At 49.9% G+C, this 108,145-nt stretch overlaps 3 protein-coding genes and 5 non-coding genes across 29 annotated transcripts; 6 read left to right on the top strand and 2 right to left on the bottom strand.

Annotated features, from left to right (window-relative positions):
* The first annotated feature begins 4,606 nt into the window (after positions 1 to 4,606).
* ZNF282 (zinc finger protein 282) lies at positions 4,607 to 31,421 on the top strand. Of its 2 annotated transcripts, none has more exons than XM_086395089.1 (8): positions 4,607 to 5,104; positions 7,974 to 8,393; positions 16,807 to 16,933; positions 17,445 to 17,564; positions 21,489 to 21,608; positions 23,228 to 23,341; positions 24,614 to 24,727; positions 28,000 to 31,421. In XM_086395089.1, the coding sequence occupies exons 1-8, from the start codon at positions 4,940 to 4,942 to the stop codon at positions 28,857 to 28,859; spliced, it is 2,040 nt and encodes a 679-aa protein (XP_086251215.1). In that variant the 5' UTR covers positions 4,607 to 4,939; the 3' UTR covers positions 28,860 to 31,421. The 2 variants fall into 2 exon arrangements, with proteins under 2 accessions (XP_086251215.1, XP_086251214.1); XM_086395088.1 differs by having other exon boundaries at positions 23,225 to 23,341.
* Positions 31,422 to 39,380: 7,959 nt separating this feature from the next.
* ZNF212 (zinc finger protein 212) lies at positions 39,381 to 56,235 on the top strand. Of its 14 annotated transcripts, none has more exons than XR_015161947.1 (6): positions 39,381 to 39,643; positions 51,870 to 52,254; positions 52,356 to 52,482; positions 53,447 to 53,536; positions 53,712 to 53,947; positions 54,313 to 56,235. XR_015161947.1 is itself a non-coding variant. In XM_086395041.1 (6 exons), the coding sequence occupies exons 3-6, from the start codon at positions 51,991 to 51,993 to the stop codon at positions 55,122 to 55,124; spliced, it is 1,293 nt and encodes a 430-aa protein (XP_086251167.1). In that variant the 5' UTR covers positions 39,506 to 39,643; positions 48,066 to 48,219; positions 51,870 to 51,990; the 3' UTR covers positions 55,125 to 56,235. The 14 variants fall into 14 exon arrangements, 10 of the variants coding, with proteins under 10 accessions (XP_086251164.1, XP_086251170.1, XP_086251174.1 ...); XR_015161946.1 differs by having other exon boundaries at positions 53,328 to 53,536; XM_086395041.1 differs by lacking the exon at positions 53,712 to 53,947 and adding an exon at positions 48,066 to 48,219 and having other exon boundaries at positions 39,506 to 39,643.
* Positions 56,236 to 60,317: 4,082 nt separating this feature from the next.
* ZNF783 (zinc finger protein 783) lies at positions 60,318 to 81,500 on the top strand. 8 transcript variants are annotated; one of them, XM_086395015.1, is made up of 9 exons: positions 60,318 to 60,589; positions 61,912 to 61,981; positions 66,287 to 66,541; positions 66,642 to 67,043; positions 67,129 to 67,255; positions 67,418 to 67,546; positions 72,102 to 72,230; positions 73,242 to 73,394; positions 75,124 to 81,500. In XM_086395015.1, the coding sequence occupies exons 3-9, from the start codon at positions 66,482 to 66,484 to the stop codon at positions 75,945 to 75,947; spliced, it is 1,824 nt and encodes a 607-aa protein (XP_086251141.1). In that variant the 5' UTR covers positions 60,318 to 60,589; positions 61,912 to 61,981; positions 66,287 to 66,481; the 3' UTR covers positions 75,948 to 81,500. The 8 variants fall into 8 exon arrangements, with proteins under 8 accessions (XP_086251141.1, XP_086251147.1, XP_086251144.1 ...); XM_086395021.1 differs by lacking the exon at positions 66,287 to 66,541 and having other exon boundaries at positions 60,321 to 60,589; XM_086395018.1 differs by lacking the exons at positions 60,318 to 60,589; positions 61,912 to 61,981 and adding an exon at positions 62,819 to 63,231 and having other exon boundaries at positions 73,317 to 73,394.
* A 5,687-nt stretch (positions 81,501 to 87,187) lies between these two features.
* On the top strand, positions 87,188 to 87,259 carry TRNAC-GCA (transfer RNA cysteine (anticodon GCA)). The gene has a single exon. It is a non-coding gene; the product is annotated as a tRNA-Cys (tRNA).
* Positions 87,260 to 98,588: 11,329 nt separating this feature from the next.
* TRNAC-GCA (transfer RNA cysteine (anticodon GCA)) lies at positions 98,589 to 98,660 on the top strand. The gene has a single exon. It is a non-coding gene; the product is annotated as a tRNA-Cys (tRNA).
* Positions 98,661 to 99,889: 1,229 nt separating this feature from the next.
* Positions 99,890 to 99,961, top strand: TRNAC-GCA (transfer RNA cysteine (anticodon GCA)). The gene has a single exon. It is a non-coding gene; the product is annotated as a tRNA-Cys (tRNA).
* Positions 99,962 to 104,871: 4,910 nt separating this feature from the next.
* Positions 104,872 to 104,943, bottom strand: TRNAC-GCA (transfer RNA cysteine (anticodon GCA)). Its single transcript has one exon. It is a non-coding gene; the product is annotated as a tRNA-Cys (tRNA).
* Positions 104,944 to 106,546: 1,603 nt separating this feature from the next.
* On the bottom strand, positions 106,547 to 106,618 carry TRNAC-GCA (transfer RNA cysteine (anticodon GCA)). The gene has a single exon. It is a non-coding gene; the product is annotated as a tRNA-Cys (tRNA).
* Between the last annotated feature and the right edge of the window lie 1,527 nt (positions 106,619 to 108,145).

The following is a 108,145-nucleotide window of genomic DNA, read 5'->3' as shown; positions in this document are numbered from 1 at the left end:
GGGATTGTGGTAGGGGGGCCTGGATGCTTTGTTTTTAAAGTTCTCCCAAGTGATTCTACATCTTTCCAGATGGCTCAGTGGCAAAGAATCTGTCAATGCAGGAGACTCAGGAGGTGCGGATTTGATCGCTAGGACAGAAAGATCCCCTGGCGGAAGAAATGGCAATCCACTTCAGTATTGTTGCCTGGGAAATCCCATGCACGGAGGAGCCTGGTGCATGGACTACAGTCCATAGGATCGCAGTCAGACATGACTGAGCGACTGAGCATGCCCACAGGTTACGTAATTCTACTGTGCCTGCAAGTTTAGAAGATCATAGAAAGGAAAAGTGAATTACGGGACTGGAAATGACCAGTTAACCTGCTTTCCTAAAACGGAGCTGTGGACTGAAGATGAATAAAGAATCTTTGAATCCACAATAGAAAGTCATGATTTGATTCTATAGGCAGGACTCAGAAGGAAACAAGGCTATAGGAAAGGTTGTTAGAAAAGTGCTGACGGATCTCAATAGTCAAGTGAGGCCCTCCAGAGGCAGCATTCACTTCAGCTGTGCCCACTGCAGGCTCTGTCCAGAGACCCGGTATCAAAAACACAGACAGGAGGCTGGATGGGCACAGATGGGGACGGTGCCAGCATCTGCATCATGGTTCTCTCTCACCTTCATCAAGGTGAGGCCAGCACCTCTGTGTGAGAAAACTTTGCTAAAGAACCAAAAGGGACTGGGGGTGATGTTATTACCAGCTCAGGCTTAACACACGTTTTAATACCTTACTTGTTGCATTTAGAAAGTATTAGTCGCTCAGCCATGTCCAACTCTTTGTGAGCCCATGGACTGTAGCCCGCCAGGCTCCTCTGTCTATGGGATTCTCCAGGCAAGAATACTGGAGTGGATTGCCATTCCCTTCTCCAGGGGATCTTCCCAACCCAAGGATCAAAGCTGGGTCTCCCACATTACAGGCAGATTCTTTACCATCTGAGCCACCAGGGAAGCCCATTTAGAAAAATTGGTATTATTCTGGATGAACACTAGACTTCATTTTAAATAAATTCTGGACATTTTAAATAATCAATCCACACTTATGTGTTGAAGGGCTGCCCGCTGGGAAGATTCAAGAAAACATAGCGCAGTCATCGCCAGCCTGCAGCACATCTTCTGCATAAAGGGTTTCTATGCCCTGGTGCCTGTGTGTTAGGACTGTTGAGTAGTTGGCTTAGTCACCAAGCAGTCACGTATTGAGGAGAGTACCACAGAGTCAGTATGAACTGAAGAGAAGCCAGGGAACTCCTGTGAACTCATCTCCTGTGTCAAGGCTCACAAAAAAAGTGATGGAATGCCTATTTCCAGTAGGCTGAAAATGAACTCAAGAGGGAAAAAGTCGTATTTTCTCCAAACTTGGCATAGGTATAAAACAGAACGTTACTGAGAAAGAGAGGGAGAGAGAGAAAAACGTGTGTGTGTGTGTGGACATCTAAAGTTTGAATTAAAATGTTGGCGAAAGGTGGATCTGAAAAAGGCAAGGGCACTGAAAACTCATTAGCAAGAGCAAATGGACCTTAAAACTGTAAAATGCAAAATATTTGACTGGGATCCACATTAACATTTTCTGCCTCTTCTAAGTTGTCTAGAGATTCATCATCTTACCCCCAGCAACCCTCCCCTTCATAAAGTCTTGCCTCTGATTTTTAGTTATACTTAGGATGTCAATGGCTTTGAAATCTAAGGTGTTATCCTTCCTTGGAGGTCGGCCTGGAGTGTCTAAAAGTGCAGATAAGAAGTTGTAACCATGGAAGCATCAGTGGGAGAGGCGAACTTGAGGATTACGCTTAGTCCTTAAGCCTGCTTGTTAAATTAAGCAAGGAGCGACACGGAGATAAAAGGGCAAATCTGGTTACCCTCTTCACTTAGCTAAGAGGGAAGATAGAGGTTTTCTTCCTCAAAGCTTGTGGTTGTTGCAAGGACACGGAGTATACAGGAAGCACCAAGAGTTGGAATGGTAGACACATGTATTAGGGTTCTCTAGAGAGACGAACCCACAGGATACAGAGAGATATTTAAGGGGAGATTTATCATAGAAATTAACTTATGCAATTATGGAGGCTAAGAAGTCCCATCACCTGCCATCTGCAAACTGGAAAACCAGGAAACCAGTGGTGTCCATTCATTCTGAGTTCAAAGTCCTAAGAACCAGGAGCACCAATTTTCAGGGGCAGAAGAAGGTGGCTGTCCTAGCGCAAAGAAAGAGCCAATTTGCTCTCCTTATGCCCTTTTGTTCTCTTCAGGCCCTCAACGGATTGGATGGTGTCCACTCACATTGGTGAGGACAACTTCTTTGATCAGTCTCGGATTCAACGCTAATTTCTTCCAGAAATTAGACCCACAGACCCACCCAGAAACAATGTTTTACCAGCTACGTGGTCATCCCTTGGTTCAGTCAAGCTGACACATAAAATCGGCCATCACGACACACAGATATTCTGGCATTTTTGAATTCCCTCTCCTTTGTCCTCTCTGATATCCTTTAGCTCAGCACGTTATCACTTCCAATACCCGGTCCAGAGCATATGCTATCTAATTCCTGGGTGAGGAGATGAAAAGCAGCCCGTTGAGAGACTGAAGTCCCAGCCCCGGGTCCTCCCCCTTCAAATGTTTATTAACAGTGACGCTTGACATGTATAATCCACTCCATCCAGTTGCTCGTTCTGCTCCTCGGTAAGTTAGATAACTGCCTCGTAGTTACTCAGTGAGTCACAGAGACAAGTCTGAGGACTGGCCACCTCTCCCAGCGAGGCTCTCTCCCACGCACGCTGGGTGGGATCTCTCACCCCCTTCAGCCTTTTGGTCACTGGAGTCCACGATTCCATGAACCTGTGTTGCTGTCGCAGCCCTCTCCTCCTGCCCTTCTGGTTTTCCCTCCATTCCCCCCACCCCACCATTCACCACCCATATGCTGTATCCGCTACTGGCTTTTGTGATCCGTGGTTGCTAGGGTTGGGAGCTATAAAAAGCCCGTGCATTTAAATTCTGTTTGAGTTGAGTAGCTTTGCTCATATCTCATGACAGTGAACTGAACTCGGGCTGCCAGGGGTGAAAGGGTGATGGCTGGCTGCAATGTGCAAAATTCATCCTCCGTGAAGGAGAAATGTAAAGTGGAAGTACTATACGGTACCTTATTGTGTAAAAAGAGAAGCAGTTATTATAATTAGTTTAATGCTTAAGAAGGGAAGTAATTTTACCTACTTAATACTGGAAAGACAGCTTAAACCCTTGGGACTAACCTAGCCTCTCTTCCACCTCTAGGAACGAGGGAAGATGCTGATGATGTATATAGATCAGAATATATGCTCTGAAATGTGTCTCATGGGCGGAAATGAATTCACCTGGAGCTCTTTAGACTCTACTTGTCTGGTTCCCCTAAAAATAGTGACATGATATTTCCAATCAGGGGCAGCCCATGGCCAGGGAACAGAGGGAAGGAAATCACTGACTTCTGGGAACATAGCCTTTGCTAACCTGTAAGCTCCTTGAGATAATAGTAAGTCCGTGAGATGCTCAGTCTGTATCCTGGACGCATGCACAACAGAGAAAGTACTTGATAACTGTCCTTAATATGGTGCTCTAAGCACATGCCTCCCTTGGGCCAATAATGCCCTTTACTAAGTGCAGTGGAAGAAAAGAGTACTAGTTCGTGGTGGTTCTCTGGCCAGGTCTGCCTCTACACAGGGCAACAGTAAGCTTTGGAGATCTCTGTCTTAACAAGACAGGGACCAGTCATTTAGGAAAACAGTGTAGACACTATTTTGAGGATAATTACAAGGACTTACCTTTTAGAAGTAAATACCTTTGTTGAGTGCCTATAAGCACTGTTGTCATCTCATTTGATTTTATAACTGTGGAATGTCTCATTAGTTTCTTCATTTATATATGAGGAGACCAAGTGAAGCTCAGAGAGGTGAAATTGCTCAGTTACAGCTAGTGAGTGGTGATTTTGGAATTTAAACTCAGGTACGTGTGCATGCTAGTTGCTTCAGTCATATTTGACTCTTTGTGACCTCATGGACAACAACACTGGAGTGGGTAACTGTTCTCTTCTCCAAGGGATCTTCCCGACCCAAGGATCAAACCCAGGTCTCCTGTGTTGCAGGTGGATTCTTTACCATCTGAGCCACCAGGAAAGCCCTGACACTAGTAGGTGCTCAGTAAATAGTTGTGGAATGAGTGAATGAGTTTCCCCTTTCCACTTTTTCTCCATCAGCCTATCTTGTCTTCTTCCCCCATCCTCCTCTGACTTGGCCTGGTGTTCCAAACTGCCGTTGACCTGCATTTAAAGGTGCCGGATGAGGCTGCTGTTAAAACCCAGGGCTCCTTTCCTGGCTGGAAGGGTCTGGCCCTTTTCTAACCCAACCCAGGTCACTTCTCTGGCATCCAGGCAAAGGCCCAGAGTTGATCCAGGTAAATCTGGATCGAGAAGAGGGACAGTGGGGGAGGTGAAGCCTGCAAAGGAGTGAGGCAACAGGCAAGGCCAGAACAAAGGTGGCTGAAGACAACTGCAACATTTTCCAGAAGGGTCAGGTCCTTTGGGATGCCCAGTAGATATTAGCCCAACGGACAGAAATCCCGCCCCGGGCTCAGGACCCTGCGCGGTTGGGGACTTTGGGGCAGGCCACCCGCACCGAGGGGCCCACGGGGCTGGAGGGCCACCTCGGGGCGGCGGTGGCTCCGGGCCTCGGAGCGGCCCCCGTCGGTCCCCGCAGGCGGGCAGGAGCTCGGAGGCCATTGGCTGGCGGCGCGGGCGGCGGAGGGGCGGGGAGCGCCGCCGAAGGGGACTGTTTGCTCCTACGGGCTGTAGATGGAGCTGTCCGGCCCCGGCGAGGGGGAAGGCGCCTGGAAAACGTTCTTCTTCTCCCTGGCCGGCCCGAGCGGGGGAACAGCGCTCCCAGGATGCAGTTTGTGTCAACACGGCCGCAGCCTCAGCAGCTGGGCATCCAGGGCCTGGGGCTGGACAGCGGGAGCTGGAGCTGGGCGCAGGCCCTGCCCCCGGAGGAGGTCTGCCACCAGGAGCCGGCGCTGCGCGGGGAAATGGCCGAGGGAATGCCGCCCATGCAGGTGGGTGCACCCCCGCCGGCGCCATGGCCGCCCGCCTGCCGTGGGGGCGGGGCGCGGGGCCGGGGCGGCGGGGGGCCCCGGGTCGCGGGCGGGGGTGGGGTCGGGGGGACGGGGGCTCGCGCGGCAGGCAGGGCCCGGCGCCCTCGCAGGCCCCCGCCCGCATCCCGGAGCGGCGGGCCCCCGAGGCCGCGTGCCGGCCGGGCCCAGAGCTGGCGCCCCGGGGAGGCCCCCGCGGGGCCGGGGATTTGCGGGGGGAGGGCCCGGAACGCGCGGTCCCTGCCGTGACCGCGTCCCCTACCCCGGCCCGGGCTCGCCTAGGGGCTGGCCGGCCGCCTCGCGCCGGGCCGGGGACGTGGGCGCGCGGGGTTCCTGGTCAGATTTTACCGCTGCGGCCAACTCAGACAGAAAGGTGTGTTTAAATGTTGTACGGCCATCATCTCTCCCCAAGTGTAACAGCGATTCACCGTTTCCCCCTGGCACCGGCTGTGATCGAGGAAGGGGCGGGTGAGAGGTGCTTTTGCCCTCTTGCCAGCGGTGGGCAAACTTGGCCGCACTGTTAGAAGCACCTGAGCACCTTTCAAGACTCCTGACGCCCAAGCCTTCTCCAGACCGGTGAAATCGGAGTCTCTGGGGTTGAGAGTGGGCACCAGTCCGTAAGGAGCTCAGGGTGCAGACGAATTGGGGAGCCAGAGCTCCAGGGCTGTGTGTGAGGCGGAGACAGGCCTCGATGGCCTTGCCAGGGGCAGAGAGTGGGAGCTGACCTCGGCTGGACTCCGCCAAGCCCCCCTCTGTCCCTGGCCTGGTTCTCAGCCAGCCAGGTTCTGACACGTCGGCCAGGAGTTGCTGTGTCCTGTCTGACCATGTTTCAGCCTTACGTCTCCAAACCTGTTTAGGGGAGCAGAATCTGCTGCCCCAAAATCTGCCTCCTTGGCACCAGGATTATTTTAAGATGGTTATTTTAGAGGAGCTGCAGGCACAGGAGACGCTCTGAAAACCAAGTAGGAGTTCCCTTTGTAGAAGAGAAACCTCCATCGCTGTACCAGGAAGAGGGCATGACTCAATCGCTAAAAACTCTTTATCAGAGGAGAAGGCAGCGACTTGTATCTGCATTAACCTGTGCCCTTGCATCCTGTCCTTTCCCTGGTCACCCCCATAACTAACTCCCCAGCCCCGCAACATCATCCTTTGTCCTTAGCTGTAGATGGTACTTCATACAGTGGTTTGGGTCATTTTGGCAGATCACTCAGTTTTCTGGGTCTTGCCCATGTTTACAGGAGGTATGTTTGTTTGTTTAGTCGCTCAGTCGTGTCCGACCCTTTGCGACCCCTGTGGACTGTAGCCTGCCAGGCTCCTCTATGGGATTTCCCAGGCAAGAATACTGGAGTGGGTTGCCATTTCCTTCTCCAATGCAGGAGGTATACGTCTTACTAAATTTGTTTTTCTCATGTTGATCTGTCTTATGGCAATTTGACTGTGAGACCAGGGAAGAACCTAGAAGGGTAGAAGGAAAATTTTTCTCCCCCAACACCTGTGAAAAGTAAACTGGGCCCAGTGACGTTCTGAACTTCCACCCATTAGCCCTTGACCCGTTCGGTGGGCCAGGCTGGAATGACACCTCTGTGTGCCTAGGGCACGGCTTTGCTGGAGATGCTAGGACGTCTCACCCACGCCCTGCTGCCTTTTCTCCCATGTCAGGAGTCGCTCCCTGGAACCTGTGTGATCTTCCTCTGTGGCTGCCACAGCCACTCTCAGTCTGAGAGGGCCGTGAGCGTGTCTGTCCTGACCTGCCCAGCTCACCTCTGAGTAACAGGTCTCCACTTCACCCATCCTGAGGGCCCCTTCAGCAGCAACAGAGAGAACAGAAAGTGACCCTTCCCCTGTCACATGGCAAGGAGGGACCATTTCAGCCCTGCTGACCAGCAAGCCCCGGGCGCTGGTGGGGTATGGGGCCAGTCCCCGGGTCAACAGTACACGGTGACCACCCCTCTCTTGGTCATAGGGATCAACTCTTAACTTGCATCCTGGGGACTTTGCCTTTCTGGGTGAGGACCCAGAGCTGGGGGTACTGGAGGATCAGGGCCATTGGGTACCCCTCCCCCAGGGAAGCAGGAGGGGTGGGGGGATCTTCTCTTCCTCTTAGAGATGCTCCCCCCTCCCCCCTCCTCCGGGAATGACATTTTCAGGCACACCCACTTTGGGAAATATGAATACACAGTTGTGTGAGGAGACAAGGCTGCTCGCCTGTTCTCTGGCTCGGGCTCCCAGTGTCTCCCGTGCCCCCAGCCCCATTATCTGAACTGTGTTTTTGTCAAACTGCAGCACCTAGAACCGCTGCAGTAGGCGGTGCAGAGCCGTGCTCTGGAAAGGCACTTCTCTGGGCTTCTATTTCATCATCTTTAAAGCAGAGCTCTAGGATAATCGTTCTTGCCCTAACCTGCTTAGAGATTGCTGGGACGATTAGGGGCGCGTGACTGATGTGAACATTTTTGCTTTGAAGCAGCAAACGCTGGGCAAGCTCTGCGGAGTTCACCATTAAGTCTAGCCCATGAAGACAGCAGCTGGTCTCGTCAAAGAGAGGTGGCCTGTGACAGTTTAGGACAGGGTCCACCACCTTGACCTGCCATGGGTCAAGGTGGGTGGTAGACTAGCGACCAGCCTGACTCCCGCAGGCCGGAAGTGGGAAGGTCAGGTGGGTGGGTGCCCACTAACTGCTGCGGACGTTAGTGAACACGCTGTAGCCAGAGAGGCAGGGGCTTGGCAGGAGAACGGGGATCTGCAGCATTTGACGCGTTGTCCCCTGCTCTCAGGCCACCCTCGCTCCTCACACGGGGTCTCATGCCGGCTGTCACTTCCCCTCCTCTGCCCGCAGGCTCAGGAATGGGACATGGATGCCCGGCGACCGATGCCTTTCCAGTTCCCACCCTTCCCAGATCGGGCCCCCGTCTTCCCCGACCGCATGATGCGAGAGCCCCAGCTGCCCACAGCGGAGATCTCGCTCTGGACCGTGGTGGCCGCCATCCAGGCCGTGGAGAGGAAGGTGGACGCCCAGGCCAGCCAGCTGCTCAACCTGGAGGGCCGGACGGGGACGGCCGAGAAGAAGCTGGCCGACTGCGAGAAGACGGCCGTGGAGTTCGGGAACCACATGGAGGGCAAGTGGGCCGTGCTGGGGACCCTGCTGCAGGAGTACGGGCTCCTGCAGAGGCGGCTGGAGAACATGGAGAACCTGCTGAGGAACAGGAATTTCTGGGTCCTGCGGCTGCCCCCAGGCAGCAAGGGCGAGGTCCCCAAGGTAAGCGGTAGTCCCCAAGGAGCAGGGAGGACAGTGAGGACCATCACCTTGATTTCATTTTGTCAGGCCTTCTCACAAACGTCTCTGACGCCCTGTTGCCCAATGTCGGTGTCCTCTCAAAGCCGGCCTCCACTTAAACAACCTCGTCTGGAATGTTCTTCTGCAGGGAGGCTGGCCTCCACCCGTTCCCCATAGAGCCCGCGGGTTCTGTCTGTGAGCCTTTTGCCCTCTCTGCTCCCAGTCCCTCCCGAGGGGCCTGGGTGTCTGCAAATTCCTAAAGCTTTTCCCGCCTGGGTTTTCGCCTTGACACCTTCAAAGACCGTTTGTCATTGGCTGTTGTCTGTGCCGGCTCCTCTGCACGCAGCTGGAGAAGACCCGAAACCACTCTGAGCAGAGTCGCTAGAGTCATGACCATCACCAGCGGGCCCATCTCACGATCAGAATTCACGCTCCGTTTCCTGTTCTATTTTCCCTCCCACCTTCTCCTGGCCCATCAACCCTGCACTCTTGGTCAACGGGCTGCTCTCCAGTCCACTGAGAAGACGGGGTCCCCCTACAGAGACTTCCACGTCCAGCCATGTGTATTCTGCCTTTCTGTGGGCTCCACCCCTTCACCTGCGCCAGGAGTCATGCAGCCTCTCTCCCCTTCGCCCCCTGCACCGTCACCTCCTCCCCCTCCACTGGCTCGTCCCCACCAGCCTGTAGACATTCTGCACTGCCGCCCATCTCTGGAGTAAAACAGCTCCCTAGACCAGCGTCTCCCGCCACTGCAACTTCATCTCTCTGCTCTGCTTTAGAGCAGTCTGCATTTGCTGTCACCAGTTCTTTCCCTCCATTTTCTCTCCTTCCCTTTTTATTATAGAGAATTCAAACCTATATAAAAGTAGATAGAATTGCAAAATGAACCCTCATGAACGCATCGTCCAGCTTCAGTGGTTACCAGCTCTTGGACAGTCTTCTTTCATCTCATTCCCTACCCATGTCTCCCTCCCATTTTATCTTGAAAAACATCTCAGACAGCAGTTGTGGTTTTGTTGGCCATATTGTGACACGTGAAAGTGTCCGACGTCAAAGTGTCAGTCTCTTTGTGACCCCATGGACTATACAGTCCATGGAATTCTCCAGGCCAGAATACTGGAGCTGGTAGCTGTACCCTTCTCCAGGGGATCTTCCTGACCCAGGGATTGAACCCAGGTCTCCTTCATTGCAGGCAGATTCTTTACCAGCGGAGCCACAAGAGAAGCCCAAGAATACTGGAGAGGGTAGCCTATCCGTTCTCCAGGGGATCTTCCCAACCAGGGATCAAACCCAGGTCTCCCGCATTGCAGGCAGTTTCTTTACCAAGGGAAGCCCATCGTGAGGCATGTGGGATCTTATTTCCCCAACCAGGGATCGAACCCAAGCTCCCTGCATTGGAAGGCTGAGTCCTAACCCTGGACTGCCAAGGAAGTCCCCAGCAGTTGCTTTAATTTTAAATATTTCAAAGTGTAGCTCTAAAAGGTAAGGACTCTCTTTTTAAAGTAAAAATCTCAATACTGTGGCTACCACAACAAAGACCTCAGCCTACTCAAATATCCAATCAGTGTTCCGATTTTCTTCCAAAAATATTTTGTTCTATAGTCTAGTCTAAGTAGTTAAGGCGTGCCTGACTCTTGCGACCCCCATGGACTATAGCCCGCCAGACTCCTCTGTCCATGGGATTTCCCAGGCAAGAATACTGGAGTGGGTTGCCATTTCCTTCTCCAGGGGATCTTCCTTATCCGGGGATGGAACCTGGGTGTCCAGCATTGCAGGCCAGTTTTTTACCAACTGAGCTGCCCAAATGTGAACTTAAATAAGTCTACACGCTGTGATTGCTATGTCTCTAAGTTTTTTCCCCCTGTAAGTGCCTCCTTTGTCTTTCCCATATTCCCTTGTAGTACTAGGCCATCTGACCTGTGGACTTCCTCACTATCTGGACTCTGCTGCTGCATCCTCCCTGCTCTCATTTATTGTGTTCCTCTCTTCTCAGCCTTCCAGTAAACTGGGGATTGGGTGATTCTCCCTGAACTCATGTAGCTGAGGTTCTTGCCACCACCTCGTCATCCTTTTGGCCTTGCCAGAGCTCTAATGGTGTCCATGATCATAGAGCCAAGGATCATTAGAACCACAGTATTAAAGTCCCAGTCTTCGTCTTCCTGCCCGCTCAGCAGCGTTTCATGCAGGAGACCACCCTTCCTAGAAACACCCTTTGGCTCCCGGACACCCCTCCCCACCTTGGTTCTTTCCCTACAGCACCAGCTGCCACTTCTCAGTCTTCTTTGCAGTTTCCTCTCCTTTTCTTACGTTTGGAGTGGGCCCTGGCTCCTCCTGACCTGCCTGCAGTCTCTCCTCCCTCCCTCGTGATTTCACCCAGGCTCAGCGCTATAGATACAGTCTGTGTGCTGTCAACTCCCGAGTGCAGTCTTTCCCTCCCACTCTTGCTCTCTGTATCCTGCCTAGACTTCCTTCTCGAATGCCAGATTCACATTCCTGCCTGCTAATTCAGTATCTCTATCAGGCTGTCAGTAAATATCTTAGATTTAACTCAAACCAAACTGGGGCTTCCCTGATAGCTCAGTTGGTAAAGAATCCACCTGCAATGCAGGAGACCCCGGTTCGATTCCTGGGTTGAGAAGATTCCCCTGGAGGAGGGAAAGGCATACCCACTCCAGTATTCTTGGGCTTCCCTTGTGGTTCAGCTGGTAAAGAATCTGCCTGCAATGCAGGAGATCTGGGTTCGATCCCTGGGTTGGGAAGATCCCCTAGAGAAGGGAAAGGCTACCCACTCCAGTATTCTGGCCTAGAGAATTCCCAGTTCATGGGGTCACAAAGAGTCGGACACAACTGAGTGACTTTCACTTACTTACTTAAACTGAACTGATTTCTGCCTGAACCCTGTTCTCCTCAAAGTCATCCTCATCCTTCCAGCTGCTCAGGCCGCAAGCCTTGGGATCATCCTCGCCTCCTCTCGTTCTCACACCTGATTTCCATTATATTAGTAAATACTATCTGATTTTTCTTCAAAATATACACACAGCCCCCCTCCCACCCCCCGCTGCCTCCACTGTTCCCACCTTCATCTAATTGTAACCACCACCGCCTCCTGCCTGATTCCTGCTGTGGCCTCCTCGCTGGTCCCCTTGTCTCCATCCTTGGCCCCCACCCCAGACCATCTATTTTCAACAGAGCAACCAGACTGATCCTTTTGAAAAATAGTCATATCACCTCTGTTTAAAGCCCTCAAATGGCTCCCCAGGTTATTCAGTTAAAAAACCCCCATTTTGTCAGTGGTCCCCTCCCTCAAACCCACCCTTCTGACCTTATCTCCCTTCACCCCCTCTTGCCCACTCCTTGATGCCAGCTCACCACAGGGTCCCCCTGGCAGGGACTTTCCTTCCCTGAAGCCACCCTCCACCCCAGGTCTCTCCCATCAGGGGTCTGCTAGCTGTCACTGGATCAGTGTCCCCTTCATGGCCACCCAGCCCAGCACACTCTTTCCTTGGTCCCTGCTCTCATTTCCTCCAAGCAATTAAGCATTCAGGTATCTGAAATACTTTCTCTGTGTCTCTTGGTTGGCTTTCCTCCACGTGGTTCATTGCAGCATCCCAGTGCCTGTGACAGGACCTGCTTGTAGCAAAACATGTGTGCCGAGTGACTCTTCAGCTGGAGGCTCACGCTTCCACGTAAGGGCCTGGGCCTTTTTTATCTTTGGTTCTGGCAGTTAAGCCAGTGGCTTGGCCAGAGGAGGTGCTGGACAGTGATCCATCAAGGCCTCGCAGAGCTGAGTCCTAACAGCGGTTCCTCCCTAAACCGCCTTCTGCCGCTGCAGCCCACGGGGCTGTTCTGTGTAGAGTTTGGCGTATATACTGTGTTGCTGTGTCCATCTCCCCACACACCACCCTTTGCTCTTGTCTGTGCTCTGCACTCTGACTCAGTGCCGAGTCCTGGCCCCACTGTGCATTCTGTGCGGTGAACCACGTGTCGGGGTCTTGATTTGTACCTCACGGAACATGGCTTACTTGTGGGGTCCGGAAGCAGAAAGCTTGGGTTTGAATCTTGGCTTTACCATGTATCAGTTTTCCTACCACAGGTCAAGTATGTTTTTTGTTGTCTCTGGGCCTCCTCAATTCCTCTTAGGAAAGAAGTGACCTTTAAATAAGTCATTCAGCAAGTGAATTCTCAGTGGGTCCCTCTGAGCTTCAGTGTTCTCGTCTGTAACAGGAAGATGATAATACGCTTGATTTGTGGAGCTGCAAGGACTGCTGTGACAACACTGGGTAGCTCATTGTATTAGTTATCCACTGCTGTGTAACAAATACCCCAACACTTAGCAGCCTAAAAAAAATTATTTTTTATCATCTTACAGTTTCCATGGGTTAGGAATTCAGGAGCAGCTTGGTTGAGTGGTTCTGGCTCAGAGTCTCATGAAGTTATAGTCAAGCTGTTGACCAGGGCTACAGTCATCAGAAGGCTCAACTGAGGCTGGAGGATTGGCTTCCAGTTGCTCCTTCCTTCCTGGCAGGAAGCCTCAGCTAGTTCCTCACTGCTTGAACCTGTCCCGTAAGGCTGCTTAAGCATCCTTATAACATGGCAGCTGTCTTCCCCCAGAGTGAAGGATCCAGAAAGAGAGACCAGGATGGAAGCTGTAGCAACTTTTATGACCCAACCTCAGAAGTTGTTTTACAAATTTGTTGACATACTGAGTGCAGCACACTAACAGCACCATCTTTTAGGATATTAAATAGCTCAACTGGAATTCCATCACCTCCACTAAGACGCTTGCTACTTGGAAGGAAAGCTATGACAAACCTCGATAGTGCGTTAAAAAGCAGAGACATCACTTTGCTAACAAAGGTTCATAGAGTCAAAGCTATGGCTTTTCCAGTAGTCATGTACAGAAGTGAGAAGTGGACCATAAAGAAGGCTGAACACTGAACAATTGATGCTTTCAAATTGTGATGTTGGATAAGACTCTTGAGAGTCCCCTGGACTGCAAGAAAATCAAACCAATCAATCCTAAAGGAAATCAATTCTGAATGTTCATTGGAAGAACTGATGCTGAAGCTCTAATACTTTGGCCACCTGATCTGAAGAGCTGACTCATTGGAAAGATGCTGAAGCTGGGAAAGCTTGAGGGCAGGAGGAGAAAAGGGCGGAAAAGGATGAGATGGTTAGATATCATCACCAACTCAATGGACATGAATATAAGCAAACTCCAGGAGATAGTGAAGGACAGAGGAGCCTGGTGTGCTGCAGTCCATGGGGCTGCAAAGAGTTGAACATGACTTAGGGACTGAACAACCAAACAGCAGAAGTTGTACACCATCACTTCTTTTTTTATTAGAAGCAAGTCACTCAATCTTGCTCACACTCAGTGGGAGGAGAATTAAGCTCTATTTCTTGAAGGGACAAAGAATTTGTGGATGTATTTTAAAATATCCACAACCATAAGGCACCATGAGACTTAATATTGTGGGCCATATTAAGTCTTGTAGACTCTTGGCCTTGTTAGATACATTCTCTTTGTCAGATCCAAGGAAGGCCGTTGTCTCTCAGCTCCTCTGTGCCTTGTGGGTTCTATTAATTGTGTAATTATTCATGATGATTCATGGATAGTCTTTTCTGTCTGGCTGAACTGTATGCTGCCCGTAGTCTTGGACCATGTTTCAGACTTCTGCCACATCCTAGCACAGTGAAGTTTTTACAAAGTGATATCTTTTTCCACCTGGGAGACTATGGTCCTAGAATTCTGACTGGTGAAGGGAGGCAAGGGGGTTGGTGTGTTGGAAAAGGTAACAGATTTTTTTTTTGGCTGCACTGGGTCTTTGCTGCTGCACACGAGCTTTCCCTAGTTGTGGTGAGCAGGGGCTACTCATCATTGTGGTGCGCAGGGTTCTCTCTGTGGTGGCTCCTCTTGCTGTGGAGCCTGGAATGTAGGCACGCGGGCCCAGTAGATGTGGCACACGAGCTTAGTTCCTCCGCGGCACGTGGACTCTTCCCGGACCTGGGATCGAACCCACGTCTCCCGCATTGGTAGGTGGACGCTGATCCACTGTATCTCCAGAGAATTCCACCGACTTGGTTTTGAATACATTTAGTGTGAGGTCCTTAAAAGATGAATAAATGAAGCCAGTCAGAAGGCCATTGAAATGTGAACTCTGAAGGGAATGTTGAAGAGTGTCATCTACAAAGAGGTACCCACAGAACTTGTAAAAGACAAAAGCAAAAAAAAAAAAAAAAAGAAATTGCCAAGGGGAAAGGAAACAGGGAAGAGTGAGGGCCAGACCTTGATCTCGGAGGGAAGAAGGAGGAGCTGTAAGGAAGATGAGAGCCAGGCTCCGTGGCTGTGGGAACCAAGCAGGAGATTTCAGGAAGGTGCTCTGGCCTCTGTGAGGACTGAGGGGTCGAGGGTTATCGGCAGGAAACTGACAACCTCCCAGAAGGTGGTTTCAGACAGAATGGGGCTCAGGGGCAGATTTCAGGGAGTGAGGAATGTGTGGATTGTGAAGAAAACACAGAGCGTGCATCTTGGGAATGTTTCTTTTTTTTTTTTTGAGCCATGCCAAGTGGCATGTGGGATCTTATTCATAGGTACCTGACCAGGGATGGAATCCATTCTCCCTGCAGTAGAAGCATGGAGTCTTCACCCCTGGACAGGGAGGTCTCTGGAATGTTTCAGGAGAAGAAGGCTCGTAGCCTCACTCAAGGTGACAGAGTGGAGGCCTGGAGGCCCTGAAGTGAGAGCAGGGTGGGGAGAGATGGAAGATGCCCGAGGGAGAAGCTGGTGTGGACTGCGTGTCACCAGCAGGAGCAGGAGGAGAAATGAAGGGCATGTGTGGGGAGTCGGCTCGCCGGGGAGACGGGCCGAGCCAGGAGCTTGCGACCAGCAAGCTGCCGTCAAAGGGAGACTGGGGGTGGCTGGGGAGAGTGAAGAGTTCGAAAGAAGCCTCCCGGGGAACACAGTGAGATGGAAACAAGCCGGCCAAGAGGCTTGCGAAGCAGCCTGGAGCCTCAGCCAAGAGGTCAGAGTGTATCTCGATTGTCACCTGCAGAATTTCGTGACCTTTATCTTGGGCAGGGAATTTAAATGAAGACGGCGGTCTGCCTCAGTTTTCCTAGGTTGGGGGTTCGCCCAAGTCTGTGGAAGGTCCAGGGGACTTGAAGTTCTAGTTCTGTTTCTACAGATGGGAGTGCGCCGCCAGGCAGTAGGCGGCATCCAGGTGCTACATGGCACCTGACCCTGGCACCTCTCCTCTGTGTACGGGCACTGCCCACTCACCAGACAGCGCGCCCGTGGGCCTGACCCCAAGAGGGCAGCTTTTTCTAATTCACACCAAGGTGCCATGTGTCAGGTACCAAGAAGGATGGTACCAAGAGTCAGGGCTTGGGGAGAACCGAGGGCTTGGGTTTCAGGGTGAGGGGGAAAGGCTGGTCCAGCAGGAACAGAAAGTGGTAGGAAGTGAGGCTGGTGGTCAGCACAGGGCAGCTCAGATCCTAAAGTCACGGAACTGAAACCATCCTGAACGATGCTGTGCAGATGAGGCCACAACGGTTAGTGACCGCAGTGGGCACAGGAGGCCTCGCCCACCTGAGATGACAGCTTTATGGGGCAGACGAGATGCCCCTGAACCTTGTGACTGACATTAGACAACTGATGACTCAGGCTCCAGCAGGACCTTCCTAGTGTGGGCAAAGACCATTCAACACATCCAGCAAGTGCTTACTGACTCCGAACTACGAGCTTCTAGATGCTTGGGACATAGTGGTCCCCAAAGCAGATCAAGAGCCTTAGCACCAGCAAGTTTTAGTGACAAAAATGTAGCTGTGTACCTAGAGGTGACAGAAGTACAGCTTCTCAACAGGATTTTATTGTACTTGATTCCCTGAGACTCTAAGAACCTACCCTATGTCTGTCACCCTGAACACCAAAAGCTTGACTTTTGGGTACCCAGTTGACCTTAAAGTGAATTTACAAAGGATGTGGTTAAATGCCTCATTTTTAGTTTTTTATTCTATTTTTTTCAAACTTTTAAACTTTTCATTTTGTCTTGGCATATAGCCGCTTGACAATGCTGTAATAGTCTCAGGTGAACAGGAAGGGACTCAGCCATACATATGCATGTATCCATTCTCTCCCAAACTCCCCTCCCATCCAGGCTGTCACATAACTTTGAAATGCCTCATTTTTAAAAGGCAGTGGTGACCATCCTGTTATTGGAAGCTCAGGAGAATCAGAGTAGACTGACTCCACTGAGACAGGCCAAGCAGGATGGGCAGGTTGGGGCCATGGGGACTGGGGCCAGAGTCTGGGGTGGAGCAGTCAGTGCCCCTCCCGGGAGCTGGGGAGGAGCAGCGGGCAGAAAGCACCAGACTAACGCTGTTGTTGGCCCAGGTTCCAGTGACCTTTGTGGACATCGCTGTTTACTTCTCCGAGGACGAGTGGAAGAACCTGGACGAATGGCAGAAGGAGCTTTACAACAACCTGGTTAAGGAGAACTACAAAACCCTGATGTCCCTGGGTAAGTGTGCCTTTCGTCCCCCAGGCAAGCATCTCTGGAGTGAGGGGTGACATGCTTCTCAACCCAGGATGCACCCCTAGGCAAGGTGTTTCGTGTTTATACTTCATGGAAATTCAAGAGACAATGTGCTTCTCTGTTAGGAAGTTAGAGCAATTGATAAGAGTATGGAAAGTAAAGACCCAGGAACAGGGCCTGTTACTACAGAACTGAACACTCTGCTGCTGCTATGCTGGAAATACAGCCCAACAGCATCCCTAGGCGCTACCTCCCAGCAGCCCTGGAGAAGCCACTGGTCTCTCTGCTGCTATTTCTGGGTTCCAGAACCCAGCTAGTTCTCCACCAGGAACTGGAGCATCCATTGACTTAGACTCTCCTGAGAGATGACCTGACATAACGGGCCACCCGCTGAGAGGGGCTCCAGGGTACGGGAGGGGAGGGCTCCCCATCGCTGTTGATGGAGACCCTTTGGTGAACGTCCCTCAGCCCTTCCTTGCCTTCCACTTCACTCCAGACTCGGAGGGACCCGTGTCCAAGCCGGAAGCCCCATCTCAGGCTGAGCCCCGGGAAGAGCCCTGCGTGTGGGAGCAGCGTGACCCAGAAGAGAGAGAGATCCTCATGGATCCAGACACAGGTGATGGCAGCTGCAGACAGCCCCAGGTCGGGGTGGGGCGGGAGAGAAGCCCCCATCCCAGCATGAGTTCTGGGGGGCGGTGGGGCGCAGCTTCTCTTAGTTGTTCGTGGGGCCGGTTCTGCCGCCTTGCAGATTTGGCGGTCACGTACAGGAAGTTTCAGGGCCAGAAAGGCCACCATGGAGGTCCGTCTTTTGGGTTAGAGGCATGTCACTTGAGATGCCCAGGTGAACTGGAGACGATGGGGAGGGGCGGCCTCCCAGGCCTGACTGGGGCTCTAGACGTGGGAGCAGCCCTGCCCAGGCAAGTGGGCAGAGAAGGCTCTGTGTGGGTGTGTGGTGTGCGTGGGTGCATAGTGTGCGTGGCTGTGTACTGTGCATGGCTATGTTGGGTGTGTGGTGTGCGTAGCTGCGTAGTGTGTGTGGCTGCGTGGTGTGCGTAATGTGCGTGGGTGCGTAGTGTGCATGGGTGCGTAGGGTGTGTGGTGTGCGTGATATGCATACGGTGCGTAGTATGCGTGCTGTGCGTAGGGTGCATGCTGTGTGTGGTGTGAGTGGTGCGTGTTGGTGCACGTGGCCGGTTGCTTTGTGCCCGGCTGTCATCCCCAGCATTCTCAGCCTGTTCTCACAGGCAGATTTACCCTCCAAGGCTGTCCCCTCACCCGAGGGGAATCTTAAATTCTAAGAAACCAGTTCCCTGAGAACATCACACCAAGTGACAGGAAGTATGCGGGTTCTCGGGGACTTGGCTCTCCTGACGGTGTCGGACCAGGTGAAATCTGGTCCTCCGACCGTATTCTCTGCCTCGTCACAGCAGCCTTCCTGTCGGGGCCCTCTGCTCCTCCTGTCTTACACGTGGAGGACGTATTTACCAAAACCTCCCCAGAAGCTTGCTCGAAGGCAGCCCCCTCCCTCCCAGTGTGCTCTCCTTCAGTTCAGTTCAGTTGAGTCGCTCAGTCGTGTCCGACTCTGCAACCCCATGAATTGCAGCACGCCAGGCCTCCCTGTCCATCATCAACTCCCGGAGTTCACTCGAACTCACGTCCATCGAGTCGGTGATGTCATCCAGCCATCTCATTCTCTGTCGTCCCCTTCTCCTCCTGCTCCCAATCCCTCCCAGCATCAGGGTCTTTTCCAATGAGTCAACTCTTCATGAGGTGGCCAAAGTACTGGAGTTTCAGCTTTAGCATCATTCCTTTCAATGAACACCCAGGACTGATCTCCTTTAGAATAGACTGGTTGAATCTCCTTGCAGTCCAAGGGACTCGCAAGAGTCTTCTCCAGCACCACAGTTCAAAAGCATCAATTCTTCGGCACTCAGCTTTCTTCACAGTCCAACTCTCACATCCATACATGACTACTGGAAAAACCATAGCCTTGACTAGACAGACCTTTGTTGGCAAAGTAATGTCTCTGCTTTTTAATAAGCTATCTAGGTTGGTCATAACTTTCCTTCCAAGGAGTAAGTGTCTTTTAATTTCATGGCTGTAATCACCATCTGCAGTGATTTTGGAGCCCAGAAAAATAAAGTCTGACACTGTTTCCACTGTTTCTCCATCTATTTCCCATGAAGTGATGGGACCAGATGCTATTATCTTCGTTTTCTGAATGTTCAGCTTTAAGCCAACTTTTTCACTCTCCTCTTTCACTTTCATCAGGAGGCTCTTTAGTTCCTCTTCACTTTCTGCCATAAGGGTGGTGTCATCTGCATATCTGAGGTTATTGATATTTCTCCCAGCAATCTTGATTCTAGCTTGTGCTTCCTCCAGCCCAGTGTTTCTCATGATGTACTCTGCATAGAAATTAAATAAGCAGGCTGACAATATACAGCCTTGACGTACTCTTTTTCCTATTTGGAACCAGTCTGTTGTTGCATGTCCAGTTCTAACTGTTGCTTCCTTACCTGCATATAGGTTTCTCAAGAGGCAGGTCAGGTGGTCTGGTCTTCCCATCTCTTGAAGAATTTTCCACTGTTTATTATGATCCACACAGTCAAAGGCTTTGGCATAGTCCATAAAGCAGAAAGATGTTTTTTTGGAACTCTCTTGGTTTTTCGATGATCCTTATTGACATGTAATTCACATTGCCATAAATTCACGTTTGGAGTGTAGGATTTAGTGGTTCACAGGCTGGTGCAACCATCAGCACTATCTAAATCCAGAATATTTCCTCATAGGGAACCCCACACCCGGGAGTAGTCACTCCCGTTCTCCATACCCCCCAGTCACTGGTCACTGTGGATCTGCCTATTCTGGGCATTTTGTCTAAATGCCTCCTTCCCTGGCTTAAGCACCCCACACGTTTGAGGTCAGCTGTGATGACCTTTCCCATGAAAGCAGTGTAACCTCTATCCGTGTGTCACATAGAACAGAGACCACGGTGTCCATTTAAGGGGGGACAGAGCAGACTGAGAGCCAGAGAGGCCAAGTGACTCATCCGCTGGGCGGAACGCAGACCTGAGACCCAGATCCATCTCTTTCCTCCTGCCTGAGCTGTCTCCTGCCAGGGCTGGTGGTGTAAGCCACACCAGAGAGCCTCGTAAGAGGAAGATGCCCTGTGGTGGCGCCTTGGGGTCTACATGGAAGGTGCGTTATTGTCCCTTGTGCATAGGGTGCTGTGCGTTAGCCATCCAGGAATGGGGCTGGGCTGCTCCCCTTCGCCCAGTCTAACTTCCTGCTAATTGTGTGTGTGTGTATGTGTATGTGTCTGTGAGTATGTCTGTGTATGTCTGTGAATGTGTCTGTGAGTGTCTGTATGTGTCTGTGTGAGGGTGTCTGTGCGTGTCTCTGTGTGTGTGTCTGTTTGTGTTGTTGTGGGTGTGTGCCTGTGTGTGTGTGTCTGAGTGTGTGTGTATGTATGTGTCTGTGTGTGTGTCTGTTGGTGTGAGTGTGTGTGTGTATGTGTGTGTCTATGTGTATGTCTGTGTGTCTGTGTCTATTTGTGTCTGTTGGTGTGTCTGTGTGTGTGTGTATTTGTCTGTGAGTGTGTCAGTGTGTGTCTGTGTGTGTGTGTCTGAGTGTGTCTGTGTGTGTGTATGTGTCCGTGAGTATGTCTCTGTGTGTCTGTGTGTGTATGTTTTTGTGAGTATGTCTGTGTGTGTCTTTGTGTGTGTGTCTGTGAGTGTCTATGTGTGTGTATGTATGTGTGTATGTATATATGTCTGTGTGTCTGTGTGTCTGTTTGTCTGTTGATGTGTCTGTGTGTTTATCTGTGTATCTGTGTGTCTTTGTATCTGTGTTTGTGTGTCTGTTGGTGTGTCTTATCTGTGTGTCTGTGTATCTGTGTGTCTGTCGTGTCTGTTGGTGTGTGTGTGTGTCTGTGTGTGTATGTGTCTGTGAGTGTGTCTATGTGTGTGTATGTGTGTATGTCTGTGTGTCTGTTGGTGTGTCTGTGTGTGTATGTGTCTGTGAGTGTGTCTATGTGTGTGTATGTGTGTATGTCTGTGTGTTTATCTGTGTATCTGTGTCGTGTGTCTATCTGTTGGTGTGTCTATCTGTGTGTGTCTATGTATCTGTGTGTCTGTGTCTGTTGGTGTGGGTGTGTGTATCTGTCTGTGTCTGCTGGTGTAGGTGTGTGTATGTGTGTGTCTGGCCCGATCTTTCTGACTGGGGTGCAGAATGAAGCTGGATGTCTCCCATGCGGAGGGAGCCCTGTGGCCTATCCTGATAGTACCCACCCAGCATGGGCTGTCTCCATGCTCTCTGCCTTCCTTCTCTTACCTTACTCTGCAGCATGGCCCACCCCCTTGTCCTGGAGGTTGATCACCCCCTGCTCGCATGCCCTTCTGCTCCTCAGGGTTCCTAGGTGCCCATAGGAACTCAAGGTCCCTGTGCTCTCTTCCCTGGTGAGTGCTGTCAGCTGTGCCCCTGACCCCTAGTGACGATCATTCCTGAAAACGGTACCGACCGTGTGACCCTCTGTCCTCAGGAGCAGAGCCCCTGGGGCCAGCACCGGATGCGTCCTCTCAGGTGAAGCGGGAGGAGGCCCTGTGTGCCCGGGCTCAGCGGGGCCTGGAGGAGAGAGCCATCCCCACGGAGTCCATAACCGGTGAGTGAGCCGCCTGGCCGCCTGGGCTGAGTGGCAGAGGGAAGAGTCTGCATGGTCTACAGGCGCCCATCATTCTCTGACGGGTGTGCCCGGCCAGAGGCCTGAGCTGAAGATGGAGTGTGGGTCCACGATTGATGGATAGGAAAGACAGGGTTTCCCACGAGGCACAGACATGGTGCGTGATGGGGATGAGGGGCCAGCACCTCTAGCCTTAGCTGTTCTGTTTTCTCTTCTTTGTAACATCAGGTTTTAACTATTCCTTTCTCCCCTCGAAAAACAGTGTCTGCCGAAGTACTGAGAGTGAGGCATTTTAGAGGTTCGGTGGGTGGGGAATCTGTGGGTCCCTAAGACCTGCTCCCAAGTGGGAAGAACTGATTTATTTTAAACAAACACAGCTGTTGCCTCTGTGCCAGCCACCCCCCTGCCCTAGGCGCCGTCCTGACGGGCAGTCTGGGTACTTCCTCTTTGACAGCATCCATCCAACATGTGTACGTGAGCGCTCTGTTCGAGAAGATGTGGCTTAGTCAGAGTTCTCCAAAGAAGAGCAGGGTGTGTGCGTGCACACACATGTGTAGAGAGAGAGTGATTGAATTGAAGGAGTTGGCTTTTGCCAGCTGGAGACCGGGGGCAGCCTGCCGGTAGGATTCACCTTTCCTCGGGGAGTCAGTCTTTTCCTGTTTGGCTGTCAGCTGGTGGGAGAGGCCCACCCACATAACGGAAGGTAATCCACCTTATTCCAAGTCTACGGGTTAAGTGTTAAACTCCTCAAAACAAAACAAAACAACATAACAGCATCTAGAGTAATGTTTGGCCCACTATCTGGGTACTGTTGCCTAGACAAGCAGACACATAAAATTACCCATCAAAAGATACAGTAATGTCCTGTGACTATAAGTTAAGATGATAGTATAAGTTAAGATAAGCTCTTAACTTACCCGTGGGTTAGACCTCCACAAGCCTCATCCCCTTAGTCAAAGCCTCATACTCATAGGCAAGTGGTAACAGCCCCCCAGCAGAGGAAAACAGCTTTCCAGTTCATCCAGCTCGTTCCTCGAAAGCCTATATAGCCACATTACTATCTCCAGTGGGGTCTTTGAGATAAGATGGCAATAAAAGGTAAGTGAGGTTTAATGGAGTCTGCAGAGGAAAGAACAGGTAGGTTACATCTTAGAAAATTCCCGCTAAGATGGTGAAGATAAAAGGCTTTCTTGTTGTTCAGTCGCTCAGTTGTGTCCGACTCTTTGCGACCCCATGGACTGCAGCACGCCAGGCCTCCCTGTCCTTCACCGTCTCCCAAAGGCTTCCTGGAAGTGTCATTTCCCTGGCTGGTCCTTGCAGGAGGAAGACCTCCGTCACCGTGGAAGGGGTTACATTCCTGAAGGACAGACAAGCTCTCTCAGCGGCATCCCTGTGATGTCATCACTCATAAGTAGTTTCCACTTATTCTCAGCAAAAGCACGAGCAGTGGAGGCCAAGCCGACCTGAGGCTTTAATGGCCTCGAATGATTACCGCTGACGTTTAGGGAAAAGAACCTATCGAGAGACGAGAGACGTAAAGCAGCACCTGGCGGGAGGGCCCGTGTCCCCTAACCCCTTTGCTGCTCTGTCCCCTCAAGCAGACTCGCCGGCCTCCGCGCAGGATCTCCTGTCCCGGATCAAACAGGAGGAGCCCCCGTGCGTGTGGGACCAGCAGGACTTGGCGGAGAGGGACATCCCAACGGACCCCAACTCAGGTGAGCGGTCCGCCAGCGCACGTGGAGGGTGATGTGCCTATCTGCCGGGAAATCAACCCGACTGAGTCACTTTGGTCAAAGGCCAGTGAGAGACTCAGGGAATGAACCACTGCGTGTTCCCCAGAGGATGACTTTGTACACATTTTGGTGTGTAACTACTAGAAAAGCGAGGATTTCTCTAAAGGAATCCTTACGTCAATAATTTGTCCTGTCAGTGAACTGATACTGAAATGACATAGCTGATTTGTGAAGTATAATCGACAAGCCTTTTTATTTATTTATTTTGTACTTTTTTTTGGCCATGCCACGCAGCATGTGAAGTCTTAGTTCCCTGTCCCAGGATCGAACCTGCACCCCAGTGGAAGCATGGAGTCTTAACCACTGGACAGCCAGGGAAGTCCCTAAAAAGCCTTTTAAAGGTGCATATTTCTGACAGAAAGTAATTTACATTTTCTGGAATTTTCCTTGAGCGAATACTAGCTAGGTGACTCCCAGAAAATTTCTGAGGGTAGTCCAGGCATAAAAGGAAGCATAAAAGAGCAGTAGGGAAGCTCTGCCCACCCAGGCTGCATGTGCGTGTATGTGTGTGTGTGTGTGTGTGTGTGTGTGCACGCACGTGCATGTGTGTATATGTGCTTATGTGTGCACACGTGTGTGTGCACGCATATGTGCATGTGTTCACGTATACTTGCAGAGTGGAGGAGGCCAGCGTCATCTCATCTGGTGGTTGTAACCCCTGGGGACACCAGGCAGAAAGGCCGATGTAGAGTCTGGGGTTCCGTGTAGTGTGTCAGCTCTACAGCTTCACACGGTTTGGGGTGGGGAGCTGAAGGGCTCCAGGACAGAGGAGAAAGCCTGATAAGAGAGGCGAACGTTCTGCTGCAGTTCTCATTAATGACCCTTGTCCACCGCCTCTGCTGTCGCTGATCATGAAGGCCTCGCCCTCCTCCCTCTGTCCTGTGGGCCGTCAGAGGCTGGGCTCCCCTCTGGCCTGGTGCCACAGATGGCCCTGGGGCTCCCAGGATGCCAATCCTGGCTCTGTCGCCACACGGGCCTCCTGAGAGACGGGCCTCCTGCCTGGCTGAGGCCAGGTGCAGCAGCACCAGTGAGGTCCATTCAGGGAGGCCTCACGGAGGGTGGGGGCACAGGATACCCAGACTGCACACACCCTCTGGGCGGAGCAGCGGCCTCTGCGTGTGGTGGTGTTTGAGCCTTCGGTAGGATGCTCAGCGAAATGAACAGGCTCTAAGTCTGCCTTCTTTCCCCAAACAGAGTCTCTGATCTCCGCCCACGACATCTTGTCATGGATAAAGCAGGAGGAGCAGCCGTACCCGTGGGGCCCACGCGACTCCATGGATGGGGAGCTCGGGTTAGACTCTGGCCCCGGTGAGTGGGGCACCCGGCCGGGCCCCTGGGTATTTGGTCCAGAGGGGTGGCTGCTCACCCAGCCTGCCCCTTACAGGGTGATGCTCTGTCGTGGCGGCCTTTCAAAGGCCTGTATCAAAGCACTGACCCCTTTCCTTTCGAGGATTCAGGGGTGTTAGTTTCCTAGGATTGTCTTAACAAAATACCAAAGTGTGGCTTGAAGCAGCAGACATTTATTCTCATAGTTCTGGAGGCCTGAAGTCTGAAGTCAGAGGTGTGGCACGGCCCTGCTCCCTCTGAAAGCTGTGGGGGACCCCACCTTGCCTCTTCCTAGCTTCTGTGTTTGTTGGTGATCTTTGCTGTCTTTTGATCTGTGGATGTATCACCCTAATCTTCTGTCTTCACACCGTCTGTGTGTCTGTGTTTTGTAAGGTCAAGGAGTCACGTTAGATCAGGGGCTTGCCCTCCTCCAGTATGACCTCATCCTAACTAATTACCCCTGGAAAGAGCCTGTTTCCAAAGAAGGTCACACTCTGAACCACTGGGGAGATGCAGATTTTGACATATCTTCTTGGAGATATGTCTGTCTTGGAGATAACATCTTCTGTGTTGCTGTTGTTCAGTTGCTAAGTCATGTCTGGCTCTTTGCTACCTCATGGACTGCAGCACACCAGTCTTCCCCATCCTTCACTATCTCCCAGAGTTTGCTCAAACTCATGTCCATTGAGAGGATGATGCCATCCAACCATCTCATCCTCTGTTGTCCCCTTCTCCTCCCGCCTTCAATCTTTCCCAGCATCAGGGTCTTTTCCAGTGAGTCGGCCCTTTGCATCAGGTGGCCAAAGTACTGGAGCTTCAGCTTCAGCATCAGTCCTTCCAATGAATATTCAGGGTTGATTTCCATTAGGATGGACTGATTTGATCTCCTTGCTGTTCAAGGAGCTCTCAAGAGTCTTCTTAATAGCCAGGGAAAGGAGAGTGGACTGGGAGCGAGCGGACCTGAATGTTGACAAAAGTTTCGGTGGCATGCTGGGACATGCTGCCTGATTGTGAAAGTCTGAAAGAGAATGGAGGTAAAGAAGTAGTGAAAGCAAGTATAGCTAACTTAAAAAAAAAAAGGAACAGAGAAATGAGATAAGCTGGTAGCTGGATAGGGGGAGCACATGAAGTCAAGGGAGGGTTAAGTTGGGTGAAGCTGTGCCATTGTGTCTGGAAGGATACTCACTGCTTTAGAATCCTCATTCAAACTGCCTTAAAGAATAAAGACAAAAAAATAAAACTAAAAAAGAGAATTGCAGTAGCTGAGGACAGAAACCCACCCACCCACACTCAAAGAATAAAGACATTTATTCTCTTACGTAATGAAGAGGTGGTCTGGTTTCAGTCTCAGTTAGTTCAAGGATTCAGCTGTATTATCAAGGCCCCAGTTTCTTTCCAGTCCTTGCTCGTCCACCCGTGGTGTGGATGGAGCAACATGGCCACAGCTGTTCCAAGCATCACCTCCAGCCCCAGAGGGGAAGGAAAGACCATCTTTTTTTCCTTACACTGTCTCCAGGGAGAGAGGAAGCCTTCCCAGCAAACACATCTCATCGGCCAGAACAAGGTCATGTGCTTGTATCTGAATCAGTTACTGGCCAGGGATTTCCTCACGTTAGACGCTGGAGGAGAAGGTGTGACATCGTTTCCATGGAAAATGGAAAAATGGGACACACTGAGCTGCAGGGTAGGAGGCCAGGGTCTGAGACATGTGGTCTTCTCCAGCAGTCTTCAGCTCCTTGAGTCCCCTGGGCAACCCCGACAGAGGAAGGGTCAGAGGGACCCAGGAGCTAAGCTGGGTCAGGAAGGTAGAGCACCGAAAAACGTGCCACGCCGAGCGTGATGAAGGATCAGAGGAGGATTGGGACCATTTGGGGTTGGGTTTCCCGGGAAACAGTCCCCGAGATGGAGGTTTCCTTGGGGGTCCTCTTGGGAATAACACCTATGAAGGAATGAGAGGAGCAGATTGCAGAGAGGGAGAAGCAAGGCCCACAGTGCAGCGGTGACAGAGGCCACAGCCAGACCTACCGTCAGTGTGGGCTGAGATGGGGGGTGGGGGCGGGCTCAGCCCAGCCTGTTTAGGAGCAGCTGGTAAGGAACACGGGTCACAGTTTGGGGCTCCTGTAGGAAGAAGGGACTGTGAACAACGGATCCAGGAGGTGATGATGGAGGGTGTAGGAAGGAGAAGGTTCCTGAACGCAGTCATCAAACCCAGTGGTTCCTCGGGGGTCGGAGTCCTGGGCCTGAGGTCGCTGCTCTGATTGACGCTCTGGGCTTTGTGTCCCTCTGACCCCACGGTAGTGCGGGAGCATGGACTATGGAGAGGCAGGGATGCAAGCAAAGAGTATCATTGCAGGAGCAAGACTGGTGCTTCCTGGAGAGGCTGGCCAAGCAGCCACTTCCACAGCAGGAGGTGCAGAGTGCCATGATGTCTGCTCCCCACAGACGGGGTCTGAGGCCAGATGGGACTCGCACCAACCCAGTTGACCCCACTGCTGTAGGAGGCCAAAGGCTGCGTGCTAGGTGGAGATGCAACCGCACATGGGAGGTGGGAGGCATGCCCCCAGCTCCCTGCATTCCACTCCCCTAGGCCTTTAGACAGGCTTTTCACCTGGGATGGTGGTGGCGGTTCAGTGGCTCAGTCGAGTCCGACTCTTTGCCACCACCCCATGGACTGTGGCCCGCCAGGCTCCTCTGTCCATGGGATTCTCCAGGCAAGAAGACTGGAGTGGGTTGCCATGCCCTCCTCCAGGGGATCTTCCCAATCAAGGGATCGAACCCCGGGTCTCCTGCATTGCAGGCAAGTTCTTTACTGCCTGAGCCACCTGTGTGGTGGGTTCACCTGGGATAGGTTCTGGCAAATTCTTTCCCTCTTGTCAAGAAATTCTCTTTAGATAAATTAGCATGGAACATACAGTTAAGTCTATTTCCGGGCAATTCTGCCTTTCAAGGGAGCTTTCTCAGAGCACCGCTCTTCCCAGCATCTGGGGGTGTTTCCTGACCTAGCTGCGTGACCCCCACCTACCCACTTCGGGTGCCTCCGGTTCACGGCTCTGTGCGGGTCCAAGGGTCAGGCAGCCGTGTTTAATCCCCTCATCCTCGAGGGAAGCTGGGGGCCCGCCAGCCCATGATTCGCAGGAGGCCTCAGAAGACCTAATCAAGGACCTGGGGGCCCCCCCTCGCAGGGACGGTTGTGGGTCCCCCGCGCCCCGGACGAGCCGTATCAGCATGTCGCTTCTTCGTGTCTCTCCCCCCAGGTGACAGCCTGCTGATGGTGAAGAACCCGGCCCCGGCCCCGCCGCCGCCACCGCCGCCGCAGCCCGCCCCGCCGAGCCTGCCCCCGCTGCCGGCGCCCCCGGAGGACGCGGGCGGCCCCCCGAGCCGCGGCGGGGGCGCGCTGCTGGACGACGGCTTCCCTGCGCTGCCGGGGGAGCGCGGCGCGGGCGGCGAGGGCGGCGGGGCCTCGGGTGGCTGTGGCGGCGGCGGCGGCGGCGGCGGGGGCGCGGGGACGGCGGGCGGGGGTCCGGGCGGGGGCTGTGGCAGCTGCTGCTCCCCGGGCGGCCTCCGGCGTAGCCTCCTACTGCACGGCGGCGGCGGCGGCGGCGGCGGCGGTGGGGCGCGCAGCAAGCCCTACTCGTGCCCGGAGTGCGGCAAGAGCTTCGGCGTGCGCAAGAGCCTGATCATCCACCACCGCAGCCACACCAAGGAGCGGCCGTACGAGTGCGCCGAGTGCGAGAAGAGCTTCAACTGCCACTCGGGCCTCATCCGCCACCAGATGACCCACCGCGGCGAGCGGCCCTACAAGTGTTCTGAGTGCGAGAAGACCTACAGCCGCAAGGAGCACCTGCAGAACCACCAGCGGCTGCACACGGGCGAGCGGCCCTTCCAGTGCGCGCTGTGCGGCAAGAGCTTCATCCGCAAGCAGAACCTGCTGAAGCACCAGCGCATCCACACAGGCGAGCGGCCCTACACGTGCGGCGAGTGCGGCAAAAGCTTCCGCTACAAGGAGTCGCTCAAGGACCACCTGCGCGTGCACAGCGCCGGCGGCGGCGGCCCGGGCGGAGGCCCGGGTCTGGGCGCCCCGCGGCCCTTGCAGCCGCCGCCGGAGCGAGACTAGGGCCTGGCGACGGCGGCGACAAGAACAGGGCCGGGGCCGGGGGTCGGGGATGGCGGGGCGAGCCTGGGGGGCGCGTCCTGAGGCTCTCCCCGTCCCCCCGCCACCACGATCCCGCCCTCGGTTCTCCGGGCGCCTTCCCTCCCTCGAGCCGCCACCTGCTGGAAATCGGGAACAGGAATTGCACTCCAGACGGGGTATCCCCCTGAAGGTGGGAGGGGCGGGCTGGGGTCCCCCTGAGGGTGGCGAGGGCGGGGCAGGGGTCCCCTAGACCTGTCCGGCTGAAGGGGCAGCCCAGCTCTTCTCACGGGGTGGACCGAGGGGCTTCCTCCCACAGGGACGGTCCTGGAAGGGCAGCGAGGAGGCCAACACACACCCCCCACCACCCTTCGGGCACCTAGCCTGCCCATTCGGCCTCTGGGGCTCTGGGGTCTCAGATTGTGGTCAGGGAAAGCCACCCGGGAGTCTCGGCCCCCTGCTGAGATGAAGAAATAGGGTCCTAAGGGTTAAAGCGACCCTAAAAAAGGAAGCCGAGGTGTCCAGGTGAAAGAGGAGGGACGTGCTAAGGGGTGGATCTCCGTGATGACAACACTGCCTCGCGTTTGAATAGCGCTTTATACTTTTTTTAAAAAACACGTTTTTCTATCCGTTATCAACTTTCACCCTTAGCCTGTCCCTCTGAGGTAGGTGGGGTCGGAGTTTCCCGACTGGATAGCTGAGGAAGGGGAGACATAGCTGAGATGGTTTAGAGAGGCGGGCGGGGGACCAGGGCCAGGCCTCCAGCGGAGTGTCCACCCCACCACACACACGCTGCCTACCTCTGGAACTGGAGAGACCTCTGTGGTCTGGTCTCTCTGCCCCTGACCCACCACACATAAATCAGAAGCAACAGGGGGCCCACTCATGGGGTCATGGGGTGGGGAATGGGCAACGGGTCGACTACAAAATGCCCCAGGAATGTGCTTCTGGAAGGTTCTCGGTGTTGGGGCACCACTGGGCAGGAGGCAGGTTCCCCCCGCCTCGGACCTCCAGCTTGTCCCTCCCACCTCCAGCCCCTCAGTGTGGTGCCCCTGGCCCTCCAGAGGCAGCTGGTGCCCCAGCTCAGACCTCGTCCTGACAATTTCCTCCTTTTCTGGGGCTATGGGGTGAGGGCAAGGCTCCTGCTGCCAGAGCAGCCAGGCAGGACGTGAGTCTCATCCCAGGAGGGCCCAGGCCAGTAGGTGCTAGCCTCTGAGAGCCTCTGTCTCTCTCCTGCCCTGAGCCTCCCAACTGGTGCTATCTGTTAACCGGCCATGCCCCATGGACTCGGACACAGACCCTCCTGGGCTCCAGACCCTGCAGGCGCCTGTGGGGGGTCGGGGGGTCGGGGGGTGGCCCCCAGGGGACTCCCCACCAGTCGGTGCATCTCTTCAGTGGTCCTGATGGGCCACAGTCTCCATTTCTGCGTCTTGCATGGCCAGGCACTGGGGTGGGGTGGCGTGCCCCAGGCCCCTTGTTTGCATCAAGAATGACTTCTCCTCCCCTGGATCCCACTTCTCTCCCAGCCGGGGGGGAGGGGGCCACAGTTCGTGAGTGCTCTGCCTCTGCCCTTCCCCTCATCTGTGCCGCTCTGCTTTCCTCAGACCCCTTTTTGCCATGCAAAGGGAGTTCCTGAAATTAAATAAAAGGTGTCCAGATCGCAGACTGCATGTTCACAAGGCTGGAGGGTTCTCCAGCGTGGCTTCCTATAGTAAACCCTCAATGAACTGGAATCCAGTTAACTGGGATTTTTTTTCTTCTTCTTCTTCTATTCTGCTTTCGGAAGGAGGCACATCTTAAGAAAATGAGAAATATAGACAAGCTCAGTGGAGTTTTGTTGGAGCAGGAGGGGAACCCTCTAGTCTGGTTCTGGTTGGGAGGCAGCAGTATTCTGCTTTTCAAAAGCATGTGGAGAAAATCACCATTTTCATAACCTAAATCATGGGAAGTGAGACCAACAGGGTCGTATTTTGCTTTTTGGCTGCTGAGTGTGTGAAGGAAGGGGGAGAAACCCCTATTGAGACATGAGTTTTGTCTGTGGCCATACCACCCTGAATGCACCTGATCTCGTCTGATCTAGGAAGCTAAGCAGGGTCGGGCCTGGTTAGTACTTGGATGGGAGACATGAGTTTGAAACATCTGCGCCCACAGCTCGAGTCTGTCCCTTTATTTCACCTTCAAGGAGCTGATTTCCAAAGAGGTTTAGTGACGGATGATAAGCGAGAGAGCCAAGTCTGGGTTTGCTTTCTTGCGTCCTCGTCCGGTGGACCCCACTGCACCGAGTGCCCCATCGGTTACGCCACAAGTCAGCCCAACCCCCAGCACCGGCCCCGGGGGAGCCCTCGTGCAAGCTGACCAAAGCGGGTGACAGTGTGGACCGCCCCCAGACAGCGAGGATCCTCGGTGTGGACCCGGCAGGCCACCTACGGGAGCAGGGTGGTCCTGCTCTGGGGTGGGTTTTTATTTTCCTTCTGCTGATGTGTTAATTAAAAAGTATTTTAATTAAAAAAAATGAATGCATGCAGTAAAAATTGGTTTTAAAAAAAATTATGAAGAGTAAAACTCTTTCCTACCAGATTCCCATTGAGAAGCATCCGCTGCTAAGAGCTTATATGTCCTCTTGGACCTGGAGGAGTCGGGGTGTAAAGGAATGACCTGAGTGGAGCAGGGGAGGAGGGGGTGGTGATGTGGGATGTGGATGGGACACGCCAGGGAGGCAGGAACAGGAGCTGAAAGGCAGGAGGCTGGCCTGGCCAGAGCCGGGCTGTGTGAAGTTGTAGGTGATGAAGATGCAAGGTGAGTCATGACCAGGCCACAGCCAGCCTTCAATGCCAAGACCTTTCCATAGCAGGCTGCCAATCAGCCTGAGACCCGTGGTGCCACAGACCCACTTGTAGCCCCTTCAGATCAGATCAGATCAGTCACTCAGTCATGTCCGACCTTTTGTGACCCCATGAATTGCAGCACGCCAGGCCTCCTTGTCCACCACCAACTCCCTACGTTCACTCAGACTCACGTCCATCGAGTCAGGGATGCCATCCAGCCATCTCATCCTCCGTTGTCCCCTTCTCCTCCTGCCCCCAATCCCTCCCAGCATCAGAGTCTTTTCCAGTGAGTCAACTCTTCGCATGAGGCGGCCAAAGTACTGGAGTTTCAGCTTTAGCATCATTCCTTCCAAAGAAATCCCAGGGCTGATCTCCTTCAGAATGGACTGGTTGGATCTCGTTGCAGTCCAAGGGACTCAAGAGTCTTCTCCAACACCACAGTTCAAAAGCACCAATTCTTCAGTGCTCAGCCTTCTTCACAGTCCAACTCTCACATCCATACATGACCACAGGAAAAACCATAGCCTTGACTAGACAGACTTTTGTTGGCAAAGTAATGTCTCTGCTTTTGAATATGCTATCTAGGTTGGTCATAACTTTCCTTCCAAGGAGTAAGCATCTTTTAATTTCATGGCTGCAGTCACCATCTGCAGTGATTTTGGAGCCCAGAAAAATAAAGTCTGACAATATTTCCACTGTTTCCCCATCTATTTCCCATGAAGTGGTGGGTCCGGATGCCATGATCTTCGTTTTCTGAATGTTGAGCTTTAAGCCAACTTTTTCGCTCTCCACTTTCACTTTCATCAAGAGGCTTTTGAGTTCCTCTTCCCTTTCTGCCATAAGGGTGGTGTCATCTGCATATCTGAGGTTATTGATATTTCTCCTGGCAATCTTGATTCCAGCTTGTGTTTCTTCCAGTCCCTTAGCACGGCTCAAAAGCAGCGAGTGGCTTTCTGAGAGAGGAAATCTGGAGATGACAAGGTTAAGTTAGATGATACTGAAAATGAAGAGCCACAGATGAACAAGGTTATCCTATGGTCCGGGATCTGGGCACCATTCCTGGTTGAGATCTAGTCTGGGAATATTGGGTGATGGCAGAGGGTGAGGGGGAGATGAATCAACTTCCCACCAGGCACAAGATGAACCAGCCTGTGTCTGGGTTTTCCAGTATTGGTCTGTCTGATTGTTATTGTTAGAAAAACACGTAGGGAATTCTCTGGCAGTCCAGTAATTAGAACTCTGTTCTCACTGCCAAGGGCCTGGGTTCAGTCCCTGGTCTGGGAACTAAGATCCCACAAGCTGCGCAGTGTGGACCCCCCAAAAAAAGGAGTGGGGGGGAGGAAATTTGAAAATGTAGCAGCCTTTTATCATCCTGGGACCCTAACAGTTTGGGCAAGGCCATGGCTGTTACTCCAACACTGACTCCTTAGGGAACCGCCGTGGAAGGACATCTCTAGAATGGTAATTCTCAAGGAGTCCTGGGTATGAGACAGAATCTCATGTCCCTCCACGCCATCCACTGAGATTCCCATAGGTCTCCTGTAAGTCTCCTAGTGAGATGCTGGCATCATTTGCCGAAGGCTGAGAACCTCTGCTCATACCCGTTTAGACTTATTTTAAACCCATATCATCCCTCAGCATTATAATTGCTATTAGCTGACTGTCTCCTATTACAAGAGTAGACACCCATTTAAAAGTCAAGAAAGATCTATATCCAGTCTTATAAGATCTATATTCAGTTTTAGAAGTGTAAGCTAGCGTTGGTTACCTGGGTGCATCCCAATGGGATCAATATCCTCTAATGGTAACATAGAGTGTCAAAATCAGCAGTCCTGCCCCACCTCTCAACGATTTGGGGGTGAGGAAAGGTTTATTTTCCTTAGTTAATGCATGCTTTCTGGATTCTCAAATTTACATATCTCTGCCTTAGCTCCCTTCCCCCTTCTGCGGTTCGTCACTCCTAGGATACCCAGAGAAACCCCCAAATCCTAATTTACTCTGGAGGGCAGTTTAGTTTTATCTTTGCTCACGTTCTGCCTTCCAAGCCCTGCCCGGGAGCCCATTTTTTCACAGTTAAAATGCCCAGTAAAACTCTTTTGGTGAACAAAATACTGTTTTCCCTCTAAAAGGAGTTCTGCACCAGTTTTTAATCAATCAATGAAGTTTTGAATAGATTTTACATTGATCCATTCAAAATTCAAAAGGGATAAAAGGATATGCAATAATAAAAAAAATCTTGTCACTCAGATACCCAGTTCCCCTATCTGAGCCTGACCAGTCAACCAAGGAGCAAGGGGAAGTTTCTGGGAGGAATCCAGAATTGTTCACAGATGCAGAGGAGCCACTGAAGCATCAGTCCCCCACGGGGACACAAATGACTCATCTCTGCTCCTTTCTCTGTGTTGGGAGCGTTCTTTCAAGCTAACTTACTCCAAAAAATGGGGGACAAGACTCTTCCTGACTCACATTTATAACTTCACCAGGAAGGAAATTAACCTGCTTCCTCAGCTCAGATTAAAAGGATTCCAGGGATGATCTTAAGTCACAGGCCCACCCCTGGCTCAGTTACTGTGGCCGGGAGGTGAGGGTGCTGTGACTGGGCTGCTTTGAGTCAGATGCCTGCCGTTCACACAGTCACTGTGGGGCTTCCTTGGGGGCTCACTAGTAAAGAATCCACCTGCCAGTGCAGGAGGCATGAGTTCGATCCCTGGTCTGAGAAGGTCCCGCAGGCTGTGGAGCCACTAAGCCTGTGCACCGCAACTGTTGAGCCTGTGCTCTTAGAGTCAGAGCCGCAACCACTGAGCCCACGTGCCTCAGCTAGTGAAGCCCTTGCGCCCTAGAGCTGGTGCTCCCCAGCAAGAGAAGCCACTGAGATGAGAAGCCAGGCGCCGAAACTAGAGAGTAGCCCACCAATGGCTGCGGCTAGAGAGAAACCTGTGCTGTGAGGAAGACCCATCACGGCCAAACATAAATAAAAATAAATAAATAAAACTTTATATTATATACATATTTAAAATTTTATTTTTAAAATACATTTTTATAAAAATAAAATTTTATATTTAAAATTTATGTATATTTATTTTTATGTTTAAATTTTAATATTTTGATTATATCTCTCTCTCTCTCTCTCAAACAGTCACTGTGACCTGGCTGGAATTGTCACTGAACAAGATGGTGGCAGCCCTTTGAATTACATGACTAGAGCCTAGATGAAGCCGTCCCCAAAGGGGAGGGGGTGCCTATATGCTCAGAGGAAGGGAGACGTGCTAGACCAAAGAGGTTAACAGACGTGCTAGGCCGACGAGATTGACAGACATCCACTACACAAATACAGACACTTGAGGTTGGGGTGGGGCAGCTTGAGCCCAAGAGTGTTCATTCTGGGATTCTCACTGACCCAGAAGCTGCGTGGAGCATGCTCCCTAAAGGGTGATTGGTGGGAAAGGAGCAAAAAAGCCATGGTCCCTGCCAGCTAGAGATCTGCAAGGTGGTAAGGGGAACAGACTACAGAGGCAGGTCTCAAAGCTGTGGTCTATAAACGTTCTTGAGTTGAAAAAGACGTTTGGGTGTATGCATATATACATATATATGTTGATATGTATGCTATAAATCATATGATAGACAATTTAAGGGACAAGATAAGTATTTTAAAGCATTATTTTATTTTTATAATTTTATAGATTTATTTTTGGTTGTGTTGGCGCTTCATTGCTGCACGGGCTTTTCTCTAGTTGCGTCCTGCAGGGGCTGCGCTTCGTTGCTGTGCGAGGGCTGCTCATTGCAGTGGTTTCTCTTGCGGGGAGAAGGCGATGGCACCCCGCTCCAGTACTCTTGCCTGGAAAATCCCATGGATGGAGGAGCCTGGTAGGCTGCAGTCCGTGGGGTCGCGAAGAGTCAGACACGACTGAGCGACTTCACTTTCACTTTTCACTTTCATGCATTGGAGAAGGAAATGGCAACCCACTCCAGTGTTCTTGCCTGGAGAATCCCAGGGACGGGGGAGCCTGGTGGGCTGCCATCTATAGGGTCGCACAGAGTCGGACACGACTGAAGCGACTTAGCAGCAGCTCTTGTTGCGGAGCACGGGCTCTAGGGTGCGCAGGCTTCAGTAGTTCCGGCTCCTGGGCTCCAGGACACAGGCTCAGTAGCTGTGGTGCACGGGCTTAGTTCCTCCTAAGCCTTTGGGATCTTCCCAGACCAGGGCTCAAACCCGTATCTCCTGCATTTGTAGGTGAATTCTTTACCACTGAGTCACCAAGGAAGCCCTAAAGCATTATTTTAAACTTTGTATAATTTGTGATTTGAAGAATATTTTTCCATCACTAAAAATGATGGTTTGAGTAAGATAACATAAGGTTACATTCAGCTCTGCAGGTTACATTCATATTCTACAGACATAGAGATGACAGGATCCAAGTACTAAGAGTAAATTTCCTTGATTCCTCTAACACCACTGCCACCAATGGGAATAATTGTGAATGGCACCAAGGTTCATTTAAAGGCTTGTGTCAAGAGCTGAGTGTCATTGGGGAAGGAAGATGGGTGGCTTCTAAGAGATGCAACAAGATGACATTTATCTTGGTGAATTCATTGCAGGTAAGGCATAGAGAGCTTGCCAAAGTGAAAACAAGCCAAAATGAGAAATTACTCGTCACTGAGTGCTTGCTCTATGGCAGGCATTCCGTCACACAAGCACCTTTACTTGTATCTGCTATTTCACAAAGAGTAGTGGGATGAAGCATGCTTCTTGAGCTCTTAACCTGGGACAGGCACTGTTCTAAGCACTTGATTTCAACTAACTCATTTAATCTGCAAACTCACTTAATAACTATGAAATATGTGCTACTATTATTCCTCACTAATAGTGAGGTCATGGAGGTGATGAGAAGTTCAAGACTTGCCCAAGGTCCGCATCTAGTAAGTGGCAGCGCTGGGTTATAGACCCAGGCGCTCTCAGTCCTTGGCCCACTTTCTTTTCTTTTTCTTTGTTTTTACGATTTATTTATTTCATTGTTTCTGGCTGCGGTGGGCCTTCGTTGCTGCACACAGGCTTTCTTTAATTGTGGCCAGCAAGGGCTATTCTTAGTTGCAGAACACAGGCTCTAGGGTGTGTAGGCTCAGTATTTGTGGTTCATGGGCTCTAGGGTGCACGGGCTTCAGGAGTTGCAGCACATGGGTTCATTAGTTGTGGCTCTCAGATTCTAGAGCACAAGCTCAGTGGTTGTGGTATGTGGGCTTAGTTGCTAGGTGGCCTGGGGGATCTTCCCAGACCAGGGATTGAACTGGTGTCCCTTGCATTGCAAGGAGTCTTCTTAACCGCTGGACCACCAGGTGAGTCCCTCAGCCCACTTTCTAAACTGCCGCACCATCTCTGCAAGCCGATCAGACTGCAAACCTCTGCTCGGTGCTGCCTCCCTTGACACTGGAAATTTGATGTGAATATTTTTCTAGAGTTTCAGGCTTGGATGCTGAATCCAGCTGACTCAGAAACTGATGGATAAGCCAGAGTGTCAGTTTAATAATGTCCATGGGTGGTCTGGATATTTGCATCAGCCTGACCGACATGTTTCCCAGAAGCTACACGGGAACCTACATTAGAAGTTTCATTAGAAGTCTCACTGGTGCGCACGTGAATTCAGTAACTGAACCATTTAATGATCTTGGTATCCTATGTCCTGATATGTCTGCCTTCACAATCTTGATACTTTTTTTTTCTATCTGACAGTAAATTTTTGTTGGTTTGAGACATATCTCAGCCAATTTTCTCAGCCCATCCCATTTTTTCTTTAGGTATATTAATGATTCAATTGCTTGTGGATCTGGTTGCTCTGGGCATCATGCCTGCTCTTGGAGTTGACTTTTCCTAGCCCTATTTTTTGATTCACCATTCAATCATCCAAAACTATTTATGAACATTTCTGTGTGCAAGAAATGGAGGATAACAGTGGAGGGCTTATCCACTGTTATGGATTATCCACTATCCATAATTACATTATGCATAGTAATTAGTTTGCATAATTACTATGCAAACTAATGGGAAAATGAGGTTATTTCAGATAGTGACAAATACCCTGAAAAATTATTAGGTAACAACACTGAGTGTTGGGATGGAGGAGGGTGTTGGGCTGTAGACAGTGTGGTCAGGGGATATCTCTCAGAGGAGGTAAAGTCTGAACTAAGCCCTCATGCTAAGGAGTCAGTCACATGAACATACTTTTCTGTTGATCTTAAGATTTTAGTTCTCAGGGAAAGTGCTTCATGCCTATCATTCAAAGTGGAAATTCATCGCCTGTCTCTATGGAGACAATGCGGCATGAATCACACAATCATCATTGCATTAGTGCTGTGTATCGTGTGCTCAAACGGTAAAGCAGCCATGCTTTTCAACCCAAAACTCAGAATGCGTAGTTTAATATGAAGCATGTAGGCTGGATGTGCTCTCTTGGATTTTCCAAAGCATGATTACTATCACTGATAGGCTTCAGTGGGATGGTCTGGGCACCTAACCCCCTGTTGATATGAGAAATGTGTTTCTGGTTTCTAAAAAGCAAAGTAACAGGTGTATTTTTGAATAAAACTGCTTGCCGTTTGGGAGCATGTCTCTTTTCCCCAACCAGATTACAAGTTCTTCCCTCAGAGAAATGTCTGAGTTTTACATTTTTAAAAAACTTTTTATTTTATATTGGAGTATCGCCAACAATATATATACTACAATATGGACTTCCCTGGTGACTCAGATGGTAAAGCATCTGCCTGCAATGCGGGAGACCCGGGTTCAATCTCTGGGTCAGAAGATCTCCTGGAGAAGGAAATGGCAACCCACTCCAGTATTCTTGCCTGGAAAATCCCTTGGACAGAGGAATCTGGTATGCTACAGCCTATGAGGTCGCAAAGAGCCGGACACGACTGAGACTTCACTTTCACTTTCATAGCCAATAATACTGTGATAGTTTCAGGTGGACAGTAAAGGGACTCAGCCATGGGTATACATTTATCTATTCTTCTGCCATGGGTTTCCCTTGTGGCTCAGCTGGTAAGAATCCACCTGCCATGTGGGAGACCTGGGTTTGATCCCTGGGTTGGGAAGATACCCTGGAAAAGGGAAACGCTACCTACTCCGGTATTCCGGCCTGGAGAATTCCATGGACTGTATAGTCCGTGGGGTCGCAAAGAGTCGGACACGACCGAGCGCCTTTCACTTTCACTTCTTTCATTCTCCCCCATGAGTTTTATACGTTTTTTAATCCGTCAAAGCACCTGCCAGAGTGCTGGAAAAGCAGAGGTCTATGTGTTGTGTTAGTGTTAGTCACTCAGTCGTGTCCGACTCTTTGCGATCCCATGGACTGTAGCCCAACAGGCTCCTCTGTCCTTGGGATTCTCCAGGCAGAAATACTGGAGTGGGTTGCCGTTCCCTTCTCCAGGGGATCTTCCCTACTCAGGGATCAAACTTGGGTCTCCTGCATTGCAGGCAGATTCTTGACCGTCTGAGCCACCAGGGAAGCTCTCCAAACCACTGAGAGATGAATTTAAATGGAATTAAATGTTTGATAAGGAGTGGTAAACGTATCACAATAAAAACTTAGACAATTGCTTGTTTGGGGTTCATTAATGAAGCTGTGCTTATAGGAGGTTCGTCTTAAATTTGCAACCTGCCCTTGTCTTGGAAAGTCCTCGTCCTCCGTCCCTCTCGGGCTGAATGCCGAGGTGTTGTTCACCCTCCTGCCGCACGGAGGCGCCAGGGGAAACCCCGCGCGGCGAGGATCGGCGGGTGGCGCCCGTCTTGGCCCGGGAGGGCCGGACTCCCACAATGCACCTTGCATCAACACGGCGCTGGGGGCGGTTGCCAGGAGGTGCCGGCGGGCCCACCAGGAAACCCCGCACGCAGCCCGAGGCGTATCAGACGGGCCCCGGGTGGCAGCCATGGCGGAGCTGGCACCTGCTCGGGTAAGAGTCCTCCTCGTGCGGGCCCGGGTGCGTGTTGAGGGTGGCGGAGCCCCCGGCAGGGGGCTGGACTTCGAGGTGCGGCCCCGGCGGAGCTGGGCGTCGGTAGTCAGCGGCTGGCGCGGATCCACGCTGACCTTCCCCCGACGACCCCAGAGCCCTGCCCTTTCCCGGAAGGTTCCCTCCGCGTCGGCCGTAGCCCCGGCGTCTTCCCGAGAAACTTCTCCGAGGCTTGTTTCATGTTCTTGGATTTGCTACCTTCCCGACCTGTTTCCGTCGCGCCCTGAGAGCCCGTTTTCTGGCTGATGAGACGCGGATGGGAAACCCTGGGTCCCCGTCATTGCCAGCGAACTTGCCCCGTGTTCCGGGACCCCAGGACTCTGCTTCTCTGTGACCAGCTCGTCCTCGGCCTGATGGGGTTGCTCTCGTTCCTTCTGCCGTGCTCTCCTGCTGCAGACTCTGCCCTGGGTTGCAGCCGCGCTGGTTGAAGTTAAGGCTGGGCTTTCTCTCCCCGGGGGGCAGGTGTTACCCTCACGGTGTAAGTTGCTGGCTTTTTGTGTGGGAAGCTGTCGATCTCTTTCCATCTCCTCTCCCACATGTCCCCATTCAGGGAATGGCAAGACGTGGAGCTTGGGCACGGAGTCGGGAAACTGGGTTTTAGCCCGTAACTCAGCTCTCAGCTATCCAGTCTAGTGATTTTAGGTAACTGAGTTCACTTTAAGCTTCTGTTTCCTTAGCTGTAAATTGAATGTTTGGCTAGTTACTAGATGATCTGGTGGCTCAGACAGTAAAGAATCCGCCTGCAATGCAGGAGACCCAGGTTTGATCTCTGGGTCGGGAAGATCCTCTGGAGGAGGCCTTGGCAACCCAGTAAAGTGTTCCTGCCTGGAGAATCCCATGGACAGAGGATACTGGCGGGCTGTAGTCTATAGGGTCTCAAAGACTAGGACATGACTGAAGCGACTGAGTTTGCATCACACAAGGTTCTTGGCAGCTCTGACATTCTCTTATTACGAAGTGTTGGTTACTTTGATGATATAAGAAGATTTGCTGTAGAAAGGGCAGATGGAGTTCAGTTGGTCTTTAGGGCAGCATTTCTTTATCTAGAGACACTTTCAGAATCATGTGAGAGGGCTAAGGAGATCCTGTTGTGAAAATTTGACCATGAGCTGGGTGTCTTGTATTTGATTCTTGTGGGAAGTTGTTAAGAACTAAGAGGGGAAGGATTGGGAGACTTGATACAGTGTGTGTTTTCAATGAATTATGACAAGACACAAATGTTCACAATATCACTATATTTACCTCATTTGATTCCTTTAAGCTAAGGTGATCTAGTCAAAGACCTGCCTTTTCCTCAAGACCACGTTGTAATTCTAAAGTTGGGCTGGAGGATACATTACTAACTTCCAAAATACTTCTTCCTAACTGTTCAGTGCAGTTTCCTACATGTCTTCAACAGATCTTGTTAAAAGGAAGTCTTGTCCTCCAAAATCCCCAAGTATGCCTTAATTAATTTATGGATCTATCAATGCAGAACATATTTAAATTGTCCTCAAGTGTATTTCGTTTCTCGTCTTCAGATAAAGGATTCTGTAACTCTTATTTGACAGTATGGCCAAAGGGTGCCCTGATGAAAACAACCCAAAATTCTGAGGTGGGGGAGGGAACAAATATATTTGAAATGTAGTTAGTAGAGCATATGAAAGAGCAAGCTCTTAAGAGATAAGAAGGATTTCTGAAGCCAACTCTGAGGACATTTACTGAACATTCATTGGTAGTGTTTATAACCTCAAGGGGCATTGGAAAATAGACAAAACTCACAGCCTAAGATGGGAAGTCTCAGACGCCTTCAACTCCAGTCTTGTAACGTTGAAACTTCAAAGGGCAACCTTAAGGGTGAACTGGAAGTAAGCTCTTACCTCTAGGGAGTAATTGCAGAGAAAATCATGACAAACCTTGGTGCTGAGAGATGGGTACAAGGTGCCCCTTGAGAATTCATGTTGACTCTCCAGTGGGCTTATTGCCTGAATTCATATGACCTCAAATCTTCTCTGAAGTATTCAGCACTTAACTCAGACTTCAAATAATTCTCATAGATAAAATCTAAGAAAAAATGAATTCCCAATAAAAGTTATGCAAAAAGTAATGAAAAACTGAGAAAAAGCCAGTAAAATGACAAAAAATTAGTCATTCAGAGATTTCAGAGGTTGCAATTTCAGAAGAAAAACATTGGAATTCCAATAGGAAACACACACAATCTGCACTGGAGGCCATGTTTGATGAGTGGTTAATGGGCGAGGGTATCATAGGACTGATGCAAATACAAACACTTAGAAGCCCAGTAGATCCCAATCAGGATAAACATAAAGAAATCTCTACCTAGACACATAATGGTGAAGGTACAGAATACAATGCAGAGATAATTCTTTAAAAAGATTGGCTTCAAATGAACCATTCTTAAGACTGATGAGGTTCATCTCAACAACTCTGGAAGCCAACCAGCAGTAGATTGGCATTGTGGAAAGGCTAAAAGAAAATAACTATGTAGTCCCATATTTATACTTCTCAAAAGTATCTTTTAAAAAAATGGTAAAATATTTTCAGACAACTGACAATTTGTTATTAGTATACTCATTAAAGAAATTCTAAAGAATGTACTTAAGGTACAAGGAAAATTATCCTAAGTGGAAAGTGATAATGTAATAAAATATCCATTAAAATGGGTAAATCTAAACAACTATTGTCTGAATAAAAGAGTAATACTCTCTTGTGGGTTAAAAACAAAGATAGAATTAAAATACATGGCAGCGTTGATATAAATGTTAGGAAGCCACTGCTGCTGCGTCGTTTCAGTCGTGTCCGACTCTGTGTGACCCCATAGACGGCAGCCCACCAGGCTCCTCCATCCCTGGGATTCTCCAGGCAAGAACACTGGAGTGGGTTGCCATTTCCTTCTCCAGTGCAGGAAAGTGAAAAGTGAAAGTGAAGTCGCTCAGTCATGTCTGACTCTTTGCGACCCCATGGACTGCAGCCTTCCAGGCTCCTCCGTCCATGGAATTTTCCAGGCAAGAGTACTAGAGTGGGTTGCCATTGCCTTCTCCAACGTTAGGAAGAGATGATCAAATTTCAGATGTTTGAAGTCTTTGTAAGCAGTTTCTAGGATGGTTGCTAAAAGCCTAGACATTGGCTATATAACCTAAATTCAAAAGGGAGAATAATAGAATAAGAAAAAAATCAATCTAAAAGAAGGCAAGAAACAGGATGAGATAAATAGCACAAATAAGGTAAAAATAAAAATAGACCAACAATTACAATAAATGTAAATGGACTAAATGTTTTAGTTAAGAGGCAGAGATTGATCTGCCCATCTGGGTTAAAGTTTGGCAAATGATTTATAAGAGATAATGACTAAAAGATAAAGCTATAGAAACGTTTCACTATAAGAGGATATGAAAACATGTACCAGGCTAATACTAACCATGGGAAAATCCCTGGTGGTTCAGTGGTTAAAAATCCACCTGCCGCTGCAGGGGACACGGGTTCAGTCCCAGTCCAGGAAGGTTCCACATGCCGTGGAGCAGCTAAACTCATGTGCCACAGCTATTGAGTCCTTGTGCTGCAACTCCTGGAGCCAGTGCTCCACAACAAGAGAAGCCCCCACAGGGAGAAGCAATGAGGAATCGCCCCCACTTGCGGCTGGAGAAATCCCATGCACAGCAACAAAGACCCAGCGCAGCCAAAAATAAAATAAAAAAATAAACAGTATTTGTTTAAAAAGGAAAATTGACTTAACTGTATTAATATTGCTAGAGATAAAGGGCTACTACTGCTTTTATTATGGTAAAAGACTTAATTACCATCCTGATAGAATGTTTCTAATCTTATGTGCATCTAATTATATAGCCTCAAAATATAGTAAACAAAAATTGATAGAACTACAATGAAAATTCACTGTCATAGTAGAAATTTTAACACAACCTTAGTATTTTATGAATAAAAGACTAGTAAGGGTGTAGTGCATTCGATAGAGCTTTCTGAGATGATGGAAATATTCTCTGCCCTGTTCAGTGTAGTAGGAACAAAGTACATGTGGCTGTCAAGCACTTGCAATGTAGCTCACTAGCTGAGGAACTGAAGAACTCCATTTTTAATTAATTCTAATTAAATTTTAGCATCCGCATGTTTCTGGTGGCTGTTACTGTAGGGTAAGGGAGTTAGAGAAAGCAAGGTTCGGAAAAAGAACAAGACCGGCGCTTTACAGGAACAGATCACCTTTAATGAGGCGAGAAGGGGCACCAGTCAGATCAGTGAGCTGCTGCACTAACCCAAGAAAAGAGTAAGTATGTATAGGCATATATGTGGAAATCTACTGTCTTAAGGGGGCCTCTTCTTCTCTAAGGTTGTTTGGAGTAGTTAGCTCTTAAAGGGCTGGGGCAAGGAATTCTGGAGATTGGCCAGAGGCTGGACCGGCTGGGAGCTGGGCGTAATCAACCTTAATGTCCATTTCTTTTCTTTGGGTGAGAGAATTCTTTGTTTTGCATAGAATGGTGGGGAGGACCCGGAGGGGAGTTTTAACTCCAGGCTATTTTGAGCTGTGTAACTTTCCTTCAGTAATACTGTGCGGCACGGACACAGAGGATAATAATTTTTTATCCACATAGCTTCTACTGCTGCTGCTAAGTCACTTCAGTTGTGTCCAACTCTGTGCAACCCCATAGATGCAGCCCACCAGGCTCCCCCATCCCTGGGATTCTCCAGGCAAGAACACTGGAGTGGGTTGCCATTTCCTTCTCCAATGCCTGAAAGTGAAAGTGAAGTCGCTCAGTCGTGTCCGACTCTTTGAGACCCCATGGACTGTAGCCTACCAGGCTCCTCCGTCCATGGGATTTTCCAGGCAAGAGTACTTGAGTGGGGTGCCATCGCCTTCTCCGTCCACATAGCTATCAATATATAATTTCAATGTTTAGAGAGATTAATGAAGAAAAAAGAGAGAAGGCAAAAATGCCCTATTAGAAATGCAAGTGTGTTCTAGTGGTTGATGCTGACTGCAGACTGGGACCTTAGGCAGAGTTGTCGAACAGAACATGTAGACCAAACTGTCCCTGACAAAGCCTCCTCTAGTTGCAGATTTGTGAGCAAAATACATGTTGTTGTCTTAAGCCACTACGTTTTAAAATTATTTATGATATAGCAATTGATGATTGGAACAGATACCTATGGAATATGTTTAAATAGCAAAAGATATTAAAAACATGTTAGGAAAGGAGTATGTACTGTGAGTGGATTGAAACATTTTTATTCTAAAGATGTCATTTCTCAGATTTATCTATGAATTTGATGCAGTGCCAGACAAAATCTCTAAAGATATTTTTGTGAAATCTTTCAAACTTGTAGACTATCACCAGCCCCAAAATAATCAAGATACTCCTGTGAAATAAGTAAGAGGGACTTGTACCAGGTATCAATAATTATCAAAAAGCATGGTCATTAAGATGGTAATTTTGGTAAAGCAGTAGAAAATTGACCCATAGAACAGAAGAGAGATGCCAGAAACAGACTGATTGCATGTATGAAAACTTGATTTATGACAGAGATAACAGGTAAATGATGGGTTTTTCAGTATATAGTATTAGCTCTGTTGACTTCCCATATGAAGATTGAGGCTTGCACTCTACACAAATACTGTCTCAATTCTAGTTGAGATAAATAATTAAATATGAAAGTCAAAACTGTCAAGTGTTTAGAAGACAGTATCGTGTGATATAGATGTTTTTTATATGCCTGACGTGAAAGTGCAAACCACAAGAGAATTAATACTGAGAAAAAACTCACCTACATTAAAACTTTATATTGAACAGTAGTAAAGAGAATTTTAAAATGAGGCACGAATAAGGGAATTGATTTGTAATACATATAACTGATAGATTAGTATACAGAATTTACAGACAAATTGTATCAGACAACCTCATAAATACTTAGAGAAGTCAGATAACCCAAAAGATAAATGGACGAAAGACTTCAGCAGTGAAGGGGAAATTTGAACGGCCAGTAAACATTAAGGAAAGATGTTTATTCCTTGCTAGTAATAACAAAAATGAAGATGAAAACCATAATGAGATATCATTTCAGATCTATAGAGGGACACGCACAAGGGTTTCCCTGGTGTGTCAAGTCAGAAGGTAAAGAATCTGCCTGCAGTGCAACAGACCTAGGTTCGATCCCTGGGTCCTGAAGATAGCCTGGAGAAAGAAATGGCTTTCCACTCCAGTATTTTTGCCTGGAAAATTCCATCGACAGAGGAGCCGGGGGGCTACAATCCATGGGGTTGCAAAGAGTCAGACACAACTGAGCAACTATCACTTTCAGTCTGCTGCTGCTGCTAAGTTGCTGTAGTCGTGTCTGACTCTGTGCGACCCCATAGACGGCAGCCCACCAGGCTCCCCCGTCCCTGGGATTCTCCAGGCAGGAACACTGGAGTGGGTTGCCATTTCCTTCTCCAGTGATACAGGGACACAAATTTTAGTTTGACAGTAACAAATGTTGATGATATTGTGGAACAGCCAGAATACTTACAGACTTCTGATGGGAGTGAAATTGGTACAACTGCTTTGGAAACCATTTGACGTTATCTATTTAAGTTCAGGATGTGTATATACCCTATGAGCCAACAGTTCCCTTCCTAGCACTATGCCTTGGGAAACTTGCCCATATCCACTAGAAGCCAGGTACAGTTCTATTTATCACAGTACTGTTTGTAATGATGAAAATGAGGAAACATCAGTAGTGGAATGGAAAAATAAACTGTGGTGTAGTCACATGGTAGAATATTATACAGCAGTGAAAATGAATTAATCAGAGCCACCGGCAATACCAAGTTGTTCCCTGGAGTTGTAGAAGAGTGACTTGTTTATATAAAATACTAAAACATGAAAAATTAGAAGAATATATTTTTTGGAAACAAACGTAAAAAAAAAATGAAAAAGGGCAGTTAATAGTGAAAAAACGAATTCGGGATAGTAGTTACTTCAGAGAGTTGCACGAAGGACTGTAAAGTGATACATAGATAACACAGGCACACACGCACACGCGCGTGTTGTGCTTCACTTTACTGCGCTTGGCAGTGTTGCTCAGCAGTTGAAGTTTCTGGCAACTCTCCATCAAGCAAGTCTGTCATCTGCCAGTTTTCCAGCATATGTGCTCACCTCGTATCTCTGTGTCACGTTTTGGTGATTCTCAAAATATTTTGAACTTTTTCATTGTTACTATATTTGTTATGGTGATCAATGATCTTTGATGTTAATACTGCAAAAAGATTCCAACTCCCTGGAGGCTCAGATGATGGTTAGCATTTTTTATCAATAACGTATTTTTTAATTAAGGTATATACTGTTTTTTAGATGTAACGCTATTACATTAGATTACAGAATAGTGTAAACATAACTTTTCATATGTACTAGAAAATCAGAAAATTCATTTGACTTGTTTATTGTCATACCTGCTTTATTGTGGTGGTTTGGAACTGAACCCACAGTATCTCCAAGGTATTCTCTGTGTGTGTGTACACATATGTGTTTAACTTTAATTAAATAGCTTTTTTACCTGAATGCTGGTTACATGGAGATTTATTGTCACGACTTTATATATTTTATGTATTATGTAAATATTCTTTTTTTAATCTGTTCAATACAAAAAGTCATCTATCTCAGAGTCAGAAGCAACCTTAAATATCATCTTGTCCAGCTTTGTCGAGTGTCACTTTAAGACTGTGCTTTAGTGTTTTACTCAAGCAGCTTGTAGGTTTCCTAAGAGCAGGCCATAGCTGCAGGCCCGGTGTATGATACATGATCTGACAACAAGATAGAATTTGCGATTTAAGAAGTCTCTTACCTTGGTGGGTAGCACTTTTTATGCCTGGTTTTTCCTAAAGCTGAGATGGCATCCCAGGCAAAAAAAAAAAAAAGATAGAATTTGCAAGCAGGATTGTCCCAGAAAATCCAGAAATGTGGTGAGTGTAAGTGTACTTTTAAAGGTTTCTCATTGCCTTCAGGAGTATTCTTATGTATGAAAGCTAAGGAAAAAATTATAGAGAAGTATGTGTTCAGTGAAAAAGTCAAACAAGCAATAGTTTACAATCAAAGATTAAAATCCCTCTTTCTCACATCCTGAGGCTGACTTGTGTTAGTATAGTTTGGTGAATATCTTCCCACACCTTCCTGTGTGCTAAAACAAACTTAAACACTTATGTTGTCTCTTCTTTAGGAAAATGAAGTCATAATAAATGTATTTCCCTCAGAGTTGGCTTTATCGTATCAGTGTATGATGAACATTCTTCCAGATCATACATGTGGGTCTCACTCATTCTTTTTAACAGTTGTGTAACATCATCTTTGTGCCGCAATTTATTTAACCATCCTCTTCTTAATAGACATCTAGAGGGAGTCCCTTGCGGTCCAGCGGTTAGGACTTGGCACCGTCACCGTGTCCCTCATCACTTCAGTCGTGTCTGGACTCTGCGACTCTGTGGACTGTAGCCCGCCAGGCTCCTCTGTTCATGGAATTCTCCAGGCAAGAATACTGGAGTGAGTTGCCAGTTCTTATTTCAGGGGATCTTTCCAACCCAGGGATCGAACCTGCATTTCTTGCATCTCCTGCATTGACAGGTAGATTCTTTACCCACTGAGCCCCGTGGGGAGCTGGTCACTACTGTGGCCCAGGCTCAGTCCCTGATTGGGGAATTATCCTATAAGCCACTTGGTGCAGACAAAAAAAAGACATCAAGATTATTTCCAGGTTTGGGCTCTTCCAAAGTATGTTGCCAGTAATCAGTTATCTTCGTATGTATGTCGCTGAATAATAATCTGTTTATTTTTGAGGAGTCCCTTGGTGGTATCACTAGGTGAAAGGGCTTTTAGTGACCTTTTGGATATTTTCTTCCCTCAAGTTTGTAGTATTTTTCATTGCTTCCAGGAATGTTACGAAGGTACCAGATTACCAGTTCATAATCGGCTCTGGTTGTTGTTCCCTTGCCCTCTCTCTCATATTTCTCAATCAGGTTTATGAAAAGTGATTTCACTTGGTTGTATCTGCTTTCCTGACCGCTCATGTGGTTGTCTTTTCATCTGCTTACTGACCACCTACATTTCCACTTTTGCAAATAATTTATAGCCTGCAGTTTTATGTTTGGGTTATTTATCTTTTCTTCCGGATTCATATCCTGTTTACAAATATTCTCCCTGTTTGTTTCTAGATTTTGTTTATGGTATCTTTTACGATAGCTAACATTTTCTCCTTCCTTGATACTCTGCGTCCTATTTACTGAGATGTAATTTACATACAATAAAATTCACTCCTTAAGCATAACTGTAGTTCAGGGAGTTTTGAAAAATGTGTTCAGTTCAGTTCAGTCGCTCAGTCGTGTCCAACTCTTTGCAACCCCATGAATCGCAGCACGCCAGGCCTCCCTGTCCATCACCAACTCCCAGAGTTCACCCAAACCCACGTCCATTGAGTCAGTGATGCCATCCAGCCATCTCCTCCTCTGTCGTCCCCTTTTCTTCCTGCCGCCTATCCCTCCCAGCATCAGAGTCTTCTCCAGTGAGTCAACTCTTCGCATGAGGTGGCCAAAGTACTGGAGTTGCAGCTTTAGCATCAGTCCTTGCAAAGAACACCCAGGACTAATCTCCTTTAGAATGGACTGGTTGGATCTCCTTGCAGTCCAAGGGACGCTCAAGAGTCTTCTCCAACACCACAGTTCAAAAGCACCAATTCTTAAGCACTCAGCTTTCTTCACAGTCCAACTCTCACATCCATACATGACCACTGGAAAAACCGTAGCCTTGACTAGACGGACCTTTGTTGGCAAAGTAATGCCTCTGCTTTTCAGTATGCTATCTAGGTTGTTCATAACTTTCCTTCCAAGGAGGACATATGTGTAGCCATCGTATTACCAAGTTACAGAATATTGTCATCATCATCCCCAAAAGTACCCCCTAAGTAATTAATTTCCTCCAGTCCCAGCCCCAGCAACCACTGGTCTGTTTTGTGTCTATAGTTTTACCTTCTCCTGAATGTCGTGTAAATGAATGCAGTATGTAACATTTTGTGTCTGGTTTCTTTCACATTTGTGATTTTGAGATTCATCCATGTTGTTACAGGTACCAATAATTTGTTCCTTTTTATTGCTGAGGAGTATTCTGATATAAGGTGGAGAAGGAAATGGCAACCTACTCCAGTATTCTTGCCTGGAGAATTCTATGGACAGAGAAGCCTGGTAGGCTACACTCCGTGGGGTCGCAAAGACTCAGACACGCTGAGTGACTAACCCTAACCATTCTGATATAAGGTGTATCTTCCGTAGGGCTGCTGTAACAAAGGCCCACCAGCTAGGTGGCCTAACCAACAAATTGATTGTCAGCTCTGGAGGCTAGAAGTCTGAAATCCAGGGGCCCGCAGGGTTGGCTCTTTGCGAGGACTGTGGGGTGGCACCTGACCCCTGCTCTCCCCTGGCTTCTGGTGGCGCCAGGTGCTTCCTTGCCTGGTGGCAGCGTAACTCTGACCTCTGCCTCCAGAGCCGCGCGATCGCCTGCTCCCATGTGCCTTCGCACCGTGTCTTCCCTCTGTGTCTGTTTGTCTCCGTGTCTGTGTTTCTCCCACATTCTTAGGACGCCAGTCACTTTGGATTAGAGCCCACCCTCCTGACCTCATGTTAACTTGATAGGCAGTGAAGACTATCTCCAAGTCAGATCACATTGTGAGGTACGGGGGTTAGGACTTCCTCCTGTCCTTTTGGGGAGGCATAATTCAACCCATAACAAACAGATGGACCACCATTGGTTTGTTTATCCGTTCACCAGTTGATGGACATTCACATTGTTTCTGTCATGATAGATAATTTAAAACAAAAGAAAAGAGGAAGCTTGGCTTGCCTGCTCTTTTTAGCCTTTGACGACATGGAAGAGGAGGGATGTTGTTTCTCTGCTTAGATCCCAGCCCACCTTCCTGTTTGGAAAACAGTGCTAGCAAGTAACAGTGCTGGGCCACAGAAGGGAAAGAGATGCCGATAAACTAGAGACTTAGGAACAGAATGTGTGGTGAAATGAATTTATCCAGTAATCGAATTTTTTGGTTTCATTTGTATTTTTCGTTTACATTAAACTTTTCTTTACATGTTTTTTAAGGGGGATATTTAAGCCTTTGACTTAAATAGCTCAGTAACGGACTGAGTTGGTTACCTGGAGTAGGTCACGGCCAAACTTAAGCGTTCAGTTCTGTGCCACTGGTTGGCCTCATCTCACCCCTCTTTCTCTAGACCATAAGCTCGGGCCCTGGCAGTTCTTCTAAAAGTATTTCCTTCCAATGTCTTGTTCTCCATGTCCTCATTATAGTTACAGAAGCAGTCTTGAATAAAGTGTGTGCCATATAAGAGAATATGGAGCTTTGGGGGTTTAAGACTGCCATGAACACAGTGTGGGCAAGACGACAGCTCAGGACACTTCCCAGGTGCTGGTTTTATTAATTCTGAGCCTCAGCCGCTGTCAGGGACAGACCCTAAAAATGTGAAGCCTAGGACAGTGCCAGAGGACTCAGGTCATTTAAGTAAATGTTTCTGAAGGATTTGGTTTTCACTCTCCTGGTTGGTAAGGTGCAAAGGTGGATGTGGTGAGTCTTGTAGGTCCTGCTAAGGAATTTTGTCTTGATTGTGGGGAGCCACCTGCAGAGCTGACGTGATCCACTGCGAAGTCTGGCAGGAATGTGGAGGTGAGAGTGGATGGGAATCACATCATTTATCATAGCAGAGTATCACACATACTCTAAAATATCAAATAGAAAAAAATTGGCTTAAAAACATGAATACTGACACAGGAAAGTCATACTGAAACGCAGGAAACAAAACATTTACAATATGATGGCAGTTTTGTTGAAAAATAAAATAAGTTAGAAGTTGGGGGAGAGGGGGGAAACCTTGTAGGAAACATACCAAAATTTCAACAGCCTATTTCTGGATGGTGATATTTTACATACATGTTTCTTTCTTTCTCCTTTTCAGTTTTTTCTTGGTATGGCATATACGTGTAATTTGAGGTATCAGAATATAAAAGCACATGCTTTTTAAACTAAAAAAAAGGTAGAAACTGGGTGCCGTAGTGTTCCTGGACCCCTTGTGTGTTTTTAACCTGTTGTTTGGAAGAGACGCTGACCGCCTGACCCTGCACCTGGTTCTTCAGCACAGGAGGAAGCACCGCTCCAGCCCTCTGACTTCCTCCACACCACCCCCACAAGCAACGGAGAAAAGCTCCTACCTGGAGACCACAGAGATCTCGCTCTGGACCGTGGTGGCCGCCATCCAGGCCATGGAGAAGAAGGTGGAGTCCCAGGCCGCCCGCCTGCTGACTCTGGAGGGGCGGACAGGGACAGCTGAGAAGAAGCTGGCTGACTGCGAGAAGACGGCTGTGGAGCTCGGGAACCAGCTGGAGGGCAAGTGGGCCGTGCTGGGGACCCTGCTGCAGGAGTACGGGCTGCTGCAGAGGCGGCTGGAGAACATGGAGAACCTGCTGAGGAACAGGAACTTCTGGATCCTGCGGCTGCCCCCAGGCAGCAACGGGGCAGTTCCCAAGGTAAGCCGATTCTCAGGGGCTGTCTGAAGATTTCCCAGTGGCCGGCTTGTCCTTTGTATCCTTGATTGGAGGCTCTCACTGTGTGACGTTTGTGATTCCAGGTGTCCAGGTCACTTGAAAATGATGGCGTCTGCTTTTCGGAGCAGGAGTGGGAGAACCTGGAGGACTGGCAGAAGGAGCTCTACGCCAACGTGATGAAGAGCAACTATGAGACTCTGGTCTCTCTGAGTAGGTAGCGGTTTCCTCCCCGGACCTCGCCCTCAGACGTCCTGCAATTCCTGACCGAGGCGTTTGTGACCCAGGCCACACCTGGGATTCTCGTGGCTGTGGGTCCTCTCTTGGCCTCCGCCGGGTTGAGTAATGGGAATCTCCAGGCCCTCAGTTTAGGAAGACTCTTGGAAAGGTTTTGTATTCATGTAGTCAGTCCTTGATAGTGTTTATACTAATAGATAAGATGTCATCATGTGCGTTAGAGTGTAACACAGCTAGGATACCTCAAGCTGGTTTTAATATTTAGGACGGCTTGACAAGAAATCCTTTGTTACCTGGGATGGGCAGGCAGCAGGGACTCACCAAACAATGTTTCTTGGCATTTTCCTGGAATTAACAGCCAGTCCTGTGGTTTCAAAGTTCATACTGTGTTTATTAGAAGTGCTGCTTGATAGGTAAAATAATAAACGCATTTTGTTTGGTTCTAAACTCCTTTAGAACCAAGGTCCGTGGAGGCTTGTCCAGAAGGCCGCTGTGACCAGAGCAGAGGGAGGGAGAGGGAAGGGGCAAATGGTTAGAGAGGAGACTGCGACCTTGGCTGGGTCACAGGTGCTGGTGGCTGTTGCCTTGTCTGTCCCGGTGGGGACAGCAGTCCTGACCTTGCCTTGCAGCGCTGTGGCCCAGATGAAGTTAGACCCCTGGAAAGGAGCCCCCGACCGTGGGAGGTGGGGGTGGTGTTGGGAGAAAAACAGGGAGCTCTAGGGCCTGGCCCCCAATGGCTGAGAAGGAGCGTGAAGACAGCCGTTAGCCGAGTGGCTCCTTCAAATCGGCCATAATTTTCTGAATTGTCTGAAACTGCTCAGGGAAAGTGACAGTGAATCTTCTGAAGTTTTACCATCAGCTCCTTGACCTCGGTCGCCTTGTTCACTGGCAAATGACCAGTCCTGTCTTCTGGGCTCACACTGTGCCCTTTCCAACCCAGAGGTGCTTGGCCAGCCTGAAGGAGAAATGGAGTTGGGTGCAGAGATGCCGGGTGACTTGGAGGAGGAAGAGTCTCGTGGTGTCCACCCAGGTGAGTGGCTCCAGAATATTCCATGCCCATCCCGCCCCCGGCAGCCTGTTGTGAACTTTGCCACCACCAAACTGCCCCACACCGATCGGCAGTCACCTTGTCCAGCGTTTGTTGTAAACTCCTTTATGGTTGTCGTCAGTTCACCTCTTATATGTGGCTCTTACCTCCTTCACAGCTGCGGGGAGTCCTTAGGACTCGAGGCCACCTCGCCCTTCCGTGTGCCGTACAGGGTAGAGTGCCTAATAGACCTGAGTCAGAACCCAGCGGAGACTGAGAACAGGGTGGGTCATATCTGCAGGAGTGAGGCTCGCTGGGTAAGAGGCAGGAGAAGCCACTGGGAACCAGGTCATCTGGGGAGACTAGGCAGGAAGAACGGAGCTGGATACATGGATTTCTAAGCTACAGGTTTAGGTGTGTGTTTGTTTTATTATTCACATTTATTATTTTAACACTTAACACTTAAAGTAGCTTATGCGTTACCTGTGTTTATCTAGCCATTTTCTACAGAGGTTGAAAGCAAATTTGTGGACAGGCTTGGAGAACTTATAACAGTGTCCTGTAAGCATACTGTATTTAGAGTCCAGTCCAGTCTCTACCTGAGTATAGGTTTAGTTTTTCAGGTCTTGCAAGCCACTCAGTCTCCTCTTTCAGATTGTCCCAGTTCCCTTGGTCCTGGGGTACTCTGACTGGAGCCCTTCTGAAGCTTGCCGAGGTGCGTTTAGCTCTGAGACAACCTAGACTGTGATCTCTTTTGTGGCTCTCCTTTCTCTTGGCAGTGGAGGAGGTCGTGGTCAAGCAGGAGACCCTGTACACGCAGGACAGCTCCGCGGACCTTCCTGGAGAGTGCTCTGGCTTTGCCAATGAGCAGGCTCTCCTGAGCCCGGAGCAGGCTGAGCTCTGGGATGGGCAGGGCAGTTCCATCCTCTTGGAATCGGGTCCTGTGGACACTCGTCTGCAGGAGCCCACTGACGGTGGGAGAGACCCTGGCAGTGGCAGAACTCTGGGCTGCCCCCCGAAGCGCAAGTGTCACAAGCAGCTGCAGCCAGGTCGGGAGTGTGGGCAAGGCCTGCAGCTGAGAAGGGACAGCGCTGGCCCCTGCGGATGTCCCGAGTGCGAGGCCCCACACCCGCAGACCCCCTCGGAGCCAGAGGCGAGCCCCCGGCCCCGGCCCCAGCTTAAGCCGCCAGCCCGGAAGGCGCAGTCGCTCCAGTGCGATGCATGCGCGAGGAGCTTCCGCTGCCGGGTGAGCCTGCTGACCCACCAGCGCTGCCACCTGCAGGAGGCCGCCCGTGCTGGCCACCCGGCCCAGGAGCGGTTCTCACCCAACAGCCTGGTCGCCCTGCCTGGCCACATCCCCTGGAGGAGGAGCCGGGGCTCCCTTCTCTGCGGTTACTGCGGCAAGAGCTTCAGCCACCCGTCGGACCTGGTGCGGCACCAGCGCATCCACACGGGCGAGCGGCCCTACAGCTGCCCTGAGTGCGAGAAGAGCTTCGTGCAGAAGCAGCACCTCCTGCAGCACCAGAAGATCCACCAGCGGGAACGGGGCGGGCCAGCCCTGCAGCCCGCCAGGCCCAGCGGCCTACTCTAGGGGTGCCAGCCCCTCACCCAGCGGAGGGGGGGGTGGGGGGAGCTGGCACTGTCCCCCAAAAGACACTGCAGGGTCGGGGACTGACTTCTTCCTGAGGGGGCTCTTTTTCATTTGCTTTCGTGACCAGGCGCCGGGCCGAGCCCAGAGGCTGTCCTGAAATCCAGGGGAGGTGGGGAGCCTGGGCCAGGCCTCTCCTGCCATCTCTGGTTTTCCCGTTGGAGCCAAAAGTCTCGGGCTGGGGGTGGCTGTCTGACCCCGCCGGGCCGGTGGCCTCTCCCAGCCTCTGGGTCTTCCCAGGGGTTGAATCAGGCCAGAGGAGTGAGCAGGCATGTGGGAGCACAGCCCCGTGGGTCCTCCTCTTCCGTGGTCTGGTTCCTGACAAGTAGAGGAGATAGTTAAAGGGAACTGCTTACCCTGCTCTGAAGAACCTTTTTGCGGGGAGGGGGGAATTACATTTTAGTTGATGATGAAAGCCCGGCGCTGTTTAAATTTTCAGAGTCGTAGAAGTTGTTCCTAACAAGGGGACCTGGCTTGCCCTCCAAGAGGGAGTCACTCACAGGCTCGCTCAGCCTGCTTACGTTCAGTCAAGCCAGAGGCCGGGACGCAGTGCTGAGCCCCCTGTTGTGGGGGTCCTGGGCTCTTCGGGGGGCTAACTGACCACGAGGGACAGCATAGTGAGGGAGCCCCCAGAGCGCCTGCTGGGTGTGAAGGGTCCAGGAAAGGAGCTGGGGTACGGCTGCTGTTGCGAGGGCGACTCCTCCCTGCCCTTCCAGCCCGTCCCTGCTGTGGTTCCACAGCCTCCCGGGATGGAGAGCTCCGTTTTCACTTCGGTGGTTCAGCTTGTACCCGTGCAGTGGTCCCTTGAGTTGGTCCCGGTTACACCAGTTGTTTCTTGAGGTTGTTCAGATCACACACACTCCACACTTGTTCTGGGCCTGACTTCCTGAGAAGATGGAGAAAAAGCGCCGTGTCCCTCAGGGGTGTTGAATACCCACCTGCCTGTTGTGTTGGGGAGGTGGGAGCGGGCTCCTGGCTCCTGTGTGAGTGTCCCCTTTGATGATTTGCAGTTGCCTAGAATAAAACTTGCTACTGGCAAAAAAAAAAAAAAAAATGTGCTCCCATTTGATGTCTTTCTCCATTTGTTGAAAATTCCCTCCTGGGGCCAGGGTGAAGGCCTAGTGGCACAGCCTGGCACGCATCTTCCTTAAACCCGGGCAGCAGAGAGGAGGGCACGTGGGGGATACTCGCCAGTGTCTCTGGTGGTCGAGGGCTATAGACAGGCCGAGTGTGTGAGTCGTTGGGAGGTGGGCGATAGAGAGGGCAGGTGAAATGCTGTGGTACACGAGGAGTCGTTGGGAGACAGGAGTGTTGGCTTAGGTGTCTACATAGCCGTGTGGGTCCATCTTAAGTACTTGGTGCTGATGGGGAATGTAAGAAATTGAATGAGATCTGTAACACAGTACTATTTCAGCAAATGAAAAATGTGCATGTATGTATGTGTGCATTGCCCAGTCGGGTCCGACTCTTGGCAGCCCCATGGGCTGTAGCCCGCCACGCTCCTCTGTCCACGGGATCAAGTCATTTTGTAAGAACACACAACTGAAAAGTTCTATACAGGCTTTATGGTTGCCCGTGAGGTGAGTGAGAGGGATGTGGAGATTAAATAGAAACGAGCTTGGTCTCTGTAAGGTAAGGGGTAGTCTTGATATAGAGACACAGTGGGGAGGGAGGTTGTCATAGGACAAGGCCCTGAGAAGTGCTCAGCTCCACCATGTGCAGGAGACCTCTGGAGCACCTCCTGAATCCCTTCTCCAGCCTCCTCCCCATGACCTTTTGCGTTAGAGACACCCCCTTATCCCATCCCAGGAGTGCTTTAACGTGACCGGCCTTTGCTTTGCATCTTGGGGAGAAAAGCAAAATAGGAGATAGGGTCCTGTTTCTCCAGCAAAGTCAGGTTCTTCTTGAGGAAGGGAAATGATTGTATCACTCCATTGGACTAGTGTAGTAGCGGCACCCAGGGAGCAAACCCACATCTCCTATATTTCTTACATTGCAGATACCTTACCCATTGAGCCATAGGGGAAGCCCAGTGTTTTCACTGGAAAAGACCCTGATGCTGGGAAAGATTGAGGGCTGGAGGAGAAGGGGATGGCGAGAATGAGATGGTCGGAGGGCATCATTGACTCAGTGGACATGAGTTTGAGCAAACTCCAGGAAGTAGTGGAGGACAGAGGAGCCCGGTGTGCTGCAGTCAGTGGGGTTGCAAAGAGTTGGACAGGACCAAGTGACTGAACAACAACTGTTCCAAGTTCTTCACGTCAAAATGAACTTCTTCCTCACAAGACCCTACATGGTGGGTATTACCCCATTTTCCACGTGAGATGTGAGGAGAGACCCGAGAGGTGATGTAGCAGAGTTGGCTGTGACCCAGGCCATCTTGCCTCAGAGCCCACACACTTGACCACAGGCTCTGTTGGCTTCTGGTGGACCACGATTAAGGACCTCATGTCTGGGTTGGATTCTAAGTCCTTGTTACCCGAAGCGTGGCCTCTGCACTGGCAGCATCGGCCTTCCTGGGAGCCCAGTAGAAATGCAGACTCGGAGCCTCACTGCATCAGAAACTGCCTTTTCACAAGATCTCCAGGTCATGCTCTGCTCACAGAATGCTCTGTTTGCCAGTGATACAAAAAAATCTTGCCTGCTTCAGCTGTCCATTGAAAGCCTGCTCTGTTGGGTGATGAGAAGGTAACAGGCAGTGCAGCTGCCTGAAGGACAAGGATGATCAAGTTAGCTTGAAATCAACACATAGTGAAGAATGAAATGCCAAACACCAGCGACTAATCTGTACTATCTTCTTGCTGTTCCTGCAGGTAAGGTCCTCATTGTCGTCACCTAGCTTTTCATTCAGTAACCTAATTGATCTCCTATTCCTAATCACATCCTTTTTCCTACCAGAGTTATTGTCCTGGAACATAAATTGGATATGGCCTTTCCTCAAAGCCTTAGGGCAAGCTTTTAAGTGTAGAACTCAAGACTTGGACCACCTAACCTGCTCCGGGTTTCTTCACCTTTCATACTAAATTCTCTATGCTGCTGCTGCAGTGGGAGTCCTGTCATTGAATCAATAAGCCGTACTTCCCCATGACCACATTCAGCTCATGTGTTGCCTCTCCTGGGAATGCCCTTCTCTGTGAGCCAAGTATTTGATACCGTCCCCTTGTGGCTCAGCTGCTAAAGAACCCGCCTGCAATGCAGGAGACCTGGGTTTGATCCCTGGGTTGGGAAGATCCCCCAGAGAAGGGTAAAGGCTCCTTAGTCCAGTATTCTGGCCTGGAGAATTCCATGGACTGTATAGCTCACGGAATCACAGGACATGACTGAGCGACTTGACACTTTTCACTCAGCTTGTAGACCCGCTTTTATGAAAGCTGCCCTCGTTCATTTCTTTTGTTCAGCAAATACATGTCAAGCACCTGTTACTGAAGCACTGTTTTAAATACTTGGGTTAAGGCAGTGTAGAAAAGAACAATCTTCGCCTGGTTGAATTTCAGTTCAGTCACTCAGTCGTGTCCAACTCTTTGTGACCCCATGAATTGCCAGGCCTCCCTGTCCATCACCAACTCCGGGAGTTCACCCAAACTCATGTCCATTGAGTCGGTGATGTACATTCTATCAAAATCTGTTTCCTTAAAAAAAATTTTTTTTAATTGAAGTATAACGATATCCCTGGTGGTCCAGTGGCTAAGACTCCATGCTCTGAAAGCAAGGGGCCTGGGTTTGATTCCTGGTCAGGAAACTAGATCCCACATGCTGCAACCCAGTTCACGTGCCATAGTGAAGATTAAAGACCCTGAATGCCACAACTAAGACTCGGTGCGGCCAAATGAATAAAATACTACAAAAATACACCATGTACTGTAGCAGTAAGATAAAAAGATGAGAAAGTTATTTTTAAAAAAAGAACACCAAAAGAATGAAGTATAGTTGATATACAATATGTAAGTTATAGGTGTACGCTATAGTGATTCACAACTTACAAAGATTATACTCTATAGTTATTAAAAATATTGGCTATACTCCCTGCCCTGTACAATATATCCTTGTAGCTTATTTTGTGCATAATAGTCTGTACCTCTCAATCCCCGACTCCTATGTTGCTTCTCCCCGCTTCCCTCTCCCTATTGGTAACCACTAGGTTGTTCTTCGTGAGTCAGTTTCTGTTACATTCACTAGTTTGTTGTATTTTTAAGATTCCATATATACGTGATATCATAGAGTATTTGTCTTTCTGTATCTGACTTACTTCACTTAGCATAATACCCATCAAGTCCGTCCATGTTATCACAAATGGCAAAATGCTACTTTTTAATGACTGAGTAGTATTCTGTTGTGTATATGTACCACATCTTTTTCCACTCATCTGCTGATGGGCGCTTAGGTCGCTTCCGTGTCTTGGCTATTGTACACTGCTGCTGTGAACACTGGGGTGGAAATCTGTTCCGCTCGTGTACTGTACATTTGCACAGCCTTAGATTTTGTTCACTCATGAATATCCAAGTCTCTTCCATGTGCAGTCTCCAGAGGGAGGGATAAAAGGTTAATAAATCTTAGACTTTGTTCTTGGGCTTACAGTTTGTCAGGGATATCTAACAGAAGATCGAAAACGATATGTCCTAAGTGAAGCTAAAATCTGTAAGAATTCAGAGAAGAATTACATTCAGCTGTGGGACATTGCGAATGGCATTATGAGAGATGCCTTTGAGCTGGAAGAGATGCTTTTGAGCTGGACCTTTAAGGATAAGTTGAAGTACATTCTAAAAAGGAGTGATATGACCAAACTAGATGTTATGGGGTGTGTACCAATAAACAGCAACTCATTTGACTCAGCTGAGGGTGGGGTGGGAGGAGGGGAGTAGTGGGGACGTAGTTGGAAAGAGAGGTTGGGGTCAGACTAGGGAGTTTGGATTTTACTGAGTTAGTAATGGGATGCTGAGAGTTTTGAGCAAAAGGGTGATTTGTATCTAGCTGCGAATTGGGACGATTACCCTAATAAGAGCTTTTGCTTTTGTTGAGGGAGGGGGCGCACGGGGGATATGTGAGAGGCTTTTGAGTGAGACCAGCAAGAGCCAATGAAGGTCTGATTGGGTGTAGCTGCGGCCGGAAGAGAGCGGTGGACGAGATCACAGAGGTAGAGTCAACAGGAGGTGATGCTTTTTGAAGGCAGGGACCAGGTGTCAATCGTATCCGGATTCCACAGCTCCGAGCTCGGGGGCCTGGCATGGAGGTTCTCACCGAACGTCCGCTGAGTGAATAGGTCTGACAGTTCACAGAACAGGGAGCCCAGTGCTGGGTCAACAAGGGAGGGCTTCGTGGTGCAAGGGGATTTGCTTACCCTTCTGGTCTCCCTCTGCTAATACCTCCCCTCTTGCTGCTTTAGAGGAGGGTGTCCGCTTCCTAATCTAAAGGTAGGGGGCGTGGGAATTCTCTGCCCCATCTCCTGGTGGAGGATGCGGTGGTGGGGTCACTAGCATCAGAGTACCTGGACCCTTCCCTCACCCTACATGACCCTAGGTATTGTTTGAGTGGCCCTCAACCTCTGACAAGCCCACCTTCTGCCGCAGAGGCTGATGGTTGACTGTGCAAAGAGTGGCCTGTACCCGGTTGGAGTTACCCCTCCCTCCAGGGTCTGTGCCTCTACTGTGGAAATCCAGTGTTGTCAGCTCACCCAGAGGTACTCAGGCCCTGGAGACCTGCTCCAGAAAGGAGCAAATCCACAAGAGAAAGATTAATAACTAAGGATGCACATCATCTTAATTTATATTAGAGCTGCGCCTGGCCTGACACCAGGCTGGTCTGCTCAGGAAACCACATGATGGTATCACATTTTTGTATTTTTTGTTAATATGTTTATAAAATTGGAGCCTAGGACCGGGAAGCAGCTTTGGGAGCTAATGGGCAGGGCAGTGTGATCACTCAACAGCAGAATCAACATCTCATGGCAAACAGAAACAAAATTTTGTATGCGCCCCTGCCCCACCCACTCCAGCCCCAGACTGGAAATTCTGAGACCAGTGCCCAGCAATCTGTATTTTAATAAGCACTCCAGGAGATCAGGATACTAAAACTTGAATACTGACTTACGGAAACTTTTCTAAAAAACTCCTACCAGCTGTCAAAAATGAAAGCACTCTTCCTGGAGCAAAGCCTGTGAAATTCTAACATTTTCTTCCTCTCCCATCCATTTTCCAGACTCTTTCTGTTTGCCTTGGACACTAACTCTTATTTTATGAGATCACAACTTATAAAATTATAAGAAATTTGTAATCCTTAATACATTGGTCTGCCTGACCCCTGCTGAGACCTGAGGGGCGCTCTTTTGTTTGCAAACTGTCTTAGATCAGGTTATTTCAACAAGGATTCCCAGAATGAACCATACCATATATAGATTTGATTTCTTGTTACCTTAAAGTAATACTTCCTAACCTTGTCCCAGATTCTAGGGGTGAACCTGATCTGAAGAAGGTATCAATTTATTTGTGTTCCTACTATTAACTGATCTCACTTTTGCTTGATCAGATATATGAGCTAATCATTTTCTCCCTCCCTCCTAAGAGAAAAAAAAGAAAACAAAGAAAGAAAACTGCAGACTGATTTCTAACTCTTCCAAACCTGGAAGACTTTCCAGGCTTGTTGGACAGAGTGAGATTATTGTGAAATGCAGAAAAGATAGAAGGTAAACTTAAACTGTATACAGCATATTTTATTTTCTGGCTGCCCTGCACCTTAGTTCTCCCAACAGGGATCGAACGCACACCCTCTGCATTGGAAGGGCGGAGTCTTAGCCACTGCACCACCAGGTAAGTAAAGCGTGTTTTACTCTAGGTGTATGCACATGAGCGCAGGCTCAGTCACGTTCCACTCTTTGCAACCCCACGGACTGTAACCCACCAGGCTCCTCTGTCCTTGGGCTTTTCGGGGCAAGAATACGGGAGTGGGATATGCTCTCCTCCAAGGAATCTTCCCGACCCAGGGATGGAACCCGAGTCTCCTGTTTTGCAGACGGATTTTTTTTACCACTGAGCCACCTGGGAAGCCCATTTAAGTTTACATTCTGTGATTAAGAGGTTTTCCAGAGTAAGGCTCTGTGGGTTGCAGATAAGGGGAAAGTAGGTCCCAGATTGAGTCGTTTATTCCAAATGCCTCAGGGCCTGAGTTAGTGGTGGATTTAGTCCTCCCGATCCAGAGGACCCCCCAGCTGGTAGCTGGCAGGCGAGTGGCAACTGGGTGTGGCAGAGCGGGCCATCCAGCCGCGTACCTGCTGGGAAGGCGGACCCCAGGGAAGGCGGAGGAGACCCTGGATCCCCAAAGGGAACGAAGGAAGCAGGGTTGGTTTATTTAACGAAATGCAGTTTTCTTGAGATCCTTCTCTTTATTCCGGAAAACTAATAAAAGTTTAAAAATACTTATCGATCCCTCCCACTCCACCTTGGCTTTCCCCGCGCAAAATGTATACCCAAACTAACATCAGAGGTGTTAAAACGGCAGATCAAGTGCATACACAGTTGAGGTCACCTGGCGATGACTGAACGTCTTGCCCCAAAGCCTCGAAGTTTCCAACGCGTTTCCTTTGTTAGCTCACTGGCTGGATTCCACCCGCCACCCCCCGCCCCTCCCCCTGCCAAGCACCCCGCCCGGCCCGGGGGCGAGGGTCGGCTTCGCCCGACGGAAGCCCGGCCGGTGGGCCCCGTGGCGCGTGCTGCCCCGGCGTCGACTCCCGCGGCCCAGGCGAGGGCGGGCAGCCGGCTCCCCCTACGTCCGGCGGGACCCCCGCGGCCGCCCGGGGCTGGTGGGCACCGAAGGCCGCGGGAGTGCGGTCCTTCGGGCTGCAGGGGGCGCTGCGCGCGGCCTCTGGCCCGGCCGCGAGCGCAGCTCTTGTTTAAAGGGCCGGCAGGGCACGTGGCTCGGACGCAGCTCGCGGCCGCCCCGGCAGGAGCTCCGAGGCAGGGCGGCTCCGCTCCGCCTCCGCCGCCGCCCCGCGCCGGCCCCCGGGAGGAGAGCCGCGGAGCGAGGGACGCGGGCAGCCATGGCCGAAGCGGCGCCCGCCCCGGTAAGCGCCCCGCGCGCGGACGCCCAGCCGCGCCGGGCCGCCGCATGGACCCGCGAGGGTCTCGGTCGGGCGGCGCCCCGAGCGGTCCGCGGCGCGGCCTCCTCTCCGCCGCCTCCGCCCCGCGCCCGCGCGTCCGGCCCGCTCGGGCCGCCCGGCTGCCCTCGTCCCGGCCGGGCCTTGGGCGGCCCAAACGCCAGGCCGTGCGCGGCGGGTGGGCGGCCCCGACGTCGGGGGAGCGGCCGGACTTTGCGGTCACACTTAAGATGACAAGCCCTCGTCTTGGAACCGACTGGCGGTCTCCTCCCGTCCATTGTCTCACTGGAGGCCTGGAGGCCCGGCGGCCCGGAGACAGGCCGGGGGGTGGGGCGGGGGGGGGGGGTGGACAGGCACCCCGGCCCCATCGGTTCTGACGACCGAGGTCTGAGGCTGCGCGGGGAGGGGGGCGGGACGCTCCCAAAGTTGCACACCGAGTCGAGTCGAGGCCAGAGCCTGACGCCCACCTGGGGCTCCGGAGTTGGGTCCCGTTTCGGGTGCACACGTGCGCTGACTGCAAAGAGAAGGTGTTGAGTGCTGTTTGCTGCAGGGATTGTAGGCGGGTGTTTTTGGTTTTTGTTGTGGTTCATAAAAGATTAGCAGATACTGAAATTTTGGCTGATAATATACAGTGTGTCCAGTTTGGAGAAAATAACCTTTTGGCCTTTTTTTTTTTTTTGGACATAGTAGAAAAACATTTGTGAAGAGCTCAATCCACCGTGCACACGGGCTGAGTCTCTCAGTCGTGTCGGACTCTTTGTGACCCCGTGGACTGTAGCCCACCAGGCTCCTCTGTCTATGGGGTTCTCCAGGCAAGAATACTGGAGTGGGTTGCCATTTCCTTCTCCAGGGGGTCTTCCTGATGCAGGGATCGCGCCGGCCTCTCTTGGGTCTCCTGTGTTGGCAGGCGGGTTCTTACCACTGCGACATCAACCCGTATCTACCATTATTAATACATCTTAACAAGGTTTTTGAAGCCTTGATTTTTCTAGATGCTGATTACTTTGGATACTTTTTAAGGAGGAACTTTTCTTCTTTAAGGAGGACTTCCCTGGTGGCTCAGATGGTAAAGTGTCTGCCTACAATGTGGGAACCCCTGAGTCAGGAAGATCTCCTGGAGATCCATGGCCTCACAGAGAGTCAAACGTGACCTCACTTTTACTTTCTTTTTCTTTCCTCTTTGGTGAGTTTGGTGTCTGTGTGTTGGTAAGGGCTCTCTGAGTGCAAGGGCGAAAAGAGGATGGGCCTTCTTGGGACTTACAGCCCTGCTCCTTGGGGGAAGCCCCCAGCAAGGCCTTTCCCTGGGGCTACAGGTGTCGTCTTCAGCTCCCACTTAGCCCAGGACCACTTTCTCAGCACTTTTCCTGGCCCTTCTCATCTGCCTCTCTCCTTCTGCTCTCTTGCAGCAACCTGAGATCCCCCAAACATTCACCCAGCAGGATAGACTTGCCCTCAACTTTGATTAGCCCCTGGTATCACACTGTTAATTTGACTGTCTATGTACACAACTTTTCTCCAGCACAAGGAAGAACTGCATTTTTTTCTGCATCCCCATTGTACTGACTGTTGACAGGTGTTTAGTCATTGTTATTGAATGACTGTGTTTAATTGTTTAGTCATTCACTCATTCACTCAGTAGGCATTTACTGAGCATCTGCTATGAATGAGGCACTCTTTTAGAAGCTGGGAATACAATGGTGAATAATATATACCTTCATGGAGCTGATGTCCTCATGGATCTTATGTTCTCCTGGGGAACAACACAAGCCATAAAACAGCGTGAAGGAAGGGCTAGCAGGGGGCCTAGTTTAGATGTGTTAGTTGGTGAAGGTCTCTGTGAGGCAGTGTTTAAGCTGGAGTCTTAACAGAAGAGGGAGCCAGGCGTAAAGAGGGGTGAGGGAAGCGCTCAGGCAAAGGGAGAGGAGAGAGCCAGGTACGTCATAAGAATCCCAGAGGCTAGGGGAGCTGGCTGGTAGTTAGTACCCAGGAGGATATAAAGTCAAGGAGGTAGGCTGGGATATGATAAGATGTTTAGATTTTATTCTGGGTACACCAGGAAGCTGTCAGTCAGGGGACTAAAATGCTCTAGTGTGTATTTAAAAGATTCCTGGTCAGCCTGTGGGAAATTGATTGCGGGGAAGAAGGGTGACCTGGGGAAACCAACTGCGCAGAGCAGCAAGGGTTCCGGGCAAAGGGGCCTGGGGCCTGGACTAGTCCCCAGAGCAGGAGAGGCAAGGGCGGACTTGACGTAGTTTTAGAAGATGCACAGATAGGACTTCATGGTGAGCTGACCATGGGGATGAGTACAGAGAAGGGGTGAAGTGGTCCCTCTGTCCAGAGAGGCTTTTAGCGAGACGAACTGGGGCTGAGGCCTGGTTGTCAGGCCCTGAGGTCAGCTGAGAAACTTCAGAAGCTCTTTTCCAAGACATTGAGTTCAGTTCAGTTGCTCAGTCGTGTCTGACTCTTTGTGACCCCATGGACTGCAGCACACCAGGCTTCCCTGTCTATCACCAACTCCTGGAGCTTACTCAGACTCATGTCCATTGAGTTGGTGGGTAGCCATTCCCTTCTTCAGGGCATCTTCCCAACCCAGGGATCAAACTCAGGTCTTGCGCACGGTGGGCAGATTCTTTACCAGCGGAGCCACAAGGGAAGCCCAAGAAGACTGGAGTGGGTTGCCATGCCCTCCTCCAGTGGATCTTCCCAACCCAGGAATCAAACCGGGGTCTCCTGCATTGTAGGCAGATTCTTTACCAACTGAGCTATCAGGGAAGCCCCCAAGACATTGAAGGACAATGTAATGAACAGGGTGGAGTAGAAAGGCCATGTGAACGACTTACTGCACTCCTGACTTGGACCCGCCTTCAGCTCAACATCCTCCTCATTGTCAACAACACAGGGCTCACGTTTATTGAGTGTTTGCCACATTGGACATCATCATGTTAAGTGTTTTTTTACTAAGACAGTATCATTAATTCTCACAATCCCATCATATAGGTATTATTATTACCCCTTTTTACAGATGTGGGGTTGGAGTTGAAATGCATAACAAACTTTGCAGAGCTCAGCCAGCTTGTGAGTAGTACCACTGCCACTGAGCTTCTGAGTGCCAGAGGACAAGACCAAGACCAGGAAGGGAAGTCACCTGTGCGAGGTGACAGATGCTGTTCCTCCTGATTCCTACTTGCTAACACCGTGGTCCAGCCTGTCCTTGAGGATGGATATCCCCCCTGCTCCTCCCTCTCCTCCGCTTCCTGCTGGGTCCTCAGGATCCCAGGTGGGGCTTCACCTGGGAAGTGCCATTCTGAGGTTTCTCTTTGAGATGGACATCTCACTGGATAATTGTGATCATATTTCCCCTTGCTTTTGCTGGACAGGCTCCAGAGAGGGACAAACCAACAGGGGATGAAAGGCCTTCGACTCCTTCTCCATCACCCCAGCCGGCCGCTGAGAAGAATTCCTACCTCTACTCCACGGAAATCACGCTGTGGACGGTGGTGGCCGCCATCCAGGCCTTGGAAAAGAAGGTGGATTCCTGCCTGACCCGCCTGCTGACTCTGGAGGGGCGGACAGGGACGGCTGAGAAGAAGCTGGCCGACTGCGAGAAGATGGCCGTGGAGTTCGGGAACCAGCTGGAGGGCAAGTGGGCCGTGCTGGGGACCCTGCTGCAGGAGTACGGGCTGCTGCAGAGGCGGCTGGAGAACATGGAGAACCTGCTGAGGAACAGGAACTTCTGGATCCTGCGGCTGCCCCCGGGCAGCAAGGGCGAGGTCCCCAGGGTAAGCCCTGGACACCGGGGGTGGGATAGCCCACGTTCCCTGCCCATCGGCGTGTGGGTGAGCCTGCGTGACCCTGTGGTTCCAGGTGCCCGTGACCTTTGATGACGTGGCCGTGTATTTCTCTGAGCCAGAGTGGGGCAAGCTGGACGAGTGGCAGAAGGAGCTGTACAAGCACGTGATGAGGGGCAACTACGAGATGCTGGTCTCCCTCGGTAAGGCTGTCTAGATGATGCTCTGGGCCCTGCCCACAGATGGGCCTCCTGCAGGCTGTGTCTCAGCTTTGGCTTCTGTTCCTCCAGGTGTCGCTGCGTCTCTGGGCACCTGGGTGGCGGGTGTCCAGTCTTGACCCAGCTCTCTCTGTACTCTGCACGCAGATTATGCCATCTCCAAACCAGACATCCTCACCCGGATGGAGAGGGGAGAGGAGCCTTGTCCTGAAGGCCCGTGGGGCCGGGAGGAAGGGAACGAGAGAGAGGAAGTGTGCCCCAGGAGGCCAGGTGCAGGTGAGTGGGGGCGTGGCCGGGGCTGGGGACAGTCCATGCGTGTCCCGCCCTTCTGCACTTCCCACAGTGCGAGGCCAGGAAGGAGCTCAGGCCCCTTAGCTCAGGGCAGGCCACGCTCTGGCTGCTTTCACCCGTTCTACCTACCCCCTACCCCTCACCTCTGGCAACCCCCAATCTGTTCTCTGCATCTGTGATCTTGTTTTTGTTTGTTGTTTAAAGATTTATTAATTAATTTTTGGCTTTGCTGGGTCTTTGCTCCTGCATACGGGCTTGGTCTAGTTGCAGCAAGCGGGGGCTGCTCTCTAGTTTCGGCGCATGGGCTTCTCAATGCGCTGGTTTCTCTAGGGTGCATGGGCGCAGTAGTCGGGGCAGGTGGGCTCGGTAGTTGTAGCTCACAGACGCTATAGAGTGCTGCCTCAGTAGTTGTGATGCAGGGGCTTAGTTGCTCTCTGGCATGTGGGATCTTTCTGGACCAGGGATCGATCCTATATGTCTTTGTGTCTCCTGCATTGGCAGGCAGATCTTGACCACTGGACCACCAGGGAAGCCCCTCTTTGTTTGTTTTTTTGTTTTTTCTCCTACTGCTATACATTTATTAAAAAGGTCAAAAATTTTAAAAGACCAAACACACTGGCAAGGATATGGAACAATTGGAAGTCCCAAAGTCTTCTGGTAGGAATACAAAAGGAAACAACCATTTTAGATCATGGTATGTGCTGATGTGCTCAGTCGTGGCTGACTCTTTGCGACCCCATGGACTGTAGCTTGCCAAGCTCCTCTGGTCATGGAACTTTCTAGGCAAGAATACTGGAATGGGTTACCATTTCCTACTCCATCTTGGTTTGTTTTAAATAGATTCCATGTATGAGTAAGATCGCTTTCTCTGTCTGACTTATTTCACTTAGCGAAATACCCTAAAGTTTGTTGCAAATGACAGGATTTCATTCTTTTTTATGGCTGAATAATATTCTGTTTATATGTATATATATATACATATATATACACACACACATACACACATATACATACACACACACAGATACACACCACATTTTCTTTATCCGTTCATCTGTCGGTACCCTCAAGTTATTTTCGTATTTCAGCTGTTGTAAATAATGCCGCGGTGTGCAGTGAACGTTGGTGTGCAGATACCTTTTTGAGTTAATGTTTTTGTTTTCTTTGGGAAAATGCCTGCGTCGCTGGACCTTATGGTAGCTCTCTTTTTCATTTTCTGAGGAACCCCTATACCGCTTTCCCTTGTTGCTGAGACATTTTACCTTCCCACCAATAGAGCACACAGTTTTCCTTTTCTCCACATCCTTGTCGTTTCCTGTCTTTTTGAAAATAGCTATTCGGACATGTAAGGTGATGTCTCACCATTTCCCTGATGGTTAGTGATGTTTAGCATCTTTTCATGTGCCCACTGCCCATCTGTACATCTTCTTTGGGAAATGTCTGTTCAGATACTCAGATCTTCAAATGTTAATTGATTTTTTTTTTTTGCTATTGAGTTGTGTGAGTTCTTTATGTATTTTGGATCTTAACCCCTTATCAAGTGAATGACTTGCAAATATTTTCTTTCATTCCATAGGTTGTATTTTCATTTTGTTGATGGTTCCTTTTCTGTGTAGAAGGTTTTTAGTTTCATGTATTTCCCCTTGTTTATATTAAGTTTGATGTCCCTTTGTTTATATTGAAACCAAAAAAAAAATCTTTGCCAAAACTGATGTCAAGGAGCTTACCGCCTATGTTTTCTACTAGGAGTCTTATAGTTTCAGGTCTTATTCAGTTGCCTTTCTTTTTGTGATTATCAGCTTTATCCTTCTATTATAAAATTCCCCATCAACTTTTCACCTAATGAGTTTAATGGCCATTGAAGACTTCCCTGGATTCATTACTGAATTAGGGGTTGTAAAATGGTGAAATTTGGTCATTACTTTGGCACCTAATAGGGCTTCCCTATTAGGTGCCCTGGCCTGCTGCAGTCCATGGGGTGGCAAAGAGTCAGAGGCGACTGACTGAACTGAGGGCTTCCTAGGTGGTGCAGTGGTAAAAAATCCACCTGCCAGTGCAGAAGGTGCAAGAGACGCAAGTTCAATCCCTGCATCAGGAAGATACCCTGAAGGAGGAAATGGCAACCCACTTTAGCATTCTTGCCTGGAAAATTCCATGGACAGAGGAGCCGAGTAGCCTACATTCCAGGGGGTCACAAAGAGTCAGACATGACTGAGCATACGGGCATCGGCACCTAGTAGCTGAAATTCTTTTATAAAGAATAATTTCCCTAACCAGCTCTTTTAATTACCTTGAAATATGGTCTGTACAGAAAAGGCAGATTAGCTGCTTAAATATTTCTTGTCATCAATTTTTGGAATGCCAAAGGTGACCAATACCTGGGCTTTTCTTTCTTCCTTTTTTTATTATTATAACTTTGTAGGTGAATATTTTATACATGCAGTCTTTTGCAACCATTATTTTCATGCTTACATTGTCCCATTCTTGGCTCTTGGGAACCCCTTCAAGTTGACCTATAGGTCATTTTGGTGTAACTTCAATGGCATTCAGACGCACAAGATGTTGTATCATTTACATTTCCATCAGTGTTGTGAAAGAGGGCCTCTTTCCCCACAGCCTTGCCACTAGGGAATGTGGTCAGACTTGTAGGATTTTAGTCTGCGTGATAATATTTCAGTGTAGTTTAGGAATATTTCAGGAATATTTCAGTGTAAGGAATATTTCAGTGTAGTTTAAAAAAAGATTTTTTTAGAAATAATTCACAGACTATACAGTTCACCCATTTAAAGCATACAATTCAGTAAAAGTGAAAGTGAAAGTTGCGTCTGACAGGAATTCTCCAGGCCAGAATATTGGAGTGGGTAGCCTTTCCCTTCTCCAAGGGATCTTCCCAACCCAGGGATTGAACCCAGGTCTCCAGCATTGCAGGTGTATTCTTTACCATCTGAGCCACTAGGGAAGCCCAAGATTACTAGTGTAGGTAGCCTATCCCTTCTCCAGTGGATCTTCTGACGCAGGAATTGAACTGGGGTCTCCTGCATCGCAGGTGGATTCTTTACCAACTGAGCTATGAGGGAAGCCCCCTTTCACTTTCACTGGTTTCTAGAATATTCATAGATAAGTGCAGCCACAGTCAATTTTAAAACATTTTTTGTAACCTCAGAAACAAGCCCTGTATCTTTCAGCTATCACCTGAAGCCCTGCCAAGCCCCCTAGTCCTAGCAACAACAAATCTGCTTTCTGAGTCTATAGATTTGCTGATTCTGGACATTTCATATAAGTAGAATCATATAATACATGATCTTATGCGTCTGTCTTCTTTCATTTATGTTTTCAAGGATCATGTGTATTGTACTGTGTATCAGCACTTTATTTTCTTACTTTAATCAAATACGTATAACATAAGATTGACCAAATTAACTGTAAGTGTACAGTTTAGTGATACTAAATACATTCACATGTTGTGCAGCCGTCACCAACATTCATCTCTTACTCCTTTCATCTCGTCAGACTGGAATTCTGCTCCATCAAACAATAACTCTCCCCCTTTCTCAGCCTCTGGCAACCACAATTCTCCTTTCTGTCCCGTTGAATTTGAGTTCTCTAAGTAAGTACTTCATGTAAGTGGAATCATAGAGTATTTGTCTTTGTATGACTGGCTTATTTCCCTTAGCGTGACATCATCAATGTTCATCTATGTCGTAGCATATTGTTTGAATTTCTGCCTAATTAAGACTTTTATTGTATTGAGGTAGTTTCCTTCTAGTCTTAATTTTTTGAGTGATATTTTTTCATAAAAGGGTATTGAATTTTGTCAGATGTTTTTCTGCATTAACTGAGATAATCATGTTTTTTTTTCTCCCCATCATTCTTAATGTGGTGTATTCCATTGATCTAGTTTCACATATTGAACCATCCTTGCATTCCAGGAATAAATTTCTACTTGGTTATGCTATTTAATCTTTTTACTGTGCTGTCCAGTTCAGGTTGCTAGCATCTTGTTCAGGGTTTTTGCATCAATGTTCATAAAGAATATTGGTCTGTGATTTTCTTGTAGTGTCTGGCTATGGAACCAGCGTAGTCTTATTTGTTTATGGGCCATTTTAATTTTTCATTCTGGGAAATGTTCATGTGTCTTCCACTCAGAAATATTCATGTCTCTTCCACTCATTTTTTAAAAATGCATACTTCCTAGGCCCACCCAGAACTTACTGAGGGGAATCTTGGGGGTGCTCCCCAGGGGATCTTTATACACCAGCCCGCTAGAGGACTTGGGATTGGGAACTGCTGTTAAACTGTTTCCAGCCAGGACTCCCTAAAAAAAGCCAGATCTTTGGTCCTGTATGTCATGGTACTATCGGATAACTTAACATACTACATGTACCATTTCTTTTTCTCTTTAGCCTGGAATAGTTCCTAGGCGATCAGTGAGGTTCACTTCACTGTCATACCCTATGGCCAGGTGACTGCGGTCAGCCGCTCCCCAGCGTCCTGGGAGACCTCTGTGTCGCCCTTAGTGTCACTGATTTGCATTCCCCAGGCCTTCCTCCGTACCCAGAGCAGATCCCCAGCCCGGTGAGCCCTGCCCAGGAGGAGCCAAAAGAAGGTCAGGCCCTGGAGCACCAGCGAGACTGGGAAACAAGGGTGACCCCACCGGAGATGGGCACTGGTGAGTGAGGGCCTCTGGGCAGCCGTGCGAACAGGGCCCGACAAGCGAAACTGAGAAGAAGCGCTGCAGCTCGAGGGTGGGGGAGACAGTTGGGGGCGGGCCAGGCTGCTCTGTGCCAGACAGGCTTCCCAGGAAATGGGCCCCGAGATGGGTCTTAGAGGTGGATTTTGCTGGGAACATAGGGTATTTTCAGCAGGAGAACACAGTCTGAGCAAAGGTGTGAGTTCCTCAGGTATGTTGGGGGCGAGATACACCAGTTTGGCTAGAGTGAAGAAGGGCACAAGAGGGGGATGCGGGGCCTCTTCAGGAAGTGAGGACCATCAGGTCAGTGGAGCAGTACGACTTATGTGTCTGGCACAGTGCCAGCGTGAGTGTCCTCCTTCCAAAGGTCTCCGAGGGCTCTGTGGCTCCAGTGATCCCTCCCAGTGTTCTCTGCTTTTGTTTAAAGGAACATTCTTGCCCATCCTGTCACAAAAATGGCTTATAATCCAGAGAGCATCTAGCAGATAACCCAGAGCCTTGTTTTCTGTCTCCAGACTGCTCTTTTGCTAACTTGGTGATCCCCCTCCATGCCAACCTGACCATTCAGTCTCTGGGGTGCTTTCTGTCTGTTTACTTCTGTGCTTCTTCCCCACTGGCTATGGGCCCCTCTGAATATGGGTGCCCCCCCCCCCATTCCCTGTGTCCGTCCTTCCCAGCCAGTGTGTCAGAGGACTAGACCTTCTTATTGTCCTTGCTCTGGCGCTGGGCCCTGGGGCCTCCCCAAACCTTCTGTCCTTTTGAGGCCCATCAGGGTGACCTTCCGAAGCTTAGGGGCCAGTTGTTAGCACCACCTGCATGGGAGCTGGGGGCACAGCCTTTGCCGCACTCTTCTCACCTCTGAGGCAGAGGTTCGGGGGTTGGAGGTGGGGAGCCGCTACCCTCGGGACAGAACGTGATGCTTCCTCTTCCTGAGCCCGGGAGCTAGAGCACGTCCTGGGCCTGCTAGGGGATGGCCATGTCTGCTTCCAGGCTGGTGGCTGGGAAAGGCCTTCACGGGACTCTGCCTCACAGGGCCCCCAGCCAGTGTCAGCATTTTGTCTTCAGTTAAACGGGAGGAAGACTCTTCAGATGGGGAGTCACCAACCTGCCCTCCCAGGGACATCCTGCCCAGCTTGGGGCCAGGTGAGTGAAGGGAGGAGGCCCCATGGCCTCAGCAGAGCCTCGGGAGACCTCGGGGCCCCTCTGGGAGAGGGGGTGGGCTTGCATGATGGACCTGGGGAGCGCTCTCCTCCAGAGGGCGCCTCCCTCACCCCCAAGTATTAATTCCTGGGGCTCTGAGGACCCGGGTCACCTGTGGTCTGGCTCTTCCCCATCGCCGTCTGCTCTGGCTGGGAAGGTGCTGCTTGCAGACAAGCCACGAGCTGCCAGGGGGCGGTCAGGTGTCACGGCTGCCCTGTGACACAGCCCAGCTGGACCGCCTCTCACGTCTTACGGTTTGATCATGGAGGCTGTGATTGAAATTAGTTCTTTCTGCTGAGAGTCTGTGCATATTCTGTGAACCGGCCTTATACCTCGATAAGCAGGAAAAAGTAAAGCAATTATTGCCTATTCTGGCCCAGTAGAAAGGGATCCAGCCTGCCCCCATTCCACCCGGGTTCTGGCTTTGGGGGAGGCACGTGCGTGATCTGGGTCCCCCTTGGGGTTGTGGGTGGCCTCAGATGAAGAGACCTGGGAGCCTTGCCTCTTCAAAGAAGAGGGCCTGAGACCCTCACTAGTTCCTAAGCCTGAGGATACCGTGGCAGCCTATTCAGTGCAACAAGGTTTTTTACCTCAAAGTTTAGATGATTCTTAGACTCATTAAGGACTAACTTAAAAACAGTGGGTCGTTTCTAACATAGAAATGAGGTTCTGCCATGAGTTATCTGTGAGGACTCCTAGGTGAGCCTTGAGCAGAGAACCCACAGTCTTGCTGTCGGGTGCTGCCCTGGGGGCTCACCAGTTAACAGCTCTCATCCTCAGTGGTCTCCCAGCTTGTGGTTTAAGCTTAGGCTTCAGCAACACTGGAAATCACTCCTGTCCTGAACCTTGGAAGTTGCCCGTTGAGGGTGGAGGTATTCATTCTCATAGGCGGGGGGCCAGGTTCGCTGTCACCAGGAAGCCGACTCTGGTCTGGCAGCTAAGGCTGGTGGATGCTGGTCTGGGAGTCAGGGGTGGTCAGAGAAGAGTGTGGTTAGGGGCTGGCTCCAGAGGAAGCCAGAGGAGCAGCAGTTGGAGGATGTGGGAGAACACAGGGCTCCAGGCAGGACTGAGGCCAGGCCCTGCCTCCCCAGCCATGGCGACCCCTGCTAGCTGGGGCTGAGACCGTTGGTCGCTGCCTCAGTCCCACCTCAGAGTCAGTGGGGGGAGCCCAGGCCTCACGCCTGCTTTCTGTCACCTAAGAGCGTGGTGCGGGGCAGGCGGTGGACGCTTGGTGTAGATTTCTCACGTGGCCCAGTAGATCTGAGCCGGCCAAGTCACCTGCTAGGTCCAGGCATGAAGCATCTTACAGTCTAGGAGCCGTGAGGGCCTGCAGGGCTCATTGTCCTAGATCAGAGCTAAAATCATCAGAACTTTAGAGGGTCCCATGAGGCCATCGTGTCTCAGGGTTAAGGATATGGGCCGGTCTTTGTCTCCTCTTCATTTTCCATCCATCTGTGTCCCCTGGTCTGAGCCCTGACCCCGGCTCCTGGTTTTGCAGCGTGGTTTATCTGCCCCAGGCATGAGCACTCTGGGGCCAGGGGCTCAGGGAAGGCGGTGTGGGCCGGGCTGGTGTATCTGGAGCCTGGCTTGGGTCGGGGGGTGGGCGGGGGGGTAGCCTGCTGGGGGGCGGGGTGTGGCCAGCCCCGAGATCAATGCAGACTCCATTTGCCAGGGGGTGGTGCTGTGGTCATCAAGACGGAAGCACCATCTGAGGACGAGATGACGTCAGAGCCGCCCTTCCCCGGGGCGTCCCCGAGCCGGGCCGCGTGTGGAATCCCCAAAGGGCCCAGGAGCAGGACCGGGGGTTCCGGCCGGCTTCACGCAGGGGGCGTCCCCCGGGCGCGGGCCGGGGACTCCCGGCCCACGGGGGCTGGGACCCAGCCACCCCGCGTCCTCCCGCGTCGGCAGGAGCGGGCCTTCCCCTGCCCTGACTGCGGCCAGAGCTTCCGCCTGAAGATCAACCTGACCATTCACCAGCGGAGCCACGTGGAGGAGGAGCACCGGGAGGCCCGGGGCGGCTCGCCCACCGGGTGGGGGGATGCGCACTCGGCTCTGGAGCCGGGGGAGGTGGTGGTGCCCGGCCCAGTCATCCGCTGGCTCCCGGAGGAGCGCGAGGGCCGCCGGCCCTTCGTGGGGCGGAGGCCAGCGACAGCCAAGGTGTACCACTGCAGCGAGTGCCTGCGCTTCTTTCAGCAGCGGAAGAGCCTGCTGCTGCACCAGCGCCTGCACACGGGCAACAGCCAGGGCTGGCCCGCCTGCCCCTACTGTGGCAAGGCCTTCCGCCGGCCCTCCGACCTCTTCCGGCACCAGCGCATCCACACCGGCGAGCGGCCCTACCGGTGTCCTCAGTGCGGCCGGGCCTTCAACCGCAACCACCACCTGGCGGTGCACATGCAGACGCATGCCCGGGGCCAGGTGGGCCCGCCCTGCCCCGGGCCCCCCGCCCTCCTGGGGAGCCCGCCCCGGCCCCGGCCCAGCCGCTCGGAGGAGGGCTGACCAGCAGGAGCCTGCGGGGTCATCCTGGGCAGGACCTTCTCTTCCCCGCCCCTACGGAGCTTTTCCACTCGTGCCTGATGCTGGTTCCTTCTGGGATGGCTCTGGAGAGATCCCGCCTCGCCCCCCCCTTTATTCAAATGGGAAGCAGTGGCCTTTATGGTGACAGTGTATAGGGTGACCAGATGCCTCAGTTCCTTGTCACTCTTTGCTGCCCTTTCTACATTCCTGACTTACAACGGCTCCATTAAGGCTTAGGGGAGTCCACACTTTGGTGGGGGCCTTTGACTAGTAGCATGGAGGGACAAGAGAGCCAGGGTGATAGGGACATTGAGGGCCTGGGGTTTCTCCATCAACAAGAGAAACAGCAGAGTGGACAGAAAGCCTGAAGAATAGGTGCTGGAAATTTGAATTTGTTACTATTATTTTGAAACTTCTTTTTTTATAGTTTTTCTAAGTGCTTTTGTAAGTATTATGTGTGGTTGTAAAGGGGACCAAGATCTCCTGAGGGATAGGAATTACCCTGCCGCCTCCTTGAGAGGGGATGGCAGAGGCACTGTCCAGACCAGCCTGGGGGTGCCTGTTGATAGTGGTGCCTTGGCTGCTTCCCTGGAAACCAGGTGTCTTCCTAGATGTGTATGCTTGGCCCAGAGTGATTCCCAGTATTTCCCGTTCTTTCCTCAGTGGGTGTTTGCATCCGTGATTAACTCTGGTAATCAGCTGAGACGGGGGAACTAAAGCCTGGAGTGGATGACATTTCCCCCAGGGTCTCAGTGTTCATGCATGCTCCATGGACCCCACCTGATACCTGGGGGGTTGTGTGGGGGGTCAGGTGCACCATGGGCCCAAGAAGCCCTTCCCCTAGGGAAAGGTCCTACTCAGAGTGAGGCTGGTGAGCCAGCGTGGACTGTGGGGTTGCCAGGTCTGACTTGTCATGTTAAAGGACAGAGTGTCTTCTAGAACTTGGGGCTCATGGCAGAGTTAGGCCAGGGGATCTAGGTGAATCTTTTAGCCACCACGAGCCTCACGTTCCTTATCGGTCGAAGGTGACCCACCTGCATCCTCCACCTTAGATTTGTCACGGTCATAATAGATTTGGAGTCAGCGGAACCATAGGAAGCCTAGTTTTTGACCTTTCTTTCACCTTCAGGGCCCCCTTCATCTCCACCCTTTTTCCACTCAGAATCACTCAAGAAGGACCTTTATTTTCTGGAGTGAGTGGAAGGTCCTTCGGGTGCAGAGTGAGATGAGACTTTCCCTTTGGGCTATATCCCACAGGTGCCCTCAGTACCTCAGTGGAACAAAACTCTTACCAAAGCAGAGGTTCAGACGGGTGGTTTGGACAATAGCATCAGGCCTCAAGGAGACGTCCTGATGGCAGCTAGCTTCTTGTGCCTCTTGAATCACACCACTTTGGGTGCTACCTAGAGACCAGCCCTTGGTTTGGCTGATTTTGAAGCTGCAGTCATGGGTCCTCAGCTGTTCTGATTGTTATCTTGTTTGTCTGGCACTGTGTGGAGTGTCCTGTGTTCAAGCCTGTTTCCAGATGCCTGGGTCCCTAGCTGTGCCACTTCCTGTTGCCCCCCTCTGACCTTTCCTACCTCTCCTAAAGTCCTGAGCAGAGTTGGGGGCGGGTGGAAACACTGCTTTCATTTCTGGGACAGAGTATACACGTCAATGACAGCTCAGCCAGGCCTGCCATAGATTCTGTTTGCATCCTCCAGCCCTTCCCAGAGGCCCCACAGTCCGGACTGGGCTGTCAGCAACTGTGCAGACAGGATGTGGTGCTAGTGTAGCTGATGAGAGCTTAACCCTCAGCTACAGAGTTAGTCTCAGGTGTTTCCTTGGGGATGCTTCAGGGCTCAGAGCTTCTAGGCCTTTCTAATGCTTAATGCCCTATGTAAATACAGAGACTCAGACCGAAGGAGTGATCGCTATGCACTGGTGCTCCCCCTTCTTCCAAAGCACTCAGTGTGCCAGGCTCCAGGCTAGGCCCTGCGAGTTTGCATGGCACTCAATAGGTGTTCAAAGGACCTTTCTTTACACTAAAATGAATCAATGGAGACTGCGTGACCTGGAAGGATGGAACCTGGTTTGACTCCAGCTCTGGGTCTCGGGTGCCTTGTTCGTAAAGGAGAAGTTGGGGTTCTGGTGTTAAAGGCCCTTAAGAACTGTGACGGTGGCGGAACCTTGGCTGCATCCTTGCTCAGTAAATATGCTGAACTCAAATGAGTGCACGTGATCTGGTTCCTGCTCTCTGGGAGTCAGCGGCGGTGTGGGGAAATCTCCGCCCCGCCACGAGAGTGGACCGCTCAGCAGGACCCTGGGAGCCGCGTTAGGGCTCACACCGCAGGGGCGGGGACTCCGGGCCGGCCAATTGGGGGGTGGGGGGGGCTCTGGGATTGCACGGGGGGCGGGATTTCCTGGTCCGGCCAATGGGGAGCTGCCTCTGGCCGGGGGGGCGGGACCCTGCACGCAGACCTGGGGCAGCCTTCGCGGCGCTCAGTTGATTGACTTGCTGTGTCCTTCCAGGAGGTTCTTGTGTTCCCACGTGCCTCGAGCAGCGCGCCAACCGGGGAGCCCAAGGGCTGGCCTGCGTGGGGCGTCCGCAGTGGTGGCGGCGACTCCTTGGCCTGGCCTCACAGTGTTGGGCCATGGTGGGTGGCCCAGCTCCCGTGAGGGCGGCCCTCACAGAGGATAACCCTGCCCTCCTGGAATTGGAGAGGTTCAGTCTGGGTAGTGTCAGTCGCTCAGTTGTGTCTGACTCTTCAGGACACCCATGGACTGTAGCCCACCAGGGTCCCCCGTCCATGGGATTCTCTAGGCAAGAATACTGGAGTGGGTTGCCATTTCCTTCTGCAGGGGATCTTCTCAACCCAGGGATCGAACCTGGGTCCCCCGCATTGCGTGCGGATTGTTTACCATCTGAGCCATAGCCTGGGTAGAGGAAGGGGAGGTAAACAGTACTTGAGGCTGAAGGGTGTCTCAGCTCACAGGATAAAAATCCCTTTTTTCTCGGCCCCAGTTTGCTCACCTGTAGACAACCACATTTCCGAGGTTCCCGCCAGCCTTGACATTCTGGGATCCTGCTCGGGATCGGGGTGTGGGGCGGATGAACTGACTGTCCTCACTCCAGAGATGCTCCAGGGCCCACTTCCTGGATCTTTTAGCTGTCACCCCTCTGAGGGCTTACCTGTGGCTCAGGCGGTAAAGAATCTGCTTGCCATGCGGGGAAACCCAGGTTTGACCCCTGGGTCTGGGAGATCCCCTGGAGAAGGAAATGGCAATCCCCTCCAGTATTCTCGCCTAGAGAATCCCATGGACAGAGGATCCTAGTGGGCTACAGTTGGTGGGGTTGTGAAGAGTCCGACATGACTGACACTTTCACTTTTCCTCTGATGAGCTCAGGGAGATCATGACCCCATTCGCATCCCCTTCCTAAGCTAAGGTCAGTGACGTCGTCTGGGGAGGTGATTTCCACTCCAGTCCGGGCCCTTGGCTTCCTTCTGTCAGCAGTTTTGCCTCTAGCTGTGTGAGGGTCCCGTAAAGCTCTTCTAGGTCTCAGCTCTGATTCCTGTCAGGATGTATTTGGGTGCCTGCTCACGCTTTTATGCAAGTCACCAGGGTGTTCCTACTATTGCTGCAAGAGGGGGTCTGTGTCATAGAGGATTTGGGGCTAGTGTCTCAGCCTCTGGTTTTTTTTACCGAACTTGCAAGCCCATGTGCTGGACACACAGTGAGGCCCATCAATACCAAACATTAGAGTTTGGAACAGAGAAAGGCTTATTACAGATTTGTACAAGGAGATGGGTGGCTCCTGCCCTGAGAACCCCAAAGTTACTGAAAGCTTTCAGCAAGTCTCTTTAAAAGCAAAAAGTGAGGGATGGGTGTGGTTAGTTGCAGACTTAGTGTCAGATCTTTTGTTCTTGAGAGCTGGTCATGGTCAGGTAACATTCCTATAAATCTCTACCAGATGAATGCTATTCTCTGTTCTGACAAGAAAGGGCAAAACTCCAAGGTACAATTTTCACCCTCCCAGGTCCCAGACCTGACTAAGAGAAGGCAGATCTCAGTTGGCAGCTCCTTCAGGGCCAGGTTCCACACCCTGCCCAGCTGTCTGAGGGAGCCAGGCATTCAACCCAACTGGCCCCCAGTCTCCTCAGGCGGCCCAAAGGGGGAGACCAGGTCTCAAAGACTATGACCAGACAGGTGGTCACTGCTATTAGGTCACAGAGGGGAGAGGTTCACCGCTGCCTCAAGGCCTGGAACGAGGCTGATGGAGGGCCTTGGTAAGGGCTCTGGAGCCCCTCAGGACACAGCCCCCAGTCTGTTCCCTGAGCCCTCCTGCTCACCCTCTGGCCCAACAAGGATGGGTAAGCTGAAGGGCCTCCGGGAGAAGGCCTGAATCGCCCTCTTAGCTCACTCCCCACCTGATGGGCACCACAGCACTGACCCTTGACTGAATCACTTCCCCAGTGGTCCCTCACCGACAGTTACCAGTGGGCAGGTAACCAATAGCTGAGCAGGACAACTAATGGTGTGGCTCACTGCCGGTTGGATGCTTGTGGGCGGGGCCCACTGAGGCACCACGCAATGGCTGAGCAAGACCTGTTGCCTAGTAACAGGGTGCAGAGTAATGAGGCCCAGCAAGGGCTGCCTGCCAAGGGCCGTGCTCATCCTGCTCTGTTAGTTTGACTGAGCCCATCCCTGGCCAGTGCGACAAGGGCTATCAAGATTTTTGTAACAGAGCTTAGCCATTATTGTGTGTGCCCTTAACCTGTGCCCCGTTGCCAGGCAACGGTTATGGTGGGCGGGGCCATTAGTGGTCCTGCTCAGCCATTGGTGGGGAGTCCTGCTCCCCCATTGCTACAGTGGGCCCCTCCCACAAGCAACCAACAGCAAATGAACCACCGACCGTTAGTGGGCCGTTCAGCCAACTGTTGGTAGAGTGGTGGTGGTCAGGTAAAGAGTGAGGCGAGCGGGGGGCACCCCGGGAACAGGCTGGGGGCTGTGTCCAGCAGGGCTCCAGAGCCTTCACCAAGGCCACTGACAGGACCCAGGCCTTGAGGCAGTGCTGAACCTCACCCCCTTCCCCGCCTCTGTGATCTAAAGGCAGCAGCAGTCTTTATAGGATGCCCCCGCCATCTGGGCAGCCTGAGGACCAGCTGAGCCATGGGCACAGTCTCCCTCAGCGATAATGGCAGGCATGGTCTGGATACCCGGCCCTGAGGGAGCCAACTGGGATCGGCCTGTTCAGCCAGGACCTCGGACCTGAGAGGGTGAAAGCTGCCTCTGGGGACCGTGCCCTTTCTTGTCAGAACAGAGGATAACATTTGTTAGAGGTTTACAGAAATACGTTTACCTGAGTGTGACCTGACTTCGGAGCACAAAGGATCTGACACCAAGACGTTTGTAACAACTCACCTGGCCCCTCCCTCACCTTTCCTAGAAAAGGGCTTTGCTGAGGGCTTTCGGGGAGTTTGGGCTTTTTAAGGCATGAGCCACTTGTCTCCTTGTGGGACCCTCAATAAAATCTTTCTCTGTTCCAAACTCTAACATCTTGGTATTGTTTGGCTTCACTGCGTTGAACACATCAACTTGTGTTTCGGTAACAATTTTTCTGTTTCTGAAGGTAAAGGAGTCACCTCCTGGTAGACACAACTTCAAAGTGGTTTAGATCCATGCCTGGAGGCCAGACTTGTGAGGAGATCAGCTGTTGTTCCCTACCCTGTGAAGACAGAACCTGCCTCCTCCAGGCTACACCTTACACTGGGCAGAGACCAGACTCCGAGATGGAGCAGTTGTGCTGTGGGAGAACTCGGGAATGGACAAGGGTGTGGTGGCTGACCACATGGGCCTGCAGAGCTGACCGCACCTCCTCTCTTTCCTCCCTCATAGAGGGTGCCACCACCAACCCTTGCTGCCCACCCTTGCGGAGATGGTGTGGGAAGGCCCTGGAGCCTGGGTCTCAGGATGAGGGCGGGCCTGGCTCCCACCTTTGCCTGCAGAGGGCAGCCTGGCGTCAGGCGTCCATGTTTCTGGAGAAACAGAGACAGAGGAGGGTGGAATAAGCCGCTTGCAGTCACATAGCCAATTGTTAGGGCAAGATCCAGGGAGCGGCGTGCCAGTTACCACACAAACGTCACCGTGGCCTGAGATGGTCCTGGGAGCATGGGGGAGGGCAGACCAGACACCCCGTCCTGAGGTCTAGAAGGGTGTCACACAGCAGAGTCCTGATGGCAAGGCGATCGTGGGCTGGAGGGTGGCCTGCCTCTAAGACCTTCTCCGACCTGTGTCTGCCCCCACGTCTCTCCGCACCTGCTCTCAAGTCCTCACTCTGAGCTCCAGTTTCTGCTTTCTTCTGTCTTCTCCTCGGCTTCAGTCTCCTTGTGAGACGGCGCTGAGTTTTCCTGGAATGTCCCCAGCACTTAACACAGTGCCTGACATATGTGAGTAACAAATAACGAGTGCTTATTAAATGAAAGAAAGAAAGAAAGTGAAGTCGCTCAGTCATACCTGACTCTGCGACCCCATGGATAGTCTGACATTTTCTTTGGGGAGAAAAGTTTGCCTTTAAGCTGGTCCTTTGAATAGGTAAACTAAATCACCATGAGCTCAGACGTGGAAAGAAAGTGGTGTACTCAACCAGGGTATTGAGTAGGTCGCATATAAGTCTGATGGTAAAAGTAGCATTTCAGACTCCTCCTGGGGCAGGGTGGCCCCTGTGGTTTCTGACCTGTCTTTGAGTGCTGTTACTGCAGGAACCGGGGTGTCACTTCCTCCACAGCAGGGCGTGGAGTGAGCTGGGCCCCGCACTGCGGTCAGCCTGTAACCACCAAGGCTGGGTTCCTACAGCAATTGTGGAAGAACTGGGCTGTTTGGTGGTTCCCATGGAGATGCCAAGCAGCCAACGCCTGGTTGAGGTGCCCTGGGAGCAGAAGCCCCCAGCCCCGGCTCAGCTCTGCTGAGCTGTGGAGCCTGGGGGTTTGCTCCTGAGTGGGGGCTCAAGTGAGCACTGGGAGGTGGAGGCATGAGGTCCAAGGGGGACCTGGGGTCCACCATGGGATCTGGGAGGCCCCTGGGGTTTCAGCAATTACTTTCTTGCATTCCACCCACTCTGGAAGCTTTTCCAGATTCATCAGGAGATAACTCTGCTTTCTGCCTGCCCCTCCACCCCCTGACCCCCAGAACAGGCCCTGCTCTTGGGAGCTGCTTCCACACCCCCGGCTCAAATCTTGGGCTGACAGTGCGTGTGCAGATTGCTTTATTTACTCATGTTTCCAGGGGCCAGCTTCTCCTACTGGGACTCTAGGCAAGGTGCAGACTGCATTCTCCTTCAGGAGATCTGGATTGCAAAGTTCCAGCATGTTCCTCAGGGGATTCAGAGGCAGGTCCACATTGGAGAACCAAGGCTGGAGAACCCTCTGAGCAGACACTAACCAGCCTCTAACCTTTGAAAGTGTGTTTTTTTTTTTTTTGATTCTGCAAATGTGTTTTCACAAGAGTACATTCTCACCAAGAAAATGTGTGCAGATGAAGCTGAAGGGCTCTCTGTGCCTGCCACCCTCCATCCCCCACCCTCTCCCCCAGGCCCCCACTATTTTCCTTCTGGTGTGTAGCCTTTCAGGCTTCTTCCTCATGCATTGTCATACAGGTAGGTAGTGCAGAAAAACACAGGGTTTAAAAACCACACATACCATACTCTGTGTATCATTCTGCAGCTTACTGTCTTCACTGAGGAATATGTCTTAGGGACCTTTTCCTGTTGGCACCTTGTGATCAGCTGCACCCTTGGAGCTCCTGGATTTGGCTGCTTGGTAGGAACTTGGTTGTTAGAGTCCTGATCTAAGTGTGGCAGCCAGTAACAGTAAACGACTAGAATTCAATGAATTCAGTAAAGTTGCAGGATATAAAATTAATACACAGAAATCTGATGATATCTATACACTAGCAAAGATCAAAAGGAAATTAAGGAAACAATCCTATTTACCTTCACATCAAAAATAAAATATCTAGGAATATACTGACATAAGAAGACAAAGGACCTATATTCTGAAAACTTTAGGACACTGATAAAGGAAATTGAAGACAACACAAACAGATGGAAAGATATAGCCTGTTCTTAGATTGGAACAATCAAATTCTTAAAATGCCTGTACTAACCAAGGCAATCTACAGATTCAATGCAATCCCTATCAAATTGCCAATGGCATTTTTCACAGAACTAGAACAAAATGGCAACCCACTCCAGTGTTCTTGCCTGGAGAATCCCAGGGACGGGGGAGCCTGGTGGGCTGCCGTCTATGGGGTCGCACAGAGTTGGACGTGACTGAAGCAACTTAGCAGCAGCAGCAGCAGAACAAAATAGTTTAAAATTTGTATGGAAATGAAAAAGACCCTGAATAGCCAAAGCTATCTTGAGAAAGAAAAAGAAACTGGAAGAATCAGACCTCCTGATTTCAGACTATCCTACAAAGCTACAGTAATTGGAACAGTATAGTACCAGCACAGAAACAGACGTCTAGGTCAAAGGAGCAGGATAGGAAGCTCAGAAATAAACCCACGCACCTATGGTCAATTAATTTTTGACAAAGGAGGAAAGAAAATACAGCGGAGAAAAGACAGTCTCTTTAATAAGTGGTGCTTGGAAAACTGGACAGCTATATCTAAAAGAATGAAACTAGAACATTCTCTAACACCATATTAAAAAATAAACTCAAAATGGGTTAAGCACCTAAATGTAAGACCAGACACTATAAGACTCCCAGAGGAAAACATAGGCGGAACACTCTTTGACATAAATTGCAGCATATCTTCTGAATCTGTCTCCCAGAGTAATAGAAATAAGAACAAAAAATAAACGGGACCTAATTAAACTTAAAAGCTTTTTCACAGCAAAGAAATGATAAACAAAACAAAAACACAACCTACAGAAAAGGAGAAAATAGTTACAAATGATGTGACCAATGAAGGATTAATTTCCAAAATATACAAACAGCTCATGCAACTCAGCAGCAAAAAAAAAGAAAGAAAGAAAATAACTCAATCAAAAAATGGGCAGATGACCTACATAGCCCTTTCTCCAAATGCTCAAAACAGATCAAAACAACAATGAGGTATCACCACACAGAGACCAGAATGACCATCAAAAAAGTCTACAAACAATAAATGCTGGAGAGGGCATGGAGAAAATGGAATCCTCCTATACTGTTGGTGGGGATATAAATTGGTACAGTCACTATGGAAAAATGGTATGGAGGTTCCTTAGAAAGCTAAAAATAAAATTGTCATATGATCTTATAATCTCAGTCCTGAGCACTTATCCTGAGAAAATTATAATTCAAAAAACACACCAATGTTCATTGCAGCACTGTTTACAATAGGCAAGACATGGAAGCAACCTAAATGACCATTGACAGATGAGTGATGTGTGTGTGTGTGTATATATATTTAAAAAGAATGAAACAATGCCATCTGTGGCAACACAGATGGACCTAGCAGTTATACTAAATGAAGTAACCCAGACAAAGACAAATATCATAGTATCACATGATATTGCTTACATATAGAATCTAAAAAGATGCAAATAAACTTATTTACAAAACAGACATAGACCCACAGACACAGGAAAGAAGCTTACTGTTACCAAAGTGGAAAGGGGTGGGGGAGGGGTAAATCAGGAGTTTGGGATTAACATATACACACTCCTATATATAAAATAGATAACCAACAAGGACCTACTGTATAGTGCAGGGAACTATACCCATTATTTTGTAATAACCTATCAGTTGTGTTCGACTCTGCCACTCTATGGACTGTAGCCCGCCAGACTCCTCTGTCCAAGGGATTCTCCAGGCAAGAATACTGGAGTGGGTTGCCATGCCCTGCTCCAGGGGATCTTCCCAACCCAGGGATCAAACATGGGTCTCCTGCATTGGCAGGTGGGTTCTTTACCACAAATGCCATCTGGGAAGCCCATAAGGGAAAGAATCTGTAAAAGAAAATATATGTGTCTATACTGAATCAGATTGTTATACACCTGAAACTAACTCCACATTGTAAGTCAACTACAATTTTTTTTTTGAAGTGTGGCAGCCAGGAGCAAGTGGCTGGGCTAGCTGTGTCAAAATTTCCTCCATGAGCTACAGAAAGGGAAGAGCTGTACCCTGTAGTCCTGGGGACACGATCTGGCATAGTGTTTCAAGATCTGGGTGGCCATTAGATACTGGTGATCTGGAATGATCTCCATTCATTCATTTATTTAATAACAACAACAAAAAATGCCTACCCTGGGCAGGAAAAAGGAACAGTAATTAATCCCTGCTCTTAAGATGGGCCTTAGAAGTTGGCACAGGGCTTCCCTGATGGTCCAGTGGTTAAGAACCTGTCTGTCATTGCGGGAGACATGGGTTCAATCCCTGATCCAGAATGATCCCATATGCCCGCAGAGCAACTAATCTGGGTAGGGCGTCTGCTGACTGCTCTCCTCTTTCACGCGGTAGACTTGACCGGTGAGCCCAGAGCTGCAGAGTTGGCCCCCTGGGCTGTGTCTTGGCTCCCCTTGACTTCTTTCAGGGGAGTCACCCTCCCTCCCTGTACTGTAGACATGGATTCTGAGTGGGAACAGATACATTCTTACATGACATCACTCCTGAAATGGTTGTGTCACTCAACTCCCCTTGGTTGCGCTAGAACCCCAGCCAGGCCAATAAGGGTCCGGCTCTAGGATTTTTCAGAATTAAACACTTTTCTCCCTGGCATCCCAAGTGTGGAGACGTACACCTAGGAGTCTCAGCTGCCTGGAGAAGATTGTTTGAGAGATTAAAGCTGATTTGAGAAGGAAGCAAAGAAAAAAAGCTGAGAGTCCTGATAACTTTTGAATTTCTGGAAGTCAGTTTCTTCTCTGATCTAAATTTCTTAAAGATTTGTTTTCGTGTTCATCCTCAGTCCTGTCCAACTCTTTGTGACTCCATGGACTGTAGTCCACCAGTCCATGGGATTGTTTCATCCCTCTGTCCATGGGATTCTCCAGGCAAGAGTCCTGGGGTGGGTTGCCATTTCCTCCTCTAGGGGATCTTCCTGACCCAGGGATTGAACCTGAGTCTCCTGTGATCTCCTGCATTGCAGGCTGACTCTTTACCCACTGAGTTTCTTTAATCAGTTGATATTTAACTCTGCCACTGATTGTCAGTATTAGCATGATATGATTCTGGACATGAAATATTAGCTAGGCAGTTGTGACTGGGGGTATAGCTCAGTGGTAGAGCATTTGACTGCAGATCAAGAGGTCCCTGGTTCAAGTCCGGGTGCCCCCTTGTTTTCTTCACTCACAGAACCCACCTTAGGGCTCATCTTTCAGGAGAGAGTATTTGGGGGGAAAAGGTGAGAAACGGGAGATTAATAAAGAGTTGGAGAGATGGATGCTGGGTAAACAGACTCAACAGACGTCCACTAGAGGGAGTGAACAGATTGAGACTTGAGACAACAAAACCACGTCTGGCCCTGCACGCTCTGGGCTGGAGGAGACAAGACAGGAAGGAGAGACGCTAGACTGCTGCCTGATGGCAAGATGAGCTGACCCTAGCCCTGCTCCCTCTCCTGGGCCAAGGCTCTCTCGCTGCCTTCTCTTTCCCCTTCCTCTTGCTGTGCACAAGGGTATTTGCAAGAAAATCATTTCTCATCAGTCTGCACATCTCGGCTCAGTTCACAAAGGACTCTGGGCTTTAGGGGCAAAGGCTAACCCTGACGGCCTGAAATCACAATGATCACGCTGTCCCTTGGCAGTTATATCTGCAATGGGCACAGTTCTCTGAACCATGAACCTCCTTAATCAGCCAGGGGTCCTCAGCACCTGGCACAGAGGGGAACACGGTAGGGGCTCAAAGGATGTCTGTTGAGGGACTTCCCTGGTGATCCAGTGGTTAAGACTCCACTCTCCCAATGCAGGGGGCACGGGTTTGATCCCTGGTGGGGGAGCGAAGATCCCAAATGGCACAGCCCAAGATAAAAAGAAATATCTGTTGAAGACATGAACTGGCTACAGGCCCCTCCCCACTCTCCCCTTCTCCATGTTTGACCTCCAGAGTCCCTTCAGCATCCTTTCCCTTCTCACTACAGCCTTGCCCCCAGCCTTTCCCGGGTGCAAATCTGGAAAGGAAGTCCTTGCTGAAAAGGCTCAGAGAGAGGGTGGGCACCTGGAGAAGGTCCTGCAGGTCAGCACCAGGCTCTGGGGAATCCAAGCTGGTAGAAAAACATTGAGCTTGTACAGAGGTACCTGGAATTTTTCATGTGCGGTTCAGCCACCTGGCCCAAGTCCTGTCCTTCGTTCAGCCCTAAACTCAGAGGAGATCATTTCCCACCTTGAGGAGGTAGGGGCACTTTGCACAGCTGCTCATGTAGGATTTATTTCCCTACATTTATTTCTTTCATTCAACAAATATAAATTAAAATACTTACTATGTTCTAGATTTGGAGCTTCCCAGATGGTGCTGGTGGTAAAGAACCTGCCTGCCAAAGTAGGAGACACAAGAGATGTAGGTTTGATCCCTGTGTCAGGAAGATCCGGGAGGAGGGCATGGCAACCCACTCTAGTATTCTCATCTGGAGAATCCCATGGACAGAGGAGCCTGGCGGGCTACAGTCCATAGGGCCGAAAAGTTGGACACGACTGAAGTGACTTAGCACGCACGCATGACGTACCAGGGAGAAGGCGATGGCACCCCACTCCAGCACTCTTGCCTGGAAAATCCCATGGATGGAGGAGCCTGGTAGGCTTCAGTCCATGGGGTCGCAAAGAGTCGGTCACAACTGAGCGACTTCACTTTCACTTTTCACTTCCATGCATTGGAGAAGGAAATGGCAACCCACTCCAGTGTTCTTGCCCAGAGAATCCCAGGGACAGGGAAGCCTGGTAGGCTGCCGTCTATGGGTTGCACAGAGTTGGACACGACTAAAACGACTTAGCAGCAGCAGCATGATGTACCAGATTCAGGCTCAGGGTTGAGCATCCTTAAGAAAAGTGAGGCGGGATCCCTGTTCTCAAGGGGCTCATGGAGCAGCGGGCGGGTCCACTGTGGTACAGAAAGTAGGCACCTGAGATGTGTATCTTGTGCTCATCAGTGAGGCTGCTGCCTTCGAGGTCTTGATTTCAAACACAGTATTGGACCATCACCGCTGTCTGCTGACCTTGCCAGGTCTTCTTTCAAGGCACCATATGGCTTTTCATCACCTGCCTCCCCGCCCTGTGTTCTTTCCTCTTGCCCACACAGCTTGGATCCGGTGACCCAGAGAATCAACAGCTCTCTTTCAAATCTCTTACGTATCTGGCCCTCTCTCCCTGTATGGAATCTGCCTGGCAAAATCACAGTGCAGGTATTCGCTTATTCCATGCCCACATCCAAGCAGCCGGACGTTGCTGGGGACAATCACACAGCCATCTTGACAAACTTCACCTGTAACCAAAATCTCGTCTGTATTGGATGTAGCTCGGGTGGCAGTAGTGATAAAGAATCCGCCTGCCAATGCAGGAGACACGAGAGAGGCAGCTTCAGTCCCTGGGTCGGGAAGATCCCCTGGAGGAGAAAATGGCAACCCATTCTCGCCTGGGAAATCCCGCAGACAGAGCCTGGTGGGCTACAGTCCATGGGGTCACAGCGTCAGACGTGAGTGAGCACACAGCACGCGCGCGCACACACACATACACACACACACACACGGAGGAGTCTTGTATATGCTTGCTTTCTCACTTTCTGAGACGGCTTCTTCACCTCTTCTATGCTCTTTTCAAATTCTCAACACTCCCTCCCTCTCCCCTACTGTAGCTGAATATCTTAACTGTTCAGACAATGGATGCAATTAGATGAAAACTATTTCCACCTTTCTCCATTAATTCCAAGCAACCAGTCTGTCTGCATTCATAGCAGCTGCCTTCGCCTCTGTTAAGAAGAAATGTTTTCATTCTCATCTGTCAAGGTCAATCTATCACTTGTGAATTAAACTCGCTTCTTGCCTCCTCAAGGACCCCACTGCGTTTTCTCTCTCCTGCATCAACGTTTAATTCCTCTCTACAGGATTGTTGTCTTAGGCACACCACGTGCCTTAATATCACCCGCGTTTTTAACCACTGGACCACCAGGGAAGTCCCTGATTGAGGCTTTGGGTTGTTTTTTCTTTTTAATATTTATTTTTGGCAGTGCTGGGTCATTGCTGCCCTCGGGCTTTCCCTAGTTGTGTCGAGCAGGGGCTACTCTCTCGTCGTGGTGCTCAGGCTTCTCACTGCGGTGGCCTCTCTCGTTGCAGAGCACAGTCTCTAGGGTGCGTGGGCTGCAGCAGTTGCCGCGTGTGGGCTCAGCATAGCCAGCCCCCAGGCTCTAGAGTTCAGGTGCAGTAGTTGTGGCGCATGTACCTAGTTGCTCCGTGGCAAGTGGGTCCTTCCCGGGCCAGGGATCGAACCCGTGTCTCTTGTATTGGCAGATGGACTCTCTACCACTGAGCCACCGGGGAAGCCCTAGCACTTACTTTTGGAAAAACCTCTCTTGATCCATGACCCCTCTAGTTCCTGCCCAGTTTCTCTGCTCCCATTTCCCAGAAAACGACTCAGAAGAATTGTCTGTACCTGCCGACTCCACTTTCTTATATCCCAGTCCAGTCCAGTTTTCATTTTATTAATACCTGGTCCATTGAAATGGCCTTCATCAAGGTCATCAGTGACCTGTATTTGAGTAATATTTTGCTGACAGCAGAGACCAGCTCTTTCTGCTCTCTACTTAGCCTCTTGCACTTTTACAAGGATGACCACTCCATCCTCAAAACTTGTGAAGGCTAAGTTTTCCAGACACCTCACTTTGCTTCCATCCTGCCCCACGGGATGCTATTTCTCTGCCTTCCTGTCTAGCTCTCCTCTTCCACAAGCCTGGAAATATTGGGACACCCAGGGCGGTATCCTGGCCTGACTTCTCACCTCTTAGTCCTGTGGCTTCAAATTCCTGTGACATGTCAGTGACTTACGTCCCCAGCCTGGACCACTCCTTACCCTCCAGACTTGAATACCTACCTTCCCTGGGTTACCTAATGGGAATCTCTAGCTTAATTTATCCCATCCTCACCCCAGTCTGCTCCTTCCTAACCCTACTGCAGTGGAGCACAGGGGCCCAAACCCGCCCACCTGCCCCACAAAGAGCCTAGCGGGCCCCTGACTCTCCTCCTCCGGGTTCACACCCAGCAGCTGACTCCCAGCAGCTCCTTCTTCAGAACACTCCCCACCCCACCAACTGTCTCCAGCCTCATCTCCTGGGTTGCACTGTCCTCTTCTTGAGTCCATTCTCCCCACAGTGGCCGGAGCGAGATTCCAAAACCATGGGTCTGATCTCGTTCCCCTGCCACTCCAAACCTCCGATGGCTTCCCCTTGCCCAGACTGAAATAGGAATTAAACCCAGGAGCTTGACAGTAACCCTGGCATCCTGCAGGGAGAGCAGCCATCTGGGGGGCCCCCTGGAAGGCTCTCCAGGTGGAGGCAAGCACACCCCACCTCAATGAAACTGCGTTGTCACCCACCCCTTCCCACCCAGATACCCTGGGAACATCCCTCTTTTCCTAGAACAGGACTGCAAACGCCCAGGACACTTCACCACCCGCCTCTCTCCTCCTCGGGCTCCATCAGTCACCGCACAGAGAGGACCACAAGCTCTGATGCTCCTCCTCGAATCGCCAAGACCTCCAAGGTGAAGGCGCAAGTGTGGCTGCGCCGACGGTGTCTGCCATGATTCATGCTAGCGGTCCTGGCCCCAGCCTTGCTTCCCAGTGCGGGTCCAGCCATCAGGAATATAGAGACGTGTGTGACGGTGGAGGTGTGCATGAGGCCCTGAGGGAGTCAGGGCAGGAGGCAGTGGGGGAATGGGGGGTCTCTACAGACACAGTGACACGTCACCTTGGCTTAACCAACAGTCGTTTGAGACCAGAAGGGTCTGGTTGGTGGATTCTGGGGGTGGAGAGTGTGGAACAGTCCCACCAGGCCAGCAAAAGAGCTTGGTCATGGAGCCAGGCTGGAAAGACAGGGAGGGGTTTTCCATGTCATCCTCTGATACACCTGACTTGTGTGGTTACCTAAAGCTTGAATATTTAGGTCATTTCAAATTCTTTTCCATTTTAAGGAGCCTTGTGATGGATAGGGAGTTTGTTAAGGAATCTTCCCTGGTGGCTCAGCTGATAGAATCCTCCTACAATGCAGGAGACCTGGGTTTGATCCCTGGGTTGGGAAGATCCCCTGGAGAAGGGAAAGGCTACCCTCTCCAGTATTCTGGCCTGGAGAATTCCATGGACTGTATAGCCCGTGGGGTCACAAAGAGTCGGACACGACTGAGTGACTTACACTTTCACTTTCACTTGGCCACAGATGCTGCGTTTGTTTTTAAAATTTTATAACCTTTTAGCAATAGTCCTGAGAGCTAATGTTTGTTGAATGTTTACTCTGTTCCAGGGACTTCTAAGTGACCTGTTTCATTTAACACCCACATGAGCACCAGCACAGGTACTATTGGTTTTCCCATTTTGTTGTTGTTGTTCAGTCACTCAGTCGTGTCTGACTCCTTCAACCCCACGGACTGCAGCATGCCAGACCTCCCTGTCCCTCATCATCTCCCAGAGTTTGCCCAAGTTCAGGTCCGTTGAATCTGTGATGCCATCCAGCCATCTCATCCTCTGCTGCCCACTTTAAAGATAGGGAATTAGAAGCTCATAGAAGTGAAATGACTTATACATGATCCCACTGCTAGTAAGTGGTTAAAACCAGGATTGAAACTCAGGACTGGAGTCAACCCCAGTTCTCTCTGATTCCAGGGCCCTAGGATTCCTGCTGCTGTTCTGTTGTTGTTGTTATTATTATTACTGTATGCTCATATGCTCACTGGAGAAGGCAATGGCACCCCACTCCAGTACTCTTGCCTGGAAAATCCCATGGACGGAGAAGCCTGGTAGGCTCCAGTCCATGGTGTTGCTAAGAGTCGGGAATGACAGAGCGACTTCACTTTCACTTTTCACTTTCATGCACTGGAGAAGGAAATGGCAACCCATTCCAGTATTCTTGCCTGGAGAATCCCAGGGACAGAAGAGCCTGGTGGGCTGCCGTCTATGGGGTCGCACAGAGTCAGACACGACTGAAGCGACTTAGCAGCAGCAGCAGCAGCAGATGCTCACTTGGTTCTCTTGCTCCAATCCTTTGTGACCCCCATGGAATGTAGCCCACCAGGCTCTTCTATCCATGGACTTTCCAAGCAAGAATACTGACGTGGGTTGCCAGTTCCTACTCCAGGGGATCTTCCCAACCCAGGTCTTGGGTCTCCTACATTGGCAGGCAGATTCTTTACCACTGGCGCCCCCTGGGAAGCCCATGTTCCCTTGCTAGGTGTCCCTTTTGTTTTCCCACAATAACTCAGGTCCTCCAGAGGCCAGGACTCACAACAGCTTCATCCCCTCCATCCCCACTACTGTCCTGGGTGTCCTTCCCCAAATGGGATAATCGAGGTAGCTTGAGAAGGCATAGAGCTGACCCAAGGTCAGCAGAGGGAGGTTTGGGGAAGGGTGTTGGCCAGAGGGTGAAGTTCCTGTAGGATACTTCCCGAGAGCAAAGGCACCTCATGACATCTAAACATTGGGGTGCAGATCTCAGCACAGGGAGAGGTCCCTGGTTCTAAAGCTCATGTGAAGCTGGGCCCTAGAAAGCTCATGACTGCCCTGGGGTGCCTCACCCCTAGAAGGAAGGCAGGGAGCCTGATGAATTGTGGGCTGAGGTCCCACCGGGGTGAGGGGGTAACCCAAAAGGTATGTATTGGGCTCTGTAAGGAGAGGGCTCAGTTTTGCACCGAGGGGACTTATTGCAGAGATTCAGAAATACATAAGGAAGACAGGAGTCCTGGGTTTGACTGATGTAATGAGCAGATGATTAGACTGAGGGCACAGTTGGTGGAGGTGGGTGACCCACCTTGGCGTCAGTATGGGTGGGAAGGTGGGCGGAAGCCAGGAAGAGGTGAGCAGCTGGGAGAACAGAAGACAGAGGGCGGAGCAAGGGGATGGTGGGGGGAGGAGAGGAGGCTGTAGTGGCGTAGAGACCAGCAGAGGCCACGACTGGGGGGCAGTTTCTAGGGATGACCAGTCCCAGCTGTGTCCTCTGGCCAACGAGGAGCTGAGGTCAAGGCGCTGGGGAACCAGGGATGGGGGGCCCACCAGCCCGGTTGCAGAGGCCACCCGGCACTGCCAGAGAGGTGGAGAGGGGGGAGCAGAGGCTGCTGCATCCAGGCTGGAGATGGAGACTCTGGGGGCCGCCCAGCCTTCGTCCAGCGAAGGGGTGCAAAGTGGGCTGTGCCAGTAGCAAGTGGGAACTTTTGAAAAGAAGTTCTTGAAAGACAGTGTGGCAGCCAAAAGGAGATGAGCAGGTGGGGACCGTGTCCTGGGAGTGAGAGGTAGCAAAGACTGGCGAATAGCTTGAGAGATGGTCAGAAGAGAGGGAGGCTGATATCCACCGCTCACCTGGCCTCGGGGAGCTGGGATGACCTCCCTGAGAGGCTCATAAGCACCCAAAAATGCCATCAGCATCATTAGTAGTTAGAGAAATGTACATTAAAACCATAATGAGAGGCTCAGGGACATGGGAAGCGGGGAGGCACCCAGAGGCTGTGGACCCCATAAGCACAGATGACTCCAAGGGTTGACCTAAATCCCTTCTGCTTTCTTCTGTTTTCCCCATAAGATGGGTGGACAGGAGCAGCCAGTGCCCCTTCTAGGCGTGAAAACAAATGCTCTGCCTGCTGCTGACAGTGCTGATGGGGGGTAAGGGGAGGGGGAGGCTGCAGAGATTAGGGGAAGGTGGGTCGGGGGGAGATGAACCGGCATGTGTGTCCAAAGTGGAGCCCAGAACCTGCCTTTCCTCTGCTTTTTCTCTCCATGCTATTCAGTTCAGTTCAGTCGCTTAGTCCTGTCTGACTCTTTGCAACCCCATGGACTGCAGCACGCCAGGCCTCCCTGTCCATCACCAACTCCTGGAGTTTACTCAAACTCATGTCCATCGAGTCGGTGATGCCATCTAGCCATCTCATCCTCTGTCATCCCCTTCTCCTCCCATCTTCAATCTTTCCCAGCATCAGGGTCTTTTCCAATGAGTCAGTTCTTCGCATCAGGTGGCCAAAGTATTGGAATTTCAGCTTCAACATCAGTCCTTCCAGTGAATATTCAAGACTGATTTCCTTTAGGATGGACTGGTTGGATCTCCTTGCAGTCCAAGGGACTCTCAAGAGTCTTCTCCAACACCACAGTTCAAAAGCATCAATTGTTTGGCACTAAGCTTTCTTTATAGTCCAACTCTCACATCCATACATGACCACTGGAAAAACCATAGCTTTGACCAGATGGATGCTATTAAAATACTATTAATAGTCCCTTAGACTATTGTCAACACCCCAGGCAACGACTGATCTTGCCACAGATTCATTTGAGTTTTGAAAATTAATTTTCTAGAATTTCATATAAACGGAATCAAGCCATCTGTACTCTTTCTCTCTCTGTGCATACACTCTCTCTCTTCTGGTCTGGTTTCTTTTACTCAAGGTAATTATTTGAGATGCAAGCCTATTGTAGTGTGTATTGATCATTCATTGTTATTGAGGAGAAATGTTCCATTTCATGCATACACCACAATTTGTTTATTCCCTCACCTGTGGATAAACGTTTGAGTTGTTTCAATTTTGGGCTTTACCGAAAACATTACTGTGACTTTTGTGCACAAGCACATGGATAAATGCTTTCAATTCTCTCAGCTAAGTACTTAGGAGTGGAACAGCTAGATCCTATGCTAGGAGTATGTTTCATTTTTTAAGAAACTGCCGAACTGTTTTCCAAAGTGGTTATACCATTTTGTGCTTGCACAGTAGCGTATGAATCTTCTGGTCTCCCCACATCCTCACCAACACTTGTTATGGTCAATCTTTCTCATTTATGTTCTAATGTAACGTAGTATTGGGTTGGCCAAAAAGTTCAGTCAGTTATCTCCATGCAATATTATGGGAAAACCTGAATGAACTTTTCAGCCCAACTCATGTAGTAACTCATGTGGTTTTAATGTGCATTTCTCTAACTACTAATGACGCTGATGGCATTTTTGGGTGCTTATTGCCATCATATATCTTCTGTAGTGAAGTATCTGCTCACATCTTTCATCCATTTCTTCATTTGGGTGGTTTGTCTTCTTATGACGAGTTGTGAACATATTATGGTGCTGGGCTTGTATCAGCTATGGCTTGCTAATACTTTCTCCCGGACTGTGACTTGTCTTTTCATTCTCCTAACGGTGTCTTACAAAGAGCAGATGTTCTTAATTTTGAAGACAAATCAATTGAGCTTCTGGCATCATATCTGAGAAATTTTTGTCTAACTAAAAGCCACACCACCAACCTAAAGACGACAGTTTTCCTTAATGGTTGAAAATATGATATAATAATGAAACATTTCATGAAATTTGTTAAGTAAAAGTCAAAATATTTCTGTTTTATGGTGTAGCAATGTAAAAACTGTCAGGTTCTTTTCCAACATAAAGCATCCTTTGAACATTTTGTGCAACAAATGGGTAGAGGGCCCTCTGGCTGCTCATCTCTGTCCTCTCTCCCATCAGAGGAGTGGTTCTTGTGACTGCGGCTCAGCAAGAACCCTCTCTCTCTCTTTTTAAACATTTATTTATTTATTTGGCTGCACTGGGTCTTAGTTGCAGCATGTGGGATCTAATTCCCTGACTGTGGATCAAACCTGGGCCCCCTGCATTGGAGTGCGGAATCTCGGCCACTGGATCACCAGGGAAGTCCTAAGAACTCTCTTCACTCGCACAGAGCTTAGAACCCATGTTTTGCTTTCCTGAGTAACTGAACATACTGAACATTTCAACTCTGCTTTATTAACTAGAACAATCTGGGAGAACTACCCCTTTGTATCGCAGTGTCTCTGTGGCTTGGTCTTTCTCACAGACTGTCCTCAGGGTGTCTCCTCTTGGTGGCCCTACCTCCCAAGGGCCGAGTCCACGGAGCGCTGTCTCCCCTGGGCCTGTCCCTCCAAGCCCGGGATGCATGCTCTTTGCTACTTCAGTCCTTCAGGCCCGTTTCCTAGCAGAGCTTGTCAAAGAAGTCCCCTTCCTGGGGGGTCTGGAGTGGCAGGCAGCGTCATGGGGTGGAGACTGCAGGCTGAGGGTCTGACGTGGAGCAGGAGCTGGCCAGTGACCTCCTGCCAGGTCTCTGCCAGGCTGTGCTGCCAGGGAAAGTGCCCCCCAGGCTGGGCTGACCTGGGCTCACCTGGCCAGGGAGAGGGCTCATATAAGGGGTTGGGCCCCAGGACACCTGGTCAGGGACCAGTTCCAGCTCCGTCAGCTGTGCTGGAGCTGGTGCCACCTCCCACCCCTCCCCCCGCTCACCCCACTCTTCCCACCCTCTCCCCCTTCCCACATGGAAGCTTAATCTGAAAATATCAATGGAGGAAGGTGGGTCCCAGTGGCCTTAAGAGATGCAGAGGGCACAGTAGGTGTGCAGTCACTTCAGGTGCCAGGAAAACTTGCCACAAAACAGTCCATGGGGACTAGGTCCCTCTTCAGTATTTCTGGACAAAATAGCTACTTCCCCAACTGCCTGAAATGCAGGAGACCCGGGTTTGATCCCTGGGTCAGGAAGATCCCCTGGAGGAGGGCATGGCAACCCACTCCAGTGTTCTTGCCTGGAGAATCCCATGGACAGAGGAGCCTGGTGGGCTACAGTCCATGGGGTAGCAAGAGTTGGACACGACTTAGAGACTAAACCACCACAACCACCAAAGCCCATGAGCCTTGTAGACTCTCCTGCAGACACTTCCATGTGGAGAGGATGGGGCCCTGGGAGGAGTTGATGGGGGACTCAAAGCCTGCTTGGGCTTCTCCGTCAGTGGTGGGGATGGGGAGTCCAGCTCTCTGCCACACCGACACCCAGCCTTTCGGATGAGAGGACCCCCCTCCCCAGCTGCCTCCCCGTTCCCACTGCTCATGCAGAGCCGCCTGCCCTCTGCTATGAAGCTTGTTGCCCACTGTCTTCCATGCCCTGGGAATTTACCAGCAAGTTCTCATGGTGTTCCACCCCCTCCGCAAATCAATTTCCTCCTGGAGAGGGAACCCAGAGCTGGCTCACCTTATTTCTCCACCATATTTGCAGGTTGAGCGGATGAAGGGGGCTGAGAGAATGAAGCGCATGGTAAAGGGAGAAGGAGGGGGTCAGCTGTCCTCGGGGGTGGAGTTCTGGCCAAGTTCTTGTCCCTGCTCCCCTGCCTGGGCAGGGGCCCCTCTGCTCCTCAGCACCCTAGTGCAGGAGAGGACGAGGGACCACAGTTCTGTTAGGTGGGGAAAGCCACTGACCGCCCACTGCAAGGCAGATGGCACTGGGGTGGCCCAGGTAGACAGAGCCAGAGAAATGGAAGGAGAGGGGTGTATCTGGCACACAGAAGCTGGCGAGTAGGTGTTTAGGGGTGGATGAGTGAATGAGCGATGGCAGGGAGAGCCAGGCTGTCATGGGGCAAGCTGCCTGCTTTCGGGAGCAAGGCTGTAAGAAAGTCAGGTGCCCAGATCAAGAGGTGCAATTAACACTAAGCACAGATCTGGGGGTATAGCTCAGTGGTAGAGCATTTGACTGCAGATCAAGAGGTCCCTGGTTCAAGTCCAGGTGCCCCCTTATTAACACTTTTTCTGTGACAAGTAGTAAATATAAAAAAATACAAAACCAATTAGGAAGCCCTGGGGTACTCCATAACGCACTGTTCAGTTGTGTCAGCTCGTTGTCACTCCATGGACTGTAGCCCACAGGCTCTTCTGTCCATGGAATTTCCCAGGCAAGGATACTGGAGGGGGGTGCCTTTTCCATTTCCAGGGGATCTTCCTGACCCAGGGATTGAACCCATGTCTCTTGTGTCTCCTGCACTGGCAGCTGGATTCTTTACCACTGTGCCACCTGGTTTCCTGGGGTACACCATAATGGTGTTCTAGTACACACGAAAGGGGTTCTTCGCATTACCTGGGCAAACCTGTGCACCTCCTCGTGTCTAGAATTAGACATTAGGGTTTTAATTAACTGGGGTTATGACTGGTTGCGCTGTGTCACAAGCCTTCCTCCACTGACAGTCGTGATGGCTGAGTCCCTCTCATTAGCAGTCCCCCTCACTGACTTCCGTAGTGTCTCCTGGGCTGATGAGCATAGTCTCCATGTGACGTCAGCCTCGAGCCTGTCTGAGCTCCAGACACACCTGACCCAGTTATGTGTCTGTGTTTTCACTCCTCCTTTGTCTGGAAAGCCTCTCCAGCTGCTTCTTCCAGCAAATTCCTCGCCCATTGCCTCTGGAAGCCCCTCCTGACTTCCCAGCTCTCACTTCCGGCTCCTACAGCTCTCTGCTTGGGCTTCCGCCACTCTTTGCAAATACTTCAGTTCATAGGCTCATCTTCTATTTGAATTAAGACTCTGAAGAACGGGAGCAATGTATTCATCTCTGTGGCCTCAACATGGACGATAGAGCCTGGCACCTAACACCTTCATGAGTGTCTGTTGAGTGAATGAACGAGTGAGTGAAACCATGAGCACCCTTCTTGAGTCCTCAGAGTATAGCAGAGGCACCGAGTCTGAGGTTCACTAAAGACTCAGAACCAACCAGTCTTGTCTTGATGCGAATGTGCTGGCTGAGGTAGAAACACTAGTATAGACTCAAATGACCTTTCCAGGTGTAAAGGGTGGTGCCATGACCATGGCCTGAGGAAGAGGAGGGCTGGAGGGGGGGAAATGGGAAAGTAGACTACAGCGGAGAAGACTTGCCACCTCCTGGGACGTGTGGAAACAGCAAAGTGAAGGCTAGGCACAGAGCCTGGCTGCAGTGCCAAGGGTGAAAAGGTGCTAATGCAAGGTCAGTCACAAGAGGGGGTATAGCTCAGGGGTAGAGCATTTGACTGCAGATCAAGAGGTCCCTGGTTCAAATCCAGGTGCCCCCTGCTTTGCTGACATTTTTCAGTTACTGAAGCAGAGGCTATAATTTCAGCCCCTTCCCTTCCTTCCCACATTGGAACATTAAATTGACATGCTATGTCTTGTTACAAAAATTCAGGGTTCACACTAGGACCAGCTCCAAGTATTCTCCCCTGACCATCATACAGACAGTAGATTAGGGGGTCATATTTCTCAGAAGAGGCTGAAGAAGTACTCTTCTTCAGGCGGCTGAAGCCCACCCCCAACTCCCCCAGGGGCTCTTGTCCTTCCTGGCAGGTGTGCAGACTGCACATTCTCATCTCCTCAGCCTCGCCGTAGCCTCCAGGCAGAAGGTTAGCTGTTTGCTCTTGCTGCTACCCCTTGAGAAGTATGGAGGGTGCTTATACATCTTCTAGTTTCCAGAGGTGACTGTAAAGATTGGAAAATCATGGTAAAAGCAAAACCTCTTTCCTCTCCCTGGGAATTTCTCGAGGTGTTGCTCCCACAACAGATTTGACCACTTCACCCTCCTTTTTCTCCTACCGCATTTTCTTTCTTTCTTTCTTTTTTTTCCTTTGATGAGGACTAATTTTAAAGTCTTTATTGAATTTGTCACAATACTATTTTTGTTTCATGTTTTGTTTTCTTGGCCATGAGGCATGTGGGATCTTAGTTCTCCTGATGGGATGGAACCCATGCCCCTGCATTGGAAGGCAAAGTCTTAACCACTGGACTCCCAGGGAAGTACCCCACACTTTATAGTTTTTTACTCTCAATCTGTATTTCCTTAGTGAGAATGCCTAGAAGTAGCTGTTCAGTTGCTAAGTCGTGTCCAACTCTTTGCAACCCCAAGGACTGCAGCACGCCAGGCTTTCCTGTCCTTCACCATCTCCTAAAGCTTGCTCAAACTCGTGTCCACTGAGTCAATGATGCCATCCAACCATCTCATCCTCTGTTGCTCCCTTCTCCTCTTGCCCTCATCATCAATCTTTTCCAGCATCAGGGTTTTTTCCAAAGAGTTGGCTCTTTGCATCAGGTGGCCAAAACAATGTATCTAAAAGTCCAGATGAAATTTTTAAGACATATAAATGGTATAAGGACCCATGTTAAAATTATATTTTCTTTTTTTACTACTAGCATGGAGAAATAGAATGGATTTTTGTTTACTCACCATGCTTCTGGCAAACTTGGTATTAATTTATTAGTTCTAATAGCATATCAGATTCTACGTCTATATTCACAATCATGTCTTTGGCAAATAATGATAGTATTAAAAAAATTCCAGTTGAACTTTTTGCTCCTTTATTGAACTGACTAGGAACTCTAGTTCTGTTATGCTGTGCCTCTCCTACTACTCCCTTAACTCGATTTCGGAAGGCTACATATGCTTATTGTTAAATGCATCATATTTCTCAGCACTGTCTCTTCACATCACTTGGTATGACTATGTGACGTCATTTCTCCTCTAATAGATTGACTATAAGCTCCAAGAAGGCAGGGATGGTGTGTTCTTTGTTTTCCGTTTTACGTTTTTCATTGTATCTAGACAAAGTAGATGCTCAATGAATACTTATATGTTCAGGCAATGAATAAATGAGAAAAATGTTAGTAATGAAAAAAAAATCTTAGTAAAACAAAACAAAAGAATAAATGGTATAAAAGATTCCCTCGTAGCTCAGTCAGTAAAGAATCAGCCTGCAAAGCAGGAGACCTGGGTTCAGTTCCTGGGTCAGGAAGATCCCCTGGAGAAGGGAATGGTAACCCACTCCAGTGTTCTTCCCTGGGAAATCCCATGGACAGAGGAGCCTGGTGGGCCACAGTCCATGGGGTCACAAGGAGTCAGACATGACTGAGCGACTAAGCACAGCACAGCATTCCTTAATGCACAAGGTAATTTGAAGCACTCTTTCCTATGAAGACAAATTAAAAGGCTGGAAAACTATTAAAAGCAGCTCATTAAAAGAATCAAAGAGCTAACTTTAGACAGACAATGCGAGGTGGAGATTTGAAAATGATGGGAAAACAGGAAGGTAAAGCTCCAAACTACAGGCTGCTTTGGCCCTGAGTGTGAATTTTTCAGTCCAAAAGAGGCAACTGGGATGCTCATGGAACTTGTGGAAGCCTCTCAGGACCAGCGGGGTGAACGTCAGGATTCTGCCCCACCTGGAGTAGAGACACTGGGAGAAGCGTCTCTGTCTTTGGGCTGGGATCCTGAGTCAGGTGAACTGGAAGAAAACAGTCACTGCAAGAACTCACAGCTGGGAACTTCCCTGATGGTCTAGTGGTTAAGACTCTGACTCCAATGCAGGGGGCACAGGTTTGATCCCTGGTCAGGGAAACACAATCCCTTATGCTGTGTGACACCACCAAAAGTTTTTTTAAAATGAAGTTGAATTGTTTTGTTTCTTCAAGAAAAAAAGTCCTCAAGTTTTTATTTTAGATTCCACATATGATACCATACAGTATTTGTCTTTTCCTGCCTGGCTTATTTCACTTAGCACAAAGCCCTCCAGTTCCATCCATGTTATTGTGGACAGCAGGATTTCCTTCTTTCTAATGGCTGAATAATAATCCACTGTGTATATAGACATACCACATTTTCATTATCTGTTTATCCACTGACAGATACTAAATCACCATTTAGAGAAATACAGCTTTGAGGAATATACTAGAAAAGAAGAATAAACATAAATCAAGAATCCATCTAAAAAGTTAGGGGAAAAACTGGATTAAAGAATACTATGAGAAACAGAGGAAATACAGGAAAAGAAATCAATGAAATGGAAAACAAACACACAGCAGAGATGACTGCCAAAACCAAAAGTTTGCCTTTGAAGAGTAAAATTAACTTTTGATGAAACTGATAAGAAAAATAAGACAGCAGACAAAATTAACCAAAAGCAGGAATTAGAAAGAAAAGCTGCACAGTCTTTAGACTTCAAAATAATGATCATAGAACATTATGAAAACTAATGTACAGATTTTAAGTCTAACAAACCTGTACAAAGAACTTACCATGTGAAAGGCACTATTTCATAGACTTAAAAAATACTAAATTTATTTATTCTCACAAAACTCCACAAACTAGGCTCTATTATTTTGCTCATTTGTATTATCATGCCCATTTTAAATATGACAAAGCTAAGACTGAAAGAGTTAAACATGTTTGCCAAGGTCACTCCGTTACAATGTAGAGTCTGAATCCATCCGTCATGTTTTAAGAATACAAGGACTTTATGATTACGTTATGTGGAAATTTAGCAAGTACTTTAAAAACACTACAACTTACCAAAGCTGACACAGGAAGAAACAGAAAAGATGACTAGTCCTCTAAGTCTTAAATAGTTATTTTATTAAAACAGTTATTTGAAATTCCCCCTCCCCCAAATTCAGATAAGGGTTTTACTGGTGAGTTTTATGACATACTTAATGAGAAATAACTTTATTTTTACATAAAAATCTTTCTAAGAATAGAAAAAATGTATATATTCTAAAATTTCTTTTGAGACTAGCACAAACTTGATACCAAAACCCAACAAGAACAGTATAAAAATATATGTCAATATCACACATAAACATAGGTGCTGTGCAAAAAAGTTTAATTATTGTCTAACTGAATCCACAAATATATCAAAATGAGTAGGTTAATATCTGGAATGAAAATTTGTGTTTAATTTTATAAAATACAATAAGTGTAATTCACCATGTTACTAGACTAAAGGAGAAAAATTATACGAGTATCTCAATAGATACAAAAAAGGTGTGGTTTTGAGAAAATTCTACATTGATCCATGATAAAAGAAGTTTTTTTGCAAACTAGAAATTGAAGTAAAATTCCTTAATGTGATAAAGACCATTTACAAAAAGTATAGTCCACAACATGTACTTAATGGTGCAATGTTGAAAACTTTTCATTTGAAATCAGAATAAAATAAGATATCCACCATCAACACATTAATTCAACATGATATTTGTGGTCCTAGTCATTATAATAAGGAAAGAAAAAGAGGAGAAATAAAGATTGGAAAGAAGAAATAGAAATTTCAAATTTCTTAGATGACATGATCATCTGCATAGGAAATCTAAAAGAATCAACAAAATATTAGAATTAATGAGTGCTTAGCAAGACTACCAATATATACCCTCCATTTCCATACCCCCTTTTGCTTGGCAAAATTACAACTTTTAGAATGATACACTAGAAATTTCTGCATGTAAACTTTAAAACTCTAAAGTTAGTATCTTCATCTTCTTCCCAGATGACATAAAGACATCTTAATTCTTGTCAGCGCTTTCCTAAAATATTATTGTTAGCCAGTATTTTCATTCTATCTTTTAAAAAAAAAGTGTATAAATTAAACATTAACATTCTTTGGGCAATGACTTTTAGATCTACTAGCATATCTACCAGTTTCATTGTTCAACATCCCTTTTGCATCTCAGAGCTCCCGTATGGAATCATTTTTCTTTTCTCCAAAGCATGTATTTTAGAATTTTCTTTAGTGAGCGTCTGTTGGCCGTACGCTCTCCAACAGCTTGCGTCTGTTCGCAAAGAATGGTTTGGCTGCGAATAGAATTCTAAGCTGGCTGTTGTCTCCTCTCAACATATTGCTTGTGTTACTGCAGTAGCTTCTGGCTTCTTTTGCAATTGTTGAGAAGTCAGCCAGCAGTTCAGCTATTCTTCCTCTGTCGGTGATCTCAGATTTCTCTCTTGCTACCTTCAAAGGACAAAGTCCTCATCTTCAGCCAGGAGATCAGCGTACACACTGGATCTTGTGGAAGACCTGGGGAGGATCAGAGGAGGAGGACAAATGCATCATCTGAGCAGAGCTGCCTTGCAAGGGTCAGAGGGGTCTCCTCTGCACCTGCTACAGAAGCAAGAACCAGCAAGAGGAGAGAAAATTGGAACTCTCCCACTTTAAGTGACTAAAAGAGTAGGGGGCACCCAGATTTGAACTGGGGACCTCTTGATCTGCAGTCAAATGCTCTACCCCTGAGCTATACCCCCTGCCATGCTAGCCAGGTCCAATTAGCACCTTTGCCTGTGCTGCCACACCCCGAGCTGCCCGAGGTGCCCGTCAGGATGGGTTTGCTGGGTGGCCTGACCTGCTCTACTGCTAACTCACCTCCCTGCCCCAGTAGAACCAACAGGTTCCTTTCTCCCAGAGCTCATAACCTCTGCACTGTCAGTCCTGGAGGAGGGCGTAACCTGGGGAGCATTGCCCTGAGGCTGGAAGGACCAATAGAGGTTTTCATGCTGAGAGCCTGAAACCCAAAGTCCCCAGTGGCCTGGCCAAGCATACAACACCTTGGAGACAGGACACACACGGACCGGATATAGGTCAGAGGTCTCTGCACAATGCCACACCCTAGGACGCAGGCTGGCTTCTCTCTCGTTGCCCCAAATCTCCATAGCGTCAACCCTTTCACTGTTGGGTGAGATGAACTGTCGGAAGCAGTGACTGTCTCTAAGCTCTCAGTCCGCATTCCCATGTCCTGCTTTGGGATCTGGTCTCTGTAAACCTCTCTTGTCCTTTGCCAGCTGGCTGCCTGGTTGGTCCTGCCCCAGGGCTCTGGGGGACGCTGCTGGGCAAGAGTAGCTGTCCTTCCTGCCCGCTGGGTTCCTGTCTGTCTCACCTGGCAGTGACAGTCCATCCCAGAAGATTGCCGCCTGCAGATTGGTGCTCACAGGCCAGCTTTGTCTGGTCTCCCCAGGGACACTAGCACCTCCCTAGGGGTAGGAGTCCTGGATCTACAGAGATTCTCCCTGGACTTGTAAGACCAGACTTCATCCTCCTCTTACTGTGTCCACAGCCCGGGAGTGGGAGAGGCTTCTTGCAGATCCTCCCTCCCTGATACTTAGGCTTCCCCTCGCCCTGTCTGTTCTCTGATTTCTGATTCAATTTTGTCCCCCTCCCCAAAAAGATGTGTTGAATCCTAGCCTCCCAAACCTCAGAATGTGTCCTTACTCACAGAAGGGCATCAAAGATGTGGTTAGTTAAGACGAGATCACGGCGGATTCAAGTGGGCCCTTAATCGAGTCAGATGGAGTCCTTATAAGAAGAGGAGAGACACACGGGGAGAATGCAGCCATGTGAACACTGAGGCTGAGATTGGTGTGATGTGTCTACAAGCCAAGGGATGCTGAGGATTGCCAGCCACCACCAGATGCTAGGAGGAAGCCAGTTAGGTGCCTCCCTGAGAGTCTGCAGAGGGACCCCAGTCCTGGATTTCAGTCTTGTAGCCTCCATAACTGTGAGACAGTAAATGCTTATTGTTTAAAGCCATCTATTTTGTGGCACTTTGTTACAGCAGCCCTAGGAAACTGACACACAGAGTAGCAACTATTTATATTAAATTCTGTTAAAATGACCAGTGCAGTTTTTGTCTCTGGACTGGACCCTAGATAATACAGAATCTGAAACCACTAGGGCCCCAGGAAACAGGGGATGGGTTTGGTCTTGTCCTTGATCAAGGTAGTGCTGAGTGTCTGACTGGAGCCTGAATCATAAGGGTGGCCATCTGGGTATTCCAGCCGGGCTCTCCTTTGAGAGTGATCTCTAAGACTCCATAGTGTCAATTCAGCACAAGGAGGAAAAGGGAACTCTCAAAGGGGGCACCCGGACTTGAACCAGGGACCTCTTGATCTGCAGTCAAACGCTCTACCACTGAGCTATACCCCCAGGTAACAAAAGGAGTGTGTAATTACCAAAGTTCTTTACAATTCCACTCAGACAGGCTGCCATTCAGACTCAGGAGAGTCATCAGTCCTGCTCAACTGTACACGTCCCCCTTTATACCATAACCATCCTCTTTTTCCGAAAAGGACCATCATTTCTTGCCTCCGACTTGGAAGGTCCCTGAAGTCTCTACCTTAAGATGAAGCCCAGATGTTCAGCAGCAGCTTTTCAGTTGCAATCACTTTCAAATAACTTGTAATGTAGCTGAAGGTAGCTACATTCTGTAGGTCAGAAAGCTGACCCTCTCTCCCAGCTCACCTCCAGATTCCGTGTCTGTATAAGGCCCTTGAATTTTTGAACCGTTACTTCAGCCTTCAGTCTCATGTATCCTTCCCACCACCGCTCACTTCTCCTCCCTGTCTTTCCTTTAGCAATCCCCTGCCATCCACGCTGATGTCAATTTTCAGAACTTTTTGTGTCTTTGGGTTTCTCTCTCATTGCCCAGTCATCGTCTTTTGTGTCATTCCCCAAAGTGTTCCAGGGGCTTCGTTGATGCTAGGGCAGTGTGGGGTTGAAGGTAGAAGGACTCGATATTAACTCGATATTGGTGCCTAACAACACACCCTCAAACTTAGCGCCTTAGAGCAGTAAGTCTTCATCATATCATGCAAATTTCAGACTCTGGAATCTGGGTGTGGCTGAATTGGGCAATTCTGGTTCAGAGTCTCTCATGAGGCTGTGGATAAGATGTCAGCTGGGGCTGCAACAATCTGATGGTTCAATTGGGGTGGGAGGAGCCACTCTAACCTGCTCACTCACGACTGTTAGAAAAAAGGACTATTCCTCATGAGCTGTTGGCAGGAGGCCTGATTCCAACACAACAGGGCATCCTCATGACACAGCAACTGCCTTCCCCTGGCATCAATCTCATCCAAAAACACCCTCACAGACCCACCAAATTTGACCAGGTATCTGGGCACCCCGTGGCCCAGTCAAGTTGACACACAAAATTAACCGTCACATAGATAAGCATACATTTAGTTTTGTAAGAACTTACCAAACGGTTTTCCGGAGTGCTTGTCCCACTTTACATTCCTGCAGTACACAAGTGGCCCAGTTTGTCTGAATCCTCACCAGCGTTTGGTGCCATCACCTTTTTAATTTTGGTCATGCTCTAGGTGTGCAGCGACACTCCACTGTGGTTCCAGTTTGCGTTTCCCTGATGGGTAATGATGATGATGCTTCTTCAAGTGCTTCTTTGCCATCTGTATATCCTTTTCTCTGAAATGCCTGCCCATATGTTTTTGCCCATTTTCTAATTGGATTTTTTTGGTTGAATTTTGACCACTTCATGTATTTGAGGTACAAGTCCCATTTTTATTACTTCTATATTCAGTAACAGGATTCAGCGTTGTTCTCTGTATCTTTACTAAATCCAAATGGGGTAACGCAGAATCTATTGTTCTGCGGGGCTCTTAGCTCCCGCAACATGGATCAAACCCAGGCCCCCTGCAGTGGAAGTGCAGAGTC

Source organism: Bos grunniens, chromosome 4 (genome assembly GCF_055505025.1).
Source record: "Bos grunniens cultivar Pamir isolate PY7600 chromosome 4, Bosgru_T2T1.0, whole genome shotgun sequence".
Classification (NCBI taxonomy): domain Eukaryota; kingdom Metazoa; phylum Chordata; class Mammalia; order Artiodactyla; family Bovidae; genus Bos; species Bos grunniens.
This window is presented reverse-complemented; position numbering and strand designations above follow the sequence as displayed.

What these genes read in the sequence shown, in the direction of transcription:
- ZNF282 (XM_086395088.1), top strand. Translation starts at nt 4,940, where the DNA reads ATGCAGTTTGTGTCAACACGGCCGCAGCCTCAGCAGCTGGGCATCCAG. An exon ending in GCAAGGGCGAGGTCCCCAAG is followed by an intron (nt 8,394 to 16,806) that starts GTAAGCGGTAGT and finishes TTGTTGGCCCAG; the next exon opens with GTTCCAGTGACCTTTGTGGA. An exon ending in CGGGTTAGACTCTGGCCCCG is followed by an intron (nt 24,728 to 27,999) that starts GTGAGTGGGGCA and finishes CTCTCCCCCCAG; the next exon opens with GTGACAGCCTGCTGATGGTG.
- ZNF212 (XM_086395038.1), top strand. Translation starts at nt 39,396, where the DNA reads ATGCCGAGGTGTTGTTCACCCTCCTGCCGCACGGAGGCGCCAGGGGAA. An exon ending in GCAACGGGGCAGTTCCCAAG is followed by an intron (nt 52,255 to 52,355) that starts GTAAGCCGATTC and finishes TTGTGATTCCAG; the next exon opens with GTGTCCAGGTCACTTGAAAA. An exon ending in GTCTCGTGGTGTCCACCCAG is followed by an intron (nt 53,537 to 54,312) that starts GTGAGTGGCTCC and finishes TTCTCTTGGCAG; the next exon opens with TGGAGGAGGTCGTGGTCAAG.
- ZNF783 (XM_086395015.1), top strand. Translation starts at nt 66,482, where the DNA reads ATGGATATCCCCCCTGCTCCTCCCTCTCCTCCGCTTCCTGCTGGGTCC. An exon ending in GCAAGGGCGAGGTCCCCAGG is followed by an intron (nt 67,044 to 67,128) that starts GTAAGCCCTGGA and finishes CTGTGGTTCCAG; the next exon opens with GTGCCCGTGACCTTTGATGA. An exon ending in CCCACCGGAGATGGGCACTG is followed by an intron (nt 72,231 to 73,241) that starts GTGAGTGAGGGC and finishes GTCTGCTTCCAG; the next exon opens with GCTGGTGGCTGGGAAAGGCC.